The sequence below is a fragment of the Enoplosus armatus genome, chromosome 18 (assembly GCF_043641665.1).
Source record: "Enoplosus armatus isolate fEnoArm2 chromosome 18, fEnoArm2.hap1, whole genome shotgun sequence".
Classification (NCBI taxonomy): domain Eukaryota; kingdom Metazoa; phylum Chordata; class Actinopteri; order Centrarchiformes; family Enoplosidae; genus Enoplosus; species Enoplosus armatus.
This window is the reverse complement of record NC_092197.1, coordinates 21,328,648-21,472,826: the sequence shown is the minus strand read 5'-3', so window position 1 is coordinate 21,472,826 and position 144,179 is coordinate 21,328,648. Positions and strand designations below refer to the sequence as shown.

Below are 144,179 nucleotides of genomic sequence, written 5' to 3'. Positions count from 1 at the left end.
AGGTGTAAACGTCACTTCGGAGCTGATTTCGGTAAAAACTTGAGTTTTCCACGTCATTTCAGTGTAAACGTCACTTCGGAGCTGATTTGGATGAAAACTTGAGTTTTCCACCTCATTTGAGTGAAAAAGTCACTTTGGATCTGATTTGGGTCAAAAGGTCACTTCAGAGCTGATGTGGGTCAAAACTTCACCTCTGCGCTCATGGGTGAAAACTTGAGTTTTCCACCTCATTTGAGTGAAAACGTGATATCGGATCTGATTTGGGTGAAAACTAGAGTTTTCCACCTCATTTGAGTTAAAACGTCACTTCGGAGCTGATTTGGGTCAAAAGGTCACTTCAGAGATAATTTGGGTGTAAACTTCACTTCGGAGCTGATTTAGGTAAAAACTTCAGTTTTCAACCTCATTTCAGTGAAAACGTCACTTCTGCGTTGATTTGCTTGTTAAGTTGAATTTTCCACCTGTTTTGAGTGAAAATGTGACATCGGAGCTGATTTGGGTCACAACGTCACTTCGGATCTGATTTGGGTGAAAACATCATATCGGAGCTTATTTGAGTGAAAACTTGAATTTTCCACCTTTTTTGAGTGAAAACGTCACTTCTGCGCTGATTAAGGTGTAAACTAGAGATTTCCACTTGATTTCAGTGGAAACGTCACTCAGGAGCTGATTTGGGTGAAAACTTTGAAGCTGATTTTGGTGAAAACGTCATATCGGAGCTGATTTGGGAGAAAACGTCACTTCGGAGCTGACTTTACTGAAAACTTGAGTTTTCCACCTCATATGAGTGAGAAAGTCACTTCGGAGCTGATTTGGGTGAAAACTTCACTTCGGAGCAGATTTGGGTCAAAACGTCATATTGGAGCTGATTCGGGTGAACATTTGAGTTTTCTACCTCATTTGAGTGAAAACGTCACTTCGGAGTAGATTTGGGTGAAAACTTGAGTTTTCTACCTCATTTGAGTTAAAACTTCACTTCGGTGCTGATTTGGGTCAAAAGTTGAGTTTTCTACCTCATTTGAGTTAAAACTGCACTTTGGTGCTGATTTGGGTCAAAAGTTCACTTCGGAGGTGATTTGGGAGAAAACATCACTTCGGAGTAGATTTGGGTGAAAACTTGAGTTTTCCACCTCATTTGAGTGAAAATGTCACTTCGGAGTAGATTTGGGTGAAAACTTGAGTTTTCTACCTCATTTGAGTTAAAACTTCACTTCGGTGCTGATTTGGGTCAAAAGTTCACTTCGGAGGTGATTTGAGAGAAAACATCACTTCAGAGCTGATTTGGATCAAAACGTCACTTTCGAGCTGATTCTGGTCAAAATGTCACTACGGAGTTGATTTGGGTCAAAATGTCACTTTGGAGCTGATTTGGGTGAAAACGTCGCTTCGGAGGTGATTTGGGTGTAAACTACAGTTTTAAATCTCATTTGAGTGAAAACGTAACTTCGGAGCTGATTTGGGTCAAAGCGTCATATAGGAGCTGATTCGGGTGAACATTTGAGTTTTCTACCTCATTTGAGTGAAAACGTCACTTCGGAGCTGATTTGGATCAAAAGTTGAGTTTTCTACCTCATTTGAGTTAAAACTGCACTTTGGTGCTGATTTGGGTCAAAAGTTCACTTCGGAGGTGATTTGGGAGAAAACATCACTTCGGAGTAGATTTGGGTGAAAACTTGAGTTTTCCACCTCATTTGAGTGAAAATGTCACTTCGGAGTAGATTTGGGTGAAAACTTGAGTTTTCTACCTCATTTGAGTTAAAACTTCACTTCGGTGCTGATTTGGGTCAAAAGTTCACTTCGGAGGTGATTTGAGAGAAAACATCACTTCAGAGCTGATTTGGATCAAAACGTCACTTTCGAGCTGATTTGGGTGAAAACTTGAGTTTTCCACCTCACTTTAGTGAAAAAGTCATTTCAGAGCTGATTCTGGTCAAAATGTCACTACGGAGTTGATTTGGGTCAAAATGTCACTTTGGAGCTGATTTGGGTGAAAACGTCGCTTCGGAGGTGATTTGGGTGTAAACTACAGTTTTAAATCTCATTTGAGTGAAAACGTAACTTCGGAGCTGATTTGGGTCAAAACGTCATATAGGAGCTGATTCGGGTGAACATTTGAGTTTTCTACCTCATTTGAGTGAAAACGTCACTTCGGAGCTGATTTGGATCAAAAGTTGAGTTTTCTACCTCATTTGAGTTAAAACTGCACTTTGGTGCTGATTTGGGTCAAAAGTTCACTTCGGAGGTGATTTGGGAGAAAACATCACTTCGGAGTAGATTTGGGTGAAAACTTGAGTTTTCCACCTCATTTGAGTGAAAATGTCACTTCGGAGTAGATTTGGGTGAAAACTTGAGTTTTCTACCTTATTTGAGTTAAAACTTCACTTCGGTGCTGATTTGGGTCAAAAGTTCACTTCGGAGGTGATTTGGGAGAAAACATCACTTCGGAGCTGATTTGGATCAAAACGTCACTTTCGAGCTGATTTGGGTGAAAACTTGAGTTTTCCACCTCACTTTAGTGAAAAAGTCATTTCAGAGCTGATTCTGGTCAAAATGTCACTACGGAGTTGATTTGGGTCAAAATGTCACTTTGGAGCTGATTTGGGTGAAAACGTCGCTTCGGAGGTGATTTGGGTGTAAACTACAGTTTTAAATCTCATTTGAGTGAAAACGTAACTTCGGAGCTGATTTGGGTCAAAGCGTCATATAGGAGCTGATTCGGGTGAACATTTGAGTTTTCTACCTCATTTGAGTGAAAACGTCACTTCGGAGCTGATTTGGATCAAAAGTTGAGTTTTCTACCTCATTTGAGTTAAAACTGCACTTTGGTGCTGATTTGGGTCAAAAGTTCACTTCGGAGGTGATTTGGGAGAAAACATCACTTCGGAGTAGATTTGGGTGAAAACTTGAGTTTTCCACCTCATTTGAGTGAAAATGTCACTTCGGAGTAGATTTGGGTGAAAACTTGAGTTTTCTACCTCATTTGAGTTAAAACTTCACTTCGGTGCTGATTTGGGTCAAAAGTTCACTTCGGAGGTGATTTGGGAGAAAACATCACTTCGGAGCTGATTTGGATCAAAACGTCACTTTCGAGCTGATTTGGGTGAAAACTTGAGTTTTCCACCTCACTTTAGTGAAAAAGTCATTTCAGAGCTGATTCTGGTCAAAATGTCACTACGGAGTTGATTTGGGTCAAAATGTCACTTTGGAGCTGATTTGGGTGAAAATGTCACTTCGGAGCTGATTTGGGTGAATACGTCATATCTGAGCAGATTTGCGTGAAAACGTCACTTCGGAGCTGATTTGCGTGAAAACTTCACTTTGGAGCAGATTTTTATGAAAACGTCACTTAGGAGCTGATTTGCGTGAAAACTTCTTTTTTGAGTTGATTTGAATGAAAACGTCACTTTGGAACTTCGGCTACAGGCTCCACTGGTTCCGGACCGACCGGCTCCCAGAGAGAGTCTACTGACGGGTTCCTCGTGGCTCCTCCGCTCCACCCAGAGCTGTGTTGTGAGTACAAGAACTGTCTACCTGACCCGTACTCACCTCCAACCTGGTTCGGCTCAGCTGAGCCGAGCTCACGACTCGTTGCGGAGCCTCTATCTCCAAATACATGGAACAGCCATGGGAAAGAAGTTCGCACCAGCATATGCCAATATTTATATGGCTGACTGGGAACGAACAGTCTTCCTAAAGTACCCGAAACTCCCATTATTATACATTAGATATTTGGAGTCTGGACCCACTCAAAATCCGACTTCGAACAGTACATAAGCATCCTGAACAATCATCATAATTCGATTAAAGTTAAATACAATTTACAAATCGAATTTTTAGATACACAGGTTTTTATTATAAAAGAACAATCAGAAAAGTGGAAACTGGGAACCAGAATATATTTTAAACCTACGGACACCCATGCCCTGTTACATAAAAACAGTTTTCATCCTAAACACACTTTTAGGGGGATTGTTAAGGCCCAACTAATAAGGTTTAACAGGATATGTACAAGGCTAGAGGATGTCGAAGTAGCAATAAAAATACTATTCAAATCTCTTAGGAGAAGGGGTTACAGTAGGACCTTTCTGCGTTCGATTAAAGCTGAAGTACAGCGAGGCGTCGACAGAGAACATGGGGTCACCAGTGTGGACCAAAAAAATATTGTCCCTCTGGTGACCGCCTTGTCCTCAGCCTCGCTGAAACTGAGCTCAATTGTAAAACCTCACTTTAAAAAGTTACAGGATGCTATGGAACTGTTGTCGGATTTTAAAATCATATCGGCTTTTAAACGCAATTAAAAATTTAAAAGATTTGTTGGTCCATGCCTCTTTAAAAAGTGAAAAACAGCACCCAAAGAATGTACATTTTAGATCAATCAAATATATTTTAAACAAGTACGCAGATTTGAGTGCGCCTGTGTGGCAAAGTTTCCAATTGGACTCCTCAAATCTAGTTTATTTAATTGAATGTAGGATTTGCGGTAAACTGTATGTGGGACAGACCAAAAACAAATTACTACAACGATTGAAACAACATGTACCAGATTGGTCGGAAAATGAAAACAACAGAACTCTATGTACATTTTTGTGCACATGGACCGGAAAATCTACTTATTACTTACCGGGTGGAAAATGGAACTTGTTATTATTATTTATTTATTTATTTTAAATAATTTGTAATTAATTGTTAAGTATCTTATTTATTTGTTATTTATATTTTTAATGGAATGATCCTCCTCATGTGATCCCCCCTTTTTTTTAAAGAGTAGTTTTAAGTGAAACTATGTACATAGTTTTAACACTTTTATCTATCCTTCTTTTGTAAATATATCTTTTTTTTATATAGAATAATTCATTTTATTGCACTTATTTTATGACTAATTTATAGCACTTCCTGCATGGTTTTATCCCTTTATTCAAAAGGCAAATCCACACGAGGAATTTCTTTCTTCTTCTCCCTCCTACCCCCCCTCAACCTTGATTCGGTTTATAAATATTTATTTTCGTTCTCGCTCTAGGAAACCACCCGCAGAGAAAATAGGTGATAGATATACACACAAAATAATAAAACCAAATAAGAAGAACCCGGAGCTCGTGGTGATTTTTTACAGCACTTATCAGACCTGGATTTTCATGGTTTTTATTGCACTGCTGAAACTGACAATTGAGTACACAAATGCTTTTATACTTTTATGCATCTGTTTTTTTAATGTTTGTTGTTAACATTATGATTCTATTTTTATTGTATATTGATTTATTGTTGTGTGGATTGTTTTATTTTTTTTCAAAGCACTTATGTTTTATCATTTTACTAACCCTATATTTTAGCACTTATGCTTTTACTAATACTTAACACATATTTTTATACTACCATGTCAGTTTTGGCACTGTACTTTTAACATATTTATTAAGGTCTTTTTAATAGGTCACCACAGGGACGGGCTCTACATACATACCTCTTCAGAGACCCGGGGAGGCCGGAGGACCTTCTTAATTTACTCATTCCCGCTGTTGCACCTGTTCAGTGGCCCAGATATACCCCACAAAAAAATTTTTTTTTAAAGAAAATAAAAAACAAAAAAACACACCCACAGGGCTTTTATAAACAATTTTATTGACTTTCATGGAAGTTATTTATCAAAAGGTTTTTAAAGGTAAGTGTTTTTTAACAACGCTCCTACGCTGCACTTTTAACCCAACTACCATAACCATAACCCCCCTACCAGCCCCCTTCCCCCCTTGCCTAAACCTAACCTTTGTCACTCCCTTCCTCTCCCTCCTCCCTCCACTCTGTCCCTCCCCATCACTTCACTGCACCTTTCTCCTAAACCTAACCTCCCCCCTTCCCCTTCTTCCCCCATTGTCTCCCGTTGTCCCCTTCCTATTTCACCCACAACACCAGTTTTTTCAGACCTCTGTATGTCGGGGGGGTTGGTGGCGGCGGGGTGGCTCAGCCCCCATTGCCCAGGCGCGGCCTCAGACAGCGAGTTAAAGTTGACATCCATCCACTGCCTCAGAGTGTACTCGACCGTCTGGGGCCGAGTTTGGCTGGGTCCCTTGCCTGTCCCTCCGTCTCCCCCTCCCCCCCTCACTCCTTCCACAGTCAGTCAATAATCCCACAGAGCTGACACAGACGTACAGTAATGTAGCCCTTCCATGCAGTAACACAATTTCATCTTATCCCTTTTCAGGCTCACCACACCACCAGCAGAGGGAGCCAGAGCAATGTGCTGCAGAGCCCTGTGAAGCCACAACAAGCACTGAGGTGGATAAAAACTCGATGATGATGAAGGGCGGAATGAAAGCTAAACTGAACCTAATCCCACCATCTGAAACATCCACCTCTCACTTCACGGGAATCTCTGTGGCAACACCTGGCTCCCCAGGTCACCCGGAACCACATACAAATCCACGCACATTCAGAAAATGTGCTCTGCAGAGAGGGTGATCGGCTGCAACCTCCCATCTCTTCAGGACCTGTACTCCTCCAGGACCCTGAGGAGAGCAGGGAAGATCGCTGCTGACCTCTCCCACCCTGGACACCATCTGTTTGACCCCCTCCCCTCTGGCAGGAGGCTGCGGTCCATCAGGATCAAAACCTCCCGCCACAAAAACAGTTTCTTCCCCTCTGCAGTCAACCTGACAAACTTACATTGACCCCCCCCCCCCGAACACAAACACTAGTTATACGTTATATTAACGTACATCACCCCTGTCCCCCCTGCGTTACATTAACGCAGAATAAATACCCACCCCCTACTGGACACTTTACCTGGACACTTTACTTTATTCTGGTCACTGCACTGTTGTTATTTATCTTATCTTATTTTTATTCTTATTCTTATTTTACCTTTTATATTCTACTTATTTGTTATCAAAACAATAGCACCTTCAGACCACAGCAAATTCCTTGTAATGTATGTTACTTGGCAATAAACAGTTTCTGATTCTGATTCTGATTCTGAAAATTACAAGATTGGTCGCTGGAGGTGCGGAAAAAGACGGTAGTTATAGGCGACTCTAACCTTTCCCGCATCCCTCCTTTCATAGACCCACATTCACAGGTAGACAGCTTTCCCGGAGCCACCTTTCACCATATCACGACCATCTTAAAAAAACTCCCTCTTTGCCACAACACAACACAGGTCACTCTTTCAATAGGACTTAACTGTCTCTCGGAACATTTACTCAACACACTCCTTAAACACCACTGTGTGCTGTGCTGACGTACTGACGTACTGCGGTAAGTGTATTGCTTCACTTCCGGCTTCTGTGTCACTGGTAGCGTGTGTGTTTGGCTGCTCTAAGCTCAAACAAGTTATATTTGTTTGGTATATATTTCATTACAGCGGCTAACCAGTCGCTAACCACTTAAACGTATATTAGTTTTGCTTAACACTGATAGTTCTCTCCTTCTTTTAGCGACTTTTTCGCTAATCTCACAGTTGTTTACACACTATTCTGTCTGTTACATTAGCTTAGCAGCTAGCGATGGCTTCTCTCTCTCCTTCTCGCTCTCCTTCTCACTCTCCTGCTCTGTCCTGCTCGGTGTGTCAGATGTTTAGTTATTCCCCTGCCTCCTTTAGCGATAATGGTAAATGTAATAAATGTAGTTTATTTAGCGTGCTGGAGGCGAGGCTCAGCGAGTTGGAGGCGCGGTTCCGCACCATGGAGACGGCTGTAGTCAGCCAGCCCCCAGTAGCCGGTGCGGACCGACTCAGTGTAGCTCCTGCTAGCCGCCCCCCGGCAATTCCCGAGCAGCCGGGAAGCCAGGGAGGCTGGGTGACTGTCCGAAGGAAGCATAGCCCTCAGCTGAAGCCCACGGTTCACCACCAACCACTTCATGTTTCTAACAGGTTCTCCCCACTCAGCGACACACCCGCTGAGAAGCAGATTCTGGTAATTGGCAGCTCCATAGTCAGAAACGTGAGGTTAGCGACACCAGCGACCATAGTGAAATGCATTCCTGGGGCCAGAGCGGGCAACATTGAATCAAATTTAAAACTGCTGGCTAAGGATAAGCGTAAATACAGTAAGATTGTTATTCACGTCGGCGGTAATGACTCCCGGTTACGCCAATCGGAGGTCACTAAAATTAACGTGGAGTCGGTGTGTACGTTTGCAAAAACTATGTCGGACTCCGTAGTTTTCTCTGGGCCCCTACCCAATTTGACCAGTGATGATATGTTTAGCCGCATGTCATCATTCAACCACTGGCTGTCGAGGTGGTGTCCAGCAAACGATGTGGGCTTCGTAGATAATTGGCGGACTTTCTGGAGGAGACCTGGTCTGATGAGGAGAGACGGCATTCATCCCACTTTGGATGGAGCGGCTCTCATATCTAGAAATCTGACCGACTTTATTAGTGAACCAAAACCGTGACAACCCAGAGTCCAGACCAGGAGGCAGAGTCGCAGTCCTACACGCTTCTCTGCGCTTCCATTAGAGCAGTTACCCACCCAAAACCCCGTAATGACTGTGTCTGCCCCCCGACCACTTAAATTAATTCAACCAAAGTTAAACAGGAGAGGAGTCATTAATAAAAACTTAATAAAAATTAAGACCATCACTGCTATAGGCCAAAACAATAGGAAAGTGTGGACTGTTAAACATCAGATCTCTGTCATCTAAAGCTGTATTAGTAAACAAGCTAATATCAGAGAATCATATTGATCTACTGTGTCTGACAGAAACCTGGCTGTGTCATGAAGAGTATGTCAGCCTGAATGAATCCACTCCGCCCAGTCACACTAATACTCACATCCCTCGAGGCACCGGCCGAGGAGGTGGAGTTGCAGCCATCTTTGACTCAAGCCTGTTGATGAACTTTAGACCTAAACTGGATTATAACTCATTTGAAAGCCTCGTTTTGAGTCTCTCACTCCCAACCTGGAAAACACTGAAGCCAGTCTTATTCGTTATAGTCTATCGCTCCAGGTCCATACTCTGAATTCTTATCTGAATTCTCAGAGTTTTTATCAGGTTTAGTCCTTAAAACAGACAAAGTCATTATCGTAGGGGATTTTAATATTCATGTGGACGTTGATAAGGATAGCCTTGGTACTGCATTTACCTCTTTATTGAATTCGATCGGCTTCTGTCAGAGGGTACAGAAACCCACTCACTGTTTTAATCACACCCTCGACCTGGTTCTGACATATGGACTTGAAATTGAACATCTGTCTTTCCACAGAATCCTTTGTTATCGGACCATTATTTAATAACTTTTGAATTCGTATTACTGGACTACACGCCATTAGGCAAAAAAGCTTACACCAGATATCTATCTGATAGTGCTGTGCTAAATTTAAGGAAGTGATTCCATCGGCATTAAATTCAATGCCACGTCTCAATACAACTGAGGACTCCTATGCTAACCTTCGTCCCTCTCAAATGGACAATCTTGCTGACAGTGCTGCAGGCTCAATGCGATTGACACTTGACTCTATTGCACCTCTTAAAAAGAAGATAATAAAACAAAGAAAGTCGGCTCCATGGTATAACACCCAAACCCGCAAATTAAAGCAAACAGTGCAGAAACTTGAAAGGAAATGGCGCTCCACCAAACTGGAGGAATCACGTTTAATTTGGCAAGATAGTCTTAGAACTTATAGGAAGGCCCTCTGTAAAGCCAGAGCAGCCTATTACTCAACATTAATAGAAGAGAACAAGAACAACCCCAGGTTTCTCTTCAGCACTGTAGCCAGGCTGACATAGAGTCACAGCTCTATGGAGCCATGTATTCCTATAACCCTCAGCAGTAATGATTTCATGAGCTTCTTTAATGATAAAATTCTAACTATTAGAGACAGAATTGATCACCTCCTGTCTTCAGGTAGTACCTTACCTTCAAACACAGGAATCTCAGAAATAGCTGTAAAGCCTGATGTTTATTTAGATTGCTTTTCTCCCATTGACCTTCACCAAATTACTAAAACCATCTCTTCATCTAAGCCATCAACTTGTCTCTTAGACCCCATCCCAACCTGGCTGCTCAAAGAGGTTTTACCTTTAGTCAGCACTTCTTTAATAGACATGATCAATCTGTCTTTATTAACAGGCTACGTACCACAGTCCTTTAAAGTAGCTGTAATTAAACCTCTTCTTAAAAAGCCCACTCTTGATCCAGAGGTTTTAGCCAACCATAGACCTATATCTAACCTTCCCTTTCTCTCCAAGATTCTTGAGAAAGCAGTCGCCAACCAGCTGTGTGACTTTCTACAGGACAATAAGTTGCTTGAGGACTTTCAGTCAGGTTTCAGAGCTCATCATAGCACAGAGACAGCACTGGTGAAAGTTACAAATGACCTTCTACCTGCATCAGACAAGGGACTTGTCTCTATACTTGTTTTGTTAGATGTTAGTGCTGCATTCGACACCATTGACCATCATATCCTATTACAGAGACTGGAACATTTAATTGGCATCAAAGGAACCGCACTAAGCTGGTTTAAGTCGTATTTATCAGATCGATCTCAGTTTGTACATGTTAATGATGAATCCTCCATGTACGCCAAAGTCAGTCATGGAGTTCCACAAGGTTCTGTGCTTGGACCAATACTATTCACCTTATATATGCTTCCTTTAGGGGATATTATTAGAGAACACTCCATACATTTTCATTGCTATGCGGATGATACCCAGCTATATTTATCGATCAAGCCAGAAGAACCTCATCAGTTAGCCAAGCTCCAAGCATGCCTTAAGGACATAAAGACCTGGATGACCTGTAATTATCTGATGTTGAACTCAGACAAGACAGAAGTTATTGTTCTCGGCCCTGAACACCTCAGAAACACAGTATCTAAGGATATTGTTACCCTAGATGGCATTGCCCTGGCCTCCAGCGCCACCGTGAGGAATCTCGGAGTTGTCTTTGATCAGGACATGTCCTTTAACTCCCACGTAAAACAAACTTCAAGGACTGCCTTCTTTCACCTCCGTAACATTGCAAAAATCAGGAAGATCCTGTCTCAAACAGATGCAGAAAAATTAGTCCATGCATTTGTTACGTCTCGGCTGGATTATTGCAATTCCTTATTATCAGGCTGTCCCAATAAGTCCCTGAGGACTCTCCAGCTGATGCAGAATGCTGCGGCACGTGTACTGACAGGAACCAGGAAAAGAGATCATATTTCTCCTGTATTAGCTTCGCTGCACTGGCTCCCTGTAAAATCTAGAATAGAGTTTAAAATCCTTCTCCTGACTTACAAAGCTCTTACTGGTCAGGCACCATCATATCTTAAAGAGCTCATAGTACCCTATTACCCCACTAGAGCACTGCGCTCCCAGAATGCAGGGTTGCTTGTGGTTCCTAGAGTCTCCAAAAGCAGAACAGGAGCCAGAGCCTTCAGCTATCAAGCTCCTCTCCTGTGGAATCGGCTCCCAGTTTGGGTCCGGGAGGCAGACACACTCTCTACATTTAAGAGTAGGCTTAAAACTTTGCTTTTTGATAAGGCTTATAGTTAGGGCTGGCTCAGGCCTGCCTGGACCAGCCCCCTAGTTATGCTGCTATAGGCTTAGACTGCTGGGGGACTTCCCATGATGCACTGAGCTTTCCTCCTCTCCCTCTTCATCTTTGCACATTCATCACAGTCCAATGCATGTTACTAACTTTATATCTTCCCCGGAGTTTCTTTGTGCTTTCTCGTCTCGCAGGTTCCTGTGGATCGTGGTCCTGGTACGCCTGGCTGCTGCTGCCATGGGCCTGCCTGACTCTCATCACTACAGTTATTATGTTTAGTCGTAGTTCTGTTACTATTAAAGCTGTTATTGCTATTATTAATCTCAGCTATTATTACAGCTGTAACTACTATCAGTCATATTTCCAGTATTATTATAATTATAGCTGCTATTTCTCCTGCTAGTGCTGCCATACATCTCTGCCTGTCTGTCTGTCTGTCTGTTGGTCTGTCGGTCTGTCTATCTGTGTCTCTACGTCTATCTCTCTGTCTCTGTCTGTCTGTCTCTCCCCCTCTGTCTTTCTCCCTCCCTCTCTATGTCTCTCTCTCTCTCACCCTCTCTCTCTCAAACCCAACCGGTCAAAGCAGATGACCGCCCACCTAGAGTCTGGTTCTGCTCGAGGTTTCTGCCTCTTAAAAGGAAGTTTTTCCTTGCCGCTGTCGCCAAAGTGTTTGCTCATGGTGGGAACTGTTGGGTCTCTGTAATAACATCATAAAGAGTCGGTCTAGACGTGCTCTATTTGTAAAGTGTCACGAGATGACTTTTGTTGTGATTTGGCGCTATATAAATAAAATTTAATTGAAAATTGAAAAATTGAATTGAAAGACATTACTGGTCTGTCTCGATCTCCATCTATAAGAAAACACGCATTCAGAGAGAGAAGGTGGAGAGGCACATAGACCAAACAATGTAAAATGCTTTACAAATAAAATGTATCATTGTTAATGCATAATAGATATTGGAATTTGGAATGTGGACTCATAAGGGCATGAAGCATGCTCCTAAGCAGCTTCTGGAGAGACCATTAGGGCCACCACAACTTTTTCCAAGGTGGAAGTCGAAGTTCCACCTTTCAAGTTGAAGTCTGACGTTGGAATTTGGAAGGGTTAGGTTGGGTTAAAAGCGCAGGGTTAGGGTTAGGGTTAGGTTGGGTTAGGAGCGCTGCGACGGGCACTGGGTTAGGTTTGGGTTAAAACGCAGTGCTCTGGGAAGAGCGCTACAACGGGCACGGGCTCACGGGGGCTATTAACAATCTAAAATGCTCATTAGAAAAACACCCCAGGGTTTATAAGGCCTGATCACAATCATCCTAAAAACTATATAAAAAAAAAATATAGGGTATACTGGGCCACTAGACAGGTCGGTCAGCGGGAACTTGATCTTAAAAAACAAAATACTCTGGTTCACCAGGGTCTCTGGTAGTAGTATGGTGAAACAATGATATAAATATCCGGTAAATTAAATATATATATGAAAATTAATACCAAGGTAAGTTCTAAAACAAAGTGCAAGAAATTATATATTTATTTAAAAGAAAAAAACATTGATATATGCACAAACAAATTCAAATGTATTAGTAAAAACCCACACAAGTTAGTGATAAAACAATATGTATCCATTATTTATATCAGTTTTAAAATATATCCATAAAAAATGAAGGCTAAAAGAATCAACCGTATGAGACCAGTAAAGAGGGTCCCACAAAAACATGTTACCAAATGGGGGTTAGTGTTAGCATTAGGTTTGGGGTATATAAATATAGGGAAAACATGCTGAATATGAATAAAAACAATTAGTTGGTAAAGCTGTACCACAGAAGATCCTGCTAAAAGCTTGTGGGAGAGAGGCCCTGGGGGACCAAGAGGTTAGTATTTCTAATAAATACTATAAAATGTGACATTAACAATTGGAAGTGGATTCATCTCTAGTATTTTTCATTGAGACCGGTTGGGTCTATTGTTTTTAATAGATGAATCCACTTCCTCTCCGCTGCTCGTCTCTGAGTCGTGGTCCAGTCCCTATTGCTCTCCAGGCCCATGCTCTGCACGTTGTGTTGGTCGTGGAGTTTAAAATGTGCATATAAAGCACTCGTGCCATTGCCGCTGTTTATTACATAGATGTGTTGTTTAATTCTAAGATGTATTTCATGCCTAGTCTCCCCCACATAAAGTTTGTGGCAGGCCCTGCGTAGCATAAACTGCATTTCTTGTTGTGGGCTTTAAGGCCTGCCACGGATTAAAACCAACCTCAGCAAAATGTGGGGGAGACGAATAAAACCAATCTCCAAGCCTCGAAGCGCTTCCCTAGTCATTGCATTTTTATTTAAACTCGAGCTGACCAGGAAATCTTTAAGATTTTTATTCCTACGGTAGGCGGCGATCAGCCGGCAATCCCTCAGCACGCCGCAGCCTCCCCTCGCCCCCTCAAAGTTTGTCTTACCACAGAAAAGTTTTAAGGTTCCCTGAGTAGGTTGCTACCAAGGGGACGAGGGTAGGGTCGGGCAGCCGAGTGGAGGTGTCCTTGTACTTCTTGTTGAAAGTGCGGCCGATCTCCACCTTGATTCTCCTAAGGAAGCGCTTTGAGTATCCCCTAGGTCTCAGCGCACTAAAAAGGGTACTGGTAGCCTCCTCCACATGCTCCGGGAAGGTGCAGATTGTGTGTAAAAAAATCCTGTGGTGTGTGGTCCCAGAGGCCGAAGATGTCGTCCAGGTACCGGACACATATGGGGGTTTTTCTGGGTGTTCTGATAAACACCGTTTCCTCCCAATGGGCCAGATAAATGTCAGCGTAAGATGGTGCATACTTACGGCCCATAGCGCAGCCGCACAGCTGGAGATAGTGTTGGTTATTGAAGGTGAAATCATTTCTGGTGAGTGTGATGTGAAGCAACTGTAAAATTTGGCTGTCCGGTCTGGATGGGTCTGGGTGTTTATTGAATATATGCTGTATGGCTGCGAGGCCAAGTGAGGTTTCTGAATCAATGTCTATGTCTATGGAAAAAAGGAGAGTGTGGCTGGGTACCTGAAGGGTTTTTATTTTATTAACAAAATCATAAGTGTCCTTGATGTAACTGGGGTGGAGTTTAGAAAGTGGATTAATAAAATGGTCTATGTATTCTGTTATTGTATAGGTTTCTGAACCGCAGTCGCTGACGATGGGATGGCCGACCGGAACAACAGAGGGAACTGTCCACGTCTCCAGAGGCTTGTGGATCTTGGGGAGCAGATAGAAGAGCCGGGGCCTGGGTTTGTCTGGACCGTCCAAATATTGTTTTTGTTTGGCTGTGATGAATTTGTTGGTATATAGTGTGTCTGTGATGTCCCTAACTAATGTTTGTGTCTCTAATTGTAATGAATGTGATAATGGTTTGTAATATGTGATGTTAAGCTGTCTGTGTGCCTCTAATATGTACTTGTCCCTATTCTGTAAAACTATTTGGCCCCTATTGCCTGCTGTTTTAATAACTATGTGTTTGTTGTTACCTAACGTTCTGATGATGTGTTTATGTTCCTGACTAATGTTAGGTGTCCCCTAATGTGAGGGGGCGCCAATGTGTGAGTGCCTGGTTATTTTTATGGATAAGTTGTGCTATTTCAAGTGTTAAGGTGTTGGTGTGTGGTTCCCAAAAGGACGGTCAGGAAACGGCACAGGCTCCCGCCTCTGCCCCCCTGGAAGTGATCTAATAGTTTGAGCCTCCTATGGAAGGTGTGGAGGCTCGCCCTGAGCTCTGGCCGGGTAGGAGGGTTGGGTATGGGAATGAATGTAAGACCTTTTTCCAGTAACTCAAGCTGTGCGGCTGTGAGGGAGAAAACGGTGCAAAGGTTAGTAATGTTGGACTGTTGGGGAGTTGTACTTGGACAGTTTTCCCCGGTTATAAGTTTAATTGTTGTTTCCAGTACCTGAACATCTCGGCCGTCTGTTTTGTCCAATGAATGTTGTCCTTATCTGTCTGAAAAAGAAGAGGATTAATTTCTGGAATGAAAGTGTACCTGGAAGTTATGGCGTCGTTGAGTTGAGTCAGTAAAGTCTTTTTACGAGGGTCCAATTTATTGGAAAGATTTATTACAGGGATGTAAATGGTTGCATTGGGAAAGGTCATCAGAATCAGAATCAGAATCAGAAACTGTTTATTGCCAAGTAACATACATTACAAGGAATTTGCTGTGGTCTGAAGGTGCTATTGTTTTGATAACAAATAAGTAGAATATAAAAGCTAAAATAACAATAAGAATAAAATAAAAATAAGATAAGATAAATAACAACAGTGCAGTGACCAGAATAAAGTAAAGTAAAGTGTCCAGATAAAGTGTCCAGTAGGGGGTGGGTGCGTTAATGTAACGCAGTGGGGACAGGGGTGATGTACGTTAATATAACGTATAGCTTGTATAGCTTGTGGTAGTGTTCGGGGGGGTGTCAGTGAGAGTTTGTCAGGTTGACTGCAGAGGGGAAGAAACTGTTTTTGTGGCGGGAGGTTTTGGTCCTGATGGACCGCAGCCTCCTGCCAGAGGGGAGGGGGTCGAACAGATGGTGTCCGGGGTGGGAGGGGTCGGCAGCGATCTTCCCTGCTCTCCTCAGGGTCCTGGAGGAGTACAGGTCCTGAAGAGATGGGAGGTTGCAGCCGATCACCCTCTCTGCAGAGCGGATGATACGCTGCAGTCTGCGTCTGTCCTTGGTGGAGGCAGCAGCGTACCAGACGGTGATGGAGGAGGTGAGGATGGACTCTATGATGGCAGTGTAGAAGTGAACCAGCATTTTTTGTGGCAGGTTAAACTTCCTCAGCTGCCTCAGGAAGTACATCCTCTGTTGGGCTTTCTTGATGAGGGAGCTGATGTTCAGCTCCCACCGGAGGTCCTGGCTGATGATGGAGCCCAGGAAACGGAAGGACTCCACAGTGTCCACTGGAGAGTCACACAGGGTGATGGGGGCGGGTGGGGCTGCGCTCTTCCTAAAGTCAACAACCATCTCCACTGTCTTTGAAGCGTTAAGCTCCAGGTTGTTGCTGTTGCACCAGGTCACCAGGTGATCAATCTCCCACCTGTAGGCAGACTCATCCTCTCCAGAGATGAGTCCGATGAGGGTGGTGTCGTCCGCGAACTTCAGGAGCTTGACGGACTGGTGACTGGAGGTGCAGCTGTTGGTGTACAGGGAGAAGAGTAGTGGAGAAAGAACGCAGCCTTGAGGGGAGCCGGTGCTGATCGTCCGCGAGTCTGAGACGTGTTTCCCCAGCTTCACGTGCTGCTTCCTGTCAGACAGGAAATCTGTGATCCACCTGCAGGTGGGGTCAGGCACGTTGAGCTGGGAGAGCTTGTCCTGAAGAAGAGCCGGGACGATGGTGTTGAAGGCAGAGCTGAAGTCCACAAACAGGATCCTGGCATAGGATCCTGCGGAGTCCAGGTGCTGGAGGATGAAGTGTAGAGCCAGGTTGACGGCGTCGTCTACAGACCTGTTGGCTCTGTAGGCGAACTGCAGGGGGTCCAGCAGAGAGTCTGTGATGGATTTGAGGTGGGACAGGACCAGGCGTTCAAATGATTTCATGACCACAGAGGTCAGGGCGACGGGTCTGTAGTCATTTAATCCTGTGGGCCCTGGTTTTTTGGGGACGGGGATGATGGTGGAGGCCTTGAAGCAGGCTGGCACGTGGCATGTCTCCAGTGAGGTGTTGAAGATGTCCGTGAACACCGGAGACAGCTGATCGGCGCAGCGCTTCAGGCAGGATGGGGAGATGGAGTCTGGTCCAGCAGCTTTACGCGGGTTTTGTCTCTTGAAGAGTCTGTTCACATCTCTTTCAAGGACAGACAGAGGTGTCGATGCTGGAGGAGTGGGGGGCGCTGTGGGGGGCAGCTGTGGTGGTAGGAGGTGTGAGAGTTCAGCCCCAGGTGTGATGAGGGGGTTGGGGCTGTTGGGCTGGAGCTGGTGGGTGATGGTGTGGGGGATGGTGTCAGGACTGTCCCATTGTCTTTCAAAGCGACAGTAGAAGTCGTTGAGGCTGTTGGCGAGGCGTCGGTCGTTAGCAGAGTTGGGGGCTCTTGGCTTGTAGTTGGTGATCTGCCTGAGCCCCCTCCACACAGAAGCAGACTCGTTGGAGGAGAACTGGTCTTGTAGTCTCTCTGAGTACAGTCGTTTAGCTTCCCTCACCGCCTTGCTAAACTTGTACTTGGCTTCCTTAAACTCTGCTCTGTTGCCACTCTTAAACGCCTCTTCCTTTTCCAACCTCAGCTGTCGCAGTCTTGCTGTGAACCAGGGTTTGTCGTTGTTGTAACTCACCCTGGTCCGAGTTGGTACGCAGCAGTCCTCACAGAAGCTGATATATGAAGTCACAGCCTCTGTGTACTCATCCAGACTGTTGGTAGCAGTCCTGAAAACATCCCAGTCAGCACAGTCCAAACACGCCTTCAGGTCCTCTGCAGCTTCACTGGTCCACTTCTTCGAAGTTCTCACATCTGGGCCTGTTTCCACATCTGCTGTAACTGTTTCAATTCAATTTTATTTATATAGCGCCAAATCACAACAAAGTCATCTCATGACACTTTACAAAATAGAGCAGGTCTAGACCGACTCTTTATAATGTTATTACAGAGACCCAACAGTTCCCCCCATGAGCAAGCACTTTGGCGACAGTGGCAAGGAAAAACTTCCTTTTACGAGGCAGAAACCTCGAGCAGAACCAGACTCTAGGTGGGCGGTCATCTGCTTTGACCGGTTGGGTTTGAGAGAGAGAGAGACATAGAGAGGGAGGGAGAACGAGAGAGGGGGAGAGACAGACAGACAGAAAGAGACAGAGAGAGAGAGATAGACGTAGAGACACAGATAGACAGACCGACAGACCGACAGAGTATGTCATTTGACATTTTGTACGTTTATTCATTAGACTAAAAAAACCTAGAAGGGGGGGACAGACAGACAGAGACAGAGAGATAGACGTAGAGACACAGATAGACAGACCGACAGACCAACAGACAGACAGACAGGCAGAGATGTATGGCAGCACTAGCAGTAGAAATAGCAGCTATAATTATAATAATACTGGAAATATGACTGATAGTAGTTACAGCTGTAATAATAGCTGAGATTAATAATAGCAATAACAGCTTTAATAGTAACAGAACTACGACTAAACATAATAACTGTAGTGATGAGAGTCAGGCAGGCCCATGGCAGCAGCAGCCAGGCGTACCAGGACCAGGATCCACAGGAACCTGCGAGACGAGAAAGCACAAAGAAACTCCGGGGAAGATATAAAGTTAGTAACATGCATTGGACTGTGATGAATGTGCAAAGATGAAGAGGGAGAGGAGGAAAGCTCAGTGCATCATGGGAAGTCCCCCAGCAGTCTAGACCTATAGCAGCATAACTAGGGGGCTGGTCCAGGCAGGCCTGAGCCAGCCCTAACTATAAGCCTTATCAAAAAGCAAAGTTTTAAGCCTACTCTTAAATGTAGAGAGTGTGTCTGCCTCCCGGACCCAAACTGGGAGCCGATTCCACAGGAGAGGAGCTTGATAGCTGAAGGCTCTGGCTCCTGTTCTGCTTTTGGAGACTCTAGGAACCACAAGCAACCCTGCATTCTGGGAGCGCAGTGCTCTAGTGGGGTAATAGGGTACTATGAGCTTTTAAGATATGATGGTGCCTGACCAGTAAGACCCTTGTAAGTCAGGAGAAGGATTTTAAACTCTATTCTAGATTTTACAGGGAGCCAGTGCAGCGAAGCTAATACAGGAGAAATATGATCTCTTTTCCTGGTTCCTGTCAGTACACGTGCCGCAGCATTCTGGATCAGCTGGAGAGTCCTCAGGGACTTATTGGGACAGCCTGATAATAAGGAATTGCAATAATCCAGCCTAGACGTGACAAATGCATGGACTAATTTTTCTGCATCTGTTTGAGACAGGATCTTCCTGATTTTTGCAATGTTACAGAGGTGAAAGAAGGCAGTCCTTGAAGTTTGTTTTACGTGGGAGTTAAAGGACATGTCCTGATCAAAGACAACTCCGAGATTCCTCACGGTGGCGCTGGAGGCCAGGGCAATGCCATCTAGGGTAACAATATCCTTAGATACTGTGTTTCTGAGGTGTTCAGGGCCAAGAACAATAGCTTCTGTCTTGTCCGAGTTCAACATCAGATAATTACAGGTCATCCAGGTCTTTATGTCCTTAAGGCATGCTTGGAGCTTGGCTAACTGATGAGGTTCTTCTGGCTTGATCGATAAATATAGCTGGGTATCATCCGCATAGCAATGAAAATGTATGGAGTGTTTTCTAACGATATCCCCTAAAGGAAGCATATATAAGGTGAATAGTATTGGTCCAAGCACAGAACCTTGTGGAACTCCATGACTGACTTTGGCGTACATGGAGGATTCATCGTTAACATGTACAAACTGAGATTGATCTGATAAATACGACTTAAATCCTTTGATGCCAATTAAATGTTCCAGTCTCTCTAATAGGATATGATGGTCAATGGTGTCGAATGCAGCACTAACATCTAACAAAACAAGTATAGAGACAAGTCCCTTGTTTGATGCAGGTAGAAGGTCATTTGTAACTTTCACTAGTGCTGTCTCTGTACTATGATGAGCTCTGAAACCTGACTGAAAGTCCTCAAGCAACTTATTGTCATGTAGAAAGTCACACAGCTGGTTGGCGACTGCTTTCTCAAGAATCTTGGAGAGAAAGGGAAGGTTAGATATAGGTCTATAGTTGGCTAAAACCTCTGGATCAAGAGTGGGCTTTTTAAGAAGAGGTTTAATTACAGCTACTTTAAAGGACTGTGGTACGTAGCCTGTTAATAAAGACAGATTGATCATGTCTAGTAAAGAAGTGCTGACTAAAGGTAAAACCTCTTTGAGCAGCCAGGTTGGGATGGGGTCTAAGAGACAAGTTGATGGCTTAGATGAAGAGATGGTTTTAGTAATTTGGTGAAGGTCAATAAGAGAAAAGCAATCTAAATATACATCAGCTATTTCTGAGATTCCTGTGTTTGAAGGTAAGGTACCACCTGAAGACAGGAGGTGATCAATTCTGTCTCTAATAGTTAGAATTTTATCATTAAAGAAGCTCATGAAGTCATTACTGCTGAGGGTTATAGGAATACATGGCTCAATAGAGCTGTGACTCTATGTCAGCCTGGCTACAGTGCTGAAGAGAAACCTGGGGTTGTTCTTGTTCTCTTCTATTAATGATGAGTAATAGGCTGCTCTGGCTTTACAGAGGGCTTTCCTATAAATTCTAAGACTATCTTGCCAAATTAAATGTGATTCCTCCAGTTTGGTGGAGCGCCATTTCCTTTCAAGTTTCTGCACTGTTTGCTTTAATTTGCGGGTTTGGGTGTTATACCATGGAGCCGACTTTCTTTGTTTTATTATCTTCTTTTTAAGAGGGGCAATAGAGTCAAGTGTCAATCACATTGAGCCTGCAGCACTGTCAACAAGATTGTCCATTTGAGAGGGACGAAGGTTAGCATAGGAGTCCTCAGTTGTATTGAGACGTGGCATTGAATTTAATGTCGATGGAATCACTTCCTTAAATTTAGCTACAGCACTATCAGATAGATATCTGGTGTAGGCTTTTTTGCCTAATGGCGTGTAGTCCAGTAATAGGAATTCAAAAGTTATTAAATAATGGTCCGATAACAAAGGATTCTGTGGAAAGACAATTAGATGTTCAATTTCAAGTCCATGTCAGAACCAGGTTGAGGGTGTGATTAAAACAGTGAGTGGGTTTCTGTACCCTCTGACAGAAGCCGATCGAATCCAATAAAGAGATAAATGCAGTACCAAGGCTATCCTTATCAACGTCCACATGAATATTAAAATCACCTACGATAATGACTGAGTATGGACCTGGAGCGCGATAGACTATAACGAATAAGACTGGCTTCAGTGTTTTCCAGGTTGGGAGTGAGAGACTCAGAACAAGGCTTTCAAATGAGTTATAATCCAGTTTAGGTCTAGAGTTCATCAACAGGCTTGAGTCAAAAATGGCTGCAACTCCACCTCCTCGGCCGGTGCCTCGAGGGATGTGAGTATTAGTATGACTGGGCGGAGTGGATTCATTCAGGCTGACATACTCTTCATGACACAGCCAGGTTTCTGTCAGACACAGTAGATCAATATGATTCTCTGGTATTAACTCGTTTACTAATACAGCTTTAGATGACAGAGATCTGATGTTTAACAGCCCACACTTAATTTTCCTATTGTTTTGGCCTATAGCAGTAGTGGTCTTAATTTTTATTAAGTTTTTATTAATGACTCCTCTCCTGTTTAACTTTGATTGAATTCATTTAAGTGGTCGGGGGGCAGACACAGTCATTATGGGGTTTTGGGTGGGTAAATGCTCTTAATGGAAGCGCAGAGAAGCGTGTAGGACTGCGACTCTGCCTCCTGGTCTGGACTCTGGGTTGTCACGGTTTTGGTTCACTAATAAAGTCGGTCAGATTTCTAGATATGAGAGCCGCTCCATCCAAAGTGGGATGAATGCCGTCTCTCCTCATCAGACCAGGTCTCCTCCAGAAAGTCCGCCAATTATCTACGAAGCCCACATCGTTTGCTGGACACCACCTCGACAGCCAGTGGTTGAATGATGACATGCGGCTAAACATATCATCACTGGTCAAATTGGGTAGGGGCCCAGAGAAAACTACAGAGTCCGACATAGTTTTTGCAAACGTACACACCGACTCCACGTTAATTTTAGTGACCTCCGATTGGCGTAACCGGGAGTCATTACCGCCGACGTGAATAACAATCTTACTGTATTTACGCTTATCCTTAGCCAGCAGTTTTAAATTTGATTCAATGTCACCCGCTCTGGCCCCAGGAATGCATTTCACTATGGTCGCTGGTGTCGCTAACCTCACGTTTCTGACTATAAAGCTGTGCATTAAACAGGAGTGTGCATTGATGAGAGAGGCACACAAGCCTCCACACCATGTCAATCCTCCCATGTGGAGGATTTTGTTTTTTGTTTTTTTTTATTTATTATTATTATTTTTTCATTTAATTTCAGCAGCTCAAAACAGTTCTGCCAGGCCTGGCTGGGACCACTGAGAGGGTGGGGGATGGGCAAATAGGTATTTTTCTCCGCTCTGTCGTAGAGCCTCAACTGGGGTGTCTAAGGAAAGGTCTCAACAAGCCGGAACAGGGCGTCTTCAAACCAAAGTTCTACGCCATGGCTCTGAGGAGCTAGGGTGCGTGAAAGTTCTTCCAAATTTACATCTACTGAATGGCCCATAATTTAATCTACATAAAGCAGGCGACCCCCCTCCTCCTTCCTGTGGGGCCAGAGGGACCAAAATCAACACACTCCATCAGAGGGATGCCAGGTTTCACACCAAAGTGGTTTCTCTTTATACGGCTGAACGGGCACCAGAAATACTGTGCAAAGTTTTCCTGTAGACCTCTAGACTTTGGAAGGCCGTAAACCGTAAATGCCAAAGGCTAGGGACATGGGGGGAACGGTTCCCGAAGCCTCTCACAGAGCTCTGTAACATATGTCAAAATCAAAAAAGCCCATATCTCAAAGTCAATATTTCGGCACCCGGTGGATTTTTGACTGCAGCCAGGCCTGTGGGACTTAAGGTCTTTCAGGCCTTCCTGCCTAATTAGATGAAAGAAGCCAAATTAGCCATACTAGGTCATAGAGCCACAAGCCAGGCATCAACTTCCATGAGCTATCCAGGAACTCTTTGAACCGTTGCTTTCCGCCCTTTGTGGGTGGAGCTAGAAGGCATCAAATTTTTACAACTTTTACCTTAAGTGCTATATCTCCATAAGGGAAGCACCGACAGATGAGGCAAAGACACCGTCGGAAAGCTCTCAAAGAGTTTTTTCACATATGTCAGCCCCAAGTGGGTGTGGCCACTCCCAACCAAACTCTGCAACAAAAGGAGATAGAGCCATGGGATATGGTCTGCCTGAAAGGGAAGATGGCAGCAGTGCCCTAAGTCTCCTCCTATATGGAGTCAATGAGCTGATAGATGGCAAAAGGTTCCCTCCGTATTTCAATCTATACATTTCCAAATGTTGATCTATGGACTTCAAATTTCCATCTATTTATGCCCTTATGAAATTTAAGGCCCAATTTGAGACCCTTCCTGCGGGGCCAGATGGACAAAAATTTACACCAGCCAGTAGTAGACATCCCAGCTACATAAAGGACACCTACCACTTCCTGGAGACCATCAGACCAATGGCTGTCCCCAACAAATCCTATCTGTTCACCATCGACATAGACCGTCTCTACACCAATATTAACACTGGATTACGCCTAAAGGTCATATCTTCCATATTCAACAGATACCCGGACAAGACCAGACCAGATCAAGAACTCCTGCAATTACTAGAAATCTGCCTGAACAACAATGACTTCTCTTTCAACAACAAACATTTCCTCTAGGTCAATGGGACAGAGGTTTGCACCATCCTACGCCAATCTCTACATGAGTGAGTGGGAGCAGGAAGCCTTAGCCAAATGTCCACTACAACCCACACTCTACCTCAGATTCCTTGACGACATATTTGGTACTTGGCCACACAACATCACACTCTTCCCAGATTTCATAAACACACTGAACAGTCTTCACTCCTCCATCCAGCTCAAACACACCATAGATCCACAATAGGTCAATTTCTTAGATACCACAGTCTTTTTCCAGCCAATCAACACTATACATAAAAAACTCTGCACCAAGGTTTACTTTAAAGCCACAGACACACATGCACTACTCCATAAGTCCAAGCTATCATCCCAAACACACATTCAAAGGCATAATCAAACCCCAACTGATCCGATTTCACCGAATCTCCAATTCCAAACGTTTTCTCCGTACCATAAAGAACAGCACCCTGGCCTCTCTCGCTCCCACTCGCTCAACTCACCGTGAGTCTCCACCCCAGGTCCCCAACACCGAGTCACCTCCATCTCCAACACCCCACTTACCTTTGACTCGTCTTTCCCCTACCCGAACCAGGGTCTGTATCCCCCAATTCTGGAATAAAATCAGAATTCTAAAACAAAGTCAGAATTCTAGAAAAAAAGTCATGATTCTGAGAATGTAATCTGAATTCTATAACAATATCAGAATACGAGAACAGAGTCAGAATGTAAGAATGAAGTCAGAATTGTAGAAGAAAGGCAGAATTCTTAGAATGAAGTCAGAATTCTAGAATAAAATGAGAATTCTAGAATGAAGGAAGAATAGAGTAGAAAATAGCATACATTTAGAAATAAGGAGTATGTACAAAAATATAAAAAATAAGAGTTAGAAAACAAAAATACACATTTACAATATTTAAGTGAAAAATAAAAGTAAAGAATATTTAGGGTTAGGATGACACTTAAATAATGAGGTAGTGGTTGCTGACAGAGGTGAGTCCAGAATCAGTCTGTTTATTCACCCTCTGAGTGTCTGACACTCAGAAGGAGGAGTTGAACAGTTTGATGGCCACAGGCAGGAATGATTTCCTGTGGCGCTCTCTGTTCATTTGGGAGGAATGAGTCTCCCACTGAATGTGCTCTTGTGTCTGACCAGTACATCATCGAGAGGATGTGAGACATTGTCCAAGATGACCCGCAGGGGGGGTCCTGGCCCTGTCCACACTGCCTTCAACTTCTCTGTTGTTGGTTGGCCTGAAACCCATGATGGTCCTCATTCCACTCCAGACCTCTCTGACAGCTTCCCCCTGTACCTCTCCTTAGCCTCCTTGATCTTCACTTTCAGTTCCCCCTGAATCGTTCTCACCGCCTCCCTGTTGCCAGTTCTGAAAGCCTTCTTTGCATTCAGATGGCTCAAGGCAGGGCAGAGGCTCAGGTCGGGAGAAACACATGGCAGAGTTAAAAAAAAGAAGCATAATCTTTACAATAAAGCAGGCAGTCATACATGGGAGATCAGACCAATAGGCAAACAAACTTGGCAAAATCCAAAAACCTGAGAAACAAACACTAAGAAATTCCTGGAAAGTGATGAACACACTAGGAGAACAAAGACAATGTGGTGAGGGAGCAGTGAAACTAGGGAAGTACATAACAGAGTTGACTGAGGACAAGACCTGGGGCAGGTAAGTGGATGCAGGTGTGGATAATCAGGGGCTGAAGAAACACGAGGGCAGGAACTCAAATGACAGGAGAGGTTAATATCAAAATAAAACAGGAAATACAACAGACAAAGACTAAGGGATGTTACATGTTACCGGCACCAGACCTAGGGGAAATCTAGGCCGGTAGCAAAGGTTACATAGGCTGAGGAGCACTGTGTAGCCAAATATCAGCTGTGGATTAATGAGAGAGAGGACCAAAGTTAGCTTCTTGCTCCAGCCACAGTGAGTACAAACTATATAATTAATTCAATCCAACCTCTTTCCCAGTGCATAGAAAAAAATAACTAAATAACACAATCCATAAATTGGAGTGAATAATAAATTCTGTAAAGCAATAGAAAATATGTAAAACAAATGAAAAGTAAATGTACATAGACTCAAATGCCTTAAAGCATATCACAAATAAACTCAAAATATTATATCATTGTATCAAAAATAAAATAACTCTAAACACATATACACCTAACTCCTGTGTTGATTCTCCCAGAACAGTGATAATCATTTAAGATTAGCTGCATACACATTTAGCTCTCTTCAGCACTATCGCAGGTGCTCACTACATGCTTAAACTTAACAATGGCGTCTAGCAAAATGGCGCGCCAATAGCACATTAAAAAAACACAGAACCAACGTAGAGCAAATGTAACGTCGCTCTCTCACCACTGACAGTATAATAATCTTAGCAACATTACAGCACATTGCTTTAAGTTACAGCATGTTAACCACAATTTATCATGCTTAAAGTTACTGTGTAAACTTGTTGTTCATTAAAAAAATACTCAACGCGACGACGTTCGTCAGAGCAAACTACAGTGTCACACCAAAACTTCTTAAAACTTTTCTAAATGCAGTTGAAACATCAAATAACGGTTCATATTTCATCCATCTTAGATACAGAAACCAGCGAAACAAAGAATAACAATTCTTACCGTACCTGTGGATTAATGAGAGAGAGGACCAAAGTTAGCTTCTTGCTCCAGCCACAGCGTGTTTATTTCTGAGCTGCGCACGAGCAGAGCTGACACTTAAAACGTCTCCCTACTGGATCCACAGAGGCATCAGAGTGCCATCTACTATTATGGAGGAGTATTACCCTTAAATTCAGACTGTCAAAGTGTTAGTGTTAGATTGGTACAATAATAAACAGAAATTGGGGGGGGTGTCTGTTTCCACATAAAAAAATGAACATGTAGCATTTCCATCCTACTACATACACATACACTGAACATTTGTCCTAGGGAAAAAAACATTGTTGATTCAGCTAACTAAGAGCATAGATATAGATATATATCTATGGCTAAGAGGACTGCTAGATGCACAACTAACTTGCGAACGGCAGCTACAATTAGCAGTAGTTAACGATTACTTTAGCAACAAGTAAAGCCATCTGTCCATCAAGAATCTGCCTACTACCTACCTACTTTCCTTCACAACAGAAAAAGCACTTTCTGTGAGACATACTGAACAACCTGAGTAGTAGTAAAGAGCAGTCCTGAGCAGAGCAGCCGAATAACTCAGACAGACTGAGTGGGTGGATGCGCGCGTCCCTCTAGGGTTAGGGTTAACCCTACTTACTGACATACGTTTTCCTCATTATGTGGCAACTTTGTACGTGTATATGACAGAAAATAAGGGAATGCATAATAGGTCCTCTTTAAGAGGATGTTGAGTTGGGGAATATAAGATCCTGAGACCATAGATACATTCCCCACTTGAACAGAATGGGGCAACACAGGCAGGTAAAATGTGGAAATTAATTTGCGTGTCATCTTTCACTGCCCTCATTATATTCCAAGAATCAGTTTGTTTAACAGGGCAAGCAGAGGAGAAATGATTTGAAAGGATTTGCTTTCAGGGACTGTAGATTAACAGGATTTAACTTTGAGCAAATCAATAAATTGTAAAGGTCTGTACAGTCGTAGGCAGGAATTCAGAAGTCTCAATGTATTTTATTTCTTACTCTGTACTCAGGTCTCACTAAATGAAATCTCGATCTCAATGTGACTTCATGATGAAATATAGTATATATGATGTGTGGTTGAAATTGTGTCACGTATCCCATATTAGATTGGCTGTTGGTGATCATGGTCAAGATGTAGGACAATATACATTTGAAAGTCAGACTTTAGCCAAATAACTAAAGCTAACTGATGGCTAATAGGTGTATGCCATTGTTAGCAGTGGAGAACAGTTACTTGACCAATAAGCTAATGCATATTAACGCGCTCGACTCGTATAACGTGTGTGTTGGTGGTTTCCAGCCGTTTAGGTAAATAACCTTTAAAGAAAACAGCAGCACTTTAGACGTAAACTTTATTCATTATTAACATTTGACAACACTGAAGAACGTTCTGCTCTGCACAAACTTATTTTAATAGTAAAAATATATTTCTGAGTCCAGCATTTAAGTCCAGCATTTAAAGCATTAATACAAATTGAGAGTGTATTAGTGATTTGAGGTCACTACAGATTTCCAGCAGGAAAGCAGCAGCTAGAAAACTGCTAACAGAAACACAGACAGTAAAAAAGAGCAGCAGACTGAAACCACTGAGGAATCTGAGACAAAGTGTCCACAAGAAGACAGAGGAAGCTCTGCTTTCTATCCAGAGTGATAACGAGGAAAAGAGGAACAGCAGGCAGGACACAGCAGGAGGAAGAAGAGAGGATGATGACGAGATGAGCTCTAGCTGAGCAGATAGGGTTAGGGTTAGCTGGCTCCAACTGAACACCACATACTGATTCTGGGCAGAGCTGAAGCCATTAGACATATTAATTGTTTATTTGATATACAGGAAATTAATCTGCAGCTATTTTGATAATCTATTTGTCATTTATTCCAAACAAGATTGGAATTTGAGGTCTGTGTGAATGATGAAGCCTATGAGATTTGTGTCCATATTAACTGCTCTTTATGAAAAAAGTCCTGTCCTTTAGTAAACAAATAAAAATGAAGTAGTGAAACAGTGATTTGTTGAAAAGCCATGGTTAACCAAGGCCAAACAAAATACATGCAACAAGAAAAACATATAAAAAAACTTTTAAAGCTAAGACAAAAGAAGCTGAAAATTGATACAAGACATATAAAAACAAATTGACAAGTATTTTACAATGCAGTAACAACAATTACTTTAGTAAATTATTGGAGGGTAAGAAATAATATTAAAAATACATGGAAAATGAATTCATAAAAAATGGAACTGCAGGTTACCCAAAACAGTTCCTGACAATGAATAATTCAGGGTTCTTGCACCATTTTTAAAGTCAAATTCAGTGCTAATTAAGACATCAACAAACATAATTAAAGACCCAAAAAATGTTGAAATAATTTCGTTGATAGAAAAGAGAGACAATTTATTGAGTCCTACTTTGGAAAACAAAACTTAACTTTTCCTGTCTTTTGTTCAGTGCTGAGAATACTGTTGATTCAAACTTCTCCATTCAAAAGATAAACCAGTCAGAGAACAGTTATAATGATAAGCTTAATAATAAAAGCCCTCAAAATAGCTTGTCCCGAGCCAAAAACAAACAGCATAACAATTAGCATAGCCCCAGTAGCTGCCGCTGTGTACCTCTGGTGCTTTTCAGATTTCATGTGGAATTCAACAGCTTTCACGCCCATGGTCCTGAACATGAAAGTCTTTCTGCATGAATTACTCCTTGTTTCGTTTCCTGTCTGCGCCAACCACCTCCAAAACTTATCTTCCTCTAGCCATTTGTCATTAAACTAGCATCTCCTCATCTTGGCTCATCTCTAGCTTGTTAGGTAGCTAGCAACCATGAATCAGAATCCACTTTATTGGCCATGTATGTACGTATACAAGGAATTTGACACCGTTTTTCTGTTACAGTAAAGATATGGTGATAAGACCCCTGACCAATGGCATTGTTAAAACATTTAAAGGTTCTATATGGCGTTTTCAGAATGTTGCCTTAGTGCGCATGCACCGACCGTGCATGCAGCCTGTTACAGTCGCTCCTGTTTGTTTTCTTCTTTTTCTTACTTTTTCTCCTTTATTCCTTTATTTAACTCAGAATTTTTTTAAGTACTGACTTTTGAAGTTGCGCCCTCTCCAAACATGCTGGTGGAGAGAGTTCTGGTACTTTTTTTCTCTCTGGAATTACTTTCATTCAAACATCGTACAGTTGCGCAGCAACTTCTGGGCCACTTTGTTTACTCCAGAGATCAGCTGATCGCTCTGAAGCCGTCCAGCTTGGAGACCAGATCATCTGAGATCCCGCTGAAATCTGGAGAAAAACACGCAGAGGATGCAGAGGGGGAACGAAGCGACGAGGGAAGAGAGTTGGGTCGAGGCAACAGAGGCTTACGGAGAAGAGGAGATATAAGCCGTGTCTCCCCTCTCTCATCATGGGCAATGTGAGATCGCTGGCAAACACGATGGACGAGCTAACGGCGCTGGCCAGGAGTCAGAGGGAGTACCGGGAGTGTAGTTTAATGTGCTTTACGGAGACATGGCTGCACCAAGACATTCCCAACGTCAACGTTTCCATCGACGGCTTTCAGACTGTCAGGGCCGACAGGGATTGCACCGGGAGTGGTAAGCCGTTCTCGTTAACAACAGGTGGTGCAATCCCTCCCACATCACCATCAAGGATCGTGTCTGTTGCCCAGACATTGAATTGTTGGCTGTTGGACTCAGACCATACTAATTCTCACATGCCATTGTTGTGACTGTTTACATACCCCCCTCTGCCAACCCGAAGTCGGCGTGTGACGTCATTCACTCCGCCATAGCCCATTTACAGACTCAACACCCGAATGCACTCATTGCTATTTCGGGTGACTTCAACCACATCACCATGGCTAAGACACTTCCCACCTTCACACAGTACGTGAGCTGTCCTACTAGAGAGGAGAGGACCATGGACCTGCTGTATGCTAGCGTGAAGGATGCATACAGCTCGTCTTCCCTCCCCCCTCTGGGTAGGTCAGACCACAACCTTGTGCACCTCAACCCCTGTTATGTGCCTCTAGTCAAGAGCCAGCCTGCAACCATAAGGACAGTGAGGAGATGGTCGGAGGAGGCTTATGAGACACTTCAGGGATGTTTTGAGGTGACTGACTGGCAGGCACTTTGTGAGCCTCATGGAGAGGACATTGATGGGCTCACAGAGTGCATCACAGACTACATCAACTTCTGTGTGGACTCCACTGTCCCAGCAAGGACTGTCCATTGTTATTCAAATAACAAGCCATGGGTGACAAAGGACATCAAGGCCATCCTGAATAAAAAGAAGAGGGCTTTCAGAGCTGGCAACAGGGAGGAGGTGAGAACGATCCAGGGGGCACAACAGAGGAGTTGAAGGCAGTGTGGACCAGGCCAACGGAGTGAATCTGTTTTTCAACAGATTTGACTCTGTGGGCCCTGCTCACCCCCCCCTATGAGTCTTCTGCTGTCTGCCTCCAACCTTCACCTATCCCCCCCCCCCCCCCCCCACCCCCGCTCCTCACAGCCCCCCATCCCCCTGTGAGAGCTTTCCTCACACCTCGTTCCCCAGTCCCTAGGCTGATGGCACTCGTCAACCTGATGACACCACCCCTCCCCCACCGGTCACCTCTACAGTGTGCTGACCATGTTAGAAGACAGCTGATGAGACTCCACTCAGGCAAGGCTGCAGACCCTGATGGTGTCAGTCCCAGGGTGCTTAAAGCCTGTGCCCCCCAGCTATGTAGAGTACTTCACCGTGTCTTCAACATGAGCCTGAGTCTTCAGAGGGTCCCCATGCTGTGGAAGACGTCCTGCCTCGTTCCTGTGCCGAAGACGCCACGTCCCAGTGGCTCCAAGGACTACAGACCCGTGGCACTGACCTCTCACATCATGAAGACCCTGGAGAGACTCATCCGGCCCATGGTCAAGCCACACTTGGACCCCCTTCAGTCCGCCTATCAGCCCCGACTTGGAGTTGAGGATGCCATCATCTACCTGCTCAACCGCGTCTATGCCCACCTGGATAAGCCAGCGAGCACTGTGAGAGTCATGTTTTTTGACTTCTCCAGTGCGTTCAACACTATCCGTCTGGCTCTACTGGGTGAGAAGCTGACGGAGATGCAGGTGGATGCCCCCCTCGTGTCCTGGATTGTCAACTACCTGACTGGCAGACCACAGTATGTGCACTTACAACACTGTGTGTCAGACAGAGTGGTCAGCAACACCGGGTCCCCGCAGGGGACTGTCCTCTCTCCCTTCCTCTTCACCGTCTACATCACGGACGTCAGCTACTGCATCTTCAGAAGTTTTCTGATGACTCAGCAATAGTTGGATGTATCAGTAAGGGTGATGAGGAGTACAGGGCTGCTGTGTGGACAACTTGGTCGCATGGTGCGAGCAGAACCACCTGCAGCTCAACGTGACAAAGACTAAGGAGCTGACTGTGGATCTGAGGAGGACCAAGGTGCCGATGACCCCTGTTTCCATCCAGGGGGTCAGTGTGGACATTGTAGAGGATTACAAGTACCTGGGAGTTCACATTGACAATAAACTGGACTGGGTAAAGAACACTAACGCCCTCTACAGGAAGGGCCAGAGCCGCCTCTATTTTCTGAGGCCCTTCAACATCTGCCGGACTATGCTGAGGATGTTTTATGAGTCTGTGGTGGCCAGTGCTATCCTCTATGCTGTTGCATGCTGGGGCAGCAGGCTGAGGGTGGCGGACTCCAACAGACTCAACAAACTGATACGCAAGGCCAGTGACGTTGTGGGGGTGGAGCTGGACTCTCTGACGGTGGTGTCAGAGAGGAGGATGCTGTCCAAGCTGCAGGTCATCTTGGACAATGTTTCACATCCTCTCCATGACGTACTGGTCAGACACAAGAGCACCATATATGTATATATATATATATATACACATTGTTATTATATATATTTTTTCACTTTTATTTTTCACTTAAATACTGTAAATGTGTATATTTTTACTTTCTATTTCTTATTTTTTGTACATACTTTTAGCTCTAAATTTATGCTACTTCCTACTCTTGAATGGGAGCACCGGTACTGTACAATTTCCCCCTGGGGATCAATAAAGTATTTCTGATTCTGATTCTGTTGTTGTTTTAATGACACCGGTGACATACACCAGACTGAGCTACTGTGATTTACAATCATATTTAGAGTAACGTTACTATCTATATGTTCCTATATTTTATTTGGACCATTGGCTCCGTCATACAAACTAGCATGCCGTTTGTAAGTTACTTCGTCAGCTAACATTACAAAGCAACCAACACCAGATCCATGCCATAAAAGTTAAAGCTAGCCGGCTCATTACCATACCTCATGTTACAGTTAGCGAGTTGTCCACTCCTGCCTTGCATCGCTCTTGACTAGTAGAAAGCAATCGTTAGTTATACACTAGGGTTGGGCAATAAGTTAAGTTCTTCTAGTCAGCCACAGTCAGCCCAACAGCTGGTGATTGCCGACTTATTTGCATGTGTGTGTGCAAAGAGCCAGCAACTCCCGTAGTTTCAGCTGGGAGATGAGTGCAAGCAGAGTTCACTATGTTCCACAAGGTCTTCTAGGTTTTTTTAGTCTAATGAATAAACGTACAAAATGTCAAATGAAATACTCTGTCTGTCTGTCAGTCTGTCTATCTGTGTCTCTACGTCTCTCTCTCTCTCTCTGTCTCTTTCTGTCTGTCTGTCTCTCCCCCTCTCTCTTTCTCCCTCCCTCTCTATGTCTCTCTCTCTCTCAAACCCAACCGGTCAAAGCAGATGACCGCCCACCTAGAGTCTGGTTCTGCTCGAGGTTTCTGCCTCGTAAAAGGAAGTTTTTCCTTGCCACTGTCGCCAGAGTGCTTGCTCATGGTGGGAACTGTTGGGTCTCTGTAATAACATTATAAAGAGTCGGTCTAGACCTACTCTATTTGTAAAGTGTCATGAGATGACTTTTGTTGTGATTTGGCGCTATATAAATAAAATTGAATTGAATTGAATTGAATTATGTTTTCAAATCTGATACAGTACTTTTTCGACCGGCTCAACAGTTCTCATTCACTTTAGCTTTCATACTAGTATCCTAAAAAGATAAACATTGCAAAGCTACATCTTTAGCTTGACTCTGTACCTCCAGTACTACTTCTTCCATGGATGATACAAAATTATTTAAAGTAGCCTGGCCTACACCAGTAACCTGAAACGGTGCAATAGCAGATGCACACATATCACAAGTACTCATGTTGGATACTGGCAGGACTTGGAAGCTACTGGCAGCTTCTTCAAAATCTTGTGAGCATTACCTGCAATACTGTCTACATTATCATCATCAGTATATCATCAGTTTCGACTCCATGCCCAATTTGCTCACTTGCTTGCTTGCACCCCCCCCCCCCTTTTTTTTTTCACTGCAGGGTTTTTTTGGGTAACTCTCTCTCACATTACTTGCAAATTATATATTGTATCTTTTTTTCATTTTGTGTGAATGAATGAAATGAAACATTTTTAATACATAAAATAATTGTACAATAATTGTTTTGCTTTTACTTTGAAAACTGTACAACAAACTTTCTGACTTTTATTTGAAATTTAACAACCATCTTGTTTCAGCAGGATTCACACTGCACAAAGCCACACTTTGGAAGCTTGAATTAGCAATGTAGTGACACCCTAAGTGTGTTGTCCTGGTTATACTGTGATGCACAATAAAACTAGGGCAACATATTGTTTTTGGGACATTTTGTGCAATTTTCTACTTTCTCAGGATTTTTCCATTGATGGAACACTGCTTTGAAGAATTCCAGGTTGTCCAGGATGCACAAGAAATTTCCTATGAAAATTAATGGAGATACCTGAATTATAGCACAAGAAATGCATTTTGACAGCAGGGTTTAGGACTTCTATTGTCCTACAGCAATAAATGATGTAATACACAAAATAAAAAACATAATATCTGTATTGATGTAACCAGTGAATTCATAAATTTGCAATGACTTAATTTATCAGCAGATGGCCCTCCACGCTCGCCTTTTACATTTAAGAGTAACTCGTGCCCTGAGTTGAATTTTTGACACATTCATATTTTTAAATCAGCTGTAACTTTTATTTAGGGTCTAATCCCATTTCAAGGGAAACAAAGTAGTATTACATCACTGATAATATTAAAGTTTACTTAAACTTATTATCATGTGCAACCGTCAGTTTGCTTAAGTTTGGGTTGAGGGGTTAATCCCTTAATTTATTTTTAAAAGGCAAGGAGAAGTGAAATTAGATGGTTGAACTACTCCTACTTTATTTTGAGGTGTTACCTGAGCCGACATTTTAGGCAACCGGGAACCAGGTTCCATCTTGACGCTTTGTCAAATTCTAGTACACTGCAAGAAATAGCAGTGAATTTCAACAATCAGTTCATTTTAGTGGCTCATGAGTCTGAGCGAATGACATAATGGCTTGTGCAGCAGAATGAGATGTCTGTTTTCTCTCATACAAATCAGCTTATTCCATAAATGATGCCAAATTAAGGAGCTTTTTTTCTTACAGGTGGAGGTACCTCCTTTATTTCAAATCGGAGAGTATTGTTTCAGGGAAAAAAAGTATTACAAGGAACTGAATTGGGAGAAAAGTGGATTTTTTTTTCACTCATCTGACAGCGCCTCCAGGCTTCTCGATGAAAAATCACTCTTTCAAACTCTGAACAAATGTCTGGTTAATGTGGATATCTTTTACAGTGGGGAACAGGAACTCTTGGCTTGTGTTGAAGAAGCGAAAGTAAAACTAAAAACCCCTGAAAAGCGCTGACACATAGCCTGACAGAGCTTTTGTTGAAAGGGTTTATCTTCAGCTCTCCGCTTCATTTTCATCTTTTCTGTCTTCACACTGAAGATGCTCCACAGCTTGAAGCCCTGTGAGCTGCAGACTGGAGGTTTCTGCTTTGAAAACAGCCGCAGGTAAAGAAACACTGCATCTATCGTTACTGAGGCTAAAATGGTGCGCAGGAGGAAATACTATAATGTTCATAGAAGGGTGTTGTGCGGTGTATTTCGTGCTCCCTACTGAGTTTCTAACGTTTAGTTATCATTCTCTTTCTCTCTCTCTCCTGTAGCAACCTCATTGTCACCACGGCATGTTTGTGATGTTCCTGTAGGGACTTTTAAGAGACACCATCGCGTTCATATAGGACTGCTACTTCATTTATTTATTTATTGGGATAAAATATGTCATATTTAAATATATTGAGTACAAGACATACTACAACCTATGGAAGCGTATTGCGGCCATGCCAGAAATGAAACAGATCAGGGTCACGTTATAACGTGAAAAGTTAATTGTTATAACAATGTGTTGTTATCACGTGAAGCGTGTGCGGAGAACGGATAAATTGAGGAATATGGCTCATTTACACGATTTGATTACACCAAACTGGTATAAACTGGGGAGGAAAAGACAGTTTTAAGGTTTCGGTACAGGGGTGTTTTTATTTTGTGCAACTTTATACCTTATACCTCAACTTAAGTGTTACTTCACTACATTTATCACTGAAAATGTTTTTTTCATACAACATATTTAATCTCATAAAATATAATGAATTAATGTTGACAGAAGACACAGACAGTAGTTATTTGACTATAAAATTACATATAATTTATAAAATTACGCATACAGTATGTTCCCATATATGAGTTGAGTTTGAATACAGATTGAAAACAACCATTTTGTGTGTGTCAATTGAAAAGAAACTAGGTCTGTTTAACTGTAGCAGCAATAATTCTGATTTATTTGCTATCTAATATTAGTCATTGAATTAAAAAGTATATCACTCAAGCACACAAATCTGAATTATTTTGTGCACATAGCCCTGTCTTCCCTTGTGGTATTGTGTCACTGCAATATACCTTTGACACTTCTATACATGCAGTATTGGGCAGTATACAGAGTAGGAGATGTATGGCAGAATAATAGGAGATAGGGGGGTTGCAGTGAATAAATACTGTCTCTGTCTTTCTGTCTGTCTCATGCTCATTCATCATTTCCAGGAATGCATTGTTGGAGTCCAGTTTGTCAGAGCTCGGCTACAAAACTCCCAATGCCAGAAAGACAGGGACCACCATCGCTGGGATTGTTTACAAGGTGAGGATCTGCCTTCAGTGTTTTTACTGAGAGACACATACAGACTGGCAGAAACCACTTTGCTTAAAGGTTATTTCAAGAGCATTGCTTTAAATTTATATCTGTACATAAAAAGTAGCCACCTAACTTCCTGGTTGGCACATGTTGGCACTGTAATAAACCTGGTAGCTGTTCTTGACATCAGGTGTGGTGAGTATATCCTGTCCTTGTCCGTCAGGATGGAGTGATCCTGGGAGCAGACACCAGGGCTACAGACGACATGGTGGTGGCTGACAAAAACTGCATGAAGATTCACTACATCGCTCCTAAGATCTAGTGAGTAAAACCAGAGTTTACTTAGCGATTCCACAGCAGGACAACCCTAGCTGTGTCCTCACTCATATTTCCACTTCCAACTCTTTCTTTACAGTATTTCACAGTATGACTTTTTGCATTAGTATGACTTTTATTTTTTATATTGGTTCAAGGTGTTTGTATTGCATATATGGACATTTGTATGGGTTAAACATAAAAATCCAAATTCTCTTGATCTTCACCCTGTCACCTTTAGGATTGGTTTAGAAATTTTACTTTTGACATACAAGGCTTTATGTGGTCAGTAGTCTCAGGTCTTTAGATCTGAAACTGCTGGCTGTATCAAGATTAAGGCTGGAAACTAAAGGTGCTTGTTCTTTTGCTGTTGTTAATTCTCGCCTTTAAAACAGCCACCCTCAAAGTCTCAATTAGCCCCATTTTAACTGGACTATTTACAGGGCAGGGCGAGGCAGCTGTAGCTCAATTGGTACATCAGGTTGGCCATTACTTTGGTGATTTGGTGATTCAGTCCCCACCTCCTCCTGTGCTTGTCCTTGAGAAAGACACAGACCCTCAAATTTCTTTCAGTATCTGCATATATGTCCCTTTGGACAAAAAGCATCTGCTGAATGTAATGTAATGTATTCACCTTTCTTTAGCCATATAATAGTAATACACAAATGTTTTTCCATTCTATCTATTTTCATTCATGAACCCCATGAGACAATAAAGGCAAGTGGTCTACTTTTACTGAATATTGAGCAAAATTAGGATATTTTATGCCATTATTGTGAATACCTGTCCTTGAGCAAGACACTGAACCCTAAGTTGCTCCCGATGGAGACCAGCACCTTGCATGGCAGCTCAGTCGACATTGGTGTGTGAATGTGTGAGTGAATGGGTGAATGAGACTTAGCTGTAAAGCGCTTTGGGAACCGTGAAGGTTGAAAAGCGCTATATAAGTGAGATCATTTACCATTTACCATTTATCTCACACAGAGTTGGTTTCTAAATGTAAAACAAATAGCTTTATGCCTCTAAGACCAAGCAAAACTACTTCAGCCATGTATATGAAACTGTCCATGGTTTGACTCGTTAAATGATGTCCTGTATGTTCTGTAGCTGCTGTGGAGCCGGCGTGGCTGCAGACGCAGAGATCACCACACAAATCATAGCGTCCAATGTGGAACTGCACACGCTCAACACTGGGCGACCCCCCCTCGTTGCCATGGTAACTCGACAGCTGAAACAGATGCTGTTCAGGTGAGGGTAACAGAGATATAAAGGATACAAAACCTAAATTACTGATTTCTTCTCATCTAATTTTCGTATATCCTAATGGCCTATTTTCTCTTGTTTTCTTGGGTTTCTTTGCTTGTAAACAGCAACACACATCCAGGCAGACTTGTTCCTTATTCCTCCCACTGAAAGAGAGACAGCAGCAGGTTTTAATGATGTCTGTCTGATCTCTCAGGTACCAAGGTCACATCGGTTCATCTCTGATTGTTGGAGGAGTCGATGTGACTGGAGCTCACCTGTACAGTGTTTACCCACACGGCTCCTACGACAAACTGCCTTTCCTCACTATGGGTACGTGTTTATTTATATTTGTGTTTAATGTACTGTATACATCTGTATGTGGTGACCAGGCTGGGCAGATTGTAAAGAAAAACCCTCTCAGTTCAACATCAAGGGTCAAGTTTATTTGTAAATTCGAATGAATGAATATAGTTTTCTAATGTTTGATTCTGGTTTCAGGCTCCGGAGCTGCAGCTGCTGTCTCTGTATTTGAGGACAGATTCAAACCAAACATGGAGGTGAGATTCTCTCCTTTCCTTTCACGGCAGGGGTAATCAAATATAAAATGTGATGTCTATTGAAATAAAGAAAGGAGAATAGAGTGTATACTGAAGGCATGTTATTATGGAGATGTATGGGAAAGTCTGCTTTGTAAATATATACCAACAAGGATACAAAAACAAGACAAAGAAGCCAAAAGTCCAAAAGAAAAAGGTCAAAAGTAGAATAAACAACCACTAAATACAAGAATGCAGAAAATAAAAATACCAACCCAACCATGCTGATTTTCATTGTTCTCCAAAAGCTCAGTGTTCAGGTTTATATTCTCTGGACGCTGTTTTCAAAAAGCTGTGCTTTCTAGTGTAAAAATGCTAGCTTAGTGTGGACACAAGGCAAAAATGAATACAAGAAAGTAGTTGCAGTTAATCATACAATTTAGAGTCTTTTTGTTTTGCTGTATTAAGGTTGTAATACTTCCATCACAATCATTGGCGATGTATAGTTGGCTTGGTAATGTATAAAAGACGTGAGCCGGTGGGGACGGTAAGAGCTTTTGTTGGATTTCAAACATGTAAGGCTTAATTGCAGGACAAACCACTGTATCAATCTTTAAAATGAAACTGCACAAAAGAAGCACTTGCTTGTACATTTTTGTCCTGCCCTCTCATATGGCCTCCAGAGGTGGATTGCATCTCTAGTTGTTAGTCAGTGTACAGTAGGTCTACCTACTCAATCCTGTCCTCTTCTTCCTCCATCTCTTCTATTAATCAGCCTAATAAGTTTTTCTCCACCTCCTCTCTCCCTTTCAGCTGGAGGAGGCGAAGGAGCTTGTGCGAGACGCCATTGCTGCAGGGATTTTCTGTGACCTGGGTTCAGGCAGCAACGTGGACTTGTGTGTTATCACCGAGGCTGGAGTGGAATACCTGCGAGGCTACGACAAGCCCACAACGAAGGGCAAAAGGTGAGCCATTATATGCGTACGTCTTTATCAGAGGAGAACCTGTCATGTGTCTTCCAGTTCCTCTCCCTTTAATGTGTTAAAAATAAGCCCCTTAATGTCATCTCAACAAGGGTGAAAAAAAGGGTGAATGTGACTCCTTACTCCTGTAAGCAAAACAAATGAGACATTTTCTCCTCCTTGTCTGTCTTTTTTCCAGAGAGGGACAGTACAGATATAAGCGTGGCACCACAGCCGTCCTGACCAAAACTGTGACCCCGCTCTCTCTGGATGTGGTCGATGAATCTGTTCAGATCATGGACACTGAATAAAATACAATAAAATGCTCCTACTGGAGTATCTATTCTGTATGTACTAATACATCAGTGTGCTAAATAAGTAATACGAGTGTGGTCAAATGATTTAGAACAGGTTGTTTAATATCTCTAAAGCATCATTGACTGTACATGTCATCAAGTGTTTTGTAATAAAAGCTTCGTTTGTTAAATGATCAGTGCCTGCAAGTTAGTAGGTGACTGCACTTGAAGGGCTGGAAGTAGTTTTACTGCAGCTTGTATGCAGCTTCTTTTTCTTACTAAACCCTTGTCTTCTTTTGAGCAAACATTCACATGTTCGCAGCAGTACAGCTTGCAGTCAAATATGGGTTGTTTTTTTATGTTCAATTAGTAAAAATCAGCTGTGGCAGTTATTACCTCTCTTAATCACTGCAACATAACAGGAATTCAAAAACTATGCTGTTTTGTCTTACAGGAAAATGGCTAGATCTGATATATTAATTATTCAATTTTCAATTCAATTTTATTTACATAGCGCCAAATCACAACAAAACTCATCTCATGACACTTTACAAACAGAGCAGGTCTAGACCGACTCTTTATAATGTTATTACAGAGACCCAACAGTTCCCACCATGAGCAAGCACTCTGGCGACAGTGGCAAGGAAAAACTTCCTTTTAAGAGGCAGAAACCTCGAGCAGAACCAGACTCTAGGTGGGCGGTCAACTCCTTTGACCAGTTGGGTTTGAGAGAGAGAGAGAGAGAGAGGGAGAGACATAGGGAGGGAGGGAGAAAGAGAGAGGGGGAGAGACAGACAGACAGACAGAAAGAGAGATAGACGTAGAGACACAGATAGACAGGCAGACAGACAGACAGGCAGAGATGTATGGCAGCACTAGCAGTAGAAATAGCAGCTATAATTATAATAATAATGGAAATATTACTGATAATAATAGTTACATCTGTAATAATAGCTGAGATTAATAATAGCAATAACAGCTTTAATAGTAACAGAACTACGACTAAACATAATAACTGTAGTGATGAGTCAGGCAGGCCCATGGCAGCAGCACCCAGGTGTACCAGGACCACGATCCACAGGAACCTGCGAGACGAGAAAGCACAAAGAAACTCCGGGGAAGATATAAAGTTAGTAACATGCATTGGACTGTGATGAATTTGTAAAGATGAAGAGGGAGAGGAGATTATATTGCTAAAAATATATGGCTTTTTAAACAGACTTCCAATCATCTTCCTTCTGTGTCCATCCAGCTTCACGGTGCGTTTCTTTCTCTACGAGTAGAGCGCGGTTTATCCAAACACCTTCACTGAACACTGTGATCTGTATTTTGTAGCTCACGTTCCCACCCATAAAGCGAGTACAGATACCTCTCACCAAGCGTTCCCAAATAATTTGCTCCGCCCACTTCTTCCAAGCTGATTGGTCGAGCCGGTGAAGAGGCGTCGTTTGAATTTCATTTGGACGCTGTTGTGTGTGGTGACTGCTCGACGGAGATCAACCAGTCAGTTCGGTTTCCAGTATTTTAAAAAACATTGAATACGAGAATATCGTTGAACTCGGCAGGTACGTTTATAGTTTCTTTATTGGGTTAAGAAACGTATAAAACGAGGGAGTTGATATGACGTTGTGAACGTAAAATGGCACCTGCTTGACTAGGGAGCCAACCCTAATTTGCTAGTACAGTACAGTAACATAAAGTAACGTTTGCTCTATTTGTGACCTCGGCGCTCCGTAAGTTACGAACGCGACTCATAACATATACGTCATACATCATCATACATAACGAGACTTTTCAGCGCAAACCGTATGGGGGAAATACAAGCGCTATCTTTTAATATTTGTACCTGTTGCCAGCGGTTCACATCTTTAAATGTATTTTCGTGATATAGCTAGCAAATGTTTGCTGTCTGCCCAGGAGATCTCCAACGATGCCACACTTTTACTTATGTTGTTTTCAGTGTTGAGAATTAGATCACATGTGGAGGTATAGAGAGCACAAAACAAATTCTGAGCGCTACTCAGTCCGCAGGTCAAAATTTGAGAGCGATCAGCACGGATTCATAAGAGGAGGATCAGATTGCAGATGATCTGCTTTCACTATTTTCTCCAGCTGTTTTGGCTCCTGAGCATTCAGATCGCAAGCGGTCACTTGCCAACCAATTTTGACTAGCAAACTGCAACACGACACACCCACATCCGGACTTGAGGGGTCATGTCTTTTACTCCTGTAAGCAAAACAAATGAGACATTTTCTCCTCCTAGTTTGTTTGCACAGCACCACAGCCGTCCTGACCAAACTTGTGACCCCGCTCTCTCTGGCGTGTGGATCTGCACTGCAGATTTAAGTTCAGCCAAATTCTGGTGATCCAACTGATCCCCTTATTACTTAGTATATTCATAGTCATGTCTGACTTGCACCACACCGCCATTCTGAATGTAGCTACAGCCCATGATAATGTTGTTGTTATTGTAACAATTTGGGTTTTTTTTTAATCCCAGATGGAGTCGGATTAGATCACGTTAACCCTGCCACCCCATATCAGGACATTAGATATCTGTGGGCAGCATTAGGTTTCTGTTGAAATTATTTTAAAAAATGGCGGTTAAAAGAAACAAGAAAACCGATATCTGAGGCCTGTGCCATGAAGCAAGTTCAACATACCCAGGATATTTTATGGTTACCTGGTTTCACTAAGCCTAACAACCACAATCATGCTAAGCGGTCACACTACGGGGTTATCAACTCAGTAAGTCAACCCAGGTTTTTATCAATCTAGCCATGAGTGCATTCACATAAAAAGGACAGTGTTTGCAGCATCTGGCCAATCACAAACATGGGCAACATCTACTTGCAGCATAGTGGCATATTTTACAACCAAAGAGCAACCATTAAACCCACAGGTTGCGAATTTACTTGTGGTGGGTGGCGCGGTGTGTGACGGCACAGAGTTGTGATGGGCGGATTCAGTAGTTAACTAGTCAAACAAAGGTTTATGAATAACTCAGAGGTGTAACCTTAGCTAGCTGTTATATTAGCTAGCAAGCTAACTTGTCGATACATGATTCATTTTGCACTGACCGTTCAATTCTGTGTCAAGGCTAACATTACTAGCTAGCTACTCCAACTACCCTCATAAGTTAAAATAAGATGTGTAACATTAACACGTTAAGTACAACAAGGCATTCTTTTTTAGGCATCCAATGCTAGAGGTGTACTGGTACACAGAATTTACGGTTCAGAATGAACCTCGGGTCACGGTTTGTTTTATTTTATTTTTTTTAAAGAGGACCTATTATGCTTTTCCTTATTTTCTGTCATATACACAGTGTTACAATGTTGGATATTCCTATTAAACGTTACCAAAGTTGCCAAATAATGAGGAAAACGTATGTAAAAGTAATCCCTGTGAGCCAAAAGCTCAGTCTTCAGACTGCTCAGCTTTTCGTGTCTACTTTCATGAGGCTTATTATCTGCTCAGGGCACAGCAGTGACAGCACGCCCACAAAGAAGGAAAAAAAGGAAAAAAAGCACGCCCACGAAGTAGAGGGACGTGCTCATCCACCCCGAGATATTCGGCTGCTCTGCTCAGGACTGCTCTTTACTACTACTCAGGTTGTTCAGTATGTCTCACAGAAAGCTGGACAGATGGCTTTACTTGTTGCTAAAGTAATCGTTAACTACTGCTAACTGTAGCTGCCGTTCGCAAGTTAGCTGTGCATCTAGCATTCCTCTTAGCCATAGATATATATCTATATCTATACTCTTAGTTAGCTGACTCTAACCATCTGACTCTCTGAGCCCGGGCCTGAAAACCTCCTCCTCCCAGTGGTCCAAAGTTTCAATGCTGGCAGTGTAAACACCAACACTCCCCTGGTGCTCAGAGCTAACTGAGTTAACAGCAGCTACAGTTAGCAGCAGTTAGCAGTTACTTTATAAAGCATTCTGTCCATCAGGAAAATCACCAAGAGTTGAGGCAGAGTAGTCGGAGAACATCAGAGGGAAAACCAGAAAACGTTTTCTCCATAAAATCATCGAGTTTCACCAAAATCAGTGAATAAAGTTGTGTGTTTTGTACAGTAATCAGTGAGGCCTTGAAGAGACAGGCGCTCAAACGGCTTGTGTCAGACAGAGGGTGAACTGATGTATGTATGAAGGGCCAGAATAAGATGAATAAGGACTTATTTGATCTGTGAATCATGCAAAGCTTCTCTAGTGGTGTTCCAGAATAAAGATATAGAGCTGGAAATGAGCATAATACCTCCTCTTTAAGATAATTTTTTGGGCTTTTGCCTTTAATGGATAGGTACAGATGAGAGAGACGGGAAAGGTGGGAGCTAGAGAGGTGATGTCGTGCAGCAAAGGGGCCTGGGTTCAATTCCAGCCTGGGTTGCTGCGATAAGGACTCCGCCCCACAGGTTGTTATGTTTACATTTTTTTTTTTTTTTGAAAAATGTAAACATTCAACAGTGGCTCATAATTCTTACCATAACAGTTAATCCACTCAAATACTGACAAATTATATTATTGTCAATAAGAAAATATAAATAACACAAATGTCAGTGATGCTCCATCCAAGACTCTGACCTGTAATTCCTGAACAACTGCAGCTTGTGCTGGTTTATGCAGGGCAGGCATAACAAACTGACTAACATGCACAGTGAATGCACATTATAGTTTAGTAGGCATAACTGCCTAGATCTCCCATGTAGAAAAATGTTTTGTAACTTTTATAAGTTGTCTCCCAGGAGCAACATCATGGCTGTTTATACTATTTTTTAACTGTTAGTATTAATTGGTCAAAATTCTTATTGTTGGTTAATGGTTAATCATTAACATCCCTAGTGTGCAGCAGAAGTTACCGTGCCGATGTACACCAGTGAGAAGTGAACTACCATCATTAACATGAAAACCCAGGGTTAAACCTGAAGTTACCTGGCTAGCCTCAAATCCTGCTTCGTAGTACAGACCTCTGGTTCATAATATCACACTAGAATAATCAAAGTTAACACGGCCACTACAATTTGTAGCTAGTAACTACTTTTAAATTAATTTGACTCTCAAAGTTACTAAGCCATGGTGGCTTAAAAACCAGATCATTTTCCAAGAAATTGTGATTGTAGTCATTTATGTTGCATTCACATGGGGTCAGGCAGGTGGCAGACAGACAACACCATTTGGATGGCACAGGAAAAACAAACGAATAATACAGTGGAATAGCAGGACAACAAAATGAAGCAGGCATGACAATGTTCCTATGGTGATGTCGTATTGTTTACAAAGCATGGAATGTAATATATTAAATACAATTATTTCGTGTCTGTTATGTAATTATTCTAGTAATTGCAAATTAAAATTCATGTTAAAGGTCCCATATTGTAGAAAGTGAGATTTCTGTCTTTCGGTCTTTTTTTCATTATAAAGCGGGTCTAGGTGCTGTATAAATACTATACTATCAAAAACACTCCACAGAGTGTGCCTTTAAACGAGCCGTCAAGACTTCTGTGAGATTGTGATGTCACCGCACTTAGCCACGCCGCCAGCAGGTAATCTGGTCCATATTTACTTAAAATACCACATATGTATATTACATATTTTATTTACATGATGGTACCTCAGTAAACATTTTCCTAATGGCTTCATGGTCTCAATCACTAGTCTTCAATACAGCATGATGTTCATTTTGGAAGTGATGGTCCCATTTAGAGTAAAATAGATGATAAAGCAGGGTAAACTTTAGGGCATGGCTACCTTGTGATTCACAAGTCGCTACCATGGCTGCCTGTCAATCAGGATAGAGAAGTTTGGTTGTACTAAAAGACACTCTAGGAGTCAGCTGTTCATGTTTTCAGGTAAGTACATTTACAAGCTAACATTGTTAGCAGCTACTGCAGTCTCAGGATGAGAGATTTAGTTTAAATAATCGCTGGTGTCTGTATTTCTTAGGTATTACCAGCAAATGAGAAGAATTAATGGAATAAAATGTACCCATTTCCTATAAAGAGATAATCACTTTATGGTTTGCTTTTTGATTGATACAGCATGTAATGTCCTCGATCTTTCACAGTCAGACCTTGGCTGCAGTATTTTTCCCTCTTCTCGTCCTGACCTGTGTGTTGGAGGCGATGCGTCATGATACATCTGCCAGCCGCCGGAAGGCAAAAACCCCTCAACGTCGCCCCCCACAGCCGGCCCCAGGGACCTCCGGTTCAACACCCCGGTCCCCAAGACGGAGCAGAGTTTCAAGTGAGAGGGACTGAAGTAGTGGGGCTGACATTTGAGCTAATGATTATGTTCCAGTCACATAAATAAATCACTGCTTTTGTCAAAACTAAATATAAGTTTAAAAAAACCCAAAACAAGTTAGGGCATTTAACAAAACTATTATTTAAAACCATACTTTATAAGCCAAAACTAAATGAAATATTAAATATTCCCTCTGGTGAAGTAGAACATTTGACCTGTTTGTCATCTTCGTTCCTGTAGAGGAAAGCCTACCTGTCCTGCCATCACAGCAAACACAAACACTGTATCTGTTATCCAGGGCAGCCTCCTGTAACTCCCAAGAAGAGAAGGTTTCGACCAGGAACCAGGGCCTTAATGGAGATCCGCAAGTACCAGAAGAGCACCGACCTTCTGCTCAGGAAGGGACCCTTCTCTCGCCTGGTGAGTCAAACAGGGAGAAATCTTAAAATCATCTTCAACCTACTCCACTTTGAATTTCTTCTCCTTCTGCATACTTTCAGCTACAGACGACTTATGGACTATGGCTGTGTATTGCTTGCAGTTAGCGACCCATACTGATCCTCCCCTGCTGTTCTTCTTTTCCAAAATGTTCTGACTTCAACCCTTTTAACTTCCACTACTCTCACTTCTCATACATGAAAACATTGGCAAATTTGGATCATATAATTACTTAAGCAGTAGGACTTATAGTTTTTGAATGTTCTGCCTCAAGCCCCAAACATTTTTGCGATACAACTTAACAATTTCATTTTGGACTTCTGCTGTTTTTGTTTGAGTACTTCAGCAGGGCCCTCTGTGTACCATCACCGCTTGTGCCCAGCACCGTCTCTTTCTTTAACTGTTAACAACACTGATGATTTATTTGGCATTTCTGCTTTATTAGATAGGAAAGAGGGGGGTGGGGGATGACATGCAGCTAAGGGTTGGAATCGAACCCGGGCCTGCTGCGGTAAGGACTCAGTCTTAATGGTACGCGTGACAAAGGATTATATTGAAATGTGTTTCTGATAAACCCTCCTGGGTTCTCAAGTTGTATGTAATTCTCTCCATTACAGAGGTACTGTAAACCAGGTCAATCCATTCGTCAACAGTAGTAGTTTCTGTTTTCAGTAATTTCTTAGTAAGGGATTTCTTACAAGCCACCAATAATATTCTCAACAAATATTTATCCTTCTTCCTTCAGTTTAACCAGGTACATCATCTCAAAACTAAAAATTATTTTGTTTAGAAGGGCAGCCTCCAGGATGAATTTTAGTCCAAAATGGAGCCACAGAGGCACAACTCCAAATTGTATTCCCACAAGATCTCCAGCAGTCAGTCTGATTTGCATAAGACTTCTTTTTAGGCAGAGAAGGCAGCTCGCCACAGTTAATAATGAACTGAAAATATTTTTACACTTCTCATAATAACATTAAAGATCTGCTGCATCCGAGACACCAAGGCATTTTGAGGACACAACATTGTTTGAGGTAGTATCCACTGCAGTTATTCACTAGTCCAAATACAATCTTATCATTATCAATGTACAGCAGCAAACGGATAACGTTACTGTGTAACCTTCGTCTCTGCTTTCTCACAGCAGTAGGCTTTATTTTGTTCCCAGCCTTCATCCCCTCACGGAGAATGTCAGGTATTTTACTGTGTGAGAATATGGACTTGTATGCACTATTACGCAGAGGCCAGGCATGGAACCCTTATTGTTTCATCTCGTGAAGTGGGTGTGTGTTTGTGGTACTGGACAGACCCAGTGAGGTTATATATAGACTATATCCTGCTTTGCCCTTATCCCACTAGCGATAGTCTTAGAGAACAAAGCCTATAAGATGTAGAACGTTACAGTAGAACTTCATGTTCTATGAGTACAGGCATAGCCCTCTGAGCTCTGGGCCTCAACCATAGGAAAAGGCCCTGCAGCCAGCTGACTTCTTTTTAACTCTGGGGACAGGCAGGGGGCCTGTACTCTAAGAGCAGAGTACATGGGATGCAATATAAGGTTTAAGGTTTTTCATTTCCATCAAGCGATGTGGCATCCTTTCGTTCCTAACACATTACACAGTGTTTTTTTACACAGCATGATTTTTTTCCCATTGAGATCTGATGTGTTTTCAAAGTGTTCCTTTAATTTTTTTGAGCAGTGTATGTATATATATGCATATATGTATATATGTATATATGCATATATGCGTATGTATGTATGCGTATATATGTGTGTGTATATATATTAATTTGACGTTAGCAGCTGTTTGCACTCCTAAAAACTTCATGTCACAATTAAAGCAGTTGAATTGGATGTAGCCTACATTCAACAATAAAAACAAGTAATATCAAGGTGAAACGTTATTATGGAATGTGGCTAGAACAGCGCCTTACAAGGCACTACACAAAGTTTGGTTGCGCATTTGATCATCTTGAATATCTAATACAACTTACGAATACAAAAGGAACACTTACATCCCTAAATAAATCCCTGCTCCCTACTGTAACAAGCCAACCTGCGGTTCAGTGAAGTAAGCCTACTGTACATCCCATCATTACCCCACACGGGTAAGGGACCAGAGACAATTGATGCCAACACAAACATGGCCAACTCAAACATCCTGACTAAATATATACCTCTTAAAATCTGAAGTGCAGTTTAAGATCAGAAACACTAAACTACAAACTAATACAGATTTGATTTCAAGTTTCAAGAGCAGGAATTTAACAGGGTTTATGTGCGGTTTTGTAAATGAAATATATTCCATAATTTCCAGTGCTACAGTTTGGGAATGCACCCAAAGTCTGAAAAAGAAACAATTTCTGCTGCTACATATTTTTCTCTCATCTGTATGACTGCGGCCTTGGTTGATTTAAAAATCGTGGTTCCTCCTCTTGCTTCAGGTTCGTGAGGTATGCCAGAATTTTTCCAGAGAGGCTCTCCGGTGGCAGGTCTACGCTCTTCTGGCCCTGCAGGAGGTAAGCAGCTGCATCCACCACCAAAGTAACATGCTGTCATTCTTGGCAATTCAAAGGTTTCTTCTGGTCAGCATACTCAAAACACCTCAGACATGATTCATATTGGTGATTTTGGTGAAAAGTGTTCTTCAACTTGTAGAGTTGACAAATTATTAAAGCTGCATTATTTTTTTTTTCCTTTTTTGGGTTGCTTGGGGACAATGGACCAACCTGTGAAAAAAATTATATTACCATTATAGAAGTCATTAAGGGGAGCTTGTTAGCAAACAATTGCCCAACATTATTATACATTTGGAGTGGCATTTGGGTCCACCTGATGAATCTAAGTCCAGAATTCATTCTCCTTTTGAGCTCTGATGGAAATGCTCCACTATGTTCACCAGCTAGTCTCTAACTGTGTCTGCCTGCTGTTTGCCGCTGAGCAGATAGTGTAGGCTTTATCAGAGCTTTTTCACAGGAAACAGCTGCCTGCTGCTGCTGGAAGCACTGAAGACTGAACCACACAGGCAGGGGAACCACCGAATTGGATGACCCCTTTCACATTGCATATAGTTGTTTGACCCTTTGTTGTTATATAAATGTTGATTAGTCAGTGTTTCCCACAGGATTTTGCAAGACTGTGGTGGGTGGATGCATGCTTCCATACCTTTTAGTTAAATGCATCAATCTGGTGCACTTTGAGAGCAAAATTAAGAGGCTAGATTTATGAAGAACTGTGTGCACTGATAAACAATTTAATCAGAAACACATGGGTTGTATAGATATGAATGGTGATGACACGACAAAAGATTTTCATCATGAAACCGTGGTGTGCCGCCACAGTCTAGGTAATTCATGGGTAACACTGGATTAGTGAAGCTTTAATGTTTAAATCTAATAATTCTGTCTCTGGTGAAGTTTTTAGCTTCACTTGTCTCCGTTTCACAAAATGGTCATACCATATGGGATGCTAGGAAATATGCTAATAGACTTAATATTCTTGGATGAAATTTCCTAAAAATGTATATACTTTGATATGATCTGTGTGATGAATACAGTGTCTGGTGCTGTTTAACTCTTAAGTCATAAATCATGAATTTATTGTACATTGCGATGCTTATTTGAATTTAGAGTAGAAACTGACAGGCATGTAAACACACTGAGGGAACCCATAAACAAGCTACATTCACTGAAAATGTACAGTTTCTACAGTGAATGTAACTGACAGTCACTAATACACACTGAAGGAACCAATAAACAAGCTAAATTCACTGAAAATGTACATAGTTTCTACAGTGAATGTAACTAAGAACTTGTTTTGGTTTTAGACAGAATCTCGGAAAAATTGTGGGGAAAAGACAATTATCTTGTCATCACAATGAATTATAGAAAACAATGCCCTGGGTTTGGTCTTTAAATACTAATGGTTCATCAGAAATAAAATATCTAATTTCTTTGACCTAACTTCACCTGTTTTTCTTCCTCCCAGGCTGCAGAAGCGTTTCTCGTCATGTTATTCTCAGATGCCAATCTGTGTGCCATCCACGCCAAGCGAGTCACTGTGTTCCCCCGTGACATTCAGCTGGCCAGGAGGATCCGCGGGGTGGATAACCTCTAAAAACACTGCAGTCCAGGGTGGACACGCGAATACCAGCAACAGGAATGACACTCAGACATTCTTTACACTTCAGTGTGTTCTGATACTGCCTTTAATTAGTTTTTATACCTGTTTTAGAAGTTTTCTGATTTTGTTTGTGCTTTAAGCATTTGTTATCATTTGTCTTGGCAGATCGTCACAGGTTTTATGAAAAGGTAACCATTTTAAATTCAGGTCCTTTTTGAATTCGCTTCAAGTCACCTTTGACAGTTGGACTAATACTACCAAGAAAATAAATCTCAAAAATAATCTTTGTCAAGCAGCTGTATTTGAATGCATTGTTGAATCATTTTACTATACATAATAGATCTGCTGTGGTAGTGTGATTACTACTCTATGTTGTATTGACTTTGCTATATATTTGATGTGTACATATTGTTCCCCATTCTAGTAACCTTATTTTGTTAATAAACAGTAAGAATCTTTTCTATTACATGTCTTGTTTTGGTTTAGAAACAAGCCAAGATTTAATGTCATTATGTCTGTGTATGACGTTACCAGTCATGTTTTTTCAGTTAAACTGAAAAGTCACATAGAAAAAGACTGTTTCAAATGCAGCCATGCATAATCAACCCTAAACCTAAACTAAATTATAACTCATTTGAAAGCCTTGTCCTTAGCCTGGAAAACAGGTCCTTATTCAGAATTTTTATCTGAATTCTCAGTTTTTCAAACACAGGAACCTCAGAAACAAACAATGATTTCTTCATCTAAGCTATCAACCAATCTCTTAGACCACATCTCAACTAGGCTACTTAGTTAGCATTTCTTTACTAGATATGACCAATCTGTCTTTATTAACAGGCTATGTAACACAGTCCTTTAAAGTAGCTGTAATTCAACCACCGCTTAAAAAGCCCAATCTTGATCCAGAGGTTTTAGCAAACTATAGATACTATAGATTGAGAAAGCTGGTTTAACTTCTATTTATCAGGTCAATCTCAGTTTGTACATGTTAACAATGAATCCTCCATGCACGGCAATGTTTGTCACAGAGTTCCACAAGGTTCTGTGCTTGGAAAAATACTATTCACAAAATTCAAAGACTGCCTTTTGTCACCTATGTGACATTGCAATAATCAAGTACATCCTGTCTCAAACGCATAAAGAAAAATATGTCCATGCACATGTTACTTCTAGGCTGGATTATTGCAAAAACTTCAAAAGTAAAGCTCAGGCCACCAAAACGAGAGAAAATGTAATGGGGTGCCATCTGCGGGTGATTATTGACAGCTGCAGGTCTTTAGTTTAGGCCGCAGGTGTTGAGTGTCAACCGAGGATAGTTATTCACATTTAGATAGCAATGTTGGCTGCTGACGCTTGCTAAGGTGCTAATAGCATCTGCCTTTTTTTAAATCATTATCATCATTACAACATACCTTTGTGCAACAAAATCAAAACTTACATTTTTGTACTCCTTTTGCGTGTAGCAAAAAGCATTCTCTGCCTGAGCACGGTGCATGCCCGCTATCACAGTGTTCCTGATATTTTTAATTTCAAGCTATCCACACAAAGGACTCATCAAATGAATACTGGCATTCCACAGATTCCAGCAGTATAACTAAATGTAACAAATATTGATGAAGATGTAGGAGCAGCTACAGCAGAACAACATCAGTGGAGTCTGGAGGGGCCTTAAAACAGTACGTGAGGATACGGGACTGTGAGTCCGATATGATTCTCTGCAGCATGGGGGCCCCACAGAGAACGGTCCTGGCTCCCTTCCTCTTCACCCTCTACACTGCAGACTTCACACACAAATCAGCCAACTGCTACCTGCAAAAGTTCTCTGATGACTCTACAATTGTCGGCCTCATCACCGATGGGGACAACAGAGAATACAGGGAACTGACCCAGGACTTTGTGGACTGGTGCCGGCAGAACCGCCTCCACATCAATGCAGGGAAAACTAAAGAGATGGTGGTGGACTTCCACCGGTGCAAACACACCCCTCCCACACCAGTGAACATCCATGGAATGGACATTGAGGTGGTGAAATCTTACAAGTACCTGGGTGTTCACCTGAACAATAAACTGGACTGGACTGACGACACAATCGCACTGCACAAGAAGGGCCAGAGCAGACTCTATCTGCTCAGGAGACTCAGGTCTTTTGGAGTGCCAGTGGCACTCCTGAAGACCTTCTTTGACTCTGTGGTGGCATCAGCCATTTTTTATGGAGTGGTCTGCTGGTGCAGAAGCATCTCGGCTGCTGACAGGAAGAAACTAGACAGATTGATTAAGAAGGCTTGCTCTGTTCTGGGATGCCCCCTGGACTCAGTGGAAGTGGTGGGAGAAAGGCAAATGATGGCTAATCTATCATCCCTGAGGGAGAACATGTCCCACCCCATGCAGGACACTCTGGCAGCACTGGGCAGCTCCTTCAGTGACAGGCTGCTTCATCCGCAGTGTGTGAAGGAGAGGTACTGCAGGTCTTTCCTGCCTACTGCTGTCAGGCTTTACAATCAGCACTGCTCACAGTAGACCACACACCGAAATGGACAATCCACTGTAATACAAAACAATATTTTTAAATGTATAACAAATGGTGCAAAATCTACATCTCTCTATGTGCAATACAGTGTAATTCCTTTACCTTTCTTTTTTTTTGCTTTGTGAAGTGGCTCAAAAGGAGATGAAGTAAGACCATGCAGAATCATACATTTTTAATGTGAATTTGGCTAAGCCACATTGCATATAATGATCAACAGAGAGTATATAGGTTTGCAGGGTTGAGTTTAATCTAACACAATTTGAATGAATGCAGGTCAGACTGGATGGCGCTGCCTCTGGGCACAGTTGGTGAAATTTCAGAAATTCAAAATGGGACGAAGAGCCAGCAATATTATTATCCAAGCCTGGAATATGAGCTGCTCGAATAATGAAGTTTTGTCTCACACTGCTGGTATGAAATGTTGTACTGGTAGGCTTGATGTGCTGAGACACCCTAAGCCTGTTTGGTCCCATGTGGCTCATACCACATGGGACTGTAAATCATACATGATGATGTACACAAGGAGATGGTGTGTCTGAATCTTCTGCCACCTAGACAATCTACCAACATTGCAACATGGAACATCAGGAACATGTATACAGGAGAAAAGTTCAATGAACACAGATGATCATCTAAGTAAGTAATGTAACCAAAGAGTGCCCTTTGTTAATGATAATGTCAGAGGCTTGACCGAGTGAGGTCACTTCAGCCGTGTGCCAAGATCATCTCCATCGTAACATGGTGGAATCCAGTCTGGGATGGAGTAGAGTTCAAGCGTGTACAGCATTAACAATGACCTTAGTGCATTGTTTACGTATCAGACCAATCATGCAAGTGATAACAGAAATAGCAATGAGAAACAGGAAAATGCTTACAGTCAGTGTACGAAAGAAGGATGTACCCATGGATGACAGGGGGCCAAACAACCCCAAAAGAGGGTCCCACCCGTGCACATCATGCAGATCTTTTATCCCTTTTTCAGTATTCTGTTTTAGCTTAGTCATCTCTACGTCATTACTAGCAATATAGGAACAACATTCCATATAAATAACTTGACATACACCACCCTGAGAAGCCAGCAAAAGGATCAGTGCCATTCTGTTTTCTGTTGCTACACGTGCTATGTTGTCTAAGCGTCTTGATGTAGCTGTTATGGCGGCTGTGGAAAGATTCATGTGACATTCTAATACTGTGGATAGTGTTTGAATCTCTTCCTGGGACATAAACACCCAATATGAGGGTATTAGGAGTCCTAATATGCGTTGGGTGGTTGTTATTGTGCGTCTGGCCCTGCAGTGGAGTGAAGATGCTTCTCTGATTAGGGGCACTAAATATGCTATAAGCTTGGTCACACTAAATACACCTTCTCTGGCAGTGCAGGCTGTCTGCTAAAAGACACATTCTTTGTTTGATCACAGGAGGTGATATTTGCTGTAATTATGTGGCTAGGATCCTGCACACATAAAGAAACAATTGACAGAGGATGCACATGGAGAGGAGGCCAAGCGACTGAACAGTTGTAGGCTGAGGATTTAGCTAAGAATATACGCTTATGTAATTTAAATCCTAAGAATGCTATTTGGGTTTGACTTTTCCATGGGGCTGTCCACACTCCTGCCATAATGCTGTAAGTGTATCCTGGATTACTTACAGGCCAGCATTCTGTGTCATTGCAGGTAGCGGGCACAGCTAGGAATTTAATGATGTTGGAACATTGCATGCACAAATTTGGTCTCAAATTTGGATATTTTCCACAGCTCTACAGTTTTTAACTCACTTGGTCTGCATGCTCTGTTAAATTCTGATAGGACAAAATAAATTATGTCCATTTCATGTCGGTCATGATGTGTCATAGGTGTCTGTGTCTATGCAGGTAATAGTAATGTTACGGGCAGTAGCCCATTCTTCCATCATAGTGATGGCTAAATTACCTTTATCAATTATTTATTGTCTCACTCGCTTGTATTGTTCAGTTGCAGGAGACATGAGCTTTGTCATGTTCTTACAAAACTGTGATTGGTGCCCTAGTGGCCAGTCTTTTTTTTTTTTTGACGAGCACATAGGATGGAAGAAAGTTAGGCATCCCGGATGAGCCCCAAAATTGTCATGGCAATTTTGCAATCCCTCTCTGACAATGAGGAACGAGACAAAGATCTCTTATAGTATTGTCACACTTTTAATGCTCAGAGCATGGTACACAAGACAAAAGTTAGTTTGTAATATGCACCCAGATGAGAAGCTGTTCATACCTTTTAAACCTTGGCTCCGTCCTCCCATCTGTGGTGCTGTGGCCTTTTGTTATTCCTCCACTCACTGATTTAATTAGCCTCGGTTCTCAAGATACTTCACAATTTGCAAGCCCTCTGTTCTCAAGACAAAGGGCTTGTCCAGTAAAATCCGTCAGAAGTCTCTCACTTCCAGTCTTATCACCTGACTCGTTGTTATGCATTCTAGCAGTGGTAAGCACCTTAGCCCTTGATCAGCCGTTATACTGTCTACTAAGGTTACATTGTCCAAGATTCAGCATGATCAAACATAATACAAATGAACACGATTACATGTCCAGTGGAGGTATGTATGTATTTTCCCTTCACATATCACATTACCCGCAATAACAAAAGATCAAGACGATCTTTTAGACATCCCATTAACATCTACAGAATATGAAAAAGCACTAAAAGATGTAAAATAATAAAGACCCTGGACGAGATGGATTCCCGACTGAATTTTATAAACACTTCTGGCCAACACTATCATCATTTACCAGAATGGCAGATGAGATAAAAAGGAACAATTCAATGCACAAGTTACAGGCCCATTTCCTTAAGCACAGATATCAAAATCATAAGCAAAGCACTAGCAACCAGAATCAGTTATCTCACCTCATCCCTCATTCACCCAGATTAAACAAGATTTATTAAGGACAGACATTCATCAAACAATACACGCCGTCATTTCAACTTGATAAATTGTATCCCACCAAGAAAAACTCTTATCATCCTTTCACTAGCAATATACGAAGCTTGCACTCAGGCCACGTCACAATCCCGCAGTTACCATTCACTACTGGCAACATCACACATTTAGGCCTACAATTCTCCCCCAAGCTGTCTGAGTTGCTTTACCTTAACTTCACTCCTAAAAACAATATAAGACAACTTAAATCGATGGATGACATTACCATTAGGATAGGATGTATTGCAACAATAAAAATGATGGTATTACCAAGAATCAATTATTTATTCACAATAATCCCAATCCAACCCACATCAAAGTGGTTCAACACAGTGAATACACTAATAATAACATTTTACTGGAAAAACTAAACACCCAGAATACAACTAACAACATTACAACAATCAAAACATCAAGGAGGCCTGGAAGCACCAAATTTCCAACACTACTACTTAGCAAATCAATTACAATACCTTATCAAATGGATCCACGCAACCCTTCACCACCACCCATGGCTTGATATAGAACAAACTGAATGCCAAGACATAACAATCACATACCTACCTTTCCTTAGTGACACAATCAAACACCACAACTGCTTCAAAAACAGCTTGGTGGAAAGTCAGTAAAATTAAAAACATTACAATGTCACCAACCACACAAACACCCATACTTTCGGGCTGAGGCAGCTTTGCATTGAAGAAATTTACTTTTGTGACAATAAGTAACAAGAGAGTTATTAGAAACATTCTATAAAAGGAATGTTACCATAACACAGTAAGAGGAAAATATATTCTCAAGGAATTTGGAGTGGAAGAGGTTAAGAAAATAAGAAAACGGTATATTTTATTTCCACTTCCTCCTACGGTAAGAGGTGAACTTCAACATTTTAAATGAGATTTACCCAACAAACTAATTCTTAAGATTGAGATTTCATTTTGATGTGAATAACTGTGTATTTTGTGAAATGGAAATTAAAAGTTTGGATGATGTGTTTTTCAACTGTGAATCAGTGCAGTCTTTGCAATGATATGACGTGCTGGCTACAGTCCAATGAGATTGAGTTGTCACCCTTGACAGTGAAGACAGGAAATCAAGTTTGGTGTCTTTGTTGAAAACAGGAACTTGGACTTTGTTCTCAATATTGTGTTGTTATTGGGGAAGTTTTTATACATAATTGTAGATACTTTAAGATTAAACTGGAAGAATTAGTTAAAACTCATAAGTAAGTCACTGAAACGTATAAGAAAGCTCTTAAAGGTCCCATATTATGCTCGTTTCAGCTCTATATCCTTATTCTGGATCCCACTAGAGTAGCTTTGCATGATTCACAGTTCAAAAAAGTCCTTATTTATCTTCTCCTGGCCCTTTATGCAGCCCCTCAGGTCACCCTCTGTCTGAAGTCGTTTTAGACATACTGAACAACCTCCAAAAACTTGTAGTAGTCCTGAGCAGAGCAGTCGAATAACTTAGACAGACTGCGTCCATGTACTTTATGGGTGTGCCCAAAAAAACTCTATTCTTTGTATTTATGAAGGAAATGGAACAATACGTGTCATTGATTTCTTCCTGCAAAACAAACAAAAAACAATCAAAACAATAAATGTTTTCAATATCTTCAAAATCTGAGATGAACTTGTCATACATTTTCTTTTACTTAATCTATTTAAATTTGTTTTGCTGTTGTTGCTGCTTTTCGTTTTCCTTTTCTTACCTGTATGTGATATTTTCTTCTGATACCATGGATGTTGACAGTTTGAAATAAGCATTAATAAAAACCCAGTGGAGTGTGCGGATTCAAAGGTCTGGAGCCGGGTTGTCCGGGTCATTGTAAACAATTACCATATTAATTCTAGTTCAGATTTACAGAATTCACTTGAGGGATACGTCTTTTAGAAAGTACTCGTGAAGGTCTTACATGCAGAAGAGTTGTGACACATTTGCGGCCTTTTATTGTGTCACAGACATCTCAAACTAACTTGATAAATTTTCTCCCTCTCAATTGACAGACATAAATATGAACCAATAGTGCTTCGTTTTGTTTTCTAGCGCCCACACCCTAAACCGGTGATTGGATGATTAAACAAATGCCGCGTTCAAGTCATATCGGAGTTATCGTAATTACGAAAGTCAGACTTGACGCGTTCATGTTAGCATCCATGTCATGTCATGAACGCTCGCAAGTCGTTTCCGTCGAAATCTTTCCCACCTCTCCGTATGACCTGAACGCAGCATAAACAACACAACAACCGGTTCCCGGTGGCAGGGCAAGAATAGTTACTAGTTGATGCTAGCGACTTCGCTGTAGCCAACATAAAGCTTGGGGTCCACTGAGCTGAAAATGCGGATGTAGCTTGCTGCTCTTATGGCTGTTGCACCTGAATGCTCTGAGATAGAGTCGGGATGTTTTCAACCAACATGGAAACAAAAAGAGTGGAGATCCCCTCCGGCGTACTGGACGACCTCTGCAGGTAACGTTACGTTAACCGGACGCTTTACCGACCTTTAAGCGTCGTGGTTTGGTTGTCATTACAGTTTGCAATCATAACAACTGGGATTTCACTGTTCTTCTTGGAAGACCAGAAGTAAGTTAGCACTCTCTGCGGTGTATGAACGTGTTTGTAGCTGTTGTTAGCTCAGCATGATGCTAAACGCATTTAACATTGCAGTGTTTGCCCACTGACTACACAGCAGACTGGCGGGCAAAAAATATTTTTTTAACCAGTCTTTATTGGTAAACACAGAACAAGCACACGGGTGTACAGCAACACATAGAATAAAAGTACCACCAAACCTACAATTACACTAACGACAAAATAAAGTAAAGCCAGGGGCAGGCTACATAGGTTTTACCAAGACATAATAGAGATGTACCCTCTGTGTCCACTTTATTAGGCAGTGTTTCCCCCACGTTGAGAATTTACTGGTGGTGGAGAGTGGCGGCGCGTGTGACGGCCGGGCCGGGTTCAGTAAGAAACTAGTCGGAACAGTCAGTCAGTCCTATTTTTGTTGGTCATTTTAGAACCCAAAACATTCACACACTGCTTCTCAGATGTTTTGCCACTGTCGTCCTCCTCCATTTTTATTGATAAGCCGATTTTGTTGATTGCTCAGAATGTGTTGATTTGTGTTGACTTTTATTTTTTTGTGCCTTTACCATGGGTAAGTTAGCCTCTGGAGTTAAATTGTAAATTTAAAAAATAAATGTCTTTTAAATAATAAGAATAAGCCCAATGAACAGTAGTTACTATTCGTAATCGTAATTACGAAACTCAGACTTGTAAATAGCGTTCATTAATTATACTTATTCTTCATCTTCCATATGGATTTTTGGGATGCTACTAGCACCCACCCCTTTTTGGGGCAGCACTGCTGCCCCATACTTTAACGAAAAAAATGATGATGAAAAATGATGAGAGTTTAAACGACAAGTGGGATTCTATCTGGGTAAATGGGCATTTTGATAGATTGCACTGTTTTCAGGCAATCTCAACTTTAGTTATGAGACCCTTTCAGATTTTTCCCATTTGTGTGTGTTGCTCACCCTACATACATCGTTTTATCATCGTTTCCCTCACAGATGGGTAGTTTTGGAATCAATCTGACTTCTGGTGGGGCCACACATCCTACCTGTGCATGACGGCTACCTTGCTGAACTGCTGCGGCTCGCATGTGTGTGGTGTCCACACAGACAGCCAGCCCTGTCTTTCAACTGTGATTTTGCCTTTGATTATGGCCATCAGTAATAGCATGTTTCATACCAAAACAGCTTTAAGAGGCATGTGTTCAATTGTAAGTGTTGAGTTAAAAAAAAAAAGTTAGATTTTTTTTCATGTCTGTGACATATTCTACAGCCGTGGCCAAAAGTTTTGAGAATGACACAAATATTAATTTTCAAAAAGTCTGCTGCCTCAGTTTTTATGATGGCAATTTGCATATACTCCAGAATGTTATGAAGAGTGATCAGATGAATTGCAATGAATTGCAATTAATTGCAAAGTCCCTCTTTGCCATGAAAATTAACTTAATCCCACAAAAAACATTTCCACTGCATTTCAGCCCTGCCACAAAAGGACCAGCTGACATCATGTCAGTGATTCTCTCGTTAACACAGATGAGAGTGTTGACGAGGACAAGGCTGGAGATCACTCTGTTATGCTGATTGAGTTAGAATAACAGACGAAGCTTTAAAAGGAGGGTGGTGCTTGAAATCATTGTTCTTCCTCTGTTAACCATGGTTACCTGCAAGGAAACACGTGCAGTCATCTTTGCTTTGCACAAAAAGGGCTTCACAGGCAAGGATATTGCTGCTAGTAAGATTGCACCTAAATCAACCATTTATCGGATCATCAAGAACTTCAAGGAGAGAGGTTCAATTGTTGTGAAGAGGGCTTCAGGGCGCCCAAGAAAGTCCAGCAAGCGCCAGGACCATCTCCTAAAGTTGATTCAGCTGCGGGATCGGGGCACCACCAGTGCAGAGCTTGCTCAGGAATGGCAGCAGGCAGGTGTGAGTGTATCTGCACGCACAGTGAGGTGAAGACTTTTGGGGGATGGCCTGGTGTCAAGAAGGGCAGCAAAGAAGCCACTTCTCTCCAGAAAAAACATCAGGGACAGACTGATATTCTGCAAAAGGTACAGGGATTGGACTGCTGAGGACTGGGGTAAAGTCATTTTCTCTGATTAATCCCCTTTCCGATTGTATGGGGCATACGGAAAAAAGCTTGTCCGGAGAAGAAAAGGTGCGCACTACCATCAGTCCTGTGTCAAGCCAACAGTAAAGCATCCTGAGACCATTCATGTGTGGGGTTGCTTCTCAGCCAAGGGAGTGGGCTCACTCACAATTTTGCCTAAGAACACAGCCATGAATAAAGAATGGTACCAAAACATCCTCCGAGAGCAACTTCTCCCAACCATCCAAGAACAGTTTGGTGACGATCAATGCCTTTTCCAGCATGATGGAGTACCTTGCCATAAGGCAAAAGTGATAACTAAGTGGTTCAGGTAACAAAACATTGACATTTTGGGTCCATGGCCAGGAAACTCCCCAGACCTTAATCCCATTGAGAACTTGTGGTCAATCCTCAAGAGGCGAGTGGACAAACAAAAACCCACAAATTCTGACAAACTCCAAGCATTGATAATGCAAGAATGGGCTGCCATCAGTCAGGATGTGGCCCAGAAGTTGATTGACAGTATGCCAGGGCGAATTGCAGAGGTTTTGAAAAAGAAGGGTGAACACTGCAAATATTGACTCTTTGCATAAACTCAGTGTAATTGTCAATAAAAGCCTTTGACACTTATGAAATGCTTGTAATTGTACTTCAGTATACCATAGTAACATCTGACAAAAAGATCTAAAAACACTGAAGCAGCAAACTTTGTGAAAACCAATACTTGTGTCATTCTCAAAACTTTTGGCCATGGATGTACAGGTATAGACATTGAAACTGAAGTGAAATGTGTGTAATGCTGCATGTGTGATGTCAATATGACTATCAACAGATCATTTTCACTGTCTTTCTGCTGAGAACCGTGCGCTGCATGCGGAAAAGAGGATAGACTAGATGACCCGCGCTGCAGCACCTGAGACACGCCACTCACACAGGATGTGTGGCCGGCCGTTACATCTTTGGCACAGTCAGCTTCCAAGTGACAAGAGTGCCGCCAAGCTCCCCATAGACTCCCATTGTAACTGAAGAGAAAATAGCTATGATTTCTTTGAGAGAGAAAGAGTGGGAGACTGTTGTTGTTCCCTATACTTATTCTTAGCTGGCTTCTCTTGTTGTTTTTTTAATGTGAACCACTTTGTCTGCTCCGAGCGGGACGCATCGAACGGCGGCTCAGCGTGTGCGGTGGCGTCAGTGCTCAATGCTGTTCTGGTGTCTGACTTCCTACCAAGCTGGATGTGCTTTACTGCAGCTTCCATCAGAAATAGATTATTTTAAGCAGAGCAGAGAGCTGCTTCTGGGATCCTTCTGAAATGCAATGTGGTGCCTCTGTTGGAATCACAAGCATTGCTTTTACCTGAGTTGAGTGGAGTAGAAAACAACTCACAATTGGTTGACACTCTGACGCGCCAGAGGACATTTGCGTGAACTTGATCTTTCTCAAGTTCCACCACGTTGTGGTGCTGGCGGACTTTTGAGTCTCTCTGTGGTGGTGGTGGTGGTGGGCAGCACCAGGATGTTTTTTGAGGTTCAGTTTGCAATGAATGGTTTCCTGTTGCATGTCCACTGAGTGTATATATGTGAGCAGGGAGTAACGCACAATAAGGGCCCACAACAAATTTTTGCCCCAGAGCCACCTAGTGCATTAATCCGGCCCTGATCTCGCATCTCCTGTCTTTCTCCAGCCGGTTCATCCTGCACATCCCCAGTGAGGAGAGGGACAACGCTATCCGGGTGTGCTTCCAGATCGAGCTGGCCCATTGGTTCTACCTGGACTTCTGCATGCAGAACACTCCAGGAGCTCCTCACTGTGGGATAAGAGACTTCGCCAAAGCAGATATCCTTACATGTGAATGTTAATTATCATATTACTTTTTGTAATTCATGTTTTACATTCATGAATGTGCATTGATATTCATATCCACTGTACTGTACAGCAAATACATGCCAAAGCATACCATAAATGCTCATGTTAGTTTAGATCTGACGTTATTTTACTTGACAGCTGCAAACTATTCCATCACTGTCCGTTTCTGTTGCCTCATGGAGAGGATGTGCAGAAAGTCCTTGAACAGTGGAAGGAGTACAAGATGGGTGTACCTACTTATGGAGCGATCATTCTAGATGAATCACTAGAAAACGTGAGTTTTATTATTATTTTTATTAATTTCCCCAGTTTTTATAGGGTATGTACTTTTTTTTTTAATCACATTTCAGTAAGATAGCTTTGTTTTCTTTTCTGCTCAGTTTGCCATGTTAACGGATAAGTCTGGTGTTATTCTACATTTTTTTATTGTCAACAAATATCATAAAAATAGAATATGGCTTTTCAATATGGCTCTGTCAGCTCGTAGCTGGCTGTGTGCAGCATTGAAGCAGCAAGGGGGAAAAAAAGGAATCTCAATGTTGTAGGCTAAGCTGAACCATATATTGAAGCTGGATCTGGAACTGAAGGATTTAAACTCAGTTGACACAGCGCAGGTTCCTTTATTGGCTCGATCCGATCCGAAATGCATTGAGTATGCCGGTAAGAGGGGAAAGCTGAGTGAATCGGAAAAGAAAGAACTGCTTCAAAGACATGAGCTTACAGACACAGAATATAGCATCTTATTGCTGTTTGAGGTGAAGATGTACTTATGTAAGGTCATTAAAGTGTACATTTTGGGCACGTTGCAAACAAACAAAGGATTTAAAAGAAACAATCACCCCGATAGAATTGGAAAATGGGGAACTGAAAAATGGTTATCAAGATATGGAAAAATAAGTCCTATGCTTGAAAAAGGAAAATGGAAGACTTGAGAGAAACTGTGATGGATCTTCAGTACAGACCAATGAGTGATAATGTAATTATTATTGACATACCTGTCTTGGGTGAAGATGCGGAAGAGCAGGTTAAAACATTTTTCCTGAAGGAGCTCAACCTTTCAGAGGAGATTGCAATGGCAATCATCTTCGCCATCATCTTCTTCAACATCGCCGCGGCAAGAGAATATCATTTGCAGACAGGGGCCAATTTTTAAGTGAAGTCAAGTGAGCTGGTGTTTGCGAAAACCAGGTCAAGCCAGCTGCTGGTTGGATTTTGATGCGTGTCTATTCATGCAGTTATGGTACGGATGCGACTCGCATTTCAGCCATAATTTCTCACATTTTATATACCAAATACAAACGTTATATTTCACTTCATATAGTATATATTAGTGTTGGGCCATCCGGTCCTTGTGTAACCACAGTGAGAGCTGTATCTCTATACTCGGCACAAAGTCAAATCGGTTTTTGGTGGGTTTTGGCCTCTGCCAGGGTTGTCCCTTGTCACTGATTCAGTTTGTGATATTCATGGACAGGATCTCAAGGCGCAGCCGGGGGGGGGGGTGTCCGGTTTGGGGACCTCAGGATAGGAACAGTAGAGCCGCTGCTCTTTCACATCGAAAGGAGACAGTTGAGGTGGTTCAGGCAACTGATCAGGATGCCTCCTGGGCACCTTCCTTTGGAGGTTTTTCGGGCACGTCCAACTACACCAGGGTAGACCCAGAACACGCAGAATTACCCTTTCCTTAAGAGATTTGCTGACAGTTTCAGTGGAGTACTGTTAAGAATGGCCCTGATTATGAAGGTGAATTTTCAGCAAACCTCTTCAATATATTTTGAGAGTTCAAATATGAATGAACTGTATGTAGTATTGACAGTGGAGGTAAGTTTGCTTTGGGTTGTATGTGGTCCATTTAAATTTCTCAAACTGTTCTGTAGAATGAGTTTAAATGTTATATGGTCATTATCAAGGTCACTCATAGTACTCCATTGGGAGGCTCAAATATTGTCAGAATGTCATAAATTGTTAATGTGTTGCAATGTATTTTGGCCAAAAAGTTTCAGCAGAGTAATGTTTGTGAATTCTGAAAAGTTAAGGTTCTCAGTAAGTAAGTAAGATGCCCTTGCCATATAGTATTGATGGGGTTACTGGATCTGAAGATATTGCGGAACTATGGAGAAAACATCATCGGGATGTTTATAATGGTGTTAATAGTGATGTTTCTAACAAGGATGTTATGGACCTGTAGAACTGAGCTATGCCATTGAGAAATCGGCAGTGAACAAAGCACTTGCTCTGTTTTTTCTGGATTGCTAATGCATGGTGTACCACCTGACTTTATGTTGTCTGTCTTATTAGTGCCAGTGGTCAAAGGCAAAACCGGTCAAATATCCAGCATAGAAAATAACAGACCTATTGCCCTGGCTAGCATACTGTCTAAAGTATTACAACAAATTCTCTTCTCTTGGATAGGCTTCAAGAATACGTAATAACCACTGACCATCAATTTGGATTTAAATACAAATGCGGGTCAGTCAAATGAGGGAAATAATTAATTTAAACAATTTTAGCATAATGCTGCAACATAACAAAATGTGAAAAAAATAGGTGGGGTTTGAGTACTTTTGAATACTTTCTGAATGATCTGTATATATGTACTATGCATATATGCTTGTGTATGTATGTATATACATATGTATACATGTGCGTGTGTGTGTGGATATATATGTAAAGTTACTTACCTTTTGTCCTGTATTGTTCCCTGTGATGTAGCATAGCATAACAGCTGTGAATATTGTCATTGTGTTCCTTCATGTGCATGTCTATGTTTGTCCTTGTGTAATAATAATAAAAGACAAACAAGAACAAACCCAATACATAAAAATGTTTTTTTACGTTTTTATATATATATCTGGAGGATCATAATTCCATAACTCAGTACTTTATAACTTCTGTGTAACGCTGCTCCAAGATGTTTGGTTCCTACTGAAAATATAAATCTTTTAGCAACAGCTCACAATCTTGGTTTCCTTTTTACTTTAAAAATACCTTTTTTGTCTTTTCCAACATGATTTTACTCACATCACAACATGACACGAATCTTGAGCTTGAGATGCGCCATAACACTTTTATAGTGTCGTGGTGGTTTGGCAGATTTCTAGCCGTTGTGCCAATAATCACAGAAGGTCTAAGGCATCAGACCTGTAAGTGCAATCTCTCCAGGAGCTGCTCCAAATATTGTAGTTCCTGGGTCTAGTCGTATCTCCTAACTACTAATAGTAGAAAATGTTTCAAAGATGGCAGGCCAAAATTGTCTGTGAAAATCATGTGATACAGAGTGGTTTAATGTGAAGACAGCAGGAGCAAGTCCAATCCGATCCTGGGAATATCTTAGCTGATTTATTTTTGCAGAAGTGTACTCTATGACTTGAAATAGCAATGAACCGTGTCTAACGCAGAAGTTGTTGCTGACTGAATTCTTGAAAGTGCCGACTGCCACACTTTGTCAGAAATTTAGTCAGTTTAGCCCATTGCTCCCTAAGGTGATTATAAGGAGAGACCATTTCACATACATTGAACTGTATAATATAATAAAGTATTTTAAATAATTTGCATGAATTTCCAAAAAGTTGTCGTCCAGAGCAAAGTCCCGTTTGGTCAGGATCTGCTATAAAGTTCATGACCTTGTCAAGCTTGGCTTAAAGGACCTTGGTTAGAATCTTATAGTCACTTGATTACTTCTGCAAACACTTCATTTTGCGAACATTTTCTGTAATGATTGGTTTCTTTTTAAAAAAAAAGGCTCAGTCATTTCCTACTACAGCTCTATGGCACAGAGGAATAAGATAAATCAGGCTTTGGATACACAATGCTTGTTAGTGGGATACATTCATTGTTTGGTCTCTTTGTGGGACTTTTTGACAAGAAGAAAAATATAGATCACCAACGTGGTCCTTTAACTATGCTTTACTTTCACACAAGTAATATTTTTTATATGAAGTATGCCATGACACACCCCTCACCAGTGTACACCTGGTGCTGTTGTGAAAACCCCCCTCATGTGCTGCAGCTAACTGGTGCATCTTTTCTCTTCAGGCGCTGCTTGTTCAGGGCTACCTTGCGAAGTCAGGCTGGGGCTTTCCAAAGGGGAAAGTTAATGAGGATGAAGCGCCACATGACTGTGCAGTTCGTGAAGTGAGTCGCATGTTGTTTGATGTTCAACTTTGACCAACTGAAAGTATTAAGAGCCACGTATAATTAATGTTTGTATTTCATAGTTCAAAATACTGAGTGTTTTCCAGGTGTTGGAGGAGACGGGCTTTGACATCAAGAATCGCATCTGCAAAGAAATGTACATAGAGCAGAAAATCACTGACCAGCTGGTGCGGCTCTACATCATACCAGGGGTGTCAAAGGATACCAAGTTCAACCCCAAAACAAGGAAAGAGATCAGGGTAGAAATTCCTTTTTGACACGTGCTCCTCAGATTGATTTCCATCTTTTTGTAGCTGACAGAAACATTACATGATCTTGTTCTTCTTTACTTTTAGAATATTGAATGGTTTCCTATTGAGAAACTGCCGTGTCACAGGAATGACATGACCCCAAAGTCTAAACTTGGACTTGCCCCCAACCGTTTTTTCATGGCCATCCCATTCATAAGGTGCGTGTGTAGAAGGTTGCATTATTTTCATTAATGAAATATCCGTTAATGTTTTTCCATTAAAGGAATATACATGCATTTGCTTTTCTTCTGAGAGTGGGAGGATGGTGGATGTCTTAAGATATGTCTTTTAAGTATAGAGCTGGAGTCAGGACTTGCTTGTCCAAGCTAAAGGAAGCAGGGCTTAACAGCTAAACTGGCACTGTCCAAAGTTCCAAATACACCTACCAACGCTTTTAAAGCTCACTCCATAACATGTTGTATCTCGTTTACTTAATCTGTTGACTGATGGCACACTTCCTGCTGCACCTGTGCAGACCGCTGCGAGAGTGGATCAGCAAGCTGAAAGGCGAGTCAACAGACAGCGATGAGGACTTCGCAAATAACGGCAACACTCCATGCAAGCCTTCAGACAATCCTTGGTAAAAACACTTCACTTCATCAAAGAACTTACAATTAATTCTCAAATAAAAGTCAATTTTGCTTTGTGAAACAAATAAAAGCCAGCCCCACAGAGAATAATCACCAACTCTGCACTTCATCTCGGTTTTCCAGCCCACAAACTCTGCTCTCATCAACCTTGTTTCCAGCAGCAGCAGGCATCTTTTTTTTTTCTTTCAGTGAAGAAGCTTTCATAAAGCCACTGTAAACTACCTGCTCAGCAGCAAACAGCAGACAGACACAGTTAGAGACTAGCTGGTGAACATATTGGAGCATTTAGCAGATAAGAGCCAGATATTTCCCTCAGGAGTTGGTAGAGACTGAAAACTGAGCTAACAGGAGTGAATATTGGATTTACATTCATCAGGTGACACAAACACGACCCCAAATGAATGATAATGTTACTCTGTAACTGATGGATGTGTAAAAAGGCAACATTTTGCTAGCACATTCACCATAACTTTAATATAGGTGATGATGATGTCAGTATTGTGTCTTCAGCTGCCCCCAAGTGGCCAAAAAATATTGATTAATGCAGCTCTAACTTTTCTGTTTTTTGTTCGTCTGTTATGTTTTGGGGTGAATTCAACTCAGTCTGGCTCTCTCTAGGTTACCTGCTTCACTTTGCCTAACATTAGTGAACCTGGAGTATCACAAAGCTGGTTATCAACCAGTTATTAGGGCACGTTCATGTGAATGAGCAAAGTTGTTAATTACAAGCAACATCATCAGAAGCATTACTCCACCCATCCAATTTCTTCCTTTTATCCGGGGCCAGGGCGCGGTGGCAGCAGGCTAAGCAAGGTAATCCAGATGTCCTTCTCCCCAGCAATGCTTTTCAGCTCCTCCTGGGGGATCCCAAAGCATTCCCAGGACAGAATGAGATATGTAATCCCTCCAATATGTTCTGGGACGCACCAATCTACCTGTCGATCTCATGCTCCATTTTACTCTCACTCATGAACAAGAGCTCAAGATACTTGAGGCAATAACTCACCCCCATCCCAAAGGGAGCAATCCACCTTTTTCCAGCAGAGAACCATGGCCTCAGACTTGGAGCTGCTGACTCTCATCCAGACGGCTTCGCACTCGCCTGCAATCCGCAGCAGAGTGTGCTATAGGTCACAGTCTGATGAAGCCAACAGAACCACATCATTTGCAAAGAGCAGAGACGCAATTCTGCAATTCTATAATTCTACAATTGAATCTCATCCCCCCAGCTGTGCCTTGCGTCTGAAAGTCCTTCTCCATAACCTTCCTGAATTCCTCCCACACCTGGGTTTTTGCTTCCACAACCACCGAAGCTGCAGCCCTACTGGACTCCTGGTACCTCCTTACTGCTTCAGGAGACCCCTGGGCTAACCAAGCCCAAAAGGCCTCCTTTTACAGACGACTTCCTTCACCGCTGGTGTCCACCAGCAGTTGGACCTGTTCTAACTGACTGGCCACAACTCCTAGCAGCCACCTCCACAATGGAGGCCTTGAACATGGCGCACTCAGATTCCACGTCCCCAACCTCCCCAGATGCACAAGAAATTCTTCTGGAGGTGGGAGTTGAAGACCTCATGGATAGGCATCAGCCAGACGTTCCAAGTTCACCCTCACTACACGTTTGGGTTTACCAGGTCTGTTCGGCAGCCTCCCCCACCATCTGATCCAACTCACCACCAGGTGGTGATCAGTTGACAGCTCTGCTCCTCTCTTCACTCAAGTGTCCAAGATACGGCCGCAGATTTGATGATGCGACCACAAAGTCGATCATCAATCTTTGGCCTAGGGTGTTCTGTTACCATGTACACTTATGAATCACCCTATGCTCAAACATGGTGTTTATGGCCAATCCATGACTAGCACAGAAGTCCAATAACAAAGCACCACTCAGGTTCAGAGCAGGCAGGCCATTCCTCCCAATCACCCCAATCCAGGTTTCTCCATCGCTGCCCTGGTGAGCTTGTGAGCCGAACTATAGAGTCCCTATTAGCAATTAATTAGTATTTCCTGAATTTCTTGAGTGTTCTGTATCATCTGTATCATAATAACCCTAACCCTTTAGCAGAAGTTTAAGGCATTACCTTCTGGGCCACCAACAGTTGACCATCCACCTTGTACAGTAGAAAATATCCACTTTTTCTTCCATCTCTTAGGTCAAAATCCCGCCGCCTCACAGGTACTGAGGCATTTCCAGGAGACAGCTGGACAAAACACAAGCAGCAGAAGACTCTGGGCCAGCTGAGCCAGTATGAGCAGAACCAGGTTAGAAAATAGAAGATTACGCTGCTACAGTTCACCATTATTTAACAGTAGCATGTTACAACTAGGCTACATGTTACCAAGAGTTAATAGATACATGTTTGCTAGACGGAGGAAAACAATGGCTGAATTATTCCTGAAGCTGCCATCAGATTATTATTGGTGCAACCAATGGACCAATTGACAAGCAGCATTATTCAGGAAAAAAAAATCTGCAGCTAATACTAATTGGCTCATTTAGACTCTGCCTTCACAATGAAGTCTGTCAATACCTGATAAATACTGTGAGCGTGGCCCTGTGTTGGAACCTGGGGATCTAAATCAGTGAGGAGAGCCATGCTCTTCTTCTTGCACACCAGTGTTCACCCAGCACCTCACATAATCTGTAGTGTCATATTTTCTCTCACAGGACTGTACCATCAAAAGCCATATAGTTTCAATGCCTTAAATTTGTGTTCACGCTAATGTCTGCAGGAAAATGAATCGCCATCTTATGGTCTGAGTTTCAGACCAGGGGTCTCATTTGTAAATCAGTGTGTAGGATCCATACTAAAAGTGTACACAAAGGCCGTAGAATTTGATTTATAAAATGTACGGTCATCTGCAGGCAATGTTCCCTTTATTAATCACAGTCTACCTGGAAATGTGCACAGGTTGATCAGCCTCATATCCTACTGTCTACACACCCACATTCAACTATAAATGGTCAATGCAAAGCAGGACATGAATATTGATGCACATTAATGAGCCTGCTGATCAATGGTACGCCATGGTGAATCATGGCAGTCCATGTGCAAAAATCCTTGTACCGTTCCAGGTTCTTTCTCGCCACTGCCTTGGCCTTGTCCCATACAAACCGCACAATGATGTGTCTTGGCCTGTAGTTATCGCCTGGTCGGGAACCCAGTGAATTCTATGTAATGCCTCTGACAACAGTGTTTTCATGAAGGCATTTACCAAATCTTTCCAAAGCTATTTACCTCTCACTACTTACTGGTGATGAATTTAGAAGTTCCAACATTGTGAGTCGATGAGGACTGCCTTAATACACTGTTAGTATTGGTCTTTGTGAAAGGAGGGACAGGTACTGCTGATGATGTCTCATATTGGAATGGGACATGTACTCCGTCAGTGGCTTGAGACAGAGTTGATACATCACATTTACGTCATGACTTCTGTTCTTTACTCTGTAGAACCCAAATTTGAAAGGCAATGGGAAGAAATGTCAGGACTCGCCTTATGTGAAGAAAGGATCCAATGACAATGGGGCCAGCAACCAGCAGCTGAAAAACATATTAGTAAGTACAAAACCAAATTTTTGTTTTAGATTGCTGTTTTTAGTAAGCATTGAGATCACATGTGATTCTGACGTTTAGAAACATTTTTTTAAAGTTCAAACCTCAGTACCAGTCATCAAAAGGGAAATTGACATTCCGGAACACTGCACAGACAATTTTTGCCTGTGGATCTTCGACCAGTTTTAAAGCCATTTTTAGAATTTGAAAATGGTTGAGTTTGGCATGATACTGTAAGTGGTTGTTTAATTACAAGCAGTGCACTCTTAATACTATCTCTACAGAAAGAAGATAAAAGACTTCAACCCAGAAGACTGCAAGACAGCTTTGAGAGAGGTATGGTTTTTACAGTTACCAGGTCTAACTTTGAAACTGCACCCACTCTGAAAATATTTTTACTGCTGCACTGTATCTGCTAATGTGACAACACTGAATTAACACTTGAACTGTGTAGTTACTGGGTGCATACTTTTACAGAAAAACAATGCTGGCCACTTTGTAGGGGCGAGCATCCTTGGCATCGGCCAAAACAGTGACGTGACATACACCAGACTGATTCACTGTGATTTCCAATTATATTTGGAATAACGTTACTATCTGTAATGTCCCTATATTTTATTTGGACCATTCATGATAGATACTAGCTTGCTGTTTGCAAATTACTTCATCAGCTAACGTTACGAAGCGACCAGTGACAGATCTGTGTATCTAAGTTACAGCTAGCTGATTAACCTTACAGTTAGCTAGTTGTCTGCCCCTGCCTTGCATCTCTCTTGGCTAGTAGAAAACAATTGTTAGGTGCACACCTTTGCGCCGTTACATCATTTATTGTTGGCTAAAATCATAGACTGTATCTAAAGATGGACGACATGACAGCTCCCCAAAAGTGAAGCCAAAAGTGAGACCAAAACATCTTGAGGTTATCACGCTGATGTTTGTTCAAGTGTCCATTTTTCTGATAAGTTTGGTTTTAATTAGTTATTTGATGGTATAAAAATGGGGTGATGATTGACAGCTGTGAGGGTCTGGGACACACAAGGGCTGTTGCCCTCTTTGCCCGGTTGGTAATCCAGCCTTTATAGCAAACAGCAGCCCAAATGGGGAATAAACATATTCCTTTCACCATAGTTTAATATTAAGATTAAAGGCTAAGTGAACATCCTCCACAAATGAAACATGTAAATGAGCTTTTCTTTTCACAGATATGGCTCTATGCAGCTCCAATGGTCACCAGACAGTCCACAGCAGAGTCTGTGAGCACCTGCTATCCTCCAAGGCTTTCCTCAATTTCAAATTTGACAGAGACGCCATCATGAAATGTTTTGACTACTGACATGGCTGATGAAGCGCTGTGCCTCTCCTGTAACAACATCAAACTATGGCCTCAGAGACTTTTTGCCTTTTAGTACAGGCAAGGATGTTACTGAACATGACTTTTTCCTTCTTGCCTTGCTGGTCATGAACACACATTTACAGTGGGGCCCATTTCTCATTGAATGCATCAAGTAACCTTTACTGGAGTTGTTTGCCTTTGTTACCCAACTTTTATAAAATGGGTGTTAACCTAACAGCCCTGTCTTCAATCTGTCCTTGGCAGAATCCTTACTTTAGTTTTTAGTTCTTCATCTTTGAATACCGAAATTCATAATTTAATCACAGAGACCATAAGGAGAGGATTGCTCAGGTTAACCACTAGTCTTTTAAAGGATCAAAAGTTTTGGGAATGTAATGGATTTTAAGCATGTGAGGTGACACACAAAAAGTTATAAATTCAGCTGTGATATCTTAGTGAATTTGGCCAGTTAATCAATGTTAAATTTATCATGTTATGTATTGATTTTAAGACGTAATCATTTAGACGTTGATAATTTACTCAATTCTTCCAATCTAGTACCAAAAATGTTTTGGATGCTGAAGAAAGGTGGGTATTAACAGTGTTATTGGCTTTATGTATTTACAGTGTTATTGGCTTTATTACCAAAATTACTTAAGATTTTATCCAGGAATGTAGAATGTAATGGAATATTGACTACACAACTTCGTCTTTGCAAGTTGAATGTCATTAAATTCATGTTACTCTGTTGTGTGGATGTCTATGGCTACCAATATTAAAATTAAATCATTAAATCAAATTGATGTTTGAAAATTCATAACTAAGGCTGGGAAAATTACAAATTAAATTGAAGTTGCCATTGACAGATAATTTTCAGTGTACTCCACAGCATCTTACTGTATAATAATAATAATAATAATAATTTAATTAATTGAATGAATCAAAGTGGTGCGCAACCTAAATGAAATTGCAAACTGGACTTGTTTGAATTGAAATTATGTCCTGTAGCTTGTGTCTAATGAAAATTTTCATAATGGCAGGATTCTTGCAAATAGAAGAGTTCAGGTTGTACAATGTCTGCCAATTTGAAAATGAAAACAAAAAAGTCAGTTTCACATTCAGTTTAATTATCATTGTGGTCAACTGAGCTTTCATCATACATTTCTTTATGACAGTAATGTGTGTCTCCCACAATGTGTGAAAATTTGATTTTAACATTTTAATCATACGCCAATCACACACAAAAGAAAAATGACATTTCAATGTGATTCAGTATTTAAATTTTAATATTTTCAGTCATAGGCGTCCATACATTGTTGTTATTTGCCTTAAAGTGACCCACATCCCACTTGTGTTTGTCTGTTTTTCAGCAGTCTTGAAATTCAAGGCTGTTCTGTCCTGCAGATTGCAGGGTTTACAGGTTTAAATTCCTGTTGAGATTTTTTTGACCAGAAGTCCTCAATCATATTCTTGGTGATCCACTAGTTAGCTGCTATAGTGTTTGGTTGCCATGAAAACTTGCCGACTCTTGGGCTATGGGCCATGAAGGAGGACCACTGCGTTAGACTACTGTGAACAAACGTTATTCTCAAAAACATTGTGAATGACTCTATAGGGCCACATTAAGGGTTTTCTAGCCACTAGAGCTGAAAACATAAGCAAATGCAATTTTCATAGTCAGTGACTCTTTTAGAAGTCTTTAAAGTTCAACCCACAGGCCAACAATTTATATTTTCTCAAGGGAATATCATATACATTCATGCATGTGAGATGTGAGATCTCTTCTTGTGATGCTTTTCACTGGGGGTTCTTTGTTATTGATTGTACAGATGGTGATCTTAAGTTTTCCTTTGGCTTCAATGGTGTTTTGACTTAAAATGTGAATATTAATAAAGTTTTTTTTCCACTCACAGCTGTTGATGAGTTATAAATATGCACTATATCAAACATTTCAACGCTTCTTTTCTCCTGGAGAAAGGCTCATATTCAGAGGCTAATTATACATCAGTTGTATCCTTACTCTAGTAGGTTTTGTAAATGTGTTTTCTGTAATGAATATAATGTATTTTCAACATTACACACCAAATATGGAAGCTAGGTAACATGCTGCTGAAGTGAATAGAAGCTAAATGTCTTGCGTCTTCTTCAGTACACTGCTCAAAAAAATAAAAGGAACACTTTTTAATCAGAGCATCAAGTTAATTAAACTTCTGGGATATTGATCTGGTCAGTTAAGTAGCAGAGGGAGTTGTTAATCAGTTTCAGCTGCTTTGGTGTTAATGAAATTAACAACAGGTGCACTAGAGGGGCAACAATGAGACGACCCCCAAAACAGGAATGGTTTTTTCCCTCCTCATCTTTTCTGACTGTTTTTCGCTAGTTTTGCATTTGGCTAGGGTCAGTGCCACTACTGGTAGCATGAGGCGATACCTGGACCCTACAGAGGTTGCACAGGCAGTCCAACTCCTCCAGGATGGCACATCAATACGTGCCATTGCCAGAAGGTTTGCTGTGTCTCCCAGCACAGTCTCAAGAGCATGGAGGAGATTCCAGGAGACAGGCAGTTACTCTAGGAGAGCCACTGGCGCCCTGTGCTTTTCACAGATTCAATTTCAATTCAATTCAATTTTATTTATATAACGCCAAATCACAACAAAAGTCATCTCATGACACTTTACAAATAGAGCAGGTCTAGACCGACTCTTTAAGATGAGAGCAGGTTCACTCTGAGCACATGTGACAGACGTGAAAGGGTCTGGAGAAGCCGTGGAGAATGTTATGCTGCCTGTAACATCTTTCAGCATGACCGGTTTGGTGGTGACTCAGTGATGGTCTGGGGAGGCATATCCATGGAGGGACGTACAGACCTCTACAGGCTAGGCAATGGCACCCTGACTGCCATTAGGTATCGGGATGAAATCCTTGGACCCATTGTCAGACCCTACGCTGGTGCAGTGGGTCCTGGGTTCCTCCTGGTGCACGACAATGCCCGTCCTCATGTGGCGAGAGTATGCAGGCAGTTCGTGGAGGATGAAGGAATTGATACCATTGACTGGCCCCCACGCTTGCCTGACCTGAATCCAATAGAACACCTCTGGGACGTTATGTTTCGGCCCATCCGACACTGCCAGGTTGCACCTCAGACTGTCCAGATCGGGGAGGTGATACCCCAGGACACCATCCGTCGTCTCATTAGGAGCATGCCCCGACGTTGTCAGGCATGCTTACAAGAACGTGGGGGCAACACACAGTACTGAGTACCATTTTGAGTTGCTGCAATGGAATTTCAGCAAAATGGACTAGCCTGCCTCATCATTTTTTCACTTTGATTTTCGGGGTGTCTTTGAATTCAGCCCTCTGTAGGTTGATCATTTTCATTTCCATCAAACGATGTGGCAGCTTTTCGTTCCTAACACATTACACAGTCCATATCAGTATAGATATCCAGCATGATTTTTTTTCCCATTGAGATCTGATGTGTTTTCAAAGTGTTCCTTTTCTTTGAGCAGTGTACATTACAAGGAAGGTTCCATAGGAAGAGGATACACTTAGAATAAGACAGTGAGGCCAGAGGATTGTAACGTTGCTCAGTTTGTCCAACAATGTGTGGAGAAAGTTAGCTCAACAACGAACTATCTACTGAAATGTGCAGTGGATATTAAAGGGGACCTATTATTCTCATTTCCAGCTCCATATTTTCATTTTGTGATTCCACAAGAGTAGCTTTGCATGATTCACAGTTCAAAAAAGTCCTGATTTATCTTCTGCCTGAAACCAGCCGTTTGAGCTCCTGTCTCTTTAAGGCCCCCCTCCCTAAAAGCCCACTTTCTTCTGATTGGCTGGCCAAATTCCGGAAGATTTCCAAAGGCAAACTGTAAACGTAATGTTACTAAGCAACGTTGACATAAGCATAGACATCTCTTCTGTGCCTGGAGCAGAGATACCATAGGCACTGCGGTTGAAAAAACCAAAAGGAGCATTCAGAGCAGTCTGAAGCCTGAGCTCTTGGCTCACTGGGATTACTTTTACATACGTTTGCCTCATTATTTTGCAATTTTGGCAACGTTTAGTATGAATATCCGACATTGTAACGTCATATACATAGAAGAAACCATCTCGAATTAAACATCCCCAGATTATGATGACTATGACCCCTTTTTCCATCACCAGCACTGAATATCTACACTATGTATGACAAGGATGCACATGTTTTACTAATTTATTGAAATGATTTGTCAAAGTATAGCTTAACAAATTACACATAAAATCATATGACTTTTATTTTGAAGGCTAAATACCTTGAAGTCTTAATTTCTGGACTAAATAACGTTACTTTATAATTTTGTCTCATAACGTCAGAGGTGAGCACTTTGATGACCCGTAGTATTTTTAGGATAGGTTATAGGAAAGGATATAAAGTGATGCTGAAGTACAAACAACAAAAGACTGGTATAATACAGAATTTTATGTGTAGTGACAATGAAAGGTTAAACCTATAACTGCCATTTCTGAGTTTCAGTGACTTTAAACAAATTCTTATTGAATAGTTACTGTAATCCCGGTCCACGTTAGGTTTGTTGTAATGACTCTTTCATTCTGAAGGAGACCAACCGGATGTAGTTTCGCTGTTGGCGGCACAGGCAAAACACTGAAATATTTAAATAGAGTGCGCCTCACTAAACTGACCGAGTGCTGTTTGTGTGAGAGCACTGCCGAAGCTCTTGCTAATTAAGGCACAGTATCAGCATTAATTCGTTTTAATGACAAGGTTGGACATATAGCTAACTAACAGTTTTGTTATCACGGCGTGTCTCATATCCGTTCAGCTAACTTAGCTAAGTTAACGTAGTTCGGTGTTTCGATACCAGTGAAATGAAACACATCTTGTAGAGAGGCTTCTTAAAAGAAAACTTAGCTAACCCTACACCACAACAGAGCTTCCGCTTGTCGCTAATATAACCTAGCGTTACCTTACGTGGCGACTTGACGTTACACTGAGTTGCTAGCTAGTGTATTGTATAGTAACGTTCACGTCCAGTGAAAAGGCGTCACAGTAATGTAAACATATTATTAATTCATGTGTTTTCTTCTCTTCCTCTCTGTTTCACACAGCAACCGTGTCCTCCGATCCTCTCCAGTTTGAGTCAACATACAGTATTTTAAGAGGTACTGAATGCACAGATACTGATATTATATGGTTAAGCAGAAAGGTAGTAATAAAAGATATAGCGCAGTAAGTATTGTGACATAACAAGTGACAGTCGTGTCACTGGATGGTCAGCTTACAAATTGCAAAATGATATTGTGAAACCTTTTTCACATGGCTTATCACCAGCCCTCTGCATAGATCAAGTTAATATTATCATATAGCCTTCTGGCCACTTAGTTATTGAATTTAGAAACAGAGTTGAAGGGAGAGCTGATGAATATCCAAAAAACAACATTCCTGTTAGGTTGTTTTAGTCAGACAGTTTCTTTATTTATTCTCTAGAAAATGTACTCTATGATACATATTGAAGTCATAATCAAAAATTACATATAGATGATTTTATCAATTTCACAACTCCAACCTCTTAAATACCTTTCACTTGATGTACAGTTAAAGTGTGTGTGTGTTTTCTAAGTGTTCCCTCTGCTCTCATCAGTTGACTTGTGGTATTCTGGGTACATTCAGGAGATGTGGAATTGCGCAAGACGTTCAGCAGTTTGCTTGATTGGATGTTTTAATCGTCTCATTTCCTACAGATGAGCTGTAAGAAATGACCATCTGTATGTGTGTTTCGCCAACACTTGGTGAACAAAAGAATTCCTGCTGTCCCTGTGGTAAGACAAACTTTTTTTTCTGGTTTTGTTGCAGTGCATCATGTTGAATGCAGGTTCAGCTTCACACAAAACAGCCAAGCCCCAGAACACACCAGCCCGCGGTTCAATCTCCAAAGGCCTCAAAGATATCCACATCGATGAAGAGGTCAAGATAGCATTGAACCTCTCTCTGGAGAGGTTTCGCTACAGTGACCAAAAAGGTAAGAATGCAGAACACTTCTGTTTGGTCAATCATAGGAAAACATTAGTTGTTATGTTGTTATTGTTATATCACACCAGTATGAGCAGGAAGATATGATGCTAAGTCTTCTAGGGTGTCCTAATATTTACCCTTTCCTTTCCGTGACTGAAACTAACAGAGATGGAATTTCCCTCCTCCTTGGCCAGTACTGAGAGGGCTTTTATTCATCGAATGGCACAGTCCCTGGGTTACATTTCTAAGAGTAAAGGGTAAGTGAGGAATTGTGGTCAAAGTGTATCTAGGACTGAAAATATGAGTAATTTACACACACTCACTCTCACAAAGGGGTAGAAGTTCTTTTACAATAAAGCTGAGTTTGTAGTTCTATGTTAAAGTGCTTTGTAGGTTTGTACAGAGCTACCACATGGTGACTGAAAGAACTGTGATTGGTCAGCTCTGGCTGCTTGTGTTTTCACAAAGTGAATGAAAAAACGTCAACACAGTTACTGTGTGGAACATAATTAGCATGATACGACCTAATCAAAACCTATGCTGTAGGTGCTTTATCTGGGGCAGGACTGTAGTTAACCTTTGCATCAAGTATAATTCCAGCTTCACTTTAATGTGAAGTAATCATGCTTTGCTTAGTTACAGTTTCAGCAAAGCTTTGTCACCACTGTTGGTCATTGCATCATGTGTGCCTGTATGATTTACCCACACGTGTGTTGGCGATGGTGTGGTATTGATTTATTTTGAATTCACCCTAGACTATGTTTGAAGCAATGATATACTCTGTGTGTGTTGATTGTGACACTAACAAAACAGGGCTTATTGAACACACATGGGATTGTATATGTATACAGATGTTGTTTTTCACAACGAGCAGACGGAAATGTCAGTCGACATGAGCGAGGAGACTGACAGCTGCTAACCTAACTTAGCTAACGTTAGATTAACGTTAATTATCAATCATAACATCTGCAGTAACATTATCGGTTTGTTGTCGTACATTGATAATACTACTAGCTAACCTCAAACGATGTTGTGTCCTCAAAATGCCTTGGTGTCTTAAATGCAGCAGATCTTTTACCTTTTTAGAGAAGTGTAAAAATATTTCTGTTAATTATGAAGCTGTGGCGGGCCGCCATAGTCTAGGTAATTAATGGGAAACACTGCTATTGTCCTTGGCCCCCCTGGTAGCAGAGGGGTTTAAGGTGCCTATCATGAACTGCAGCATCCCCGGTTTGAGTCCGGCCATGGACCTTTAATGCATGTCAGTACAACGTTATCATAACTGATACAAATGATGGACAAAGTAAAAGTAGTGTGACTCTCAGATTTTTGGGATTATCTACTGCAACAGTTTTTGGCGCTCAATAAACACAAGCCCAAATCACTTTTGACAAGTATCTTAATGGAAGAAATTCCTCTCCTTCTTTTTCAGGAAAGGACCAAATCGCTTCCTCACCATCAAGAAGAAGGATGGTTCAGACAAACCTCGGCCTACCATGCCCCTCACACTCTCCCACAATTCCTTATATTTAATCCGCAGCCTGCTTCAGAGGTTCCCCATCAGCAATAAGGAACGCATAGACCTGCTGCCCACCAGCAAAAGTGGCACGTCTGTGGCAGCAGAGCCTGGTAAGTGTCTAGGACACTAGGACTGTGCACTGTTACAGTGTGACAGTTAATATCCACTCTATATGAGAAAAAAACTGATGTCACTGTAACTTGTGGGAAGACACAACACTCCAAAAGATAGATCTAACTGATATCAAAAACAGGACTCTTTCAAGGACAGACAGAGGTGTCGATGCTGGAGGAGTGGGGGGCGCTGTGGTGGTAAGAGGTGTGAGAGTTCAGCCCCAGGTGTGATGAGGGGGTTGGGGCTGTTGGGCTGGAGCTGGTGGGTGATGGTGTGGGGGTTGGTGTCAGGACTGTCCCATTGTCTTAGGGTTAGGGCGACAGTAGAAGTCGTTGAGGCTGTTGGCGAGGCGTCGGTCGTTAGCAGAGTTGGGGGCTCTTGGCTTGTAGTTGGTGATCTGCCTGAGCCCCCTCCACACAGAAGCAGAGTCGTTGGAGGAGAACTGGTCTTGTAGTCTCTCTGAGTACAGTCGTTTAGCTTCCCTCACCGCCTTGCTAAACTTGTACTTGGCTTCCTTAAACTCTGCTCTGTTGCCACTCTTAAACGCCTCTTCCTTTTCCAACCTCAACTGTCACAGTCTTGCTGTGAACCAGGGTTTGTCGTTGTTGTAACTCAGTCACAGCCTCTGTGTACTCATCCAGACTGTTGGTAGCAGTCCTGAAAACATCCCAGTCAGTACAGTCCAAACACGCCTTCAGGTCCTCTGCAGCTTCACTGGTCCACTCCATATTGCACGCTCTTCCAGCTCTGTTTTCTCATTTATGTTCACTATCCCATCAGCACTCGTTATGTGAGCTATGCATCCAGGAGCTAACTCGACCGTGTGATGTCTCACACATGCTAAGGCGTAGATCTAATTAGAAAGTATTAAGCTAATTTTACAGACATGATTTGGTTTTAACACAAGAAAGTTGCATGTCATACCAGATGTCCTGTACCAAACGGTTAACACACACACAGTGACATAAACATGGATGTTGTCATTCAGAGGTGATTTCAGAAAAGTAAAAAAAACCTCACTGTTCACTCTTACATTCTCTGCATATTGTTCATTAGTGGTAAAATGTACATATTCCAATGTAACTAGTAATGTCAGGACACCATGTAACCATGCGTCTGCATTTCACCTGAGTATCAAGTCAACAGCTGTGTTGTGTAAGCTCATGTAATATTCTTCAACTCTTCTGTTAGACAACAATTGTGACAGGAACAGGGCAAGTGGGCGCTTAAACAACGGCATACCCATGGTGCCTCGGAGGAGGAATCCATCAGAACTGGACAGTTTTCGGCGCTCCTTGCCTGTGCATGAACGCCAGGAAGAGATCATCCAGCTTGTCAGAGAAAACAGGGTGGTGCTGGTGGTGGGAGAGACTGGCTCTGGAAAAACTACACAGGTGGGTCTGTCCGACAGACAGACGGTCCAACACTTTGTTCCCGACTGAAATATCTCAAGACTTACTGGACAGATTGAGATGAACATTAATGGTCCCCAGAGGATAAATCCTAGTCTTTAGAGATCCTTTGACATTCCCTCTAGCTCTACCATCAGGTTGACATTTTTTTTATGAAATATCTCACCAACTTTTGGATAGATTGCCATGAAATTTGGTTCACACATCTATGTTAGCCTCAGAATGCAGAACTTATATGATCCTCTGATTTTTCATCTAGCGCCACTATCAGGTCCAAATTTTTATTTGCATTATTGTCCTTATTAGACAATTGAAAGTAAAGACACAGACAGGAAACAATGGTCCTGGCTGGAATCGCACAGGGGATATGGAGGTTACTTGATATTGTGCCTTAATCATTAGGCCCCTATTTGGGGCATCAACAAGGGAAATTATTAGTTGCATTTCACTGATTTGACCATTTTATTTATATAAAATATTGTGACACTAAAACAAATTTGCAAGATCTTGGAAATGTGCAGGGTTTGGCTTAATTTGCATATATTTCTGTGTTTACAAAATTTCACATTTTTGGAGGGACTAAATCTACTGATATTAAGTATTCTGTAGTATGTGTGTTAAAGATAGAGCCTTAGGATGAACACTGTAAAGGTAATCCAGTGACACTGTGTATTGTCCAGATCCCACAGTTCCTGCTGGATGAGTGCAGCAGGAATGGAGAGCCCTGCAGGATCTTCTGCACTCAGCCCAGACGCCTGGCTGCCATTGCTGTGGCTGAGAGAGTGGCAGCTGAGAGAGGAGAGAATGTGGGCCAGACTGTTGGTTATCACATCAGACTAGAGAGCAGGTAGATAAGAACAGAGCCTTTTATCTTTGATAGAAAGACACTAACATTTCCTATGTTAATAATCTACACTTCAATTCAAGGACGATCTACAGTAGCTGTCAATCAGCAAGCCAAGTTGATTTACATTCCTAGTTTCAAAGGACATTTAAGAAGTGCACAGAACAAAAACATTTAGGCAGAATGCTCACGAAGAAGTTCAAATTGTGCAGTCACAAAGTACTATACTTTCCCCAAATTCACACTCAACTTTCTGAGACAAACTCAACCAGTTCTTACTCACCAGTCAGAGTACGCGGCAGAATGCACTTTTAACATTAAACCAATTGTATTTATTTAATAAAAAGAATAGTTAAACCAAAAATAAATATATATTTCATCTGCAGTGGGTGAGCACGTTAGGTTGTAAAAATTAGACATACAATTCAATTCAATTTCAATTAAATTGTATTTATATAGCGCCAAATCACAACAAAAGTCATCTCATGACACTTTACAAATAGAGCAGGTCTAGACCAACTCTTTATGATGTTATTACAGAGACCCAACAGTTCCCACCATGAGCAAGCACTTTGGTGACAGTGGCAAGGAAAAACTTCCTTTTAAGAGGCAGAAACCTCGAGCAGAACCAGACTCTAGGTGGGCGGTCATCTGCTTTGACTGGTTGGGTTTGAGAGAGAGAGAGACATAGAGAGGGAGGGAGAAAGAGAGAGGGGGAGAGACAGACAGACAGACAGAAAGAGACAGACAGAGACAGACAGACAGAGAGAGAGCGATAGACGTAGAAACCCTAACCCTAACCCTAGACAGACCAACAGACAGACAAACAGGCAGAGATGTGTTTTAAAAGCACTTTCTTACTAATCCATATTCTAGCACTTTATTAACACGTTTGTTTTTAGGCCATATAACCTTGTCGGCTCTTAACACACTTTTAGCATGTTTATGTGGGTCTTTTTAGCAGGTTCACCACAGGGACGGGCCAACACATAAAGTGCCCGTGGAGACCCAGGGAGGTTGGAGGACTCTTGTTAATTTACTTATTCCCGCTGGTACACCTGTTCAGTGGCCCAGTTATACCCCATATTTTTATAAAAGGAATCTATTATATTTAAAAAAAAAAAGCTTTTTAAAGAAGGGGAGGAGGCAAACATGGAAAAGTAAAAAACATATCCACAGGGCTTTTATGAACAATTTTATTGACTTTTACGGAATTTTATTGGCCAAAGAAAAGTTTTTAACTAACTAATTTATTGTTCCCATGAGCCAGTGCACCTCGTAGTGTTCCTACGGAACACTCCGCTATTACCCAACCTAACCCTAGACAGACCAACAGACAGACAAACAGGCAGAGATGTTTGGCAGCTCTAGCAGTAGAAATAGCAGTTATAATTATAATAATAATGGAAATATGACTGATAATAGTAGTTACAGCTGTAATAATAGCTGAGATTAATAATAGCAATAACAGCTTTAATAGTAACAGAACTACGACTAAACATAATAACTGTAGTGATGAGAGTCAGGCAGGCCCATGGCAGCAGCACCCAGGCGTACCTGGACCAAGATCCACAGGAACCTGCGAGACGAGAAAGCACAAAGAAACTCCAGGGAAGATTTAAAGTTAGTAACATGCATTGGACTGCGATGAATGTGCAAAGATGAAGAGGGAGAGGAGGAAAGCTCAGTGCATCATGGGAAGTCCCCCAGCAGTCTAGGCCTATAGCAGCATAACTAGGGGCTGGTCCAGGCAGGCCTGAGCCAGCCCTAACTATAAGCCTTATCAAAAAGCAAAGTTTTAAGCCTCCTCTTAAAAGTAGAGAGTGTGTCTGCCTCCCGGACCCAAACTGGGAGCCGATTCCACAGGAGAGGAGCTTGATAGCTGAAGGCTCTGGCTCCTGTTCTGCTTTTGGAGACTCTAGGAACCACAAGCAACCCTGCATTCTGGGAGCGCAGTGCTCTAGTGGGGTAATAGGGTACTATGAGCTCTTTAAGATATGATGGTGCCTGACCAGTAAGAGCTTTGTAAGTCAGGAGAAGGATTTTAAACTCTATTCTAGATTTTACAGGGAGCCAGTGCAGCAAAGCTAACACAGGAGAAATATGATCTCTTTTCCTGGTTCCTGTCAGTACACGTGCCGCAGCATTCTGGATCAGCTGACAAATGCATTGACTAATTTTTCTGCATCTGTTTGAGACAGGATCTTCATGATTTTTGCAATGTTACGGAGGTGAAAGAAGGCAGTCCTTGAAGTTTGTTTTACATGGGAGTTAAAGGGCATGTCCTGATCAAAGACAACTCCGAGATTCCTCACGGTGGCGCTGGAGGCCAGGGCAATGTCATCTAGGGTAACAATATCCTTAGATACTGTGTATCTGAGGTGTTCAGGGCCAAGAACAATAACTTCTGTCTTGTCCGAATTCAACATCAGATTATTACAGGTCATCCAGGTCTTTATGTCCTTAAGGCATGCTTGGAGCTTGGCTAACTGATGAGGTTCTTCTGGCTTGATCGATAAATATAGCTGGGTATCATCCGCATAGCAATGAAAATGTATTGAGCGTTTTCTAATGATATCTCCTAAAGGAAGCATATATAAGGTGAATAGTATTGGTCCAAGGACAGAACCTTGTGGAACTCCATGACTGACTTTGGCGTACATGGAGGATTCATCATTAACATGTACAAACTGAGATCGATCTGATAAATACGACTTAAACCAGCTTAGTGCGGTTCCTTTGATGCCAATTAAATGTTCCAGTCTCTGTAATAGGATATGATGGTCAATGGTGTCGAATGCAGCACTAAGATCTAACAAAACAAGTATCGAGACAAGTCCTTTGTCTGATGCAGTTAGAAGGTCATTTGTAACTTTCACCAGTGCTGTCTATACCATTAATAATGACAATTTAAATGTACATTCAATAAATCTGAATTATGAAAATTAGATGTGTATTTAAAGAAACCCATGGGAATTTGTTGTGCAGCAGCAGCAGCAGTTCCACCTGAAGAGTCTTAAGATTTTTTTCCTTTTTTAAACTCAAAATTCAGATCCTCCTCAAATTAATTAACAGCTGGCACAAATACAATCTACACAGCTGACACTGTCACATTGTCATATATTCAGGATTACTGTTATCTTTAAAACTTTCAGCATCAGAAAGTTATGGTTTGCTTGATTATTTTTACCAGTAAGAGTAATTTCCTAGACTGCTCTGTCAAACTCAATTATCAGAGACTTTGTCAGAGTTAAAGCAGCAAGCAGCTAACACAATGTACGTCAGACACACACATTGTCCGTTTTCGCTCATGGAGGTTTTGTGTCAGTGGCGGGCTCTAATGAACGGAGTAGATCCAGATTGGCAGGTGAAGAGGCTTTCATTTAAACAAAAGTGTCTTAAAACAGATACATAGCTGCTGAACTGGGTATTGTCCGTTTGGGACGGTGCTTCTCCCTTTGAGCGCACAGTTCACAATCCTCCATGCATCTCTCACCTACCTCCACCGTCACATTGTTTAAATATGGGGATTATGGTGCACATTTTCGGACGTCTCTCCTGGAAGACATTCATGGTTATACACATGAAAATTGATTGGTAGTTGTGACGAGAATTAAATAGGAGAGAAGCCCTGGCTGAAGGAATGTCAGATTTTGGAAAATACTGGCAGTTTAATGAAGGCCAGGAGGGAGGAGACTTTTTCAGAGCCCCTTTCAGAAATGCAATGTACATTAATCTGATGGCAATTTAACCATTTCGGTCTCATGTCTGAATAAACACCCTGGTTACTTTTACGTCCCGACAGCAATCTTACCAGGTCAGATCTGTAACATTTCTGTGTCACAACTGAATGCCACCACAGTAATGTAAAGGCTGCAGCAGCACAAGGTGAATGCGAGAGATGCACATGTTGTACCGCTTTATAAAATCACCATGGTAAATTTATCTTCATCTCTTGTGCACAAAGAAAATACAAAAAATACAGTCATATTAACAAACTAGGAGACACTGTGAAAGAGCCAATTTTAAGTTGTTGGGAGATTCTTTACAGAAACTAAAAACTATTTTCTCCTCGAGGTGCATCTAAGTGCAGAAGAGGTTAAACCGCCCCCTTCCTGTATAGCCACAGTAATAATGATAAAATCAAATAATCACTCTCTTTATGTATTTTCAATTTTCAAACAACTTGATACCCTGACCCTATGATTTAATTGTGGACTGTAAAAAAAAAACAGGCAATAGAATTCCCTCTCTAATAATGTTAAATGATGCAATTGATGCGGAAATAGTGGATTCACTGTGAGAAGGTGGGGGGGGGGGGCGAGTGTCACGATGATGGTCATTAATTAAAGCTTCAACGGCTAAACCAATCCATCAGCGATGCAGCCTGAGACAAAACAGAAAATAGTCTTCTCCTTTGCTCTCATAACATTTTTGACTCTCTCTCTCTCTCTTTTTGTCTCTCTCTCTCTAGCCAGCAATGTTACGTATTTCATGTACTTGTGTGCTTGTGGAAAACACTTGTAACTGTTGACTTTGAAAACCCAGGGTCTCCCCCAAGACACTGCTGACCTTTTGCACCAGCGGAGTGTTCCTCAGAACATTGATGGCTGGAGATGCCAGCTTGACAACTGTCACTCATGTCATTGTGGTGAGCATCAAGACTTCAAATATGCAGGACACAGTCTCAGAAAACTTGAAATACATGCATTTGAAGCTGGGATTGTTCCTCAAAGAGTAACTTAACAGCAGGCTGAAAAGCAATGTTTTGCTGCCCTCTCTGGTTGAAAAGTGTGTAACCACGTCCAGCAGTGATGTCATGGGGTCCTGGAGTCTACCTGTACATCACTGCAGCAAGGTGAAAAGTTAACCCACTGGAGGTCAGCAAAAACAAGATTTTCAGCGGGTGTTATGTTCCTTTTGAAAGGTGTTTCAACTGAGAACTCGCTGAGAAAACACATCATGTTAAAGTAGCTCTGTTTTATCGTGTTAGGACGAGGTGCATGAGCGTGATGGTCTGACTGACTTCCTGCTGACTAAGATGCGGGATGTGCTTCAGAAGATCCCCACACTGAAACTGATCCTCTCCAGTGCATCTCTGGATATAGACCTGTTCCTTCAGTACTTTGGCTCCTGCCCTGTCATCCACCGTAAGTCCTACTAGCTCTGTGTTCATTAACTGAATGCTCATATCAGCTGTTACTGCTTCTACACTGCACTACATCAGTGCTGTTTGCATGTTTGTCAGCTTGTTGTCTTCTCTGTGACAGTTGGATGTGATGCAGAAAACACCTCTAATCTTAACAGCAATGCGTTTTATTGAGATGACAAAGGATCAGAATTACATTTTGTGGTGCTGATTAGACCAAACTATTTTTATCTACTGATAGGCCAGTGTTTTGAGAAAAAAACAAAAACAAACAGAAAACACACCCTGTGCCTCTCCTTATTATCTTATGTGCTACAGCTTGCTTGATGCATCTTTACTTAACACATGGACAGCAGAGAGGTGACAGGAAAAATATGCCCCCTTACTACTTACTCTGAACACACATCACATACACAGTCCTGGAATCAGGGAGTTCGTAGGATGCATCCAGAAGGAATTAATGACGGCAGGCTTTTCACCCCCACCTTTAAGTATGGACATTCAGGTAGAAACACCTTTTGCCTTTAGATGTGGTTGGACGGCACGCCATAAATAAGAAAAAGAAAAACGATAGCATTGACAAAATGTCATCGTTTTACACTATTGGCATGTTTCATCAACATCTTTTTTATTTCCCTGCAATACTTGACGCTCTCCTATATCCATTCATATACAAATACCTGACCAAATGCCTAATTTCCTGAAATAACAGGAGTGAACTGAGTAAAAATGGGCAAGGGATCAAAGGTACACAGGTAAATAAAGGGAATTGCAAATGTCAGATGCACATCCTTTACCATGAATTAACACAAATAGATTGATAAATACTGGCGTGAGTGTTACATCCAGAATCAATATCCCCTGAGGAAAAGTTAATTCCAAATTTAAAGATGTATTATTATAAACTGAAACAATGTAAATGCAGTGTCATCTGTTAATGTGGAAAGGGGTATTAATAATATTATTATTAATAAATAATGAGTTTTTTTTTAAATATATTTTTAGTCAAAGGAAGACTGTTTGAAGTGAAGGAACTCTTTCTGGAGGACATTCTGAGGCTGACGTGCTTTAACAATAAGGACATGAAGAAATACAAGGAAGAGACACAGAGAAGTATGAAGCTTTTATTAATCAGTCCACTGAGTAAGACTGAATGGGAAAAAAAATGCATCACAGCAGTCCATCAGGCTTTGTCTTAATCTCCTCTGTGTGCATCACATGCTCTGGTTCTCAGAGGAGAAGAAGCAGAAACGTTTGACGGAGTGGTGTAAGGCAGTGGAGAAAAGCTCTGTTGAGGAGGAACAGAGGATCCCTGCGTCTCACCCAGGCTTCCTCCAGGACAGCAGCTCCCTGGACAGAGGGGACAGCACCTTCAAAAAGCTGGTAAACCAGCGCACGCACGCACGCACGCACACACACACACACACACACAGTCAGTGTCTGTTAGTAGTAGTGATAATAGTAATATTCATTACTTTAAAGGGCTACTACAAATGACCATTAGGTGAAAGAGAGTCAGAATATAAGATTATCCCACTTACCATAGTTATATAGTTTCAGAATGAGCCACCCAAAAAATACTTAGTTTAAAGACTGGTCTGACATTTTTTTAAACTAAGTAAATCCACTTAGTTTTTTTCATAGCAGATGTTTGGGTGTGATAACCATGCAGTGTACTTTTCACACTTGTTTCTCCTTAGCTGTGGCTGAGAAACCTTAAAACAAGTGTAATAATCAAATGCAGATGGTACTTGACAAGATTATTTATATTGGCAAACAAAAGAGAAATAAAAAAATGTTCAAGTGTGACAAATAACTTTCAGTTGTGAAACATTATTTGCCTAAAAAGTTGTCATTATTCTTATCACTGATTCAGTTTGAAGACACAAACTGTAGCTTTAGACAAATATATGAAAGAAAATGGAGGCTTATCTCTGTAAACACACCTGAGAAGAAGATGTTTAAACTGTCTCCTGATCAGATGAAAAAATCTCACCTTGCTAGCTCTGCTGTCTGTGTCTCTGATGTGTGTCATAAATGGTGACATCACAGAAGCCTTCCCTTCATTCTTCTGTAAATTGTCGGTTTGAATTGGTTTAAATCGGTTTTAATCAGTTGTGTGATTGATGTGACGGCGTGAAATACCTGATGAGAGCCCAAAGAAAGCAGTTTGACTCTCAGAAAGTCAACAAGCAGTACATGCCAGACCACATTGCTCTCCTAGAAGGCTTTCATCAACCATTAAATGTGAAAGCGTGAAAGATAAAAGAAATTTTTTCCCCGAGACTATTCAACTATCTGACTGGTACCGAGTGTACTGGTGGCACAGTCTTGAGCGTGAAGGTTTTTGTGAGATGTGGTTGGGAACTCCAGAAAAACCTAGTATATTGACTGATATTTTTTGTCAAAAGATCTCAGTATTTAGAAATCTTATGATATGAACAGCTTGGTTTTTTATTGAGGTTTAACGTTGTCATCAGAGGTCTCTCTATCTGGTAATTGTTTCATCCAGACAAGTTATGTTGAGTGGAGGTGTGTTGTGTGAAACCTGACTGTTGATGCTTGGCACCACGTTTAGTCAGTGTGTGATTTTGTGTCCCAGGATGAGGATGGCTCAGAACAGCTGGAGCCGTGGCTGCTGAAGGAGATGGACACCTGCATTTCCAACATTTTCCTCAATGAGGACCAGGATGCTTTCATTCAGCTCTTCAACCTCATCCTCTATGAAAATGTTAACGGTATGACTCTCAGGGCTGATCTCTGCATTTACTGGAATCATTCCATGTTTTCTTGAGAGACTGTACGCACATTTGAAAATTTGGCATTTAAACCCTAGTAGAATGGTAATAATTTTTCTCATGGTAATATGGTGATATAAATTCCAGTGGATGAAGTACAGTATATATATATATGTGATGCAGAATATCTATTATTTCTTTCATCAATGTAATGATGTACCTTTATTTGTCTATATAGGTATACAGTCACAGCCGAACATTTTGCCCCCCTTTTTCAAATAACACCATTTCTTCCAGAAAATTGTGAAATTAAAACATCTTTTGGTATCCACATATGTATTTCTTTGGTTTGCAGAGGAACAAAACAAAAATAACTGAAAGAAATAATGAATCCTAGCTCATTCCACACAGAAATCCAAAAATGGCCTGTACAGTATTATTGGCACCTTTTCAGAAGTTGCAAGAAATAATTGGATTTCAAGCAGGTGATTCTCCTTGAACTCACCTTTGGTGAGTCACAGGTGCCTGCAATCTAACGTTCACGCATTTAACCACTTTAAATGGAACAAATTACTCATGCCACACTGAGCATGGAGAAAAGAAAAAAAGCAGAGAATTGTCTGAGGAGGTCAGACAGAGGATCATAGCCAAGCATGGACAGTCTCAAGGCTACAAGTCCATCTCCAGAGACCTTGATGTTACTGTATCCACCGTGCGCAAGAAGTTCAAGATCCATGGTACTGTAGCCAACCTCCCTGGAGGAGGAATCTGAATCAAAAACAAAGTTACTGTACTATTAAAAGTGATATTAAGAATTGTGGAGACCAAATACTTCTGTCAATTTCAACTTATTTTGGAGACAATTGTTTTTTAGAGACAAAGGCTTTTTTAAAATATGCATGGGTACCAGTACTTTCTGCTACAACTGTAAGTATAGCATTCACTGGATTAAGCATTCCCTTCTGGTTTTTTATCCATCAACAGTTTTTCAACTGAATTTCCAGAAAGGTAACAATATTATGTTATACTATACAGATAATGCAGTATAAAATTACATATATCACGATAGTTTACAATCGCAAAGATTTTATCCTTGTTTACCAACTGCGGGTACCGCATAGCTCCCCATAAAAGGACAGCTTGTTGTTTTTACACTGTTGGCTTTTGTACAGACTAAATAAACCAGTGTTGATTACTGAGCTTTAGAGGCGTTAGTGTGTGTATATTTTAACTTTGGACAGAGCCAGGCTAGCTGTGTCCCCCCTGCTTCCAGGCTAATCGTCTCCAGGTTCTAGTTTCATATTTGCCGCGTGATATCGCTCTTCTCATCTAACTCTCAGCAAGAAACATCAAGCACTCTGCAAACAAGTATATTTCCCAAAACATCAAATTGTTCCTTTACTGATTAATATTTTAGTGGTGGCCCTGTGCTATCCTGAACAAGCAGTTGTATAAAATTAATGGATGTATAAAACATATGAAGGCTCGAACTGTTCCCTCATACTTGTATTCTTGTAGTGGACTACAGGCACAGTGAGACAGGGGCCACACCTCTGATGGTGGCAGCAGGTCGAGGTTTCCTCACACAGATGGAGCAGCTGCTCAACATGGGGGCCGACATCAACATGAAGGCATCCAATGGATGGTAGGACATTCATCATGTTATAGTACCACGCTGATATTAGGCCGCTATGTTAAATGATTGAATGAATGAATTCCATTACAGTTTGTGATGATTTAAAGAGTTTACTGTGGTTCACTGCCATTTTTTTGTTAGTTTCGCTTTCATTATTCATAGAAATGGAGGCACCCTGTATGTATATATGCTTTTATGGGCTGGTATTTTTATGCCTCCATGCTTCTTCACAATATGCCCAATAATGTAGCTGGACAAACTGCAAACACTAAAGCCACTACCTTTTCCACTTCTAAACCTATTTTTTAAAAGACATTTCTTCAATCTCTAGGGCACGTGTGAATGATTTGAATGCATTGAACAACAATGGGTCAACAACAATGTGTTTTCATCTCATTTCAGGATAGCCTTAGACTTCGCCAAAGACTTCCAGCAGACAGATGCTATAGATCTCCTCAAATCCTCCATGTGAGTGTAATGTTGACCTCAGTGTATAAAACATGGCTATGTAATGTGAACTGAAACCCATATTTTACTCATCCCATGAGTTTCTGTTAAAATATTTAAATAGACCTATTTATGCTTGTCCTTATTTTCTGTCTTACATATAATGTTACAATGTTGGATATTCATATTAAACGTTGCCAAAGTTGCAAAATAATGAGGTAAACTTATGTAAAAGTAATCCCTGTGAGCAAAAGTTGGTTAGTTTGTTGATGGACAGATGGCTTTACTTGTTGCTAAAGTAATCGCTAACTCCTGCTAACTGTAGCTGCCTTTAGCTACTTAGTTGTGCAGCTAACAGTCCTCTTAGCCACAGATATATATCTATACCTATACCTATATCTATGCTCTTACCTGACTCTAACCATCTGACTCTCGGAGCCCAAGCCCGAAAACCCTCTCCTCCCGGCAGCCTAAAGCTCCTGTGCTAGCAGTGTAAACACTTCCCCGATGCTCCGAACTAACTGAGCTAAAAGAAGCTACAGTTAGCGGTTATTTTAAAGCTATCTGTCCATCTGGAAACTCTGTAAATCACAGAGAGTTGAGGCAGAGCAGACATCAGAGGAAAAGCCAGAAAACATTATCTCTATAAAATGATCGAGTTTCACCAAAATAAGTGAATAAAGTTGTGTGTTTTTGTACAGTAATCAGTGAGGCCCAGTCTCCAGAAACACTCCGCTCCGGCAGCATCTATCGTTTTTCCAACCTAATTCTTGTCTAATTTGTGGTCTGATAAACAGTAACTTCAAAAACAGCGTGTTTCAGACAGAGGGTGAACTGAGGGGCTGCATGATGGGCCAGTATATGATGAGTAAGGCAAAGCTACTCTAGTGGAGTCCCAGAATAAAAATATAGAGCTGAAATGAGCATAAAAGGTCCCCTTCAACTTTTGCACCTGAATGGCAGCTCTGGCCACACACAGTAGAGAATTGAGTACATAAATACGAGCCATACTCTATGATGTGATGAACACAGATAACAGCTTTTTAATAGAAGCACCCTTTTTTCTCCTGTTGGTGATTACAATGCCAGCCTGGCCTCAATCAGGGAGTGGACCTCAGAGTAAAAGTCTACTGTAGGTTTAAACATTCCATACACACCAGTAATCAAAGTACTGTAAATCTTGGTCACGAAGTAAACTTAACTGAAATGGACCTTTTCGGTTGGAGAATTAGTTAATGAAATGAATATGAAAATGTCAAATCAAATCCTGATTCTGAGGGGCTGTATGAAAATTATTGTGGGGCAGCTTACACCAACTTTCCTGTTACTGTGCAGTCCTTTGGGAGAGGGGAACAGCCTGGATGAGTCCAGTCTGGTGCAGTGTGGCAAGGTAGAGCTGAGCATTGAAGAGCAAGAGCTGCTCAAACTGTACCACCACAGCTTTGATGATGAGCGTGTGGACCTGGACCTTATCATGGATCTGCTGCACAACATTTGCTCCACCAGCAGTGACGGTGAGCCTCAGCACTCATCTGGATTTTAACAACATAGCTGCTTATTGAGCAGTGTGTATTTCATGGCTACAACAGAATTGTGTGTGCCTAGTGACCAAGAGTATTAATCACAGCCAGATTTCAGGGATATGGATGATATTTCAGGATTATAAGAATGTGAGCTTTTATCTGTTGGTCTTCAGGTGCTGTCCTGATTTTTCTTCCTGGATACGATGAGATAGTTGCACTCAGGGACCGCATCTTGTATGACGATAAGAGATTCTCCACCCACTCTGAGAGGTGAAATGTATACTGTAGAAGAATGGAAGACATTTGAACATCATGCAATATCCATAATACTGTATGTTTTTAGTATGATGAGCACTCAAGAGTATTTAAATTTATGTCAAGTTAGAGATGTTTCTTTATGATATTTGAATATAACAATAAATACATCATTCTTAAAATAGATGATAAAACAATACTGTATCTATAGACGTAGATATAGATATACATATATACATATTTTTTTCACCTAATAACAATGATCACTTCTGTCAAAAAGGTCTCAAATAGGCTACAACCAGTAAAGGGTTAACTAATATAGGCGGTACCAACCTGTAACAACGCAACTGCTTTCTTTCAGGGATAGCGAGAGTCTTTCCTTCTCTAAATACCTTAAATTTGCTTATTTAACATGGCATAACATAGAAATTATTGTTCAAACAAATCTATGTTCGACAACAACCAAAGTTTTGTCCATCTTTGGCCGTAACAAGGCCTTCTCAAGAGCTCTGAACAGTCTATTATGATGTACTATAATTACATGCTCAAACACATCAACTTCAGATATAACTTGTAAAACTACTGTAGCTTGCAGCTGATGGTTTTATCTGCTCTGGTAAAGTATATATCCACACTGCTGATTATAGTCGAGGACGTACAGCCATGTTTCTTTCTGCCTCTTGCTCTTGCTGCATGTCTGCTGCTTTAGCGCCCCACACTGCACAGGGTTAGGGTTAGGATCATGCATGACAACTATGACTTGTCAACAACAACTACCCACAGCGCCCCCAGCTGCATATCTGCTGATGATCTGTGGATGCACTGCCACTGCTTTATTACTACACCGTGCTAAAACCACAGATGAACTATTAGTCTACAGCAATGAACATGGGTCCACTAGTGATTCTTGATTGGCTATTCTGTGTAACCCCTGATACACACACATATATTTTTAACATGGGCCTCATTTTTGTCATTTGTGTCATCACGTCAGTTATGAGCATAGTCTAGCATAGCAGCATATTGTGCAGTGTGTCTCTGACATGTGTGTGTCTCTCAGCTACCAGGTGTTCACTCTACATTCAGACATGCAGACTCTGGATCAGAAGAAAGCCATGAAGACCTCTCCACCTGGTGTCAGGAAGATAGTGAGTCTTAATGTGTCATATCGATCCAGTACACTCATAATGACTTTCAGCAAAGCTTTACTTGGGCCAGTAGGTATAGAGTTTTCCAAGACATTTAAAGATATTTTTCGTCATTCAAGAGCAACAAACGCCAGCGACGTTTTAAGATAAGATAATCCTTTATTGATCCCCCAAAGGGGAAATTCGGATGTTACAGCAGCACCAGGACAGAAATAAGAAGTTAAATAGAAAAAAAAAGTATACATAAATAATTAAAAGTATAAATAAGAGTAGACTAAAATAGAAACTATTCAAGAACAATTAAACTCAACAGCTAATACTGTGCTTGAACCTGTTGCACACACAAAGATCTGAGTCTCCTCAGGAAGAACATTCTGCTCTGTCCCTTCCTGAAGAGGGCATCAGTGTTGTGAGACCAGTCAGGTACTTTTCGAGTCCGCCCTCTCCACTTCCTCTCAGTGGATGATAATTGGGACAGGGGGCCTCCTGTTCCTCTGGTAGTCCACTACCAGCTCTTTGGTGTTGCTGATATTGAGCACCAGGTGATTGTTGTTGCACCATGCTACTAAGTTCTCTATCACTCCTCTGTACTCCTCCTCGTTGCCTTTGTTGATGCATCCGACAATGAAGGAGTCGTCGGAAAACTTTTGAAGGTGGCAGGAGCCGGAGTTGAAACGGAAGTCTGAGGTATAGAGAGTGAAGAGGCATGTCACCAGTAAAATGTTCACGCGTGTGCAAAAAAAATATGTGCACTCTCAAAGCATTCCCTGCCGGCAGGTTTTTATATGTCTGCCAGCACCAGAAGGGTTCTTTAGGCCTATGTACATACAGTATCTGGAGCATCACTTCTCTTTCCTCTTTTGATCAGCCAGTCTTTTAAACTCGTCTGAAAATTCAGTTCCTACCATGCTCATGGAGGGAACTGTTGGGTCTCTGTAATAATATTATAAAGAGTACGGTCTAGACCTGCTCTATATGAAAAGTGTCATCAGATGACTTTTGTTGTGATTTGGCGCGATATTAATAAAATTAAATTGAATTTAATTGAATAGACAAGCAAGCTTTTAGTTTGTGTGACCCATATCACCCCCCAATGGATGTAAACGGTCACCCACTGGGTTTAAGCTAGCTGTCACTCATTCTTCCAATTATTAATTTTGAAATGTCCTTTTTTCCAGAATTAACTTGCATCTCCACACTGTTGTATGATCAAACAATGTTCATTTACTTAGATTTGATGACATTTTCAATGCTTCTTTAAGGGAGGCTGCTCCACTGAGTGACGCATTCCAGCTACTGTACCCTACTTCTTGGACTACTTCTTCTGTCTCTATGGCCCTGTTTACACCTGTATTTATTAACATATTACATATATAATATTCACACATGGCATTAACATGCATCTAGGGTGACCACTTGTGATCGGATCTTACTTCCCCGCTCCATATGCAAATAAACACATACATCATTTCAAATGACACAATGCTCCACAGCGCGGCCGGTGTGTGTTGCATTTCAGTCAGTTAGTCTGCAACCAAAATGCAAAAAGGCTTTTCTAAAATGGTGACAAATATGCCTGTTAAAAAATATTTTTACTAAGAAAAATGTAATTGTATTTATATGGTCAGAAAGAAGCACATTAGGTGTGATGAAACTCATAGATTGAAAATGTGTGTAACTTTTTTCATTAAATCATGTCTTCATCACTTTTTGTAACAATCAGCATTTGTCAGTACACAGACCCCATTCATACTCTCACACTTTGTACCATCAAGTCAATAGTATGGTTTTCCATTTGAGTTGACTTTTATAGTAAATTTGAAAGAAATTCACTCACTATCAAACTAGATTATAACTGGTCATTTTTTCCTTTCAGATTCTTTCTACCAACATTGCTGAGACAAGCATCACCATCAACGATGTAGTCTTCGTCATTGATTCAGGAAAGGTCAAAGAGGTACAGTTACTCCTGAAGAGTTGGATACATGAGTAACATGAAGTCTAACAATAGATATTGTAATTCACACATATGGTTAGTAATGAACCAATATATATCTTCTCCTTTTGTAGAAGTCCTTTGATACCCTCAGTCATGTATCCATGTTAAAGACGGTTTGGATCTCGAAAGCCAGCGCTCTGCAAAGGAAGGGAAGGTAACATCAGTGATGTCCACAGTCTGAATTTTTTATCTCCTCAACAGATCTCCTTTCTCCTTCAATCCCACCCTATATTCTATGCTTGTGACTAAATGTCAAAGCCTCTTTTGCTTTTAATATCACTTTTTACCCAGTGATATAAATGTAAGTTTGAATTCTCTAAAGAATCTGCTGAATATGTGACATGTCCACAGAGCTGGGCGCTGCAGACCAGGGCTTTGTTTCCACCTCTTCAGTCGACTCAGGTTTAACAACATGCTGGAATTCCAGGTTCCACAGCTGTTGCGGATGCCACTGCAGGTAGCGACACACACACATTTGAGCTTTCATCCTACATCAAGTCCTTTCTTATTCTTTTTCTGACATTGACTTTACAGGTTCACACAGGATGATGATACATCAATCATGAATTTTTTATCTTCTGCCGTCACAAAGACATTTACTGGAACTTGTAAAAAAAAATCACAATAATAATAACCTAAAAACAATTGTCACAATTGTGTTTTTAAAAAATAAAGTAACAGGCCTACAAACATGTTTTCTCTGTATTTCCCCACTGAGTTCACATTTCTTACACATGTGGAATTACTTGCTTTTAATGTAACATTCCTCACAGCAAGAGTTGAAGATTTATTCCACAACATAGCTGAATGCACTGCTTCGTGTTTATTTAGCGACTTGTTGGCAAAGCAACGATTGTAACAAACTGAGCGCAGAGATCAACAACGGGTTATGCAACCCACTTGTCCGTTGGTTTGAGAAGTCTGTGGATGTTTTGGTGATTCTCTGCATTTCAAACCCTACAGGCAATACATTTACGGTGGCGTATTTCTTTTAAAAGGCATAAACATGAACTTCTACAAATGACAGTTGACAGAACAACAGTAACAACAACAAAATGTAGGAAACCAGTAAGGTTTTACCCAGGTTTAAAATTTTGGGGGGGATTTAAAAAGCATGTTTGCATTTCGTTAAACCTGAGGTGTCTTTTACAAAGCAGCTGTTTCAGTTGGTTCATTTTGAAGTAAAAAAATTCTGGTGTCTGACTGACATCTTATAGCACAACATTACACACATTTACTGTGTGGCTGTAAGAGTAAGAATTTAACTCCTTTTCATTTTGATGTTAAAATCCATGGTAACTCAGGTATCTCACCATGGTTACCATCTTGTATAATTGTCACAGTAGGTTTCTTATCCAGATGATTAAAAAAACTGCTGAAGCCTCATATTACGGTTGGCTGAACTAAGGAACTCATACAGCGATGTGATTGTTGCACTTTCTCAATTAAAATATGCCCCAAAGTGTTATATTTGTATATAATTATGTATTTGTTATGTTCGCTATATAGTCATATGTCAATGCAGGTAAGTGGTGTAAGCTGTAATCTTCAACCACTGAATTTTAGCTTCCCAAGCATGATGTCCTGGCCCCGCCTGCCTGCCTTTCTTGAAAGTCAGCCCACAATAGGAAGGAAAAGAGTAGTTGGCTGCTGAGTAGTTTGTATTATTTGAGAATTCTTGAGGATTTTTTGAGGATAAATCTTGATGTGCACCAACACAGCGCTACTTGTGCAGTGCTACACAGTAGACTACTGCTATAGCCTGTAATAGTGATAATATGTCATGTTGTGTGTGTAAGGAACTGTGTCTTCAGACCAAACTGCTAGCTCCCTCCTCCTGTCCAGTAGCTGAGTTCTTGTCCAAAGCTCCACAGCCTCCTCCTACACATGCCATCAGGAACGCTGTGCAGATGCTAAAGGTAACAAGTACTCACAAATACTTCTATATCTCACTTCATTCTGATCTCTGACACAAGCCACTATACACACACAGAAAAGCCTACACATCCATTTACAATAATGGTCAGCAATAAGTCATTGAGTTTGTATTGACTCCCTCCACCTTTCTTTTCAGACAATAGATGCTATGGACCAGTATGAAGACCTGACTGATCTGGGCTACCACCTGGCTGATCTACCTGTGGAGCCCCACCTGGGAAAGATGGTGCTGTGCGCTGTGGTGCTCAAGTGTCTGGACCCCATTCTAACCATTGCCTGTACGCTGGCCTATCGTGACCCCTTCATTCTTCCCGCCCAGGGCTCTCAGAAAAGAGCTGCCCTACACTGCCGCAAACGTTTCACTTCCAGCACCTTCAGCGACCACATGGCCCTGCTGAGAGCCTTCCAGGTAGGTGGGGGTCTATAGAAGATGTGCGTATAAAGTATTTCTGATTCTGATTTTGGGGTGAATGTAGGAAGTGCTCCCATCCTGGGTATTAGGACTCCCAAGTGGTCAAAAGAAATTGGAGAGGTCACGAAATGACTAACAGGTTTGAAGAGAAAGAAGAAAAAACATATACAGTGGCTTGCAAAAGTATTCAGCCCCCTTGAACTTTTCCACATTTTTATTGGAATTTTATGTGAAAGACCAACACAAAGTGGCACACAATTGTGAAGTAGAAAGAAAATTATATATGATTTAAAAAAATTTTTACAAAAAAATGAAAAGTACGGTGTGCAAAAGTATTCAGCCCCCTTTTCTCTGAGTGTAACCAATTGCCTTCAGAAGTTGCCTGATGATTGCTGAATGATCGAATGTTGACCTAAATAGAGTCCACCTGTGTGTAATCTAATCTGAGTACAAATACAGCTGTTCTGTGACGGCCTCAGTGGTTTGTTAAGAGAATATTGGGGAGCAAACAGCATCATGATGTCCAAGGAACACACCAGACAGGTCAGGGATAAAGTTGTGGAGAAGTTTAAAGCAGGGTTAGGCTATAAAAAGATTTCCCAAGCTTTGAACATCTCACGGAGCGCTGTTCAATCCATCATCCGGAAATGGAAATTGTATGGCACAACTGCAAACCTACCAAGACACGGCCGTCCACCTAAACTTACAGGCCGAACAAGGAGAGCACTGATCAGAGATGCAGCCAAGAGGCCCATGGTGACTCTCGACGAACTGCAGAGATCCACAGCTCAGGTGGGGGAATCTGTCCACAGGACAACTATTAGTCGTGCGCTGCACAAATCTGGCCTTTATGGAAGAGTGGCAAGAAGAAAGCCATTGTTAAAAGAAAACCATAAGAAGTCCCGTTTGCAGTTTGCCAGAAGCCATATGGGAGACACAGCAAACATGTGGAAGAAGGTGCTCTGGTCAGATGAGACCAAAATTTAACTTTTTGGCCTAAATGCAAAACGCTATGTGTGGCGGAAAACTAACACTGCACATCACTCTAAACACACCATCCCCACTGTCAAACATGGTGGTGGCAGCATCATGCTCTGGGGGTGCTTCTCTTCAGCAGGGACAGGGAAGATGGTCAGAGTTGATGGGAAGATGGATGGAGCCAAATACAGGGCAATCTTGGAAGAAAACCTGTTGGAGTCTGCAAAAGACTTGAGACTGGGGCGGAGGTTCACCTTCCAGCAGGACAACGACCCTAAACATAAAGCCAGGGCTACAATGGAATGGTTTAAAACAAAACATATTCATGTGTTAGAATGGCCCAGTCAAAGTCCAGACCTAAATCCAATCGAGAATCTGTGGCAAGATCTGAAAACTGCCGTTCACAAACGCTCTCCATCTAATCTGACTGAGCTTGAGCTGTTTTGCAAGGAAGAATGGGCAAAAATTTCAGTCTCTCGATGTGCAAAGCTGGTAGAGACATACCCCAAAAGACTTGCAGCTGTAATTGCAGCAAAAGGCGGTTCCACAAAGTATTGACTCAGGGGGGCTGAATACTTTTGCACACCGTACTTTTCAGTTTTTTATTTGTAAATTCTTTTTTTAATCATGTATAATTTTCTTTCTACTTCGCAATTGTGTGCCACTTTGTGTTGGTCTTTCACATAAAATTCCAATAAAATATATTTCTGTTTGTGGTCGTAACGTGACAAAATGTGGAAAAGTTCAAGGGGGCTGAATACTTTTGCAAGCCACTGTAGTAGTAGCCATCTAAAATTGCCACCTGGGCTATGACAGCTGACGCTGGGTCCCTGCTCTGCACTTCGTTGGTATGTGATCGCCCCTCGAAGTCGTAGTAAATGCAGCGCCACCTCGTACCGCCCCCAAGCACCATGTGTGGTGACTGATTATACTCTCTATTCTGTGCCATGAAAGCTCCAAGAGATGCATTATTCAACAGAGCTGCGTTAAAAATTAAAGCAATACATATGATATATAGTAAGAAATAACTGTGTGTGTGTGTGTGTGTATGTGTGTGTGACGGGTGTGAAACACTTTACATTATGCCCCTGCTTCCTTTTTTGTGTGGTAATTACAGCCAATATAAAGTGTTTTTTATTTAAATGTAACAAAGTTGTCTACACTCTCTCAATCAAAACTGCCACAATCGAGACTTGCCTGTCAATAATAGCGAGAGTGCAGTACAGTGCATTTTAGTGACTATAATTTCTGGGGCAGGTCATTTTCAGTCATAACAGTCTTATCTGCAAAGCAGTGAAAAGTGACATCTATGTCAATTGTGACATCCAGCCACCTTTTACAGATCATGGTGGTTTGAGTAAGAATAAGACAAGAAACTGCTTATCAAAAGCTTGCTACTTTATAGCGTTCTACAGTAGTCTACATATCCTGCAGGCCCGTTTCATATTGAGAACTTCTTCTGTGGGGGTTTCCTGCAGGTGTGCGGCTGACAGTTGTTTCCAGAGAGCGGGTCCTCCACTGATCACAGTGTTGACACTTGTTCACAAGACAATTGTGGACAGGACCCTGCGTGGTAGCTCGCTGCCAGTCGGTGTGTGAGCGTGTGTGTGATAGTTGAATGAGAAACCTATATAAAGTTTAGCCATTTATTTAGTATTTACATGTTTAATAATTATGTATGCAGCTTTTATTATATTGTTTGTGAGCCTATGTGTGATTGTGGTGTGTGAATTTGCTTACATTTGATCAGTGATTCTAAGGGCGTTGACATGGGACTGTCTTTTAAAAAGAAAGAGATAAAACATTTTATAGCTCATGGCGGAATTTAGCTCAGTCAGTCTGCTACTTCCTGAGCCCAACACACATCATTAGCATTAGAGTGAACCCTTTTGTTCACACTTAATGGGCCATGTCTCTGAGCCCCCACAATCTAGGTGGTCACATTAAGTGTAAGGGTAAATTACCTAAATGTGTTTAGTTATCTGCTACTTACTGTAGAGCCCAAACACAGCACTGAGGCTGTCAGAGTGGAGAAATGGTGTTTTTATTTTTTTAACTTTAAAGTTTAATTAATCAATTAAGTCAATAATTATTCTGGTTGAGACTGTATTTCTGCTAACCAAAATAATGTTTATGTTACTTTTCTCAAATCTTTGCTTTTTCCTGTGAAATACATGCCCTTTTTTACCTCTTCAGGTCTGTTCAAATGAAACATGGCTGAAGTTGTTGTCATGTGCAACCTGTGATAACAGGGATTAAGATCGTGGATAATTGAAGTCAAGCTGAAAATAGTGGACTGGAAGATAGTTTTCATTTTTTTAAACAAAATGTTTATTTATACTTATGCACATTTGAATTATACACAGCTGCTTTGTCAGAAATTTGAAAAGAAAAACTATCCACAGCTCAGAAAACCAACAAAAAACAGGTGGACCTGTGTAGCATAATATGTTGTCCATTTGTAACTGTTGCAAGAAAGCAGAGAAATTCTGGATCAATCTATTGTAAACAGAATGTATTGAATTCCCAACATCATATACATTGACCTGAATTTACTCATTTCCCATTGTTAAATAAATGAATTGTCTGAATCTCATATTAATTCCCATCCCTTTTGAACAGAATATCTAGAAGCCCAGACCTTTCAATTAGTCATGTAGTAAATAAATTAAACCAGAGAAAACAATAGGAAGGCATTATAATTTTCTGGTTAAAAACCATGTTGTCATTACATTCATTGTTATCAATGTAATGTGTGACAGATATGCGGCCACATTCCTTAGCCCTAGTTGAAAGCTAGCATAGGATGTTTTCCTTAATGTTTGTCTTATGTGGTTCAGGCATGGCAGAAGGCCCGCAGTGACGGCTGGGAGAGATCCTTCTGTGAAAAGAACTTCCTGTCCCAGGCCACCATGGACATGATACTTGGCATGAGGACACAGCTGCTGGGACAGCTCCGTGCTATTGGTCAGTTCTACTTTTGTTTCTTTTATATTCCATTCTCATTCCACAAAGTTTGTGGGGTATGACCCAACATCACTAACTGCCTGTTATCTGTTATTTGCCTTTTGGTTTTCTTGGTGTCATTATCACATTAACATTAGTACTGCAACAAAGTCTAACAAATCTCTAAACAGGAACAGGTCACTTAAAGTTCATCTTTAATTGACCTGTTCCTGTTTCCCGTACCTGTAGCCTGACAGGTGGTCAGTGGTGGCGCTGGTCAGGGTAAAAGACTTAGCAGGCAAAACACGCCCCTTTCATCGCAGAGATGTGCAAACCCTTCTCTCCGCCCCTTCACAGCTACCACCGGCATTACTGTGGTCATGGTTCAAGTTTCATGTAGTGATCCGAGTCACCCCAAACCCAGAGATCCCTTCTCAGACCAAGCAAAGTAACAATGATTAGATGTCCAATGTGTGGTCACAGCCGGGTTTAGTGCAACTGACATCGCCCCATCAGCAGAAAATCAAAAAGAAAGATTAAACATTCATCAATAAAAATTAGTAACAACATGAGAAACTACACAAAATTACCAAAACGTGAGTATGAACATCATATATTTTAGTAACACGTATTTTACTTAAAAAAAAAAAAGTTCATGTCATGAAAATACAAAAAAACCTTTAAACGAAAAATATGAAATTCAAAATTTAAAATTCCCTTTATGAGTAAATGTCACATAGGTCACATGCATCAAAAATCGAAACATCAATAAGCCTGCCATCAAAATAAAAATGTATAAAACAGGCAAAAGAGATTAATGACATACCAGTAATCTAAAGAAACTAATGATTAAACTTGAAACTATTAAAAACCACGTAAATAGAATCAAAAAATCAATAACCGAAAAAATACGAAGTGAGGCAAAAAGGAAACATGATAAAAACATAACAAATAACCAACTATAGAAAGGTAAATACACGGTTTGAGATAAAAACTTTTAGAAAAATAAATGAACATTTGAGTGAAAATCAGGATAAATGCAAAAAATTAGAAAATTATGCTAAAATCATAACAGCATAAAACATTAAGCATTTAAATCTGTCCAAACAGCTTTAATCAAGAGAGAAATACACCAGGATCAATACTCAACCACCCAGTTCGGCATGTTGGATTTTAGTCCCCATAATCCAAGGTATCCAAGTCATCCCCTGGGGTTGGCAGGGTGGGAGAGTACAACGTATCCGGGGGGAAGCAAGGCCCATCTCACGGGGAGTGCCGAAGTTCAGGAGGCCTGTTGACTCTAGGTGATATGTTATAAAAAACTTGACCGTCATCAGCAACGAACCAACAAGGGGTTAGGCTCCCCATACCGGTACCAACGTACCGGTATGAGAGCCCATCACGGACACAAGGCCGCAGGTCGTCTGGAGCCTCCATCCATGAAATCATTTCAGCAGTCATATGAGTACATACGTCCCAGTTGTCTTCGGGATTTATCGTGTGAGTAGTTGTAGCATAGTCCAGTATCATTTTGTCATTTTCTAATCGGACATGTTGAATCTCAAACCTAACTTGTACAATGGGTTTAACACAGCATTTAATACACAAAACACTGCACATGCGTGAGTGTCTACACAGGGCCAGGTCTTCTCCACACACGTCACATCCAGCGGAGTGCATTCCATCACTAGTTAGCCGTTGTGCGCTGTATGGCCCGGTTATAAGATATTGACCCTTCAATAAAAGAAATCCATTCTGTAAGCATAAAGACACTAGGACCGTCTGCAATAACTTCGTTATATTCTAAGACAGTCAGCACCTAAATGCAAAACCAGGCCTGCCTTAAAATTATCCCTACGTCGGCCTGGTATCATCTTTAATATCGTGAACCAGGAACTTGAAAAAACCCAAATACCACAAAATGAATGAGATGTAAATTCAACAGCCACTAGGCAATCTTCAATCAATTTAGATGTGATCAAAAAATGTAAGTATACTTGAAGTGAAGAACTAATCCCAGCAAAAAAGAAACCAAAATTATGCTCCAAACAGCAATCCCTACACAGCAGCACTCTTCCCCTTTCTCTACCCCATACAATGTTATCTTGAGGAAGATGTAGGCTCCGTCAGGAAGCCATGCTAGCTTACTCCGGTGTGGGCCATGCCACCTTACTATGGCACACTCAACCCCACAAAGCACACATTCACCAGGTGGATGAGCCGATCAGATTAATGGTCCCTGTTGCTCTTCTCTAAGATAGCCCTGTTTTGCCATACACTCCCCCGACATGGCTTTCCACACCATGTGAGACGTCATAAACTCTCCTTGAACCAAGACCACCAATCCCCAGAATGTATGAACACATGCACGGGCCATTTTTGTCTACTCTTTTTTCCTAATTTGCCTAAAATGAACTGGGCCGAATTTCTTAAGTAAGGCTAGGTTGGATCGAGTTACTTCTACTATGGTGTCTTCCCCTTCAGTTTTGGCTTTAAGAGCTTCTTTATTAGGATTAGCCTTCCTTCTGCTCACCCAGACTTTATCACCCACCTGAAAAGGAAGAGTACTGTGGTTAGGTCGAGTCTCACTGTCTTTTTTTATTAAGTTTTGGAGCCTGAATGTGTTCATGCATCAAAACAAGATTTTCAGGGGTGTTCCAATTATTTGGTGCATTTTTTATGATCTGGTCTTTTGCAGCTCTGACTGCTCTTTCAGCAACACCATTAGTTTCAGGTTTGTAAGGAACTGACCAGATTTGTTTTACACCTCTTGACGCTAAGAGTTGCATAACCCTAGCGTTTTTTTAAAATGTGTACCGTTAACCATTCTTATGGATTGGATTGAGGGAAATTGGATCAACACCTCTGCTAGTCTGGCTGACACTGTCTTGCCTGTAACTGTTCTCAAGGGGAAGACACGCTTTTCACTTGAACCATTGTCTGCACAAATGAGGAAATACTTGTTTTCTAAAATAGATCTGGCGTGTAAAAGCCCTGTAACATCAGCACTGAAGTGTGTGTGTGTGGTGTGTCTGTGAAGTGCAAATGACCCAGACCAGCTGGTCGCCCTTGAGCTAATTTATCAACCTCCCTATTCCTGCGCGACAGGTAGTCAGTGGCTTCAGTGTGAAACTCAGTTTCAAGGGAGTTGGATCAAGGAGAAAACACTTTTTTGTCGAATTCATGAATAAATGAATGAAGACAAAAATTTGAAACAGTCTGTTTGTTCCCCAGGTTTCGTGCGGGCCCGTGGGGGCAGTGACATCCGTGATGTGAATCTGAACTCTGAGAACTGGGCCATTGTGAAGGCAGCCCTGATGTGTGGCATGTATCCAAACCTGGTCCATGTCAACCAGGAGACCTCCATGCTTTCTAGTAACAGGGAGAAGAAGGTCCACTTTCATCCCACGTCTATCCTGAGCCCATCCCAGTTCAAGGAGGTAGGAAAAGAAATAATTTCATTAATATGTAATTCTGTCTTTGCCTTGTGGTCCCATCACTAGAGGGACCTTCTATCCACTGAGCAGTGCCTAGAGGGGTCAGGCCTTTATAGCAGTGCAGGATCCATTTCTACACCCATGACTAGTCATCATAAATATTATGAACCTATATGTTGTAAAATATTTTTCTGTACAGAAAGAAATATATATATAAATATATACACAAATATATAAATTTTAGCAGATTTGTTTCTTATATTGGACATGGGTTTGTCCACCTAGTCTCACATAGCCAGACCCATCTCCACACTTCGGAGAAAGGTCTGACTCAACCCATCTTTGCTTGTTTGTTTTTCTTTAAACCAATCACAATCGTCTTGGGTGGTGCCAAGCCCAGGATGCAGCGACAAAATAGTGTCTGTGGGGAACTTGTTTTGGTGTCACATTTCATGTGGGGGGGCGAGCCCTGTCATTAAAATTGTTAAATTCCCACTAAAGAAAACGCAACATGAAATTGTAAACAACGTATATGGACTATGTGATACAACTTTTACTGTTAAAAAAGACAAACATAACTTGATCATCTGTGTCCCAGAGGTGAGGCCTACCTATACTGTAGCTCACTAAAACCATAGATGATCCAAATCTTTGGATCTTTGCCATTTTCAGTGTGTAGTCTGCTAGCTTGGAGGTTGTTGATGTTGTTTCACGCAGCGACACAGACATTGAAAACAGTAACGCGCAGATAGCAGAAGGGGAGGAGAATGATAAAATCCTTACTCTTGTTGAGAAATTCGTTGTACAGACTGAAGTTAGAAAGACAGAAGCAGAGCAAAAGAAAGGGTTTTAGTTGCATGACTGTGTGTGTTTTTGTTGTTTAGAACAGCCCAGCCAAATCGGCCCAGGCCCTTCCCACAGACTGGTTGATCTACGATGAGATGAGCCGAGGCCACAGGATGGCCAGTGTCCGCTGTTGCTCCATGGTGACTCCCATCACTGTGGCCATATTTGGAGGTCGTGCCAAACTACCCAGCTCTGCTCTGCAGGAACCTGCTGTACAGAAAGCTACTGGTAAACAAGGCAGTTCAGTAAACAGTTATGTTAGCCAAGTTAGTCATCAGTGCACATTTTGTACACTGAAAAGAATGTTTATGTTGTTAGTAAAATCTCTTGTTTTTGACATGCAATGTCTGTCTATCAGCCCCTGACCCTTGTACACAGCAAGATATTTTCGACTATTTGCCAGATTGCCATGAATCTGGTACGATTCTTGATGTTATTGACCCCTAACAATGCAAGACCATGTGCTCTCTAAATGATCTGCAAAAAGCTCTCCATCCTAAACTCTACATAGAGATTCTGTCCACAAACTAATTGGTGACGAGGCACAGCCCAGGTAGAACCAAGCACCCATAGAGAATATGCTTAACTTCCTACCAAGAATAAGGACACGGTCCCCCAATGGCTCATAGTATCAGCCGCAGCACCCCATATTGCCACAGTACTCCCAACAACAACAACACCCTGAGGGACGTGTTCACAAGCCTACTCCAAGTCCAAAAATCACATGCAGGCTGGATAAGCAAACTCCCTTGACCTCTTTGCGTAAAGGTGGTCCACTCTTCCATGACCAGGACAGACTTTGCCTTGTGTCCTGAATTGCATGTAAACCAAGTCATTCCAACAGTATCCAGATATTTGAGCGTTCTCACCCAGAGAGATGGATCTGGTTTCCCTTTAGTCTTCCAACATTGCCTCTTCTCCTAACGATATGATTCTTTCACTATCCAACAGGTTTGATTTGCTAGAATCTCTCTGAGGCCAACTGAAAGGAGACCCGGCCTTCCCAAAGTCTTTGACTGTTTTTTAAAATCACTTTTCACAATGTATTTCATGTGAAAAGGTTTCAATCATTAAATCTTTTGAATTTATGGTGTTTTACAAAGCACTATTTCCTGATGAGTGCTTTACGACAGATATTGATTTAGATGCCTGCCTGTGCACATTCAGTTTGTCTCCATGTTCTTTCCTTCAGACAGTTCACTGGATGACATCAGTGACAGTGAGACAGAGGACCTAGCTGAGATGAGGATTGATGACTGGCTCGTCTTCCAATTGGACATAGAGGTGAGGGAATATTATTGTCAAAGTGACCTTTCAAACGTGTACTTTATGAATTTAAATGTGATGTTTCCTGTATTGTGTTCTGTATCTGTGGTTCCCTACCTTTTTGGCTTGTGGTCCCTTAAAACAAATCAATGTCAACTTGTTACCCAGCAATGTATATTAAAAAGTTGTAAACATAAATATGTCTATGACAGAATCACTATGAGTTTGGGAAATCTCAAATTTGGGTTTGCTGGATCTTTGCTCAGTCTTGTTGTTTTGAGCCAATTTACTTATACAGAAAACAGTAGCAATTGATGACGATATATCTGATGTGCCTCAAGGGTCCCATTATATTTTCCAGCTATATGCTACCGGAGGGCCCCTAAATTCTTTTATGTGGACGACACTTAGTCATACTTGTCTGACATCCTCAACAGTCTAACCCTATCAACTACCTGGAGATGAGAGGCCGTATGTCCCAAGAGTTTCTCAAGTGAAATGAGGATAATTTGAGGATAAATCGGAAAATATGTCCTTTACCCAAGTGTTCAAAAGACTCTGGAGCCTGTAATCTATCAAATCAAGCTGTAAACTTAGAATTTCGGTTCCAAGGGAAAAAAGGGACTGGAGCACACTGATATGCAGACTTTCATTGTGCAAACAGACTAAAGTTTCGACAATACTGTGTCTTCATTAGAGTCAAAATGGACAGAGACAGAAGGCAAATATATATATATATATATATATATATATATATACACACTATATGGACAAAAGTATTGGGCCACTCCTCTTAATCATTGAATTCAGGTGTTTCATTCAGTCCCATTGCCACAGGTGTATAAAATCAAGCACCTAGCCATGCAGTCTGCCTTTACAAACATTTGTGAAAGAATGGGTCGTTCTAAAGAGCTCACTGAATTCGAACGTGGTACTGTAATAGGATGCCACAGTTGCAACAAGTCAGTTCGTGAAATTTCTTCTCTCCTAGATATTCCACGATCAACTGTAAGTGGTATTATTGCAAAGTGGAAACGTTTAGGAACCACAGCAACTCAGCCACGTGGTGGCAGACCATATAATGTTACAGAGCGGGGTCGTCGAGTGCTGAGGTGCATAGTGCGTAAAAGTTGCCAAAGCTCTGCTGACTCAATAACTGCAGAGTTCCAAACCAGCTCTGGCATTAATATCGGCACCAAAACTGTGTGCCGGGAGCTTCATGGCATGGGTTTCCATGGCTGAGCAGCTGCATGCAAGCCTTACATCACCAAGCACAATGCCAAGCGTCGGATGGAGTGGTGTAAAGCACACCGCCACTGGACTCTGGAGCAGTGGAAACGTGTTCTGTGGAGTGACGAATCACGCTTCTCTATCTGGCAGTCTGATGGACGAGTCTGGGTTTGGTGAATGCCAGGAGAACGTTACCTGCCTGACCGCATTATCCCAACTGTAATGTTTGGTGGAGGAGGGATAATGCTATGGGATTGTTTTTCTGGGCTTGGCCTAGGCCCCTTAGTTCCAGTGAAGGGAAATCTTAATGCTTCATCTTACCAAGTCATTTCAATGACAATTCTATGCTTCCAACTTTGTGGAAACAGTTTGGGGAAGGCCCTTTTCTGTTCTAGCATGACTGTGCCCCAGTGCACAAAGCAAGGTCCATAAAGGCATGGTTGGATGAGTTTGGTGTGGAAGAACTTTGACTGGCCCGCACAGAGCCCTGATATCAACCGCATTGAACACCTTTGGGATGAACTAGAACGGAGATTGCGAGCCAGGCCCTCTCGTCCAACATCAGTGTCTGACCTCACAAATGCTCTTCTGGATGAATGGGCAAAAATTCCCACAGACACACTCCAAAATCTTGTAGAAAGCCTTCCCAGAAGAGTGGAAGTTAATTAATGGTTAATCCACCAGTATGTGCAAGCTCTTTAATCAAAATGATATCTTTAATGCTAAAATATAATTATTGTTGTTATCCATGAATTTTCAAATTTACTGTTTTACAAAAAAGCAGAAAAAAATAGTAAAGCACATTATTATTTTTTGATTGAGATGCCAAATTACAGTTATTTACTTGCATTCCTTACTTGCAGAAAATTTTGTTTTAGTGGTTGTATGTTATTCTTGATTAATTTCTGACTTCTCAGAGAATTCCAGTGTGCTGACTCAAATTTGGGCATAAAAACCTGAATTCAGTTTGAAATTCCTCACTTCTGTTCAAAATGGTGAAGCGTAGGGAACTCACTGAGAAAGAAAGAGTCCGAATTAAAGCACTTCATGATGCTGGATGGTCTTTGAGACAAATAGGGCAAGGCATAAAGTGTTCTCACAGTGTGGTCAAGTATGCCTTGGACTCAATTGTAGAGACTGGTACTTACAAACTGCGTCAAGGAAGAGGCCGAAAACGAAAGCTAACTGAAGCAGATGTCAGGCACCTCAAGATTTTAAGTACTAGAGACAGAAGGAAGACCACTGCTGATCTTCAGGCAGAGATTAATGCTTCTAGATCAGAATCTGAGAAAGTCTCCAGAATGACCATAAACAGACGACTGAAGGAAAAAGGCTTAAAGGGAAGAATAGCTACTAAGCCATTATTGAGGCCTGCAAACATCCGAAAACGGCTAAAATTTGCCAGGGAGCACAAACACTGGACTGTAGATGACTGGAAGAAGGTACTCTGGACGGACGAGTCCAAGTTTGAACTCTTCGGTCAGCATCGTCGTGTTTATGTCCACAGAAAAGCTGGAGAACGTTTTGATGCTAGATGCATTGCCCCCACAGTGAAACACGGTGGAGATTCCATTATGGTATGGGGTTCCATTTGTGGAAACGGCATGGGCAAATTAGTTAAAATCGACGGTGTCATGAACAAGAAGGTCTACCACAACATCTTGGTGCATCATGGAATCCCTTCTGGATTGAACCTGATTGGTTGTGGGTTCATATACCAAGAAGACAATGACCCCAAGCATACTGCAAAGCTGTGCAGAGACTACTTGACCAAGAAAAAGGAATCTGGAGTACTAGAACTGATAGACTGGCCAAGTCAAAGTCCAGACTTGAATCCTATTGAACAGATCTGGGATTTATTGAATTCAAAAATAGATTGCACAAAAGATTCATCCAAAGCAAGTCTGTGGGAACAGCTAGAAACTATGTGGAACTCAATAACAAAAGAGACTGTGGAAAAGTACATAAAAACAATGCCAGCAAGAATGCAAGCTGTTATCAGGGCCAATGGAGGTCATACAAAATATTTTTGGTTAATATATGTGAATAAGGACTATTTAGTTGTTCCAGTTTGTTATTTGCCTAATAAATAACAATACAATTTTTAGTTTGAAACAAGTTTTTGACAGATTTCTAAAATAATTGTGTTTTCTCGTTTTTATGACAGGTGGTCTAATAAATTTGTTAAGCACTGTATGTATATATGTGTATATATATATATGTATATGTATATATATATGTATGTGTGTATATATAGTCAGCTTAAAACAGATATACAATTGTCATTGGATAATTGATTGATGTATCCATCAAGTGTAATCAGTTATAGGAAACATGACAAATTCAGTTATTCATTTAGGCCAAAGGCTCCACTGTGTTAAGAGAATGAATCCAATACCTGTGTATATATACAGTGTATACTGTATATAATACATGAGTTGACTATGTCACCACCTGTAGAAGGTGAACATTTTTCTGTTCCCTAGAACTTGAACGACGCTGCAGAGCCACAGTTAGCCTGTGTATAAATCCTGCAATAGCTTAATCCATGTTTTTTGTGCATATTGCAGTTTAGTGTTCAGATATGTGAATGTTTAAAGTTTCTTGAAAGCTTTTAGTTCGTCAAATATGTCAAAATGTTGGTCTGTTTGCAATATTAAAGGCTTCAAATCAAGCAGTGTGCACCAGGGACTGTTCCTTGGAAGTTTGTTGTCTTCGAGCTGAGAAGCTCCTGGTTCAGCTACACACTCCTGGAAGATGTGTGGATAATCCCTTTTCCTCTAAAAATGTAGCTGTCACATTTTATTCTTGGACAATCACGCTTTTTTCCAATGAAGACATTTTTTTAAGATCACACATTTTATCATTTGAAAGGCCTGAGAGATGAATCCATGCTCTTTTGAGGTCATGACTACACTATTGTATGTCATTATCCCCATGCCTCAGCCAAGGAGCTGTAGCCCATATGCAGATTGTTCAAAATACTGCAGCAGGTAGCTCACAGTGTCACTGGCTTCAAGTGGAATTTATAATTCAGTGTAACATTTGAGTTTTTATCGGGCTTGACACAATGAAGCCCCAGAGTACAGTGCATTTCTGAATTGTTGTGTCCATAGAATATTATGAAGGAAGACTGTACATTTGTCTTTGCCCCTAATTTATACATTACCTCTCAACTTAAGATCATCCAAATCAATTGAAATTGGAAAACAAAAACCTTCTTGAGACTCCTTTTATTTGACTGACATTTTTTGTAGTAATTTCTCTTTTGTTAATTCTATTTTGTTGCTCTTATGTTTGTTTCCATACGGCCTCTTTGATATTTTGTACTAAATCTTTTCTTACCTTTATCTCATGTTGTGTATCTTGTTGTCAGGCTGCAGGACTGGTGTTTGAACTGAGGCAGAAGTGGCAAAATTTGTTCATCAAGAGGATCCGTTGTCCTTCAAAACCCTGGTCTCAACAAGACGAGGCCATCATCCGGACACTAGTTTCTGTATGTCATATTGTCATTCTTCCTCTAAGTTTCACGTGGTTTCGCAGGAAGTAACAACAACAACATACAGTGACAGCAGAAGTCTAAGTATGTTCATATCTTCATAGGCCTGGGTACTGTAACGAAACGTGTCCCATATTTCTGAAGAAATTGTCTTTTTTTGCTCCTACCAGCCTGTACTTGACAAAAGTCTGCCTCACTGCAACTTTTAATCAAGTAAACTACAAGTAAACTAATGTTCCCCGCTTAAAGCTCTGATCTCCTTGCTCTTTGCAAAGCAGCACTGATACATAATCTTCTCATATTATCAACGTCTTTGAAAATTGAGAGCCAATTTTAAAACCAATCTATCTATCTAACCATCCATCAGTGAAAATGGATAGATCATGTTTGGACTTGACGTGTTTGTTTGATAAGTATGTTACCAGTTGAGGAGTCTTTCACTGCTGTGGTTTGTGCCCCCTGCCTTTTTCCATCTGTGTGCTGAATTTTGTGAATTTCTTGAATATCTCCATGATACTACATTTACACGTTATTACACTTTGGGTACACTTCCATTCAAGAGCACCCTGGAGGTGGTTTGGATGGTTGGATCTTTATCTTTAGTGTACTGATATGTGGATAAAATGTGTGTAGCTTGTTTGCAATATGGACACCAGGATGCAGGTTAATAACTGAGCTCAAACTGATGTCCCTCAGGTGCTTGCAGCAGAGGAGCAGAGGGTAGGCCTGCAGCAGCCCACAGGGATTGGCCAGCGGCCCCGGCCCATGTCATCAGAGGAGGGACCACAGGCTTGTGTGAACAACTCCAAGAACAGCCCCCAATTACCCACCAACACCACCAATGACAGGTAGTTTCAAAACATTTACATTGCAGTTTGATGTATTGTGGTGTTTAAAGATATTCTCACTTTCTGGCTGCAAAAGATCCATATGAAAGTCAACATTCTTTCTTTGGTTGTACTGTTACATTCTTCTTAGTCTGACTCGCCCGATGTAGGCTGTTGGAATAAGTCTGCCATTGGCCGACTATTTCAGTCAGCTTTCTCCTCCCTTTCAACAACAACGGCAGATCCATGCCACATAGCTAAGTTACAGCTAGCTGGCTAAATTTAACGTTGCCTTAGCTCAGGTTACAAGTAGCGAGTTGTCCACCCCTGCCTACCTTGGCTCGTAGAAAGCAATCGTAAGTTATACACTAGGGTTGGGCGATATGTTTTTCCTGCTGGCCACAAGCTCTCTTAGCTTATTAATAATAACATTAATACATTAAATGAACGCCATCCATCCATTTTCTTCCACTTATCTGGGGCCGGGTCGCGGTTGCAACATTCTCCAGCTCCTCCTGGCGGATCCTGAGGCGTTCCCAGGCCAGATGAGATATGTAATCTCTCCAGCGTGTTCTGGGTCTACCCCGAGGTTTCCTACCAGTTGGACATGCCTGAAAAACCTCCAAAGGAAGGTGCCCAGGAGGCATCCTGATCAGATGCCCGAACCACCTGAACTGGCTCCTTTCGACATGAAGGAGCAGCGGCTCTACTCTGAGCTCCCTCCGGATGACTGAGCTCCTCACCCTATCTCCAAGGCTGAGCCGAGCCACCTTGCGGAGGAAACTCATTTCGGCCACTATCCGCAATTTCATTCTTTCGGTCACTACCCAAAATTCATCGAAAGTTAAATCGAAAGTTTTGCCTTCCGGGTCAGCTCCCTCTTCACCACGACGGTCCAATACAACGCCTGCATCACTGCTGACACTGCACTAATCCGCCGGTAGATCTCACCCTCCATTTGACCCGCACTCGTCAATCTGTCAAATATGGCAATATGATTTTTTTGCATATAGAGATATCACTGATGCCAGGTAGATGGGTACCAATGTTGTTCTGGGCAGTTTTAGTCATCCACTGCAGAGCCCTTCTGTCCTGAGCCATGCACATTCCATGTCAGTTTGTAATGTTTCCAGTCAGTATACTTTCTATTGCTCCTCTGTTAAGGTTTTCGCCAACTTGGCACAGGAATAATGGCAGATGTTTGAGAATGCAAGATAATCAGTCATGTTATATTTTCATGTTTCGCTTGCTCATACTACTGCACCATTTCACCACCTCCCCTCAGGTCTTGTAGGATACCAGCAGCCTCAGGCCTGCTTCAGATGAAAGCCCACAACAGAGATGAGGCCTCACTGCCCATAAATCAGCTCTCTGATAACCCTCATTCTTCCTGCTCTGTGACCTTGGCCAGTCCCTCTGACAGCTCCTGTCTCTCTTCTTCAAGAAAGGTATTCACTGTCTGCCAAGCATTGTTGATTCTCCTGATATTTTGTGTGTGTATGTCTTTGTGTGTTTATAACATGTTTCAAATGATTCAGAGTAGGGTTTCTGCCAGTGTATTGCAAGCATCCTGCCAGGCCTAAGTATCAGAATTTTTTTTTTTGTATTTTTAAGATGTTTTGTAACTATAGTTACAGTGGGGCAGCTCGGTTGGAAACGTATACAGATATAAATGTTGGAAAGCTCAAAATGGTTTAGTTAAAACGTGAACGCACTAAAGGAAAGCAGCAGGTCTGAGATCAGTGTTCTTTACCCACGTTGTACATAGAGTGACGTTTAACACTTGACGCTTCCAACTATCATCAGCTAACATTACCTAGCAACCTTAGCTAGCTAGTCAAACAGTCAGTAACACAGACACTTCCTTTGAGACATTTAGGGATAATTTCAAGGAGGAAAGGTAAAAGCCAAAAAACCTTATCATCGCCATCACCTCCAGTATTTGGCCTTCTGAAAAAAGCATTCACGGCTCAACCGATTCAATAACATTAGCCCAGACTCAGGTTGGCAAAGCACAGCCGGCAAGCACCTTGTCCTTGGTACACCGCTAGAACAAGAACAGCCAAATATTGATAGCGTAAACATTATTTGAAGCAGAAGTAAACACAGAGTCACTGGAGATGGCTTTACTTGTTGTTAAAGCAATTGCTAACTACTGCTAACTGCCGTAGCTAGTTAGCTGCGCAGCTAGAGGTAGTTTTCACCAAAATAAAGTTAATAATAATAATATAATTATTAATAATAATATTCTTATTGTTAACAATAATATAATTATTGTTAATAATAATTAATAATACAAGTTGTGTGGTTTTGTACAGTAATCAGCGAGGCCCGGCCCCCAGAAACACTTTTGCTATTTTTCAAGCGAAGTTGACTGTCATGTTGTTGAGCACACCGACAAGATGATGAAACAGGCTGTACTCAGGGCTCAGAGGCTGTTTATTATTTTTAATTTTGCCCTTCATGTATTTTATCATTCACTTTGGTATGTTATTTCATTTTTCCCTCTGTGAAGTGCTTTCTTACTGTACTTTGTTAAAATACAGATAAATAAAGATAAATGCTTCATAAATAAAGTTTATTATTATTTATACATTTAGTTTTTTATGGGCTCAGTTTGTCCCCTAAATGTGAGAATCCTCATGGAACATTCCTGAATTTAGCACTTCATTAACCACTTTGTCAGCTGTGTGTGGGCTATCCAGTGATCATTTCTGATTTCAGCAGAGGAGTTAGAGCAGGGGTATTCAACTAAAATTCAAAGAGGTTCAGTTAGAGAAAATGTCCTCAAGCAAAGGTCCGGAACATCATAATGTCTAACTTGCGTTGTGATTTTGTGTGATATATATTGAAGTAGCCTAGTAGATGTATCAACGTCTGCATGTAATCAACAACTGACTGTCAAATCAAATAAAGAAAGTACAATTCAAAAAATTTTTGACAATATTTATTGTCACTCAACATTGAACTATACAGATACATAATAGTGTAGATATGTATAATGTTCTTCTCTCATTAACTAAAAGAAGGGCTGCATTTAATAAATAGAATAGAGAAAATAAAATAAAATAGCTTTTGAAAAATTGTGCATCTTTAGTGTTTAATTTTAGAAAAACAAAATAAAGTGTAGCAGCAGCTTGAGTTTCCCTTTTTCTTTGTTAACTGTTTCACATCTTAACAGTCTCAACCAATTTCACAATAAATAATGTGTCTTCTCTCCCTCCAGCTCACTCGTCTCTCCGTCTTCTCTCCCTGTGTCGTTCACTCGTCTTGTCATCTATCACTCGCCTCTCACCTCTCTCGTCTGTCTGTATTCAGAGTCGCAATGTTTATCGCCTTGAATGCACAGATTTGATTGGCTGAGTAGTATCACGTGGGCTGGCGTAACTCGTATGCAACTGGTCTGTGAGTTTCCTGAGCTGCTAAACCAGTGCCGTAAAGACTAGAAAAGCTGCGCCGGTTAAAATAGAAGCGCCCGTCAAAATTTTAAATCCCTTAATAATTTATTGATGATAGGTGCGGGTCCGTATAGGACGGTGTCTGGGTCCGGACTTGGACCGCCTGTTAGTGACCTATGAGTTAGAGGATTAGTTTGGGTCTCGAAGGCCAGGGACTTGTGAGCTTGTGATGACGCTGTGTGAATCCTCTGTAAAGCTTAAGGTCACCCTGAGTGAGAGCCTTCACTGTTTTGGATTGACATATTTCATTTTACTAGTTACTATCTATGCTAACTAACAAATAATTAAAGTGAAATTCAATGAAAGGACATTTTCATCAATTTATGCTATGCTGTTTTCCTCCCATTGTTCCCAGCAGGTCTCAAAGCCAGTGTCTCCTCAGCTGGCCTTTTCATCAGTGCAGTACTTCATCATGAAGAGCAGCAACATCAGGAACATAGACATTTCTCAGCAGAAAGGTATCTGGTCTACCACACCAAGCAATGAGACCAAACTTACCAAGGCCTTCCTGGAGAACAACGTCATCATCCTCATTTTCTCTGTTCAGGGCTCTGGACACTTCCAGGTAAAACTGTGATACTGTGTGCTTCTATAAAACTGCATCATGCTACAGTATATGTAATGCATAATCATACTAGACCATATTTGTAAAAGTGCAATATGAATTAAGGATCAAACTGATTTTCCACAGGGCTACGCTCGCATGACATCAGTCATCAGTCAGGAGAGCTGCCAGGACTGGGGCTTCATGGGGCTAGGAGGTGTTTTCAGTGTAGAGTGGATCCACAAGGAGAGTGTTCCCTTCCAGTGCACCCAACACATCCTCAACCCATGGAACGACAACAAGAAGGTCCAGATCAGCAGGGACGGACAGGTGAGAGGACGGTGCAGACACAGGGTGCAACAGAGTCTGCCTCATATCAAAGAGGCGGTTTCACAACATGAGTTGTTTGAGTCCCAGTGGCATCCTCTTCTCAGCAGATTAGGGGACACAGTCAACAGTTGATGACTGAAATAATTACCGTAAATCATAACTTAAATACAGGCAAACACATAAGAAATATCAACAAATAGTACGTAATTAATAACTCCAGAACAGACAAGATTCATAAGAAGATGCCTATTAAAGAATGCAGCATGAATGCATTGAAAGAGGGCTGTTCAAAGGTCTTCCAGCAACTATTCTGAGCATTGCACTCATTCCCAAAAATGGCATTTGAAATTCTGCCTCATTCATAGTATTAATGATTTATGAAATAGTGGTCTTTCTCTTGGCGTTCTTGGTATTCTTTGCCCAAGACAATCATCTACACACTTTAAAACCTTGTCCCACAGTGGACCAGGACGTTCCCACAGTGGATGCATGAGGGTGCCATGTGCCTTCCTGCACCTCCAGCTCATCTTGTCCTGGCTGAGCCACATCGTTAAATGAGCTATTATACAATTGCTTCTGAGTTATGCCAGTCAATGCATATTGAGAGGGAAAATTTAAGAAAAGTTTGTTTGTGAGTTACATGCTGCTCGAGTTTAACACCTTGCCGCTACACTCAAAGTTTAGTCATTTTCAACCTTGTTTGTTGGTGATCTAAGCTTTTTCATTTCATTGGCCATTTCTACTGCATCCTTCCATGGTACTGTAGAAATAACATGAGGTTGTTATATTCAATACACCCAAAGAACATTGGGTAAGAGCATATTTATGCTTGTCCAACCACATTTATAATATTGTTGAGTTATTTTGCTGACATTTCTTGTGTTTTATGTTTCCTGTAGACGTAGGACCCAGTTGGTGTGTACATTCGACATTAGTCTTGCCACCGTGACTTTACCACCTCTAAAGCTACATTTTTCTGACTCTCACAAACCAAGCATTTCCACGCCATATTCATTCATCTAACTTCTTCTCAACTGTCCCTTTCAACTTTTTGGGTGCACCCATCAGGTCTGAATGAACAGTTGCCCATGGGCCCTTCTCACTAGCCCTAGGTCATTTCACTTTGGGTAGCCCATCACTCCTCTCTTTCTTTGGTGGCCTACTCTTACCATTCCCCTGGCTCCGGCAGCTCACCGGGTAGAGCGCGTACCACATAGGCTGAGTCCTCATTCTTCTGACCATGTGTAGAAAGCCTAAGAGTCAAAGGGTTCTATTTTCATGGCAGTGCAACGACCAGCACAAGCAGCGCTCTGAACATTTGGTGTTTTCCTGACCTTCAACTTCACTTGGAGCTTTGATGTCTCTTTGGTGTCCAGCTCAGAGCGCACGGTGCACAAGTAGAACAAACGGGAGGGTCATTCAAATGAGGCAGCGTAAAGAGAGTATGCTGATATTTTAGACTTCATGCTCAGAATAGACATCTCAGAACTACGTCTGTTTCTGGGGCACGTCGGTCTGCTGCCATTTTGGTGATTTCCTATTCAAGAGCAAACTTGAATGCTGACATACGAACGCAGCAACAACTGAATCATTCTGAATACATTAATGAACCAATTTAATCAAACATTCCCCCGCCAGTAGCGTTAAAGCATTAAAATCAGCACCAGAAGTAACGTGTAAATCATTTTGCATTGATCTATAAATTCTATAGATTCTTACAGCATCTTCTGTCCACAGCTGCTGTATGCATGTATTAAAAAAAAAAAAAGTACAATTTCCCCCCGGGGATCAATAAAGTAATTCTGATTCTGATTCTGATTCTGAAATCTCTGCAGCCGCAGTGCCATTACGCACATCCGTCCACTGTGTTTACTTCATTAAATCACATGTTAAAAACACCAAGCTGCTACAGAATAACCACACATCAGACTGGTGGGCTGGTCAGAACTCTGTATTTTGCCTGTTTATGCAGGACACATGGGATCACCAGGGCTCATTAATCCTGTGCATCACTGCATGTTTCATGTTTTATGTTTTGTGATGGGGCACATGCTGCTGTGTCACATTGTGTTATCACAAAAACGGCTTCACCAAACTATGTTTTATTATTTGGTTGTCTCATCATTCTACTGATAACAATATGATTTCCTGGAGAAGCTGATTCTTCATTTGTTGAGTCATTGCTGCCATAACTCACTGTGATTGGCTCAGCTATATCAGAGCGATGGGAGCAATGATGTGATTGGCTGAGAGTGTATTTTATTTTTATTTGTTTGATAATTCTTTGTTATTTCAACAAAAAGGTATCTCAATAGTGACAGTATATATTGCAGTTTTCCCAACATCACAGGGATTTGTACAAAAATACAGTAGAAGTAACAAAAGTGTATAACAGTAACATTAATAACAAAAGTTATATTATAGTAAGTAATATATATATATTAAGTACAATTTAAGGTACAAAAATAGAGTGCAAAATAATAATTAAATAAATGGATAAAAAAAAAAAGAAAAATTAAGAAATCAAAGACTAAGGTTACTAAAGACTAAGATTATTAACCCTGCATGTTAGAAACCCCACCTAACCCCAGCCCTCCTTATCCCACACATACGCACGCACACACATCTTCACACAACTGTGGCTGGGTGTGATCACACACCAAAAATAAATATAGATTCAACAGGGAAAAATAGGGAAAAACCTAACAAACAAACATATACAGCATAACATAAACCTCTATATTCACCTTCACCCCGCTCTTCACTTTCAATTCAATTCAATTCAATTTTATTTATATAGCGCCAAATCACAACAAAAGTCATCTCATGACACTTTACAAATAGAGCAGGTCTAGACCAACTCTTTATGATGTTATTACAGTGGCAAGGAAAAACTTCCTTTTAAGAGGCAGAAACCTTGAGCAGAACCAGACTCTAGGTGGGCGGTCAGGTGCTTTGACCGGTTGGGTTTGAGAGAGAGAGAGAGAGGGAGAGAGAGAGAGAGACATAGAGAGGGAGGGAGAAAGAGAGAGGGGGAGAGACAGACAGAAAGAGACAGAGAGAGAGAGATAGACGTAGAGACACAGATAGACGGACCAACAGACAGACAGGCAGAGATGTATGGCAGCACTAGCAGTAGAAATAGCAGCTATAATTATAATAATAATAGAAATATGACTGATAATAGTAGTTACAGCTGTAATAATAGCTGAGATTAATAATAGCAATAACAGCTTTAATAGTAACAGAACTACGACTCAGGGTCCTGTACTCCTCCAGGACCCTGAGGAGAGCAGGGAAGATCGCTGCCGACCCCTCCCACCCCGGACACCATCTGTTCGACCCCCTCCCCTCTGGCAGGAGGCTGCGGTCCATCAGGACCAAAACCTCCCGCCACAAAAACAGTTTCTTCCCCTCTGCAGTCAACCTGACGAACTTACATTGACCCCCCCCCGAACACAAACACTACTTATACGTTACATCACCCCTGTCCCCCCTGCGTTACATTAACGCACCCACCCCCTACTGGACACTTATCTGGACACTTTACTTTATTCTTGTCACTGCACTGTTGTTATTTATCTTATCTTATTTTTATTTTTATTCTTATTTTAGCTTTTATATTCTACTTATTTGTTATCAAAACAATAGCACCTTCAGACCACAGCCAAATGTATGTTACTTGGCAATAAACAGTTTCTGATTCTGATTCTGATTCTGATTCTAAACATAATAACTGTAGTGATGAGAGTCAGGCAGGCCCATGGCAGCAGCACTCAGGCGTACCAGGACCACGATCCACAGGAACCTGTGAGACGAGAAAGAGAGGAGAGGAGCTTGATAGCTGAACGCTCTGGCTCCTGTTCTGCTTTTGGAGACTCTAGGAACCACAAGCAACCCTGCATTCTGAGAGCGCAGTGCTCTAGTGGGGTAATAGGGTACTATGAGCTCTTTAAGATATGATGGTGCCTGACCAGTAAGAACTTTGTAAGTCAGGAGAAGGATTTTAAACTCTATTCTAGATTTTACAGGGAGCCAGTGCAGCAAAGCTAACACAGGATAAATATGATCTCTTTTCCTGGTTCCTGTCAGTACACGTGCCGCAGCATTCTGGATCAGCTGGAGAGTCCTCAGGGACTTATTGGGACAGCCTGACAATAAGGAATTGCAATAATCCAGCCTAGACGTGACAAATGCATGGACTAATTTTTCTGCATCTGTTTGAGACAGGATCTTCATGATTTTTGCAATGTTACTGAGGTGAAAGAAGGCAGTCCTTGAAGTTTGTTTTACGTGGGAGTTAAAGGACATGTCCTGATCAAAGACAACTCCGAGATTCCTCACGGTGGTGCTGGAGGCCAGGGCAATGCCATCTAGGGTAACAATATCCTTAGATACTGTGTTTCTGAGGTGTTCAGGGCCAAGAACAATAACTTCTGTCTTGTCCGAGTTCAACATCAGATTATTACAGGTCATCCAGGTCTTTATGTCCTTAAGGCATGCTTGGACCTTGGCTAACTGATGAGGTTCTTCTGGCTTGATCGATAAATATAGCTGGGTATCATCCGCATAGCAATGAAAATGTATGGAGTGTTTTCTAATGATATCTCCTAAAGGAAGCATATATAAGGTGAATAGTATTGGTCAAAGCACAGAACCTTGTGGAACTCCATGAATGACTATGGCGTACATGGAGGATTCATCATTAACATGTACAAACTGAGATCGATCTGATAAATACGACTTAAACCAGCTTAGTGCGGTTCCTTTGATGCCAATTAAATGTTCCAGTCTCTGTAATAGGATATGATGGTCAATGGTGTTGAATGCAGCACTAAGATCTAACAAAACAAGTATAGAGACAAGTCCTTTGTCTGATGCAGTTAGAAGGTCATTTGTAACTTTCACCAGTGCTGTCTCTGTGCTATGATGAGCTCTGAAACCCAAATTAGGTTGATATATTATACACATAATCAGAGAGCCCAAGACCTGCTGCTGGTTGTTGCACTAACACGATTTAAATGGGGCCATATTATACTCACACTCATATAATCATTTTTTATTAATTAAACGTCATAAAATAGGGGAAAATGCCAGTCACAATTTCCCAGAATCTAAGGTGATGTTTGTTGACCAAGAGCCAGAGATGTTTCATTTCAAATGGGATCAAACTGCTTGATAACTGACTAAAGAAATAATTGATTATCAAACGTTAGATCACCTTGACCTTGACCAACAAGTCAATGAATGGACCAATCTTTTCAGCTCTATTGTTTATTTTTCTACAGTCTGCTGAACGCAGCACTAGCAGTAGAAAGTTTCTCTTCCTGAAACAGTTTATAGAAAGTTTGGTAATATTGTGTTATAATATATTATAATATTATTAATGTTTGGAAAGAATTGTCAATCCAAACTGTAAAGATCTCTTTCAGCTGGTCAGTAGAAAATATCACAGGTTGATAGTGTAATATCTATGCCAGTGGGTGCCTTTACTCATTTACTCTCGTTACCCTGATTTGTGGAGAAACTCTTTCAGTTGCTTTCATGTTAACCCGTGTAATTACTGTATTTTAAACTTTTTCTCTTTTTTTTTTTGTCTCATGTAGGACTTAGAGCCCCAAGCAGGCAGCCAGCTGCTGTTACTGTGGGGGGGGGACTCTCGGAATCAAGTTCAATAAGAGGAAGCAGCAGACCTCCTCTCTGCACCACACTCACCAAGTTAATTTCTTACTCCACCAAATCTGGCTCACACTACATGCAAACATTGTACATTGATAGAAATATTATCCATCAATTAGGGGGTAGATCGTTAAGATATTACATGTTTTTATTTCTATTTTGCCTTAAACACTACAGTTAAGGTGAGATGGCAGGACAATGGAAGAGGGACTGATTAATTTGAATGCAAAAGTTCAAGTCTCAACTCAAGTCTTCTGCTGTGTTTCTGTTTTGTCTATTCAATAAGTTTCCATGCCTTGTATTCAAAATGGTTACTTGTGTTCTTATCAAACAGTATGACCTTAACATGTTTGTATCACACTGTTTTAGTTTGATGAATACAGTTCTTTCAGACTGTTGTAATGATGTCCAGTTAGTTTTTATGGAAATGTTTTGACTGACATGTGTACACTGTTGACAGCAAATAAACAGTGCTTCTCTGCACACCCAGTAAAAAGTTCTGACATTGCGTTTCTTAAAATGTTCTACATGTAGAAGCTTCGCTCGGATGATGTTGTTGTCGTCCACTAGGCCTCATCAGGGACTATTCATGGGATTAATTTGAGCGCATTTTTCAACTTTTTGCAAATGTTTCCTGGATGAAGACAGGGAAAAAACATTATATATGTTGTTAGAATCTGAAGCTTGACATTTTTGCTGCTGTATGAGGAGAGGTGAAAAAGTGAACTTTTGTCATCCTTGTAATTGTGTTAATGAGATGACAAAAATAAATAGTGATTTCCCAGTTGCCAGTGTGATGTCCTCACTCCTCTCTAACTGTCCTGTGACTGTCCAGCTGCCAGAATCCACATGAAGCAAGACAAGAGCCGATAAAACTGTTGATACATTCATCTAGGTCGCCATCTATTGTTGCTGTGTGCTCACAGCAATAAGCAAGTGATTTATGGCCTTTTTTTGTCCTGGGTTTTGCCTTTCAGGCTGTGCCAGACAGACAAGGAGCTCTATCAATGAAACTGTTAAGTACATCAACAGCAGAGACCACTGAAGCTAACTGTGTGATTAATGAAGACACATACATCATCCGCTAAATATGAACTGTCCAGTGAAATAATCAAACAACATTTTTAAAGATTAAAAAGTTTGTTGGTGTACCTTCTGCAGATTTGTTGTAAGGCAGGGAAATCCCTCAGCATTCACACTCTTTGCTATGACACTATATTATATTATTTTTATTATTATATTATTAATATTGTTCCTCCCGTTTCTGTTGATCATCTTTGAGATGTTTCTACACCTTGATTGTAGTCCACCTGTGGTAAACTCAATTGATTGGACATGATTTGGAAAGGCATACATCTGTCTATATAAGGTCTCAAAGCTGACAATGCATACAGAGCAAAAACCAACTGCCTGCAGAGCTCAGATACAGGATTATGTGGAGGCACAGATCTGGAGAAGGCTACAAACGCATTTCTGCTGCATTGAAGGTTCCCAAGAGCACAGTGGCCTCCATCATTCTTACATGGGAGGAGTTTGGACCAACCAGGACTCTTCCTAGAGCTGGCCACCCAGCCAAATTGAGAGGGGAGGAAGGTCTTGGTAAGAGAGGTGACCAAGAATGGTGGTCACTCTGGCTGGGCTCCAGAGATCTTGTGTGGAGATGGGAGAAACCTCTAAGGACAACCATCTCTACAACACTCACAAGACACATGAAAGCCTAAAGGACTCTCAGACAGTGAGAAACAAGATTATCTGGTCTGATGAAGCCAAGATTGAAATGTTTGGCCTCAATTCTAAGAGTCATGTCTGGAGGAAACCAGGCAACGCTCATCACCTGCGCAATACCATCCCAATGGTGAATCATGGAGGTGGCTTCATTATGGTGTGGGGGGAGTTTATCTGCTGCAGGGGCTGGGGGATCGTTATTGAAAAACTGGTCCAGAGCGCTCAGGACTGAAGGTTTGCTTTCCATCAGTACAATAACCTGACGACTCTGTGACTGTCCTTGAGTAGCCCAGCCAGAGCCTGTACATCAACTCGACTGAACATGTCGAGAGAGAATTGCTGTCCACCAAGAGTCCTCCTCTCCCTCTCCATCTTTACACATTCATGTCCCTCCAATGCATGTTACTAACTTTATATCTTCCCCGGAGTTTCCTTGTGCTTTCTCGTCTCGCAGGTTCCTGTGGATCGTGGTCGCGGTACGCCTGGCTGCTGCTGCCATGGGCCCGCTTGACTCTCACCGCTACAATTTTTATTGTTAGTCATATTTCTGTTATTATTTTCCTTGCCTCTGTCGCCAAGTGCTTGCTCATGGTGGGAACTGATGGATCTCTGTAATAATATTATAAAGAGTATGGTCTAGACCAGCTCTATATGGTAAGTGTCATGAGACGACTTTTGTTGTTATTTGGCGCTATATAAATAAAATTGAATTGAATACATGTCCAGGGTCAGGAAACAGGCAGACTGCAGATTCATCACACCTTGGACACAACCCTTTCCAGCTTCTTCTCTCTGGTAGATGCTACAGAGAACTATACGCCAAAACGACGAGACAAGAACAGTTCCTTCCCACAGGCATCACTCTGATGAACTATTAACATCAGTCATATGGTGTCAATAACCCTGTAAGACCAAAACATCCTCTTACTTACAAATTATAAATCACTGTTAAATATAAATCCTGCATGCTTTATATTCTGTATACATAACCACCCACTTCTTGAATATAAAGTAATCATTTACATTAGTACAATTTCCCCCGGGGATCAATAAAGTATTTCTGATTCTGATTCTGATTCTGATAGTCATTCAATATTTATTCCTTTTCACTATTGCATTCTTGTTTACAATGTACAGAACAACACTTGACTTGTATATAGACATTTTATATTGTTTGTCATTTTAAATATATATATTCAAATATTTCGCCTACTTGTATGTATGTAATAGTTCTATTTATCTATTTAATTGTATATTAACTGTCTATTTCTATTTTCCTGTAAATTGTTCTGTGTGTAATTGTAATTGAGAGCAATTTAAAATCAGAGCCTTGTATGTGTTTACGTACTTGGCCAATAAAACTGATTCTGATTTTGAAAAAATTAACTACAAAGTGTGAACAGTAGAGGAAACTAAGGTGTGTGAGTGCAGGAAGGTGACAGACATTTAAATATAGGTGTGGCCATCACAGTTTGTCTGAGTGAGTTATTTTTCCATAATACAAAATAATTTAAATAATAATTTAAATAAATAATTTACTTAGTTCTGTACATATTATTTTGAGCTACTCAAATTGACTTGCGTATTACAGTGTTACCTTACTTAATACTTAAATTCAGCAGGAAATATTGAACCTTTTACTCCACTACATTTATCTGACAGCTATAGTCACTAGTTGCTCTACTCTATTCACATTTTACATGTACACATCCCATAATATACTATTTAAAATAATATATAATATAACCCTCTTAAAGAGGTCATTCTACATTCTGCAATGAGTAAGGTACCTTTGATTTTACTTTACTTTTTTAAAACAAATTGGTTAAGAGTTTGGACTCTTAAATTGATATGGTCTTATATAAAATGTAATTGGATATACTATTATGGTAATTGAATAACATCTCTTTGGAGCGTTTGCGGTATTAGTACCTGAGCACTGGTGGTCATCATCGGAAATTATATGAATACTGTATAAAAGCCAGGACAGCGAACCCACCAACGGTTGCCATGGACACACTGCTCTGTACTTCAAGCGCTGCCCACTGCTGTGTCTACCGCGCCAGGAATTACTTTCAAAGTCTGATTGGCTCCTTCTCTCTCACCAGACATCGTACATCTCACACCATTGGACTGCCTATACGGCTCTGGCGCGTGGTTGTGAGTCCTAATCTCCGATTGGCCAGGAACCTGCGGGACTTAGTAGCGCCGCATGTCGTCCGTGAGCTGTTATTGGACAGGAAGCCAGGTGCTGTAGAGCCGGTTGTACACTGCTCTGTCATCGTCATATATAAAAACACTTCTGCCGGAGCGAAGAAGACTGGTGGGCTGGATACGAATAACAACGGAGTAGTAACTGTCACCATCACTGGAGTTAACTGACTTCACACACAGGTGAGAGGCTTTATGTACGGTCTGCCACGTCATATGTTTAATTTCGTTTTGGTCTGTTAAGTGTTAATAGAGGATATTCGTCATCAGAAGCCTGTCATCTCGGGAATCTGTGTGGGATGTTAAGATTAAATCAGAATTGTTATTATTGTTATTGTCATTATTGTTAATAAGTTATTCACTTATGCTAGCTGGCACATTTCTAACAGTTGGTAAAAAGTTTCATAAGACACAAGTCAGCTAACGTTAAATTAGGCTGTTGTAGGTACATTTTAGCCCAATGAGTTGGATAGGAAGCTGGTCCGTCAGCTATTTTGTCCGGGTAACGTTAGCAATCTAACTGGCTGAAATCATGCTGTTCCTCCGTAGTATGACCAGTCAAATTCGGTGTCCTGAATAGGGATTTTGTCCAACTATATGTTTCCTTTATACATACTACGTACATACTGTCTTAGGCAACAAACCAATATTTTCTTACACAACCCTTCAGTGTGACACTCTAACCGGTTAACGTTACAGATAACTGGACCGGTCATAAACGACTTAAGTTCCAGGAAATCCCGTTGCTCTTTCCCCCACTTCTGCTCTTCTCTACTCTAATCTGGTGTCTGTCTCCCAAACACAAGCTTTATGTAGCTGTTTAGGTACGTGTAATAAGCAATATCAGCTAACGGCTAGCTGTCAGACTTAGCTTTAGACCTAACAAATGCTACAACAACCTAGCTAAGGTTAATTCTGAAAATGTCCTGTTTATGCCTTTTTTTAATTAGCTAACTTACCGCTAGAAACTTTTTATGTGTGTGGTTTGGTGTCTTTTTTTAACCCATGTGCAACGTGACTGGTATTGAGTTGGTTTGGTTAGAGTATAAACGTCAAGTAAAGCAGACAGGTAATAGTGTCTCAACCAACGCAGTAAGTCATACTACTAGTGCAACGATCTTAGCCTACATGCTAGGTGGTTCATGTTCTCAGTAACCTTGCCAGATAGCTAACCTTACATTAGCTAAATAATGTTAGCTGTAAGCTCTCTAAGCTAACAGTGGAACAACGACACAATCTTGATGTATCGTGTCTAATGTTAACATAACATCGGATACTACTTTGACACTCCAGTGTTACTAGTTTACTGAGAAGTTATCAAATCGCAGTCTTCTAAAAACATGTCGAGTGCAAGAAAAAGCTAATTTGCTGGATGGGTCTCTCCTTTCTGAAATAGCTGGTGGTCTCTGATGATGCATAACATTAACTTTATGGATGGATGTAAATAGTGGCTGGTATTCTTCAAGCAGAGTCAGTAATGCTGCACTTTGACCTACTTAACAATGTTATTAATAACGTTTTGGGAGCTGTAGGCTGTGCATGTGTAGCTTCAAGTAGTGGTGTGTGTGTGTGTGTGTGTGTGTGTGTGTACCACCTTTTTATTCACTCATTCCAACAGTAGCAGTTAAGAGGCGTTGCAGGCACCTGGTTAATTATTGTAGACATTTCAAAGTTGTAGTACTCCAGCATTTACACAATGCTCAACAAAATCCGAAATCCCTTCTCAACCCTTTCAGGATGCCTGGATCAGCCCCAATCAGTTGCTTGGGACCATGGCCCAAAGATGTGGGTATAATTGCCATGGAAATGTACTTCCCATCCCAGTATGTGGACCAGGCAGAGCTGGAGCAGTTTGACGGTGTGCCAGCCGGTAAATACACTATTGGCCTGGGCCAAGCTCGCATGGGCTTCTGCTCCGACCGCGAGGACATCAACTCTTTATGTCTGACGGTGGTCCAGAGGCTGATGGACAGGAACGGCTTGTCCTACGACAGCGTGGGTCGACTGGAGGTCGGCACTGAGACCATCATAGACAAGTCCAAGTCTGTCAAGACGGTCATCATGCAGCTGTTCGAGGACTCTGGCAATACAGATGTGGAAGGCATTGACACCACAAACGCCTGCTACGGTGGTACAGCTGCACTCTTCAATGCTGTCAATTGGGTGGAGTCCAGCTCATGGGATGGTGAGTGAACAAACTTGAGTTAATGTATGTTGATGTATTTTCATTATTACATGGTTGTTTTCCCCCATGAATTGATCAATTACTTGGTCTATAAAATGTGACGACAAATGTCTGTCATAGAGTTTCCCAGAGTTAAAGGACACATCTTCCCAATGATATAAACCAAAGACAAGCAGCAAGAGATGCTGGAACCAGAGAATGGTTACCATTTTTGGTTGATAAATGTTGTTGTTTAGTCACTTAATTTCCTGTTAAGAAACTAATTGGTTAATCAAAAGTAATTGTTATAGTAGTTGACTGTACAATAATGGTAATTCATTTTTGATGCAGTTTTGGACAGCACAATTTGATTCTGTAACAATAAGCCAAAATGCTATTGATATAAAAAAAAAAAAAAAACATCTGAAATTATTTTTACTCTCCTACAACACAAAAAGTAATGGTTCTAATAATACACTAAGTATTAGGAGATGATGCCAAACACCAGAGACCTCAGACTGTTTCCATTTTAACAGCGTCAAACTAGAATGATTTTTAGAATATCTTTGATTTTCTTTTCCTTGCTGGATAAAAGCAATTGATTAAACAGCATCCCGCATATTTTAAAACGTTTACTGTGGTCAGCCTGAACAATGTTTGCTACACACTCCCTCTCAGTTGCAGGTACCAGTTTTAGCTTGCCTTTTGGGCCTAGTTCATCAGTTGCATCATTGTGATTCAAAGTGTTTTGTATCAATTACTGCTAAAGCCTGACTGATAAGATTATTTATTTTATCAGATAGCTGCATTTAATCAGCCTTAATCATTGCATCAAATGACTCGTTACACTCCCATACAATGAGATTGCTGCAACACCTTTATGTGAGGTTAAATGCCACAGTGCTGATGATTCCATTGTAGAGAAGAGATTTGTGTATATGTTCTTCGAATCAGCTTCTCTTCATGTTTTCTTTCTGCAGGGCGTTATGCTTTGGTGGTAGCTGGGGACATTGCTGTCTACGCCACAGGAAGTGCCCGGCCTACGGGGGGTGCTGGTGCCGTGGCCATGCTGGTGGGGCCTAATGCTCCTCTGGCCTTTGAACGAGGTCAGTTTAGTGATAACTGTTTGTTGTGCTCAATTTGTCAGGCAATGACTGACTTATTGAGTACATCCCACTGTTATTTAGCTGACACCATCATCCAAATGTTTACTGATTGCTTAACCTTTGTACCACGTTTTGATTTAATCTCCTTTGCTGTTCAGCAAGAGTTTAATGTTTTTAGACACTTGGAAGTGAAGCCAGGATTTTTTTACAAGTGATTTTTTAACTAACTCAGTCATTGTGGAAAAGTTTATTAAGAGAAATATTTTTAGGTGAGCATAAAACAGAATTGTATCTGTGTCATACGTGCATAGAAGGAGTCGTGGATGTATAGGAGGAGCTGAATTGAGTGTGTGTTTAGTGCAGTGTGAGTGTGTTGCTGATATCTGCTGTGGTGCAGGTCTGCGAGGAACCCACATGCAGCATGCATATGACTTCTACAAGCCAGACCTGGTGTCAGAGTACCCTGTTGTCGACGGCAAGCTGTCGATAGAGTGCTACCTCAGTGCCTTGGACCGTTGCTACTCTGTGTATCGCAACAAGATCCATGCACAGTGGCAAAGAGGTGAGTTAAAATGGTTACCTGTGATCAATATAGACGGATCCTCCAGCATTTCAGGTGTTCCATGTAGGTTTGTTTTTATATTTATATTATATAAGTTAAGAAGTTAAAGTACCAGAGCCTGATATTGGCCAGTCATAGATGCATCACTTTATTTATTAAGTGAAAGATGTCTGGGGTCACTTAAAAGTGGTATCGTTTCATGGTTTGTCCTGCAGAGTGCACTGCAGGGATATGATTTCATGAACATCATAGTAAAATACAGCTGGAGTGAAGAAATGTAGCAGCCACCTCACTAATGGTTCAAACCAGCACCAACCAGGATGGACCAGGACAATGTTGGTCTGTTGAGTGTTGACTTAATGCGTTTTTTTATATACCTATATACCTATATTAATATAAATTCATCATTAGTGAAGATTAAGTCATTTAGAGCAGAATATAGAATGGAGCATGCAATGAAAACTTAGTTTCAGTTCAAATATATAATTATGTGTATATATAAAGAACATTGGCCGATATCAGAATTTTTTTTACTCCCTAATATCAGCATCAGTCCCAAAAATCCAGTATCAGCCGGGCTCTAAAAAGTACACTTTGAAGTATACTGGCTCTTCATCAGGTGCGGAGGTATCAGAGATTAGGGTACTCAGCACCTCGACAAGAAAGATGTGTCGTTTTGCACACTCATCTTACTAAATTACACATTCAGTCACTGCTCTACGTTAAAGATGATACATCTCAAGACCGTTTTAAAACACAACACAGATCTAAGGTTCCAGTAGAAAAACGCATAATACGGCCACATAATCAGTAACAGTGATGCGTCTCTTTTACCTGTCAAAGTACCCTTCTGTTGGAAAGATGCTGTTGCTGTCATGCACATGGAGGAGGTGCAGTGGAGGGACTGGTCGGATCATAGCCTAATTAGTTAAGAGGGTTTAGGATGTTAACTGCTTGCTGCGCTAAGAAGTTCAGTGACCATAAAGTAGTTAAATGAGATGAGCCTTTAACTTGATGTGTCAACGTGTACAGTATCTGAGACCACAAGGCTATTAAAGACACATTACAAACCATTCATAAGCAGCACAACATTTCCAGCTCCACTCTCTAGGCTTGATATAATGGGCGATGTACCCATGACAGTGCAACGTGTTGGTGTGTTCCTGACCTTGAAATGAGCTTTGTCGCGTTGGTATTTTTATACCTTGCACAGTGTGCATGGTGCAGAGGTGGAAGGAGAGGTGCAACAAAATGAGAGTTGTATGCAGATCAGTGTTTCCCACAGGTTTAGAATTTACTTGTGGTGGTGGTCGGTGCGGCACATGTTACAGGCGGGCCGGGATCAGTAAGAACGTAGTCAAACAAAGGAATATGAATAACTCAGACAGACCTAACGTTAGTTAGGTATCTTATCAATACATCACTGTGTGTGTGTGTGTGTGTGTGTGTGTGTGTGTGTGTGTGTGTGTGTGTGTGTGTGTGTGTGTGTGTGTGTGTGTGTGTGTGTGTGTGTGTGTGGCCTAATATTACTAGCTAACCAATCCAACTACCCTTTTAAGTTAAAATAATATGTGTAACTTTAACACATCAAATGCAACAAGGCATTCTTTTTAAGGCATCCAATACTACAGGTGTCATAGTACACAAAATTCACAGTTCAGTATGTACCTCGGTTTTGGGGTCATGGTTTGGTGTGTCCAGGCTTATATGGCCTAATTGTTCTTCTTCTTGACAGAGGGTTTAGAGAAGCGCTTCAGCTTGGACGACTTTGGCTATCTCGTTTTCCATTCTCCATACTGCAAACTGGTGCAGAAATCGTTGGCTAGACTGATGCTGAATGACTTCCTGAGCCACCCCAGCCCCAACACTGAGACGGGACCCTTCACAGGTCTTGACGCCTTCAGGTACACTTATATAATAATAACAGAAGACAGGGTTTTGGTCCTTCAATAAAACAAGCTTCTTAATTAAAGTCCGGCTTTAAAGGAGGATCTCTTTATTAGTGCTCCCACGTTTTGGAAAGATGGTCTTAAGATGGATTCTTATGTTCTTCTCTGTGTGTACAGTAAAGAGATAACTTCAGCAGTGATGCGGTCTGTCAGTATCTGACAGTTGTTGATCAATGATGGTGAATCTGTCTGCCTCAGCCACTTAAAACCTGCCCCTGGTCGGCTTTGGCTGAAAGCTGAAGTTACAGTCATTATACTGGAGTCCATCTAAGCTAACGCAATGATAAACACGTGTCGTACTGCTTGAGCTCACGTCATGAAGTCATGAAATGTCCCTCTAGTAGAGCATGTATGTAACTAAGCTTTGCATATAATGTAGTGTTCAACGTGTGATGGTTTGGTATATTGTCCAGTTTATAGACCCTTTTAGTGCAGACATCATGATTATGTCACGGTGTCAGCCGGAGCCAAACAAACGAAAAACTGGAGGCAAACACGAATCGCCTCAGAGTAGTAGGCTATATAACCCCCCCGAAAATGTCATCTTGCTGTGTTGTTGGAAATTGAAATTTTATCACATACCAGCTGCCACTGCCAGTAAATCAAAGACAACGTTAATAACGTTATGTGTCTAAAGGTTTGTCATGCCCACCTTATCAGAAATTGGGGAACTCTGAGGAATAGGTGATTTCTCGTGTTACGCTAACTCTTTTAGCGCATTAGCTAACTTTGTTAGCTAGTTGTATGGCCAGAGACAAAACTCATCTGTTAAATATATGTATTTCAAGTCTTGCACATGACCATTCAGGACATAGTTATAGGCATCTAAAGATTTATACACCCTCAGTTTCTTTCTTCTTCAGCCATTGTTAAAAAACAAGCCAACAAAACTTGCTAGCGTTAGCCAACGTGTTCAGGGAATTATCCTGCCTCCACCTAAGCTCCACCCACAAAAAATTCATGATGTTTACTAACAGAAAAGGGGTCTATAGGTTTTACAGTTCAATAATGAAAATGAAGACGCTACAATTAACAGTGTGTCCGTGTAACCATGTGAACTACTTTATAGCAAAGAAATAGTCCCTATGAAGACTGACAGTGAGCACTCCAAACTACATTCCTTTCACCTCCACTGTATTGGGGTGGAGGCAGTAATCTCAGAGATGCATATGTGTGTATATATGTCAAAATCTGAACAAAATAAAACCAGAACTATCCTCATGGAGAGGTACTACCAGAGAGAAGAGAGGAAATACGTTTATGATAATTTGGGTGAACTGACCCATCAAACCCTACCATAAATCCTACTGTCATGCAACATAAACTATAGTTATGTGTTTGTGAGCTCTGTAATAAACCTGTGAGGACCACAAATAACTAAAGTAAAGCCCCTTTCATACATGCAGTCTAACCGTTAAATGTTCAGGAACATTTCCTGCATGGGGTCATATGTGAATGGGGGCAGGGATCGATATTCAGGGAAATCTGTACCGCCACTTTCCCACATCACAACCTCGTAACATTTCAGGGAAAATGCTGGTACAGCAGTGTTATGAATGAAAGCAGTAACACCGCGGCGACAAACACGTATAGGTTACGTCTGTCTGACGAAAGACGCTTTCACGTGGAGTGCGCAAATTTCTTTATTTTAAACAAGAAGATGGTGTTGGTGAAGTGTTGGCATGAACCACTGTAGCCAACATTACACTGATGACCTGTAGATGATCCGAGTATCTGCTGTTTCATCACTTCACTGACAATCTGATTAGGCCTCGGTAGAACTCCTTTGAATCTGTGGAAGCACAACAATAACTCAGTTATTCTATGATGACACAAAGAACCACTATTTAGTGATTCTATTGCTAATCGTGTGTGTGTGTGTGTGTTTGGTTTGCAGAGATGTACAGCCAGAAGAGACTTATTTTGACCGGGATGTGGAGAAGGCCTTCATGAAGGCCAGTGCAGATCTGTTTGAGAAGAAGACCAAGTGCTCCCTGCTGATCTCCAACCAGAACGGAAACATGTACACCCCCTCTGTCTACGGCTGCCTGGCCTCGCTCATTGCACAGTATGTCTGACTTTCATGTATTCATCTATGGTATCACTTGCTGCAACCATGTGCTCAAGAAGCAGTCAAGTCAATGTCTGTCCCTCCAGAAATTTGTTAATACCAAAATGTCTCTACAACAAATTAAAAGAACAACGTAGGAAACAAAGCATCCCTAAATTTGGTAAAGAAGCAGAGAAATGAAAAAAAGAAAAAAAACAACAACACAAAACGTGTGTGCTGAAGAACAGACTGCAAGCACCAGAACCCAACAAAGGGTGTCCAGGCCAAAATCATATTAAACCCCTGCCTCAGTAAACCAACCTCCTTGCTTACACTTTGGGGGAGACAGAGTCCCTCATATATCAAAGTAATCTTTTCAGACAGTGCAGCACAACCTGAGAGGGGGCAGGCTCAGAGCCTGACGCCTCATTCAGGGCAACAAACGTCACAGGAGAACGTTGACATTCCTGGCGAGCTTTGTGCACGGACTACGGATGATTGAAATAACTTGATTCACGGATGATTGAAATAGCTTGAAACAATTGAGGCTCGGTATTGTAGTATGTGAGGACAATCTTTGTTGCCTCTGTGTTGCAGACACACACCTTCACAGATAGCAGGGCAGAGGATTGGCGTTTTCTCCTATGGTTCAGGATTTGCTGCCACTCTGTATTCTCTCAGAGTCACACAGGACCATACGCCCGGTAAGTCGGCCACGGTTCAGTCCAGTTGTGTGATGTGGATTAAATTAGAACTTACAGTACTACTTTCTACATATCGTAGAAAGAAATGGTTAGTGTGTTCTTCCATGTGATTTGTTTGTTTGTTTCAGGATCTGGTCTGGACAAACTTGTGTCCAGCCTGAGTGACCTGAAGGTCAGACTGGACTCAAGGAAGAAGGTTTTGCCTGCTGTCTTCTCTGAGAACATGAAGCTGAGAGAGGAGACACACCACTTGGGTATGACCCTGCTGCTCATGTCTGGTTCTGAAGGAGCCATTCTGATGGTTATTTACAGTGACAATAACACGCCTTCCACATCCAAGTGTGTCAGGAAGTAAAGCTCTTGCACACTCCCATTCCTTCCATGTGTTCAGGAAAAATATTATGTAACCATGAGACTGATCCAATATACTGGGGAAGAAGGAGCTTGACATGACTCACAGTATTCAACTTTTAGGGGCTTCTTTCAGGTTGTACTGTAGTATGCTGTGAGCTAATACAGGAAGCACTCACTCATCTTTGTAGTCCACTACAATATGAAACATAACTGGCAATGACTGTCTGACCAAAACAATCCTATACAGTTCAAAATACCGTATTCATCCCCCAAGGGGCAATGTGACGCATGCTAAAAACACACACACACAACAAATCCATGCAACATATGTTGCTTTTTAAGAAAAAAAAGAGGCAAGGGTTTAAAGACACAAGGGTTAATAGCAGTGGTCAATCCATAGCTGACCAACTGTGTCCAACACCATGATGGCACATTATTATGGAAGCCTATAGGGTTGCATAAATTGAAAGTCAGGTTACATTGTTTATATTGCATTTCAATTGTCAAATTTGAATTAACATTTTAATATTGTCTACTGTACAGCAGGGTATGACTTTGAAAATTAAATGTCAAACAGCTTTTCCTTTTTTATTTTATTTTGTTCATAAAACGCCCATACAAGTATGTGAAAATGAAAAAAAACTAATTGGATTATTTCATTTAAATTTTTACTCAAAAAACACATACATATGTAGAAAAGGATAATGCTATCGTGGAAGTACATTTTCAAGTTTACATTATCATTTTAATGTAGTCTCCTAGGGCTTCCATACATTATGTCAGAAAGTGCAAATGCATTGATCAATCTTTACTTTACCTGTGGAGGTTTTAGGCAGTCTAAAACACGTTCCTGGTGATGTTGTCCTAAAGAACCTCGAAGGATGTGTGGGGTCGTTGATAATCTCGTGCCTTTTAGATCACTTGTTCCATATTAAGCTGTGCAAGAGATCTGTGTTATACCAATAATAATAATAGAGCAGAGGTTAACAACATTCTTTTTCAAAAACATGACTGAATTAATTAATTAAAATGGTTACAATAAAAGCGGTATAACATGTTGACAATATCTTACACTCCACATCCACTCAACGTTGGCAAATAAAGCACAGAAAAGTGTGCTGAGAGGGGAGAGTAACGTAGGAACCATAATGGTGTTGACAACCTTCTTCAGTGTTGTGAACAACGCAGCCATGAGATAAACAGCAACATTACTTAATGTGATTGAAGAAGTGGTATCAGCGTAATTGAAACAGAGCACTGTGCATTGTCCCAAATTCTGGCAACAGGAGCCTTGAGATGGTGGTACTTGACGGGACTTGATTAGATATTTATAATCCTGCATGTCTCGCTGCTTATTATCACTGTGATAATTTGTTTTCAATCTATCCGTACAGCAAGCTGCGTCCCGCAAGGCTCAGTGGAGGATCTGTTCCCAGGGACATGGTACCTGACACGAGTGGATGACAAACACCGCAGGGAATATGCCCGAAGATCTCTGGACGACGACCTGCCAGCAGAGCCAGAACTTGTTCGCTCCAGCACTGCCACCGAGGTACAGGATGAATGACACAGTGAATGAAGGATGACAGTAGGACAGAGTTGATGCATTTGAAATTCTTGGCTTATTGGCTGTTGACGAAATATGTCTTTGTAAGTATCTGTAGTAAACCAAGGAAAATCCTAAAGATGAAGCTGAGATTACTTTTGTTATGATTTGGTGCTATATATTGAATTTAATTGTTTGCATCAACAGGAGCAGATCAGAAAACAAGAAGTCTTCGACCTAAAATAATTAAATAAACAAATATACTTATAAAACTGGGGAAATTTGAAGTAAACGAAATAAAGGCCTGTTTCTCCCTGCAGCTGAGGTAAATACAGGCCACTATTTTGGAATTTACAGTATGCAATAGTTCACAGCTGGAGTCCTAAAGTCTGCCTCTCAGTTTTCAGTACTGTATGTCTAAATGCTGCTATGACTCTCATTGTATTCCAGTGTCTTCTCACATATTCATAGCAAGGCACGTTTATTTATATAGCACCTTTCACCAACCAGGCAATCCATTGAATTTAACAAATGCACTGGCAATCACAGAAGTCTTTTAGCATGGGGGGGGGGGTTAGGGTTAGGAGGGGGGGGGCTCTCAGATGGTCTGGACCTGTCCCAGACCATCTGAGAGGTCTGGATGGTTCATAACAGAGCAAAAGATCATATACCATTCAGTGCTTAATAAACCAACAGTTCATTCATGATGTTTACGCTCTGTTTGCCTCCTCCAGCACATCCCCAGTCCAGCCAAGAAGATGCCTCGCATCCCTGCAGCAGCCGCCGGCCCTGAGGCCGCTGTCAGCAACTGAGAGCACTCAGCTTACCTCTGAGAGGTATTGAGGTCCAACAGTTTGGAAACTGTAATAACTAGACAACACTAGAGGTCAGAAGGCTAGCAAGAAACGACGGTGTCACCTTCGAAATCATTATACGTTAAACTTAAATAGGTTGGAGCAGCTGTAGACAACTGCCTGTACCCTTCCCATCATCCCCCTGTTTGTATTTGACCAGAGTCGATTTTGATCCCAAAAATTATTTGTGTTAGCAATCCATTATTTCAAAGTTTACACTTACCCATATTTTGGACAGTTGTATATTTGGGAGGAGCACAGGCGGACAGACAGGTATCGAGTTAAACAAGCCTTCCTCCTGGCAGCTGGCAGCCAGTGACAGGAAGAAGAAATGGACATTATGTGGCCTCCTTCTGATTTAAAAGAACAAAGGGAAGTGGGCCTCAACTGTGTTAATGCATCAAAATAGTGCTGCTGCCGCCACCGCTGCTGCTGCTGCCGCCGCCACTGCTGCTGCCACGGCAACCCAGCGTGAGACGGAGCTCATACCCCCACTCTGCTGTTTGTGTTGAATACCTCAGTTTTCTATGAAAAGATGTGGTCATTTTTCTACAAGTGACTCTGTGACCAAACATCAGGAACAGGACTGAAGACTCAAAGAAAGCTTCAGAGTCCTCTCTCAGCCTGCACACAGTGGGTGGAGTTGTTGTTGTTGTTGTTGTTGTTGTTGACTGCTGTAGCTGAGCTAATGCGGTCATCACGTTAACATGGTAGGAAACTTCCATCCACACAGAAGATGTCTCATACTTGGTAATGATCCTCAGACAGAAGACTGGTTCTATTCCATAGATGCGTGTTAAAGTGAAGCTATGGTGGATAACACTAGTGTCATTTCAGTTTGTCTATTGAAATGTCTAAACACATTGAGTGATTAGGCATCAGGTTCAGTTTGACTCATTTATCAAGCAGAAATGGTTTCAGCTTCTCTATTGTGAAAAATAACTGCAAACTGAACCTCTTTGGGTTTTGGGCTGTTGGTCAAGCAAAAGCAGATATTTGAAGACGCCACCTCGGACTCTGGGAACTGAGGCTGGACTAGATGATTAATCGAATTTGATTATTATTCGATAATAATTATTGGATCCGTTGCAGCCCTTTTTTTTTTTTTTTTCCCAAACCACAAGTAGTGTCTTTGCCTTTTCAGTGCCACCACATGTATAGCAACGTGTACAGTAACATTTCACTATAATGGAGAAAGAGGAAAAATAGCCCGTAAGTAAGTTGAAAAGTGTTGTCATTCCAACATTGTGGACTGCAGTAGTCATGTTGCTCAGCAGTAGAACACACAGTAGAATGTGGCCAACATGGGCAGGAACCAATCTCAGCTGGCATTGGGGAGAGGCAGGACATACCCTGGACAGGTCACCAGCTTAGTTTTTATCAGTGGGTTTTGACTTTTCTAAACCAGTGACAAAAGAAAAACATTACACCAGTGTCATCATACAGCATCCTTCATCAAGCTTCTAATCCGTTTGAATGACGTTGGAATTGTTTTGTGTTATACTGGATGTATTTCTAATAATTAGTTTACCCTGTTTATATCAATGAGGGCAAACACAATATTAAACATCTCTTAATGCAACATGACCATGGTGTTGAATCACCTCTAAAACAACTAAATTTAAACACAAGTGGAACCTTAGAACCTGGATGAAGGTAGGATTTATTGGATTAGACTGCATTTGTTTTGGAGCGGTGGACCATTCAACTGGAAACAAAGTGCAACCATGACCCGTGTCATGTCATAAGATGTCTTAGGTTCCTCATCTGTCCTACAAAGATACTGCAGTACTTTGCTGCAGTTTTTACTGACACTAAACCGACAGTGCAGAGGAGATGGTGGATAGTTGAGGGATGCCCAACAAATCACAGAGCTGCACTGGCTCAGCCTCATTAAAAGCTTGAAAGCAGCACACCGATGATATATTATTTTGATTTTGTGCAAAGAGTCAGTAACATATTACTGACTGCACCTTTAAGGGCTTACGCTATATCAGATAATTCATTATGGACCCTTATGCAATAGTTGTTTGTGACGTGAAACCACATTGTCAGGCAGTGATTGCTACAGTTTGTTCTTTCTCCTCATTGCACCAAACTAACACACATTCCTATGTCACATTGAAACAGCTGCAGTGTCCCAGTGTTGTAGTCACTCCTTGTCAGTTTCATTCAGATAGCTAAATTGTAACATATTCATTCTTACTAAAGCCTTAATGTCAAAGGGCTTTGTTTCATCAGTTCGGGGATTTAAATGCAACATACAGAACTATTGTGTGTGTGTGTGTCAAATTGTTGTTTTTCCTGTTTAACGTTAACATTGATTTGATTTGACAATAGCTGCTGTCAGCAACAAGAAACCAAATGTTGAAAAAGATAGATATATAAATAGAGCTCAGGCAGAAAACATCAGCCTTAAGGTAACAGTGTTGGTGTGTTCTGGTGGCCGGACTGGTAGACTTGCAAACAGGGATCAGAGGAGTTGTTCTTGAGAAGCCTTACAATAAGCATGTATGAACTGTAAACAGACAAAGTTGTCTTCTAATAATGTACAAATATTCTTTTTAATTGTACAGTCAGAGTTGGTTCCTCTGCAGTTGAGCCTTGCTCACGGCAGCATTGCAAACGCACGCTGTCGCTGTGAGTGTTGTTGATGACTTAACATTTACATCTGTGTAGTGTCTGTAGGGCGCGCCTCAGAGGTCACATGATCTTTACCAATGTTGATGGTAATGTACAGTACAAACTGTAAGATTATTTATGCTGTGTAGATATGAATGAATGGATGTCTCAGATTAATTTTATCCAGACAGTTTGTGTGTAGATTCATAATAAATGGACACTCAACTTGTGTGGTGTGTATGTGATTCATTTTTCAGCAATAATCATGAAACCCATAAATGGATTTAGATATAATCCATGTTTTTGCCACCGTCATGTCTTTACACACTACTGAGTTTGCAAGTAACTGACCCAGAAGACATTTTGTATTCCTATTATATGTTAACATTTTATTGAAACAGAGAATCTGTACTCTCAGCGTGGAAACTTAACAATGAGATTTATACACACTGTGAAGGTGCAACAAATGTCCCCACACCATACAGTTTACACACATTTTTCCAACACCACTCCCACCATGGTGACATTTCAGACCCTCCCTACACCCCATCCTATAACCTCAAAACAGAAACCAGGGGCAAGTTGTTCAAAAGTAATCTGACTGGATAACGGCTATCGGATTGGATCAAATCTGGATAAAACCCTCACTTTGTGTTGTTCAAAACCTTTTATTCGGATCACTTTGATCCAAAAAAACAGGATTATTCTGATCCCAGTTGAAGGGTGGATTTCAGGATCAGAATGGACTTCGGAATTTATCAAAAATACACTTGAATCATGCAGTTTAAATACATATATTTATATCTTGGACTTGATTTGTTTAACTATTACTGTGATAAAGTAAAAATTGGGCTGCATAATAAATCATTCAGTACAATAAATAAAATAAAAAACAGGATTTTGTATTCAAACAAATCAATATAAAATAAATACAGTTCTTTTAATCACCATTTATCAATGTACATTATTTACAATGCAACAATCGTCAGAGATGAAGCAGTCAAAAGCACTTTTGAACAATTGGATCCCTCATCCCACATCTGGTCAGTGGACGTTTAGTTTTGTCAGTTTGTAAAAATGTGTATTTGTGGTAAATTCTTTTTTTTAATTTACTTATTGTGGGTCAGCTGAAAAGTTGGACAATTTAAAGGGTATTAAAAATGGGAGAGCATGTTGGCAAAGGCCGTGGGGATGAAATGTACTTCCAGCTGGGCCCGAATCAACACTAGTCCAAAACCCTGAAGGAGGAGGTGATGACCTTAGGCCGGAAGGACGGATTCAGACACCGGTTCACCGATCCCCTGTCGTCGCTGACAGACATACATGATGGATGCACAAACAGGGCCAAGGGGAGCGCCGTTTTAATAGACAGAATCCCCAGGTTTGCCTGATCCAAAGGTTCGAAAGGCAGACCTTTAAGA

The 144,179-nt window shown here is 41.3% G+C and overlaps 6 protein-coding genes across 6 annotated transcripts; all 6 read left to right on the top strand.

The window, feature by feature from the left end:
• Nucleotides 1-7,520: 7,520 nt before the first annotated feature.
• LOC139300887 (uncharacterized) lies at nucleotides 7,521-8,381 on the top strand (the record flags this gene model as incomplete). Its single annotated transcript, XM_070924078.1, has 1 exon — nucleotides 7,521-8,381. A coding segment is annotated over one exon (861 nt), but the record flags the coding sequence as incomplete, so codon positions are not given.
• Nucleotides 8,382-35,284: 26,903 nt separating this feature from the next.
• Nucleotides 35,285-40,173, top strand: psmb10 (proteasome 20S subunit beta 10). Its single transcript, XM_070924098.1, has 8 exons — nucleotides 35,285-35,451; nucleotides 36,538-36,631; nucleotides 36,849-36,946; nucleotides 38,048-38,188; nucleotides 38,400-38,515; nucleotides 38,684-38,742; nucleotides 39,535-39,686; nucleotides 39,883-40,173. Exons 1-8 carry the CDS (start codon nucleotides 35,387-35,389, stop codon nucleotides 39,992-39,994), a joined length of 837 nt encoding a protein of 278 aa, XP_070780199.1. The 5' UTR covers nucleotides 35,285-35,386; the 3' UTR covers nucleotides 39,995-40,173.
• A 1,331-nt stretch (nucleotides 40,174-41,504) lies between these two features.
• On the top strand, nucleotides 41,505-51,163 carry LOC139301353 (histone H3-like centromeric protein A). Its single transcript, XM_070924719.1, has 5 exons — nucleotides 41,505-41,544; nucleotides 46,047-46,225; nucleotides 46,524-46,645; nucleotides 49,106-49,180; nucleotides 50,649-51,163. The coding sequence occupies exons 2-5, from the start codon at nucleotides 46,105-46,107 to the stop codon at nucleotides 50,775-50,777; spliced, it is 447 nt and encodes a 148-aa protein (XP_070780820.1). The 5' UTR covers nucleotides 41,505-41,544; nucleotides 46,047-46,104; the 3' UTR covers nucleotides 50,778-51,163.
• A 7,364-nt stretch (nucleotides 51,164-58,527) lies between these two features.
• Nucleotides 58,528-74,633, top strand: dcp2 (decapping mRNA 2). The gene is made up of 11 exons (XM_070924644.1): nucleotides 58,528-58,736; nucleotides 62,618-62,769; nucleotides 62,946-63,073; nucleotides 66,835-66,933; nucleotides 67,041-67,193; nucleotides 67,290-67,402; nucleotides 67,720-67,824; nucleotides 69,988-70,096; nucleotides 71,287-71,391; nucleotides 71,673-71,724; nucleotides 72,591-74,633. Exons 1-11 carry the CDS (start codon nucleotides 58,669-58,671, stop codon nucleotides 72,719-72,721), a joined length of 1,215 nt encoding a protein of 404 aa, XP_070780745.1. The 5' UTR covers nucleotides 58,528-58,668; the 3' UTR covers nucleotides 72,722-74,633.
• Nucleotides 74,634-80,183: 5,550 nt separating this feature from the next.
• On the top strand, nucleotides 80,184-125,695 carry ythdc2 (YTH domain containing 2). Its single transcript, XM_070924426.1, has 28 exons — nucleotides 80,184-80,366; nucleotides 81,562-81,764; nucleotides 82,463-82,629; nucleotides 87,175-87,277; nucleotides 87,620-87,776; nucleotides 88,781-88,888; nucleotides 89,010-89,158; nucleotides 90,378-90,513; nucleotides 92,032-92,158; nucleotides 92,552-92,617; nucleotides 93,932-94,110; nucleotides 94,293-94,389; nucleotides 95,435-95,522; nucleotides 97,399-97,479; nucleotides 97,593-97,675; nucleotides 97,873-97,978; nucleotides 99,321-99,440; nucleotides 99,596-99,868; nucleotides 103,690-103,816; nucleotides 107,030-107,235; nucleotides 108,117-108,309; nucleotides 109,262-109,362; nucleotides 113,951-114,070; nucleotides 114,770-114,921; nucleotides 116,186-116,348; nucleotides 118,714-118,923; nucleotides 119,050-119,232; nucleotides 124,839-125,695. Exons 1-28 carry the CDS (start codon nucleotides 80,234-80,236, stop codon nucleotides 124,908-124,910), a joined length of 3,903 nt encoding a protein of 1,300 aa, XP_070780527.1. The 5' UTR covers nucleotides 80,184-80,233; the 3' UTR covers nucleotides 124,911-125,695.
• Nucleotides 125,696-128,948: 3,253 nt separating this feature from the next.
• Nucleotides 128,949-140,894, top strand: hmgcs1 (3-hydroxy-3-methylglutaryl-CoA synthase 1 (soluble)). The gene is made up of 10 exons (XM_070924926.1): nucleotides 128,949-129,030; nucleotides 130,584-131,032; nucleotides 131,992-132,117; nucleotides 132,515-132,679; nucleotides 134,415-134,583; nucleotides 136,526-136,696; nucleotides 137,276-137,382; nucleotides 137,511-137,636; nucleotides 139,131-139,288; nucleotides 140,017-140,894. The coding sequence occupies exons 2-10, from the start codon at nucleotides 130,585-130,587 to the stop codon at nucleotides 140,092-140,094; spliced, it is 1,548 nt and encodes a 515-aa protein (XP_070781027.1). The 5' UTR covers nucleotides 128,949-129,030; nucleotide 130,584; the 3' UTR covers nucleotides 140,095-140,894.
• The last annotated feature ends 3,285 nt before the right edge of the window (nucleotides 140,895-144,179 follow it).

Coding starts and splice junctions, on each gene's coding strand:
- psmb10 (XM_070924098.1), top strand. CDS start 35,387: ATGCTCCACAGCTTGAAGCCCTGTGAGCTGCAGACTGGAGGTTTCTGC. Junction 38,516..38,683: donor ACTGCCTTTCCTCACTATGG/GTACGTGTTTAT, acceptor TTCTGGTTTCAG/GCTCCGGAGCTGCAGCTGCT. Junction 38,743..39,534: donor GATTCAAACCAAACATGGAG/GTGAGATTCTCT, acceptor TCTCCCTTTCAG/CTGGAGGAGGCGAAGGAGCT.
- LOC139301353 (XM_070924719.1), top strand. CDS start 46,105: ATGCGTCATGATACATCTGCCAGCCGCCGGAAGGCAAAAACCCCTCAA. Junction 46,226..46,523: donor AAGACGGAGCAGAGTTTCAA/GTGAGAGGGACT, acceptor TCTGTTATCCAG/GGCAGCCTCCTGTAACTCCC. Junction 49,181..50,648: donor CTCTTCTGGCCCTGCAGGAG/GTAAGCAGCTGC, acceptor TCTTCCTCCCAG/GCTGCAGAAGCGTTTCTCGT.
- dcp2 (XM_070924644.1), top strand. CDS start 58,669: ATGTTTTCAACCAACATGGAAACAAAAAGAGTGGAGATCCCCTCCGGC. Junction 66,934..67,040: donor ATGACTGTGCAGTTCGTGAA/GTGAGTCGCATG, acceptor AGTGTTTTCCAG/GTGTTGGAGGAGACGGGCTT. Junction 70,097..71,286: donor GCCAGTATGAGCAGAACCAG/GTTAGAAAATAG, acceptor TTTACTCTGTAG/AACCCAAATTTGAAAGGCAA.
- ythdc2 (XM_070924426.1), top strand. CDS start 80,234: ATGCCCCTCACACTCTCCCACAATTCCTTATATTTAATCCGCAGCCTG. Junction 88,889..89,009: donor CAAGGAAGAGACACAGAGAA/GTATGAAGCTTT, acceptor TCTGGTTCTCAG/AGGAGAAGAAGCAGAAACGT. Junction 118,924..119,049: donor AGGGCTCTGGACACTTCCAG/GTAAAACTGTGA, acceptor GATTTTCCACAG/GGCTACGCTCGCATGACATC.
- hmgcs1 (XM_070924926.1), top strand. CDS start 130,585: ATGCCTGGATCAGCCCCAATCAGTTGCTTGGGACCATGGCCCAAAGAT. Junction 131,033..131,991: donor GGAGTCCAGCTCATGGGATG/GTGAGTGAACAA, acceptor TTCTTTCTGCAG/GGCGTTATGCTTTGGTGGTA. Junction 132,680..134,414: donor CCATGCACAGTGGCAAAGAG/GTGAGTTAAAAT, acceptor TCTTCTTGACAG/AGGGTTTAGAGAAGCGCTTC.